A 144,179-nucleotide genomic window follows, 5' to 3' on the forward strand; every position below is an offset into this window, starting at 1 on the left:
GGCAAGGGACAAGGGAATTCACATCGGGAATTGAAGGATGTTGGGCGTACAGAATCAGTATGAGGTGAGTCACAGAGAACATCATGGACAAAGGGAACCTATGTTCGAGAATCTCAGCAGATCCATGGGCAAGGCCTCTGCTTTAATGCAGTGGACGAAGGGAGGTCCAAAAGGATGCACAACTTCACTGGGAGCAGCGCGCCAAAGAGACTGAAGTCTAGCGATAGCCGAGCTCCTCGTAGGACGAAGGAGGATTTAAGGGACTACTTATAGAGGAAGAGACTCAACGCGGAGATCACATCCCCAGTCAAGCCAAGGACACCATTCTCGGTGGAGTTAGATACGTTTTGTCAGGACCCAAACCTACCCCTATAGGTTCAGCGTCATGACCGGCCAGTAATCATAGATTACCTACGGCCTCGGTACAAATCATCTTTTTAATATAAGTACGGGCCTTAGCAGAAGTCTAAAATGACATAAAAATTATCCATTGAGTCGTGCGTATATGAATAGAACTAGTATAATAAACAAAATTTGTTCCAAAAGTACATTTAACACAATTATACAAATTCTCGTCTTGCAAATATACAAACCCCAACTATACACAAACACAAAACCAATGAACCAACAAAAAGGGGTTCAACTATTACAGCTCCACCTGAGCCTGATGACTTCACTTGGAAGCTCCTCAAAAGGCTGACCTGGGTAGACTCGAGGCTTTCCTAACTTTGATGTTCAACGTGCCCACCTACATATATATAAATAAATAGTGAGCTAGGGCCCAGTGAGTAATAACAAAATAAAGAGATTATATGAATGAAGTTTGATATCATGTTAATCAAATTCTCATTTCAGTTCTCAGTATTCAACAAGTTTCATGGTCGATGTCATTCAATATCAAATTAAATGGCACATCCATGAACAATAATATTCCAATCACGGTGAAATGTAAACCAATGGACCACGAAGGGTCAAACCAATAGACCACGGAGGGTCAAGCCAATGGACCATGGAGGGTCAAGCCAATGGCCATGGTATTGTTACCCCCATGAAAGGGCTTATAATCAATGGATGTCACACTACAGTTTTATAAGTGAACTTCATTCATCGAAGGGAAGTAACATTTAATCAACCAATCAATCAACATGTTACAAATTCGGAAACAGTAATTAATTCGAAAATAAATATACATATCTTTATAAGGTTACTACTCACAATGGTTGGAGTTGTCACTAAGCCTCAGGCGTCCACCTAAATAAAACACATAACAGAAGCACAATTGAAGCACCAATTCATTTTAATTCAATTCTTCTCATGTGTTTCTAACTCATTCTATGATTATATGAGTCCATTTGATGCTTAAAGATGCTAGAAATGACATAAGAATACAGCTACGCACTTAAAAGAGTTAGTAAAATTTTGCTGAAAATAGGGTCTCCGTTCGAGCCCAGTTTCCTTCACTCGAGCAGAGGTCCAAAAATAAGAGTAGTCGCTCGAGCGCAGCTTCTGTCGCTCGAGCGCAGCTTCTGTCACTCGAGCAGTCTATAAACTTGGCAAAAGTACTGGTTGCATGACATTTTCGCTCGACGGTCGCTCGAGCGGAAGGCCGAGTAAAAGTGGTCCTTGCTCGAGCGCCACTTTGGTCGCTCGAGCGGCCTGTAAAATTTTGTAAAACTTCTGGGAGCTCGATTTTTACGCTCGAGCAACACTTTCTTTGCTTGAGCGAACATGTCGAATTTTGGAATTTCCATAACTATGTTTGAAGTTCAAACTTGACATTCACAGGTCCAAAACTTGTGTTTTTGGTACAAAAACTTGGAAAAACATTGTATAACTTGAAAACACTTCCAATTTGAAACCATTTATTCAAAATCATACTCCAATTGTCCAAATTCAAGCTTAGACTATCAAGTTAAAACCATGCATGTTATGGATTGAGTCCTCTTCATGTTAAAACACCACAAAGTGATATAAAATGCATGAATCCATGGATGATCTTCACATTCATGCCTCACAAGCTTCATGCATGTATGAATTTCAAGAAATCTTAACTCAAAAATGAAAGATCAAGCATGTATGTGCAGAATTCAACTCAAATTCATCATATTCATGGTAATGCATGCTCAACCTACTCAAATAATGGCGGCACAGTCTGACATCGAAGCAAACTCATATACGCTGAGGTCATGTGTGGAGATCGTGACTGCGGTCTTCAACTTGTCCCGTCGACTACAGAATAGGATGTTTGATGTACATCAGTTAACTGCACAACTCTCCCTGCTCCAACGTATATACAAGGACTCTCGAGTAGAAATTAGTGCATTGAAAAAGCAGAACAAATAACTGAAACGACAGGCCACCTCCGCGGCCCGATTCGAAATTCCTTCGTACAACCAATTTGATGGCTGGTAAGGAATAATCTCCTTCGAAAGCTCTGCCAAGGCCGAGGCAGAGTCTTCAAGAGTTTCAAAGGAGTAAAGATGAAGCGAGGCAGCTGATGGTAAAGTCAGGCAACAAAGTTGTGGGAAAATGAAGCCGGTTGTAATCTTCACCGTCGGACTGCTGCCAGAAAATTGAGAAAATGCTACTCTCTCTTTTTTTTTTCTTTTTTTCTTTTTGGAGTGTGCACCTATAGCTTCAACTTTTTTTTCGGGGGGGGTTTTGTTTTGTTTTTTCTTTGTAATCGGGGATTTCATCCCCAAACTTCAATAAAATAAGTTTTGTTTTTACACATCAATAGGATAACTGACATATCACTTTGAGCTTGAAACATAATTTGTTTGATTGAATTTGAGAATGATTGAATTTTGAACTCTGAATTGGACACTGATTCCATACTGACCAGAATCAAAGAATGACTTCACGAAAGAAAAACGAAGCAAAACGATCTGAACACACTTATATACACTGACTGGTATGAAAGGAACTTAAAAATGAGACTCTGAAACACAACCATTGAGCCTAAGCAATTCTGCAATTTGTCATGATAGGTTAAAATTGAAACTGGCGGGCCGACCAAAAAGTTGGCTGACGAACTGATGAACTGGCCAAAGAGTTGCCGTGTCGGTCAAAAAGTTGGTCGACAAACTAATGAACTAGCTAAAGAGTTGTCGTGCCAGCTGAAAGATGAAGCAACACGCCTAGAATCGAACCCCGCTGGATGAATAGTAACTTTCGGCGGTGAATAGTTAACTCAAGGAAGAAGAAGACAGAATTTCTGACTCAACTATGGCCCTAGTTCATTGCCTTGACTTTTCTCTTGATTTTTTGTAAAAATCTTTTGATCAAGATGAGAGTTAGATTAGCATACTTATTCCATTTTCTGTTTTGAAATCATGTAAGTCAAGCTGTGAGCACTGAAAATTTTTCTCTTTTTTTTTAAGTCCAAAGAATGGTTTGGTTTTGCAAAAATGGAATAATTTTTGAGAAAAATTAGTCAGCTTCATTCAAAATAATCAAAACCTATTTTTAAAAATAGCCACTACCCGACCAACATGGAATCAACCAGATAATCCCGAATTAGTTCTGTTGTAGCAATGGTGATAACTGAATCGACCTGATCCGAACCGAACAAAGTCGAGAAGAACTAGACCGAACCAAACTGTACCAAACCAAACCAAATGGAGCTAAGTTGAATTGAACCAAACTAAACCGAGCGGAACGGAGACAAGCCAAGCAAACGCGGATAGGACAGCCAAGTCGACTAAAAATACATCAGACAATATGGACGGGATGAGTGAGTTGAAAATGGCTATAGCCGAACTTCAGGATGAAGCAGCCTACGTATGCCAAATATAATAATCAGGCCTTACGTAGTTCCAGCTAAGGTTCACTCGGGTATTGACACTCTCCTTTTGTGCTCTAACTTTTGCTAAAGTCGCCCTTTCGAGTTTTCAACCTTGCGAGATTTTTCATTTTCATTTTTTTTTAATTTTATTTTCTTGTTTTTTTCCATTTTTTTATTTTTATTTTTTTTTTTGTTTTTTGCTCTAACTTTTGCCTGGGTCACCCTTCCGGGTTTTCAGCCCAGTGAGCCTCTCAAGGGTGGTACTTTCGTTTTAGCTTGTCCATGTTGATTGGTTGTGAGATCTCTAGGCCATCTAAATCTATATGAATGACCGCTACACTTGACCAAATAGACACGATGATGTAAGGACTAGGCTAATTGGGTCTGAATTTGCCCCTAGTGTAGTGGATAGGAACTTGATTGTCCTTCAGTAATAAAACTCATTCTCTCATATTCCAGGATTGGACTTCTTTTTCGGTCTTCATGAGCTTGAGAAATGATTCAATTTGAATCTTTGTCACATTCAACCTTATTGCTCCTAATTCAAGAGTTGTTTCCAATCTGAATTACGTCCGACCTTATTGCCCCCAGTTCAAGGGCTGCTTCCATTCTGGCTATGTAAGCCTTATACTTTGGTTGACTACTGAACATTATGAATCAAGGTTTGAAAGCTAAGGAGGTCGGACCTCAAGTCGAGAGGGATTCTATGCTGTACGATCTCAAGATCAATTCCAGGCATGTCTTCATAGCACCACGCAAAAACATTTTTTGAAATATTTTCACAAAGTGACTAATCGCTCGTGCTCTTACGAAGACAATATAGAACCAATCTGGACCAAGCTAGGATCCTTCTCAATACCCACATTAACATAAATGATTTTATTCATCAAGGGCTTAGCACACCTCTCTTCTTCTCAATCGATCAAAATTTGCAAATCCCAAAAAATTTCTTCCTCTTCATTTTTATCAAAGTTTTGGAAAAAAAGGTTTTGTAATTTTTGGTTAATGCAATGAATTAAAGACACAGAGAAGTAGGCAGAATCTATGGCACTTTTATTGAAAAGAAACTACGACTCAGCGATGACAACCAACTCAAAAGAAAATGACAAAGAAGACCTAGACAGGACAGAGATGTCTAGGTTAGCATTCCTGAAATCAACAGATTTAGACTTGCTAGAATGACTCAAAATCCCAAATCTACAGACTAGGTGGAATCAAACTCAGACTTAACACTCAATTCAGAAAGTCAAATGAAATCATTCTCAAATTGCTAAAACAGTGCGTGTCATCCACCACGCCTGGAAAGAAATGTGTGTAATTAGCAGGTGGTTCATCCCCCCGATCACGAAGCTAGTTACATTATCCCCCAAGTGTATTAACCCATCATCAGTAGATTTTGTGGGTTCTTTAGGTGGGGTGATGACCTTGGGTCTTTGGGCTTGAGGCGGAGCTATGGCTTTGCTGTTGATGAGATCTTGAATCTCATGGCGTAAGCAAAAACAACGATCAGTCTCATGACCATGTTGTTGGTGAAAGGCACAGTATTTATTGGGGTTATGTCTGGCTGGTAGAATATCAGGGAGAGGTCAGGGATCAAGGAGCTTGAGGTGCCCCTTTTCTACGAGGATTCCCATGGTGCGAGTTGAGGACATGTGGAGTGGATAAAAGGGTTTATTTGGGGGTCCGGTTGACTCAACTGTTTGTGGGCCAGTATTGCCAAAGGGATTGGCAATGGTGGTAGTGGTGGCAACGACTGTGTTGATTTTTGAGGAGTTGGCATTAACAGGTGGAGGTGGATCGTGATGAGTCACCAGAGGTGGTTGGACAATGGACATCCTAGATTGGTGTTGCAATTTAGCAAGAGCGTCACTGTGAGTGGCAACCGTATTGGCAATGGCATCTATGCTTCTTTAGAGGCATAAAAACAAGTTTACTATATTCTCTAGAATTTGAGCCATCACTGATTCTAGGGAGGTGATTGGGGATGATGTGGTTGGCAAAGGAAGGGTAATTTGAATAATCTACCGGTGTAAGTCTTACAGAACTTGGGGGATAATAGACTACTTTGAAGCTATAGTGCTACAACCACCTTGCAAAAAAAAAAAAAAAAAAAATAGGACCTCCAATCAGAATTCTGGCAGCATTTTGGTTCAATTCACACAACTGACCACTGTATACATCACCGAAAAACTAAACTCAACCTCACAAACTGAAATGCTTGAACTACTCATTCAAATTTGAGAACCCCTGTATAGATCCAATACATTGCACATAACACATAGCAGGAAAGAGAACAAACACCCCTATGGGGGGTAGGGGTACCCTGTCCTAGCTTTTGAAATGATCTAGGGTTCACTATTCAAACAAGCGGCATCATACATCCTAGAAATGGGAGAGCATCCTGTCCTAGATCATAACCAATAAAGATCCTAAGAAATCAAAAGAGTCAAATAGCCTCTCTTCAGAGTCTGAGAACCTTAGATTGCAAAGCTAGATAGCGAAAATACATAGCAGAGCTACCTTTCTGACAGATCTCAAAAGGTCACAACACAAGGCCTCTAAAGTATCGTAAAGATAGGTCTAGTGTCACAAAAAGCTTGCTTGTGCTCCTACCAGTATCTGGGCAACACAGGGACTTGGAGTGCACCAATGCATGCAATGTAATGAACATATAATTGAAAATAAAAGTCATATCATGGAGTTCGAGTCAATGTTTCATAAAATCCCCAACAGAGTCGCCAGAAACTGTAACATGCCTGGGAGGTACCTACGCGCGTTAAATAGTTAAGACTCTCGATTTCTTTAATCTAGTCTCACGAGTGCAATGTGAAACATAGATGGGAGTCCAGATTTGGCAACTTTTAGAAAATCTATTTTATTGCAAAACCTTTTGCCATAAATGGACTGCGTCATCAGATCTCAGAGTCACCACCTAATATTTTTGGGGAATTAGGAAACCCATGACTCGTGCGAAGGCCACTATTCGTCATAACCAAAGTTGTCTCAGTTCGGAATCTCAGGTATGAGAGGGGAAGGTCATTAATTGAGCACCTCCACTCACCCGATCAAAAGATCTGCCTTTACTAAATCATGATATGACTTTTATTTACTTTATATGTTCATATTTCGATTATTTAATATATCCTGAAAAAAATTACTATGTGAAGCATACAAGTATAGATTATATCACATAAGCAAATAGCCTCATGGTAGAATGCTAAACATAGTAAGAAAAACACACACAAACGGGATGCTAAAGCATAAAAACTTACATGTTTGACGTCTCGCGAACAAACTACAAAACAAAGTTAGTAAAATATGCATGATCTTATATACAAAATCCTAATGCAATTCACTCATGAGATGCAACTAAAGATTCAGCTTCTAAGATATGACATGTGAATCATCTCAAGAATATAAGGTAACGCACATAATCACATACGAATTAATTAAATCCACAAATGCAAAATTAGCTGAATCAAGATGCATGAAACATGGGTGCAAAGCATGGATATAATGAAAGACAAAATATGATGCATATTCACAGATGAAGAAAGCAAGTAAAAGAACGGGATAGAAATAAGCGGGGCGAGGAATTATTACAACACTTTGAATAAATTATTACAAACCAAATAAGAGAGAGAGAAGGGAATATTACAACAAAATAAAAACCTCACAACTCTCTCTCTCTCTCTCAAACTAAAAAAGAAAACAAAAGCTTCATGTGCCTCGGAGACCACCAGAAACTATTTTGCTCGACGCAGGGAGATTGCTCTATTTTACTAAAAAAAACTCAATTTTGCAGACTATTCATCCCAAGGGCACTATTCATTGCCAAAAGCACTATTCACCGTGGCAGTTACTATTCACCCTCTTTGGTCATTATTCATCTTATTGGGCATTTTTCGTCCATGATTACTATTCATCGCCGAAGGTACTGTTCATCGTTGAAGGTACTATTCATCGTCGAGGTTACTATTCACCTTTGAAAGTTACTATTCACTACCAGAGGTTACTATTCCATGCTAATCACTATTTATCCGGTGGGGTCATATCTTTACCAAATTAGGTGGTTCGACCGACCATTTAAAATGGTAAAATTACAACAATTTATATAAGTAGTAAATTACAACATTTTATTTAAAGTAATAGATTATAATAGTTTATATACAACAGTAAATTACAACAAATATGTGGGTGGTACATCCTTCCCGTTTAAGCAATAAAATAATTATATAAACAAAATAGTAAATTACAACAGATATGTAGGTGATGCAGCATTCCCGTTAAAGCAATAAAATAATTATAAAAAGATATAAAGGAAGTATTCAAACAAGTTATATCATATTTTAAATAAAATGAAAAGTTTACGAAAATTCACATTTAGGGGAAATGATGAATTTTCTAATTCACAAACTTTCTTTTGATTGCCCTCAAGGTTGTGAAATGTGTTCTCAATTCTCAGTCCAAAATTTGGAATTATAGCTTTAGTGGTTGGTTTTTGAATGGTGTATGGAAATAAAAGTTTGGTTCAGAAAAACAAAATATCTAAGAAAATATTTTATTTTCTCTCTCTCTCAAAAACTAATTTTCCTTCTTTTCTTTTCTTTTCTTTCTGATTCTTTTTTCTCTCAATTCTCTGATCTTTTTTCCTTTCAATTCTCTGATCTCTTTTCCTCTTAATTCTCTGATCTCTCTTTTTTCTCTCAATCTTCTGATCTCTCTTTTCAATTCTCTTATCTCTCCCTCTCAATTCTCTAATCTCTCCTTTTATAAAAAATAAAATTAAGAAAATGATAAAAGAACAAATGATTGAAGGAGCTAATTTCAAAAGGTGCATAGTGATTTTACTGTGCACTGTAAAATTACTATGCACTAAAAGGTATTATTAGCATAAATATATGTACAAATACCCACCAAAAAAAAAAACAAACACACAAATATATAAAATTATAAAATAACAAAATACATGGACTAATAAAATATATTTTAGCAGGCCAAATATGTAATATAATTTGACCAAAGCGGGTCTAAAGCAAAAGAAGATAAAAAAGCAAACAGTGGGAGTGTGGCGAATTTTTCAAAAGGGAAATAGTACCCTTATATAATATAATAATATATAAAATATTTAATATATATATATACACACACAAAAGTATGGTGCGTGGGTGAAACCACGACACTGAATAAATTTAATAAAATATTTTATAATAATATAACATAATATATATATATATATATAATACATAATAAAGGGAAAAAAAATGGAGAATGGATCTAAAATAATTTGGCAAAAACAGGTGTAAGGCTGGGATTAAAGTTTGCATTTCATCTTTTCACTGAAAATTTTGTGAGATAGCATATTCTTATTTTCATCATTGAGTAATCAAAAGAAAGCGCCCAAGTCTTAGGGTCGGTCAAAATGGGGTGTCTGCATTCATGCTCAGTCTAGCTGGGGCGTAGATGCTCAGTCTGGCTGAGGCTTCAAAAACTCGTTTGGGCGAAGCTCTTCATGCTCTGTTTATAAGGCTTTCTAAACTTGGTCTGGCTGAGGTCTTCATGCTCAGTCTGGCTGAGGCTTAGATGCTCAGTCTGGCTGAGGCTTTACAAACTCAGTCTAGCCGAGGTCTTCATGGTCAGGTCTTCATGAAGTCCTGCCAAGGTTAGATTATACATTGACTTGTAAGGATAAAATATAACGAGTGATTGGAATTAAATGAGAGATCAAGGTGACTGATCATCAAGGTGGTCAACCATAGAGGTAGCCCACTGTTGAGGTAACTGACCGTCAAGGTCTGGCCAAGGTCAGCTTATACATTGCATTGTAAGGATAAACTATAACGAGTGATTAGAATTAAACAAGTGATTAAGGTGATTGACCGTCAAGGTGGTTGCCCGTGAAGGTAGCCGACCGTTGAGGCGACTGACCATCATGGTCTTGCCAAGGTCAACGCTTCAAATGCTCAATATTCCATGAATGAGAGAGATCTTTGTCGTTCATATCTAGTAGAAGATAAGTGCCTATACATGGTCTAGACCTGACAATATGGCCATTTCCATTTCGCTTCTAACTTGCCCTCAGCTGGGTCTTTGGTTGAGTTGCGAACATTTGAGGAAAGATATGTTGGCCATTCAGATTTGGAGGAGGTGCTCACAGGGCGAGTGGTGGAAGAAGTGGTCCTTATTGTTGTTAAAGATGATTGTCTTGGACTTGATGCTAATTTTGATGGATGTTTTCTTGAGGCGAAGGGGTAGAAACTGGTAGTTCTCGTTATAATAGGGCTTGGTTTTGCTCAATCAAGCGGTTAATGTTGTTGGGGTTCTCTACTAAGTATGGAGATGGATTATTTAGGTTGGAGGGCTCGACTAATGCCCTCATTCTAGCACCTTGGAGGGATCGGCTTAGGGTTTTTCGTGAAGTATAGAGGAGGCTTATTTGGGTTGGAGGGCTCGGCTAAGGCCTTTCTTCTTGCACCTTGGAAGGGTCAGCTTGGTGTTCTCTGCGAAGTATGAAGATGGATTATTCGAGTTAGAGGGGCTTTCTTCTAGCGCCTTGGAGGGCTCAACTTGGTGTATTCCGTGAAGTATGAAGGTTGATTGTTTGGGTTAGAGGGCTCGGCTGAGGCCCTTCTTCTTGCGCCTTGGAGGGCTCGACTTGGTGTTCTCCGCGAAGTATGGAGATGGATTATTTGGGTTGGAGGGCCTTTCTTCTAGCGCCTTGGAGTGCTTGGCTTAGCGCCTTGGAGGGCTCGACTTGGTGTTCTCCATTGAGGCGGTTGATTGTCAAGAAGTTGAATATCTTACTCTTGAAGTCCTGCCAAGGTCAACTTATACATTGCATTGTAAAGATAAAATACGAGGGGGCCAGTGCGCTTACAAGATTTGACTTAGTCTGGCTGCAACCTTGGACAGTCAGCCAGTGTTTGACTCTTACCACAAGGTTTGACTCAGTCTGGCTGAGGCTTCATAAACTCTGTCTGGCCGAGGTCTTCATGCCGGATGTGACGGATGTGGAAACTATTGAAGAAGCGAGGTAGGGGCAGGCGTGGCTGACCGTGAAGGGAGCTGAGATAAGTGGCCAACCAAGCAGGATGACTAAGCGAGGTGGCCGTTCGCGAAGGTAGCCGAGTGAGGTGACTGACCGTTGAGGTGGACCGTTGAGGTCATGCAAATAGCGGTCTTCCACATGGTAGTCTGTCGTATGGAGTGTGTATCTATTGGTTTTGAGTCTTGAAGACCGCTAAGTTATATACCGGATGGATGCTTTGGACGGTTGGCTAAGATCGTCATGCTCAGTGTATGAAGCTATTTAAACTCGGTCTAGCCGAGCACTTCAAGACCTCGACGGTCCACCTCGACGGTCGGTCACCTCGATCAGTCGATGTAGCTTGACCTTTCTTGCCCCCTTTCGGCAGACGAATAAGCCCTATATTATCGGACTCCCAAAGTTCTGAATCTGATCTCACAAGTGCAGTGTAAAATAGATAAACACCAAAGAGTCCAAAAATCAAAATGCCAAAATGCCAAAAATCAAGTGCAGGTGGAAAATCAATTTTGAATCAAAATGCCAAAAATGGACTGCTTTGCCAGATACAGATTTGCCACCTTAATATTTTTGGGAAATTTAGGAAACCTGAGACTCGTGCCAAAGGCCACATGTCCATCATCACCAAAGTTGTCTCGGCTCGGAAACTTAGGTACGAGATGAGAATGTCATGAATTGAGCACCCCCACTCGCCCGATCAAAGATCGACCTCTACTAATCATGATGTGAATCTTATTTACATTATATACTCTTGTTCCAATTATTAGCTATATTATTATGTGACGCACACACAAGTATAGACTAATTTGCAAAAATTGGAATATTTTGATTTCATGTTTGTTTTGAAAATTGTTTCGAATATGTACCACTTGAAAAAGTGATCGCATATGTACATTACTCAAATTATTCCAATTCAATCAATTAGCCTTCATCCACGGCAATCAAGCAATTTATCAATTAAGCAATTAGTCTCATGGCAAGCATACTAGACATGGCAACCATACTAGACATGGCAACACTCACACTCATGCAATATGCTAAAGCAAATAAAAGCTCACCTAGTACTCCAAGGTGGCAAGCCCAAAGGAAACAAAAGAGTTAGAAAAAATGCATGTTCCTAACTATGTGATATGACTAATGCAACACATGCGATATGCAATTACTAGGCTCGGCTACTAATTATGTCATATGAATCAATTTGATAGCATACGATCTAAGCACGTATTCAACGAAGTATTAAACTAACAATGCAAGTTAGAATGATGCGTCGAGCCTCAATGCATGCAATACAAATGGATGCAAACATGGAGTATGCTAAATGGAACATAATGCTTCTAAACTAACCATCATAAGCAGGTAAATAAAAGGGAGAAAGACGTGGCATTGGAAGACATACACATTATTACAACATTTGCGCCCTCACGCAGGAGGGTCCGAATAAACTAACTAGCTAAGCTAATTACTACAAATTAACTATTACAAAACGAAATAAATAAATTAGCTAAGCTACTTAACTAATTATTACAATAACAAATTAATAAACTATTCTAGCTTATTAATTAATTATTACAAGACAAAATTAAACAACTAGTCTAGCTAACTAATTATTTACAACACTTTACAAAATTAACTAGCTACAACTAATTAATTACAATAAATATCTAAGCTAAGTAATTAGATAAAACAGCCTTGGGAAGCGAGGAGTGCTCATGCATGCGTGCGGATTTCCACCGAAAAAAGCCACGTCCTGCTACCAGGAAGCCTCTGTTGCATAGTAGAACAGTTGCACTGTTTTTCATCTCAAAACCTACTCTGTTCCATTTCAAAAAGCCACTGCTGGATTTTGCAAAAGTGGCCGGCAGGCTAGGAGTGATGGCCTGCCGGCCATTGATGGCTGGTTCTTCCTACTGCAACAGAGAACAAACAAAGCAAACATAGGGTATTCTCAAGGGTTGTTTGCACGACTTACCCCTCCTTATCATCAAACAGCTCAAAAGAGTGACAAAATTTGATTCACAAACCATCAACCGATGCAATTTCATTGCCTGATGGCTTATGAACCAAAAGGTGCAAGTTCAATAAATGCAACAAATAAGACTCTCAAAACCACCTCCGCATCATGACTTGATCAAGGGAAGCGGTTGACGATGAATCTTAAATCGTTTACATCACTAACAATTATGAAATGACTCAAGACTCAAGGGTTCAATTAACGTCCGATTGAACCCAAATCAAGTTATTATCTTGTTCCATTTTAGACCCAATTTTAGTTACTTCATTTTAATTGCCAACCATTCTTTAATTCATTGAGTCCAAAAGTGAGCTTTAAGTCCTTTAAAGGAAGGAAGTGTCAAACCAAGAGTTAGTTTAAGGCATAAGAGAGATGTCATGCCATTGATAATGAACCCCTAAAAGGGATTAAACCATTAAGCACGACAACCTTTATCTCAAGCTTAAAAGAACAATCGGTTTGAAACAACTCTCAAAACAAAGAAAAAGCCAAGAAATGAGGGAGGTTGCAGAGATGATTAAAGGTGATCACAAGTATGAAAAACCATAAATAAACACTATCAACTCAAATACAATGGTGTCTAATGCCTAAAACACCAAGCTTATGAGGACAACTACACCACAAGCATACTATACAATGCTCAAATAAAACTAACACATAAAAAAAGTTCTAAAACAGTCAAAAATAGCACTGAAATTCACATGGAAAAGCTTGAAAAAGTTAGCTAAAATTGTGGGAAAATAGAGCTAGTAAACAAGCACAAGGAGGGGTGGCTAACCCCTCTATTTTTGGGACCTCAAAACAAAATTTTTAACCTCTAAAAACTCTGAAAAACATTGGTAAAAATCTTTAAAAAGTAGATGAAAAGATGGAAAACACAAGGGTAAAAGCCTAGAAGACAAGATTCAAAGAAGGGCAGTCAACCCCTCTACCTTTAATGGCTTTAAACCACAAGCTTTAGCCCATAAAAACAGTTGAAAAACAGTTCCAAAACAGCAAGAAAAGATAGGGAAGAAGTAGTGTAAGGATGCTCAAAATTATACCTTTTGAAGCAAGGTTACTCTTTGTTTCACAAACCCATAAGTTCTCACTCTCAAGGGCCGAAATTTGGACACAATAATCTCAGCAAAGAGAGCTGCAATATTGGTTTAGGAAGTGTAGAGAGTGGGTGTGTAGGTTACAAGATAGTGATAGAGAGAGAATTTCAAGTTTTGGTCCTTAAGCAATTTTTTCTAACCTAAAAACATGAGGAGATGTCGAGTATATATAGAAAAAACAGCCTCTCAGTCGAAAATATCTATATACAATCAGCTGGAGCTTTTGGGAGATAGCTGGCACAAAATATCTGGGCTTTTCACAAGTGGCCGGCAGGCCAGAAGTGGTGGCCTGCCATCCACAAGTAATGGTCTGCCGGCCACAAAAATCTGCTTCTAAGCTGACTTCAAACGGCCAGATCTCCTTCATCCGGACTTGGTTTTAGGTAATTCTTGAGTCTAAATTGAAGTCCCGGAAGTCTACTTTCCAATGGTGGAAGCCTAACATCTAAATTCTAAGTGTCCAAATAGATATTCCTATTTTAGTAAAGATTGCTCATTTCTATCTTAATTGGATGGATGCCTAACTTCAAACGACCATATCTCCATCATCTGGACTTGGCTTTAGGAGATTCTTGAGTCTAAATTGAAGCCCCGGAAGTCCAATTTTCATTGGTGGTGGCCTTACAACTAAAGTCTAAGTATGCAAAGAGATATGCCTAATTTAGTGAAGGCTGCCCAGTTCTCTCTTCATGGTTTCATGCTCAACCATTTCCCCTTCTAGTTTTCGTCCCCCCCCTCCTATTTTCTTCAACTTCAAACCTATCAATAAGAAATTTTTAAAGATTTTTCAAAGAGTTCACCCTTCTTTCATTTATTTCCACTTTGTCCTTACTCAGTTTACCGAAAAGTATAATTTTTAACGAAATGCAAGCCTCAGAATATTGTAGAAACATTTTTACAAATATTTTGAAAGAGAGGGTTTTAAGGTTTAAAATAGTTTTGGTCCAAAAATGGGGTGTAAGGTTGGGATTTAGAAACTCTTTTGCTAAAGAAATTGCTGAAGAAATCGAACATTTGCACAGCGTATCTTTCATTATCAAGTGATCAACCTGAGGCGCCTAAGTCTTAATGACGGTCAAAAATGGGGTGTCTACAATCGGCCACCTCACTCAATCAACCATCACGGTCGGCTACCTCGCTCGGTCGACCACCTCACTTGGTTACCTCGATCGGTCGGCCACATCGCTCGGTCGGCCAGCTTTGCGATCGGCCACCTCGCTCAGCCATCCGCTTGATCGGCCGCCATGACAGTCAGCCACCCTGGCCCTGCCTCCCTCTATGTCCTGGGGGACTACTTCACTCTTTCTTATTTTCTTCGTTGGACTAAAGTTGCACTCGAGAATGGGGAACTACTTATGGGTATAGCCCAAATAGGTGGCCCACTAGGCCGTCCAAATGATTTCTTACCAAACTTAGGCCCATTGACCAAACAAAAAGAAGAGAAGAGCCACATCCTTTCCTCGTGATTTCTGCGACATGACAACACGGCCATAGCTAGTTGCAGATAAGCCATAGACTTACGGCTGATAGGACAGGTTGGTTAACAAGGCACGATAAGGGAAGAGGCCAAAAAGGTATGAAAGAAATCAATATATACAAGTAACTCTCTCTCTCTCTCTCTCTACTTTCACTCTAAGCTTGGATTCCAGCTATTCTCCAATCTAACTTAATCATTGGAGGGTCCTCAAGAAGGAACCCCACCCCCCGGGGCCTTCTTGGTAGACTGGTTGCTGGAATCATTGGGAAGACCAAGTCAGTCGACTCGAAGAGCCACCGGATCTCGTCCGACCCATCTCCAACCGACACAACTGCATCATCAAAAATTGTTAATTGAAATATATATGTCATCACTAAAATTATAATTAACTGAATGATTTATTTATAAAATGAGTCATTTATTTTTATTGAAAATTTAAATAAGCGATATCTAATTTTTAAAATCACAATAAATAAATTATATTTCAAACAAATTTTAATGGTGCATTTGTAATTTAGCCAACGTCATCAAATAACTGTATTTGTTCCAATAGTTCTCATAGAAAAGTCACTACCACTAGCGAACGTGTAAAACTTTAGCTGAACCAGTTAGCGACTCGAAAAAATTCTAGCGTAATGAATTAATTAAATTTCTCAAATATTAGTTTTGAAGTAAATCTTTCTCCATTTGAGCTTATTGACGGCATTTCCTCCGCCAATTTCTTTTAATTATCGCTAATTCACAATTTAACCCCGCCTTCTCTCTCACTAATTATAATCAAATGCATGTAGTGTTAAATTTAAAAAATTATTTTATAATTTTGATTTAAAAAATACAGCATATTGTTTTGTTCAAGTAATAATCCGTTTCTAAATTGGAAGACTTGAGTTCATGTCTCAACATTATTTCAAATAGGTTAGAAAAATATTTTTGAGTATTAAGGCCACGTTCATTTGATAGATTAGATTGGATGGGATTGTTAGTGAGAGAATGGATAGTGAAGAGATTGTTAATGTGGGGATTGTTAGTGAGGAGATTAAGTACAAGTGTGTTTGTTTTAATGATAGTATGGGAGATAGTTAGTGATGGGATTGTTAAATTATTTTTATATAAAATAAATAAATAAATAACATGCACCAAATATTAAAACATGCACCTAGGTTAAAAAAAAAAGCCAAATATTAAAACATGCACTTGGGTAAAAAAAAAAAAAAAAAAACAAACAAAACAAAAAATTAGCTGGCAAACTATTTTGTTGGCCGGCCAACTATGTTTGAGAAGGGAAAAAAAAAAAAACACTATGTTGGTTAACCGGGCAGATGATCAGGTAGACCCAACCTGCTTACTCTTTCCCTAATCCCATGCTTTTCTCAGTTGAGCTAATCCCCTTACTGAGGGGGATTAGTAAGCCGTTTAGAGTCTGAAGCAGCCTCTCATTTTACCACCAAACACACTGTAAGTGAGACCTAAGCGTTGTTAGTCCAATCCGGCCTCCCAAACTACGTATCAAACATGGCCTAAAATGTCACGTTGGCCCAACACCCTATGCAGCCTTTTGATTTAAAAACTCCCATAAAACGACTTTGTTTCAGTATTTAACCTAGGCCAAAAAAACAAACGAGCGCAAAGCAGTTAAAATATTGCGAAGTTGTTTATCATCTCTTCCTCACGAAAACGCCCTTTAACCACCTTTTTCTTTGAGCAGAATCGGTAATCTCTCTCTCTCTCTATCTCTCTCTCTCGGCAATGCCTTAGTTGCTTTTCAACTCGAAACTTTGAATGAACTTGAATCATTTTCTTATTTTTAAATTTTTTTATCGGTTTTACAAAATTGGTTAATAATTCTAAGCTTCATTTTTTTTGGAATTGATTTGCCAACTAATGTTTGAGTCAAATTCTTATGGAAAAAGGAAATTGTAAAAATACAGTTTTGTTATTACCTTTAAGGTTGCGTAAAAAGTACACAATTTCTTTGATTTTCTTAATTCGGATCAAATGGAGGCATGTTTGGATGATTTGGTTGAATATGGAACCTTGAATGGTGGACAGGATTTATTGAGGTAAAATTGTTTTCTTGCCTTTGAACACTTTTTATCTCTATCATCTGTTTGTGGCTTGCTTGTATATGTTAATTTATCATTGTATTTGTAATGTAAAAAATCATATAAACACTCTTAGTTCTTCTTTTTGTGAACCCTTTTGTTGTTGTTCCTTTTATGAGATTTCAATTCATGAATTGTTTCGAAACTTAAATAGAAGAACACAAATTGGTTGTTTGAGCCAAGTCTTTTACAAACTCTTACTCTAACCCATTCTTTCCCTCTTCTTATTTTCAATTTTCTTTCTGGATTAAATAAACCTTGGGTTTATTGTTTGCATTTAATAGTGACAGTGGTGGGGGTGATAGCAATGCAATCATCTTGCCAAAAAAGAAAAGAAATAAAAAAGAAAGACAAGAGTCAGGTATATGCCAGCACCTTTGCAGTGCTTTTTCTCAACCTTCAATTCTAGTATATCATGTATGAGTTAGTTTGTTTGAATATCTTTGTACAGGTGCATGAACAACTTAAGACAAAGAATATTCCAAAGTTGACCAAATCCTAAAAAAGAAAGCTGAAGAAGATAGAGGTCTATGTGCTTGTAGAAATTCAATCTGTTCTTGTTTAAATTTTGTATTTATCAAACTTACAAAGACATTGTTTTTGTACGTGCAGGAGGAGAATGAGAAAGCAATTCTCTTATCGAAGAGCATTGAGACCATGAAGTATGCTCTACCAATTTAGACCTGGGGTATTTGAATTGTTTGTTTCGTTTAGAGTTCATTTAATCCCATGAGTGGCACGGTATTTGATGGATATATTGGTTGGATTATATTTTCAGGAAATACAAAATTTCAGAGGATGCATACTCAGTGACGTGGTCTTCACAAAATATTGGTTAGGTTTGTATAGTTATTATGCTACTCGTTATTATTTAAGACAAAATACCCATCGTTGTTTTTATGAATGGGCCTAACTAACTATTTGTAGGTTGAAACTGTGCATGAAAAACGTAAAAGAGCGTTGCAGTTTTCTAAGTTGGGTTTAGTAGTGCCTCCTAGTGATCAACCTTTCAAGTCTGGTGTTAGTTCTTTGTGTGAAATTGAGCCCAATTTTGGCCTAATCCAGCCCAGGCAAGGCCTTGATAAGAATTACTTTTTGCAACCTGTTATGGAAGAGAGAGAAGTCATAACTGACATTCCTGCTTCATTTGGGATATTCCAAAGATTCAGTTTGGAGTAGTAGATTTAGTGCAATTGGTGAATTTGGCGCAATCTTGGCAGTTATGGAAGTTGCCAAAGAGAATAGTCATGCAAACATGCAAGAAGATGCCCAAGATTCTTTGCCCACATCATCCAACTGTGATAGAAGAAAACTTATGAGGTCAATGGTACGCTTCATACGCAGATAGTAGAAAGAAATATATTTATTGTTTATAGTCAAACTCTGGTTATTGTTATTTGTAACTAATATTTATGTTCTTGTTGCCTAATGGGGACTAATGGACAGGATTGGGCGGATGGTAACCCAGAAATGCATAGTAGCAATATGAGCAACCTAGCAGATTGTCCTCTGCAGAGAGTTCCAACTGCTCCAGTTGTGGTTCATGTATCAAGACCAAAAGAGATTGAGAACAAAAGGAAGGATCTTCCAATAGTCATGATGGAACAGGAGATAATAGAAGCTATAAATGAAAACATTATTGTTATTATTTGTGGGGAGACTGGTTGTGGTAAGACCACTCAAGTTCTACAGGTAACCTAGTTGTGTGCTTTCTGTAAACTGCGCTCTAGATTTCAAGATTATTGTTTTCACTACGGCGATGGTCTCAATTTGGGTTTCCTTGTCAGCATATTTCAGTTTCTTTATGAAGCAGGCTTTGGTTCAAACCAATCTAGTATTTCAAGTGGCATTATTGGTGCTACCCAACCACGCTGTGTTGTTGTCCCTGCAATTGCCAAACGAGTGGCCTTTGGGATTGGTTTTCGGCTAGGCAAAGAGGTTGGCTTTCAAGATAGGCATAACTGGAGGATTAGAGATAGTTGCTCCATCAAGTTTATGACTAATGGAATTTTGTTACGAGAAGTGCAGGTTAGCAATATACTGACTAACAACTTATCTCAATAGGACAATGATTCTACCAAAGACTAGACCTAGTCAAGGCGCTTAATGCTAATGTTTTTCCATATGTTTTTCTTTTTAACCATACTTTGTTGTTATTTAATATTGTTGTAAGCTTTCCACCAAATTAAATAAATAAATAAGAAATAGATAAAGTGTTCTCTTAGACAAATTTGAAGCTAGGACATTGTTCTTTCATTTTCGTTTCTTGTTTTGACTGGTTTGGCTGCACCACCTTTTCTTAAAGTAATGGTTATATTAGTAAATTATTTCTTTTCTTTCTTTGAAATATACTTCTGTAAACATTTGTCTTTGTAATGCAGAGTGATTTCTTATTGAAGAAGTACTCGATCATAATTTTGGATAAGGCTCATGAGAGTAGCTTGAACACTGACATACTTATTGGAATGCTTTCTCGCATTATACAACAGTGCCAGGTGAGAGCTACGAAGTAATTTTATTGGTTTAAGATTTTGTAGGTCATAGTTTTGTGGCTTCTTACAATCTAAAGTTACTTTTGAAGAAAAGTTCCTTATATTTTTTTTTCTTTGTATGGTTTATGATCTTGTGAGTGAGGTGACCGACCGACCGAGCGAGGTGTCCCACCGTGGGGTAGCCAACCGAGGTGGCTGACCGTGTGAGGTGGCCAACCAAGTGAGGTGATTGACTGAAGTGGTCGACCGAGCTAGCTGACAAACCGAGGTGGCCGACCGAGCGATGTGACCGACTGTGGGGTAACCAAGCGAGTTGACCGACCATCAAGGTAGACCGTTGAGGTCTTGCAAATGGTGGCCTTCCATGTGGTGGTCTGTCTTATGAAGTGTGTATTTGTTGGTTTTGAGTCTTTAAGACCACTATGTTGTATACTGCGGATGGATGCTTTGGATGGTCGGCTGAGGTCGTCATGCTCAGTGTATGAGGCTGTTTAAACTCAGTCTGGCCGAGATCTCCATGCTCAGTTTATGAGGCTTTTTAAACTCAGTCTGGTTGAGTTCTTCATGCTCAATTTATTAGAATTAGATGCTCAGTCTAGCTGAGGCTTCATAAACTCGGTCCGGCCGAGCTCTTCATGCTTAGTTTATGAGGCTTTTTAAACTTAGTCTGGCGAACGTCTTCATGCTCAATTTATGCGGCTTAGATGCTCAGTCTGGCTGAGGCTTCATAAACCCAGTTGGGCCAAGCTCTTTATGCTCAATTTATGCAGCTTTTTGAACTCAGTCTGGCTGAGGCTTTATAAACTCAGTCGGGCCGAGCTCTTCATGCTCAGTTTATGAGGCTTTTTAAACTTAGTTAGGCTGAGGGCTTCATGCTCAGTTTATGAGGCTTTCTAAACTCAGTGTGGTTGAGGTCTTCATGCTCAGTTCAGTTGAGGCTTAGATGCTCAGTTTGGCTGAGGCTTCATAAACTCGGTCTGGCCGAGGTCTTCATGGTCTAGTCTTCATGAACTCCTGCCAAGGTTAGCTTATACATTGCCTTGTAAGGATAAAATATAATGAGTGATCGGAATTAAACGAGTGATGAAGATGACTGATCGAAAAGGTGGTCGATCGTCGAGGTAACCGACTGTTAAGGCGACTGATCATCAAGGTCTTGCCAAGGTTAGCTTATGCATTGCATTGTAAGGGTAAAATATAACGAGTGAACGGAATTAAATGAGTGATCAAGGTGACTGACCGTCAAGGTGGTTGACCGTAGAGGTAGCTGACCGTTGAGGCGACCCACCGTCAAGGTCTCGCCAAGGTCAGTGCTTCAAATGCTCAGTATTCCATGAATAAGGGAGATCTCTGCTCTTCATATCTTGTAGACGATAAGTGCCTGGACGTGGTCTGGACGTGACAATATGGCCTTTCCCATTTAGCTGCTAACTTGCCTTTAGCTAGGTCTTTGGTTGAGTTGCGAACCTTAAGGAGGGATAAGTAAGCAATTCGGGTTTGGTGGAGGTGCTCGCGAGGTGAGTGGTGGAAGAAGTGATCCTTATTGTTGCTGAGGACGATTGTCCTGGACTTGATCTTGATTTTGATGGATGTTTTGTAGAGGCGGAGGGGTAGAAACTGGTAGTTCTCGTTGGAATAGGGCTTGGTTTTGCTCAATCAAGTGGTTAGTGTTGTTGGTGTTCTCCATGAAGTATGGAGATGTTGGAGGGCTCGACTGAGGCCCTCCTTCTAGCACCTTGGAGGGCTTGGCTTGGAGGTTTTCGTGAAGTATGGAGGTGGATTATTTGGGTTGGAGGGCTAGGCTGAGGCCCTTCTTCTTGCACCTTCGAGGGCTCAGCAAGGAGTTCTCCACGAAGTATGGAGATAGATTATTCGGGTTGGAGGGCCTTTCTTCTAGCACCTTGGAGGGCTCAGCTTGGTGTTTTCCGTGAAGTATGGAAGTAGATTATTTGGGTTGTAGGGCTCGGTTGAAGCACTTCCTCTTGTGCCTTGGAGGGCTTGGCTTGGTGTTCTCCACAAAGTGTGGAGATGCATTATTCGAGTTGGAGGGCCTTTCTTCTAGCTCCTTAGAGCGCTCGGCTTAGCACCTTAGAGGGCTCGGCTAGGTGTTTTCTGTGAAGTATGGTGGTGGATTATTTGGGTTGGAGGGCTCGACTGAGGCCGTTCTTGTTGTGGCTTAGAAAACTCGGCTTGGTGTTCTTTGCAAAGTATGGAGATGGATTATTCGGGTTGGAGGGCCTTTCTTCTAGTGCCTTGGAGGGCTCGGCTTGGTGTTCTTCGCCGCGGCGATTGACCGTCGAGATGTTAAATATGTTACTCTTGAAATCCTGCCAAGGTCATTGTAGACACCCCATTTTTGACCGACCTTAAGACTCAGACGTCACCGATTGAGCGCTTGGTGATGTTGCATAATGTGCTTGTTCAGAAGTTTCAGAGTCACGGCCGTGAGCCCTGCCTCCGGACTTCCGAACCCTCTTTTGTACTTTGCCTCGGTTTGCGAACCAGGCTCGGTTTTCTTTGTTTCTTTTCCTGAGGGAAGGGAGAGGTCCCGTAGACCATCTCTCAATGTCCGTAGGCTACATTTGGTGGCCGTAGGCCATTTTTCCCATTTCGGAGTCCGGTTTCCGGTTTTCGGAGCCGTCAGGCCGTGTGCCTCGGTTCGGGACCGCTTAACCATCTCCTATTGCTCCGGTTTTTGGCATACTTCTTATTCGCTCCCTTTTGAGGGACACTGGGGGCTGAGAAACCCACTTCGTGGCCGAATGCCACTTTCGGTGCTTAACAGCCCATTTTCGGGACCTCGAACTGCGCGTTTTGGTCCCCGAGCATTCGTTTTGCATCGGTTTTCGTTCATTTTTGGCAGGTACCTCTGTTTTATCACCGGAGAGGTCACTAAAGGGTGAGAGGCCAGTAATTGTTGCAGCAACCAGTTATACATCCTCCGACGCCCTCCGGCGCCCGTTTTTCACACTTCCGGGCTAATGTTGAACACCTTGGGCCCATTTTCTCGAACTTTGAACCACATATTTGTGATGTACACACATGGGAGGACCCTAAAAAGTGGTGGCCGGCCATTAATGTTACTTGACCCTTTTGACCCCCTCCTTACGAGCTAATGTTGAACACCTTGGGCCCATTTTCTCGAACTTTGAACCACATATTTGTGATGTACACACATGAGAGGACCCTAAAAGTTGGTGGCCGGCCAGTAATTCCACCTGACCCTTTTGAACCCCTCTTTCCGAGCTAATGTTGAACCCCTTGGACCCACTTTCTTGGACTTTTAACCACAGGGTTGTGTTGTACACAGATAGGAGGACACCATCAGTTGGTGGCCGGCCATTAAATCAGATTGACCCTTTTGACCCCTAGCCGGCCGGCTAGGGGGTGTGGCCGGCCGGCCACCTGCAGCAAAAGTAACTGGCCGGCCGAGTTCCTTGCACTGTGCACTTTACAGCTGTGGAGCTTTATCCCCCAGAAAATATCTTTATCCGGGGGATATTTTGTGGGGGAAAGTTGCTCTCCTTTTCCCCCACCTTTACACCCCCTTTTTGGCCCTTATAACCAGCTGATGGCTTCACTTGTAGGGGTTAGAAAAATTGTTCTTCAAGCTTCCATACACAAATCCATCTTTATCCCTCTCATTTCCTTGAAAATTTCCAAGTCCCTAATCACCATTTCTTCTACACCATCAAGCTTTACCATCACCATTTCATTTCCAGCAACAAGGAAGGCTTCTCAAAGGCTAAAGGAGCTGCAAATTGATCCAAGAAGCAACAAAAGCTTTAGTCTTCAAGGGTGAGTAACATTTCTCCTCTTTGACCCTTTTTCTTGATCTATTTGTAAGCCCCATATGCTTTTTTTTTCAAGCTCCGGCCCTAACTGAAAAGGGCCCTCTTTTGAGCTCATTTTCACTTTTCATTAAGGGCTCAACCCTGTTTGAGCCCTCCATGATACACTTGCTTCATTGATCCTCTTATATGTCATAATCTTGCATGCTATTTTTGGCCCATGAGTGATCTGTTTTTGAGCATGTTGTAAACTGATATTAGGCTTATTTTGAGCCCCTATTCAACATTGAAGAAGGGCTCAACACCATTTGGGACTTCCATGTTGTACTTACCTTTATACTCCTCTTTTATTCCCCATTCTTGCATGCAATGGCAGCCTACCATGCTTTTGTTTTTGGCCATTTTACAGTTCTAAAAAAGTGCTTATTTTGGTCCATTATTCATATTTCATTTAGGTCCTTTCATGGTTTGGGACCTCCATATGCCACTTCATGTTATATCTCTCTTTTATTCCCCATTCTTGCATGTTTAGTTAGCCTATCATGCTTTTGTTTTGGGCCATTTTACAGTTCTGGAAATAGTCCTATTTTGGCCCATTCTACATGTTTTATTAAGGGTCTTTGGCTGTTTGGTGAATATTTTGCATACCTCATGTTATAGCCACTTTTGAGCCTCATTTTGCATTGCATTTCTAGCCTGTTTTTATACTGATTTTGAGGCTTCCATAAACTGTAAATGTGCATATTTTTGGTCCCTCTTAAATGTTGTAGAAGGAAATTTTTCAGTTTGGATTTTGCTTATATCACTTGCTTCATTACCCCTCTCTTGGCCCCTATTCTTGCATGCCATTTTTGCCTCGGTTTGCGTGCCCGCGTGCACGCATTTCGAGGCACTTCATTTTCATCCATCGGCCTCTTATGTGAGTGTAGCTGAGGCTCTCTCATGTTAGTATAAGTCCATGTTGCATTCTATATGTCATTTCCATGCCATTGCATTGCGTATGCCATTGCCTCGGTTTGCATGCCCGTGTGCACGCATTTCGAGGCACTTCATTTTCATCTATCGGCCTCTCATGTGAGTGTGGCTGAGGCTCTCTCATGTTAGTGTAAGCCCATATCACATTTCCATGTCATTTACATTGCGTATACCATCGCATCGGTTTGCGTGCCAGTGTGCACGCACTTCGAGGCATCTCATTTTCATAGCATAGTGCATACTAGGTCGTATCTTAGATTGCATTCTGTCATTTTCTCAGTTTGCGTGCCAGTGTGCACGCACTTCGAGACATCTCATTTTCATAGCATAGTGCATACTAGGTCGTATCTTAGATTGCATTCTGTCATTTTCTCGATTTGCGTGCCAGTGTGCACGCACTTCGAGGCATCTCATTTTCATAGCATAGTGCATACTAGGTTGTATCTTAGATCACATTCTGCCATTTTCTCAGTTTGCGTGCCCATGTGCACGCATTTCGAGGCATCTCGCTTTCATAGCATGGTGTATGTTAGGATTGCATCTTAGTTGCATGTCATGCATATTGCATCGTGTTTGGGATAGGAGTTAGCCTGGGCACGGGAAACGAGTTGCGTTTCGTACTCCGAGTGACGGAACGCGTCTCAATTCCCCAGTCACCGACACTCCGGATTATCCATGATGGAGTTAGGTTTTAGCTGTGTTTTTTTGTGCATTCATCCTATATTGAATTGTGCATTTCGACTCCTCGGCCATCATGCCTCGGTATGCGTGATTGGTGGCACGAGGATCGAGGCATGCATATATTTGTGAAAATACATTGCTATGTCCCTTTCCTGCTCTCTGTTGCAGCAAATGAAGAATCAGCAACTTTTCGGAGCTCAGCACGCTTTCCAAGGTTAACTGCTAAACAGAGGCTAATTGGGACATCCCGGTGGATTTCCGCGCAAGGCAACCCGGACATGCATCATCCATCAGAAGCAAGGCAGTCCCTGGCTTGCACGCCAGTTTTACTTGCTTTCTTAGTTAATTCATTAATTAATTAGGAATTTGTATATTATTCGGACTGTAATATTTTAGACTGTAATATTCTTTTATTCGGGACTGTAATATTTGGACTGTATTATTTATTCGGACCCTCTGCGCGAGGGCACAACTGTAATAAGTGTGCGTGAGTGTGTTGTATGTCTTCCAACCCCACGTCTTTCTCCCTTTTATTTATCCGCTTATGATGGTTAGATTAGGGCATATTTCAATTAGCATACAGTATGACAGCATGTTTGCATTCATTCATCAGTTTTGCATGCACCGGGCTCGGCGCATCATACTAACTGCATTGTATTTTTTAATTTCAAAGTTGAATACATGATAATTGTAACATTTCATACGCCATCTTAGGATAGCCGAGCCTGCTATAGTTGCATCTTTGCATGTGTTGCATTAGACATTTCTGTATAATTAGGATCATGCATGATTTCTAATGAAGTTTCTATTTTGGCTTGGAGTACCCGGTAAGTTTTATGCTTTAGCATCCTTGCATGCGTGTGAGTGACTGCCATGAATAGCATGCTTACCATGAGGCTATATGTTTATGTGATATAACTGCCTGAATGCCTGTGGGTGAAGGCTGGGTTATCTGAATTGGAGTAAATCATCAAATGTTTCAAGCCTACCTGCGGGTAGCAAAACCTTTTTCAAAAAACGAACATGAAATGTTTTGTTCCAATTTAGGCGATCCAGTCTATACTTGTATGATGTGCGCATCACATAGTAACCTAGGCTAATAACCGGAATAAGAACTCACAATGTTTTCAAAAATAGATATCATGGTTAGTAGAGGCCGATCTTTGATCGGGCGAGCGGGGGTGCTCACGAAGTGACCTTCCCCAATCGTACCCAAGTTCCCGAGCCGAGGCAACTTTGGTGATGACAGACACGTGGCCTTTGGCACCGAGTCAGGGTTTCCTAAATTTCCCATTAAAAAAACATTTAGGTGGCGACTTTGTATCTGGCAAAGCAGTCCATGTTTGGCACTTCTTTCAAAAATCTGTTTTCTCAAAACGATTTGCCGGATTTGGACTCTTTGGTTCAGACTTAGAACCGTGACTACGAAAGTCGAGTCCGAGCTGTGGCGAGGTCCCCCGCGGGCTTGCTACAGTCATCTTATACATTGCATTGTAAAGATAAAATACGAGGGGGCCAGTGCGCTTATAAGGTTTGACTCAGTCTAGCTGAAGCCTTGGATGGTCGGCCGGTGTTCGGCTCTTACAGCAAGGTTTGACTCAATCTAGCTGAGGCCTTGAACAGTTGGCAGAGGCTTTTAAAATTCAGTCTGGCTGAGGCTTGATAAACTCGGTCTAGCCGAGCTCTTCATACCAGATACAGATGTGGAAACTATTAAAGATGCAAGTTAGAGGCAGAGGTGGCTGACCACGAAGGGAGCCGAGATAGGTGGCTGCCCGAGCAGGGTAACTGAGCGAGGTAGCCGACCGCAAAGGTAGCTGAGCGAGGTGACCGACCGTCAAAGTAGACCGTCGAGGTCTTGCAAATGGTGGTCTTCCATATAGAGTGTGTATCTATTGGTTTTGAGTATTCAAGACCACTAAGTTGTATAACGCATATGGATGCTTTGGACGGTCAGCTGAGGTGCTTAGTGTATGAGGCTATTTAAACTCGGTCTGGCCGAGCTCTTCAAGACCTTGACGGGCCACCTCGACAGTCGGTCACCTCGTTAGGTCGGCGACCTCGCTCGGTCGACCATCACGGCCGGCCATCTCGGTTACCTCGATCAGTTGGCTACATCGTTCAATCGGCCTCGATGGTCAGCCATCCTCGCCCTGCCTCCCTCCGCTACTTGGGGGACTACTTCACTCTTTCTTATTCCCTTTGTTGAACTAAAGCTGAACTCAAAAATGGGAGACTACTGATAGGCATAGCCCAAATAGGTGGCCCAGTAGGCCGTGCAAATGATTCCTAACCTAACTTAGGCCTAGTGGCCAAACAAAAAGAAGAAAAGAGCCACATCCTTCCCTTCCATGATTTCTACAACATGATAACATTGCCATAGCTAGTTGCAGATAAGCCATAGACTTACGGCTAGTAGGACAGGTCAGCTGACAAGGCATGGTAAGCAAAGAGGCCAGAAAGGTATGGAAGAAATCAATATATACAAGTAACTCTCTCTCTCTCTCTCTCTCTCTACTTTTGCTCTAAGCTTGGATTCCAACTATTCTCCAATCTTACTTAATCATCAGAGGGTCCTCAAGAAGGAACCCCACTCCCGGGGACCTTCTTGACGGACTTGTTGCAGGTATCACTGGAAAAACCAAGCCAGTAGACCCGAAGAGCCACCAGATCCTGTCCGACCCATCTCCGACCGACACAACTGTATCATCAAAAATTGTTAATTGAAATATATATGACATCATTAAAATTATAATTAACTTAATGATTTTTTAATAAAACGAGTCATTTATTTTTATTGAAAATTTAAATAAGCGATATATAATTTCTAAAATCACATAAAACAAATTATATTTTAAACAAATTTTAATGGTGTATTTGTAATTTAGCCAATGTCATCAAATAATCGTATTTGTTCGAACAGTTCTCATAGAAAAGTCACCACCACTAGCGAAGGCGTAAAACTTTAGCTGAAACAGTTAGCGACTCGAAAAAATTCCAACGTAACGAATTAATTAAATTTCCCAAATATTTGTTTTGAAGTAAATCTCTCTTCGTTCGAGCTTATTGACGGCATTTCCTCCACCAATTTCTTTTAATTATCGCTAAATTCACAATTTAACCACTCCTTCTCTCTCACTAACTATAATCAAATGCGTGTAGTGTTAAATTTCAAAAATTATTTTATAATTTTGATTTAAAAACTAAAGCATATTGTTTTGTCCAAGTAATAATTGTTTTCTAAATTGGAAGACTTGAGTTCATGTCTCAACATTATTTGAGATAGGTTAAAAAAAATATTTTTGACTATTGAGGCCACGTTTGTTTGACGGATCAGATTAGATGGAATTGTTAGTGAGAGGATGGATAGTGAAGAGATTGTTAATGTGGCGATTGTTAGTGAGGAGAATAAGTAAAAGTGTGTTTGTTTTGATGATAGTGTGGGAGATGGTTAGTGATGGGATTGTTAAAATATTTATATATAAAATAAATAAATAAAAACATGCACCAAATATTAGAAGATGCACTTGGGTAAAAAAAAAAAAACACAAAATATTAAAACATGCACTTGCCAATGTCATAAAACATACATAAAGCAATCTAAGTGAACTGTTTCTTTTATCAATTTATGATTGATTCAACCTCCGTGCTCAAATGCTCCTTATATATACACATACACTATATTAGAAGCCCTAAATCAATTTGCGAAGCAATCTAACTTCTTGTGTTGTATGTAAGGCTAGAAAGTGTAGAGTAACTAACACTTTCTAAGACACACATAAACATAGACATACAAGCCCTAAATCAATTTGTACGTTATATACCTCTAGGCCTCGTTTGTTTGGAGAGTTAGAGGGGGGATTGGGATTGATAGTGAGATGAGACCCACTAACATTGTATTTGTTTTGAGAGATGGGTAGGGGATTAATAGTGAGCTCCGGATTATGAATCCCCTTGGGGAGGGGATTTGGATGAGCCTCTAAGACTTGGTATTAGAAAAATAGTCTGCCGAACTAAAGATTTTTTACTTTTTTATTTTTTTTACTTTATTTTTTACACGATGGGCATTTTTTTTTTGAACATTAATGTTTAATTTTTTGTATTTTTTGTTAAGTAAAATTCATTATTTTATTTGTTTTATTTTTTTCTGGAATTTTTTATTTATTTTATTTTTTAAATTTTTTTTACGTATTGGGAATTTTTTTAAGACATTAATGTTTAATGTTTTTGTATTTTTGTATTTTTTTTATTATTTTATATTTGTTTTATATAAAAATAATTTAGCAAGCCTTACATTAACAACTATCATCAAAACAAACACAATTTTACTTAATCCCCTCACTAACAATCCCCTCACTATTAATCCCTCACTATGAATCCATTCCATTCTACCTCTGAAAACAAACGGGGCCCTAAGTTGGAGTCGTTGCTTCGGGTCGCTCGTCGAACAGAGACTCGGTCAGCCACTGAAAATAAAGAGTCAATCGGATCGGATCGGATCGGCTCGTCTCGGTAATAGAAAGAGTCGAGAGAAGATAGATTGGAAGGAAATAGAGAGGCTCGGTCGGACTGAGGAGAAGCGAGAAGAGAGAGAGTCGATCAGAGAGAGAGACTAGAAAGGGAGACAGAGAGGCTTGGTAAAAGAGAGAGAGTCTCGGTCGGACTGAGGAGAAGTGAGAAAAGAGGCAGACAGAGAGGCTCGGTCGGAGAGAGAGAGTCGATTGTCGGGCCGGTGGGTTGGAGAACAGTTGAGATCGTCTGGGAGTGAGAGGTCAAAGAGAGAGAGAGAGAGAGAAGGAAACAGTAACAAGAACAGCTCTAAAAAATTTCAATTCAAATAGAATTAGAAAAAGAGAGAGAAGGGCGAGTAGAAGAAAGTGGGACCCATGTCGTTGCCGTGTTGGCCCAATACATTTATGTTATTTTAAATAGGTTAAAAATGTCATGTTAGCCAAATACCCTGTGCAGCCTTTTGATTTAAAAACTCCCATAAAACGACTTTGTTTCAGTATTCAACCTAGGCCAAAAAAACAAACGAACGAAAAGTGGTTAAACTGTTGTGAAGGGGTTTATCATCTCTTTCTCACCAAAACCCTAGCCCCTCTAACCACCTTTTTCTTCCAGCAAAATTGGTAATCTCTCTCTCTCTCTCTCGATAATGTCTTGGTTGATTTTCAACTTGAAACTTTGAATGAACTCGAATCATTTTCTTATTTAAATTTTTTTTTTTTTTTGGTTTTACAAAATTGGTTAATAATTCTAAGCTTCATTTTTTTGGAATTGATTTGCCAACTGATGTTTGAGTCAAATTCTTATGGAACACGGAAATTGTAAAAATACAGTTTTGTTATTAATTTTCAGGTTGCATAAAAAGTTCACTATTTCTTTGATTTTCTTAATTCGAATCAAATGGAGGCATGTTTGGATGATTTGGTTGAATCTGGAACCTTGTATGGTGGACAGGATTTATTGAGGTAAAATTGTTTTCTTGCCTTTGAACACTTTTTATCTCTATCATATGTTTGTTGCTTGCTTGTATATGTTAATGTATCATTGTAATTGTAATGTAAACAAACATATAAACACTCTTAGTTCTTCTTGTTGTGAACCCTTTTGTTGTTGTTCCTTTTATGAGATTTCGATTCATGAATTGTTTTGAAACTTAAATAAAAAAACACAAATTGGTTGTTTAAGCCAAGTCTTTTACAAACTCTTACTCCAACCCATTCCTCCCCTTTTCTTATTTTCAATTTTTTTTTCTAGGTTAAATAAACCTTGGGTTTATTGTTTGCATGTAATAGTGACAGAAGTGGGGGTGATAGCAATGCAATCATCTTGCCAGAAAAGAAAAGAAATAAAAAGAAAGACAAGAGTCAGCACCTTTGTAGTGCTTTTTCTCGACCTCCAATTCTAGTATATCATGTATGAGTCAGTTTGTTTGAATATCTTTGTACAGGTGTGTAGACGTCCCCGAACGCCCCGGGAGGGTGAGTCCTGTTCTGTTCATATTGGGCTCACTACAGTTCGGACTCTCGAATTGTCACGGTTCTTAATCTGAACCGAAGAGTCCAAATCCGGCAAATCGTTTTGAGAAAAACAAATTTTTAGAAAAGAAGCGCCAAACATGGACTACTTTGCCAGATACAGAGTCGCCACCTAAATGTTTTTATGGGAGAATTTAGGAAATCCTGACTCGTTTGCCTAAGGCCACGTGTCCGTCATCACCAAAGTTGCCTCGGCTCGGGAACTTGGGTACGATTGGGGAAGGTCAGCTATGAGCACCCCCGCTCGCCCGATCAAAGATCGGCCTCTACTAACCGTGATATCTTGTTTTGAAAGCATTATGTGTTCCTATTCTGGTTATTAGCCTAGAATTACTGTGTTATGCACACAGCAAACAAGTATAGACCAAATCGCCTAAATTGGAACAAAACATTTCATGTTTGTTTTGAAAATGGTTTGCTACTCGCAAGTAGGCTAAAATGCAGATTTTGCCACCCTCAAGTGGGCTTTAGAAAAGATGGTTTTGCCACTATCTAGTGGGCTTAAAACTCACAGTTTTAGTGCATTATTCCAATTTAGATAATTCAACCTCCATCCACAGGCACTCAAGCAGTTATATCATATAAGCAAATAGTCTCATGGTAAGCATGATGTCATGTTAACATTCACACTCATGCGAGATGCTAAAGCATAAATGCTCGCCTAGTACTCCGTGCCAAAGCAATAAACTAGTTAGTAATCATATGCATGATCCTAGTTCATGTTAAGTGCCTAATGCGACGCATACAGAATGCAATTAGGATAGGCTCGGCTAATCCTAGGATGGCATGTGAAATGCAACCATTTGATGCACGTATTCAAGTTAGATTTGAAATATTTATGCAGTTAGCATGATGCGCCGAGCCCAGTGCATGCAATACTGATGAATGATGCACGCATACATAGCATAAGGTATGTTAAATCAAATATGTCCTAATACTAACCATCAAAGCAGGTAAGTAAAATGGAGAAAGAAGTGGGGATTGGAAAACATGCACACACGCACCCACACTTATTACAAGTTCGCCCTCGCTCAGAGGGACCAAAAAAATAATACAATTAATTAACCTACAAGCTAATTGATTATTACAGACAGATTAAACTAGTTAAGCAGATTAACTAATCTAATAACACAGTAAAAGCAGCCTCGGGAAGAGGGCCCAATGCATGCGCGCTTGGTTCCGCTCGGAAACCCACCACCATGCACAAGTTGCCTCTATTTCCACTGTTTTTCTTCTCTGAAAATGGCACAATTCTCAAGGAACACTCTCTGGACATTGTGGATCACCACCGGCTAAGATAAATCATCACCGGCCATAGAAGGATGGTCATCGACCATTTGTTGGGCTCTCTGCCATCCATATTTGGTCGGTCGGCAGTACAGATGGTCGGCCGGCCAAAGCTTCCTGCAGAATCCTATTTCGACAGTAGCAGAGGGCAAAACAGGGCATGGCAATGCATTTCAAGCAAATGTGTGCACCAACACATCCCCTATCATGTTCATGACTCAAAGGGACATGGTTCTCGATTTTTGGACCACCAATCGCGCATTTCAATGCGTGATGGCCCAAGAAACCAAGTATGCACTTTGACATCAAATGAAATGCAATGACATAAACAAACAAAGAGGCCCAACCTCTATCACTTGATCAAGAGGCAAGGCATGCATGCCAATGCAATGCAACCTAGATATGTGGACTAAGTATGCAACATGAGCATAGGCACTAGCAATGCACAATGCATATTAGGCATGCAAGGTATGAGGCATCAATGCTAATCAACAAGCATACAAGATATAATGTGGATGTTCAAGCATGCAAGTAAGCATGTGACTTCATTCAATCATGCAACCTCACACAAGTATGCAACAACACACAAGGTGAGCATGCATCAACATGCAAGGGGTGGTCTTAAACTGATTTGGACAGCCTTATACTAGGCCCAAAACAGTGGCCAAATGTTAAGAGAATGATGACCAAATAACATGCCAGCATGCATGCACACAAAGACCAACACTTAGGCATTGAAGAGCAACTCTCAAGCACACTTAAGAGGATGCAAACATGGACATATAGCATGCACATTAAGCTTTGAAAATCATGTTAAGAATGGTGCCAAACCAAGTAAACAAGATAGACATGGCATGCAAATAAAACCCAAAATCCAAGACAAGCCAAAGGGCTTAAATCATGATCATGTGACACATGAAGCAAATGATCAAAATGAATCAAATCAGTCCCAAATCATGTTAAGGCAAGCCCCAAAAACCACTTAGATGGCATCTAAATGATCTGTACATGGAGTCATGCACAAGTGCTTAAACATGGAGTGTACAACACAACCTCTTAAAGCATCAAAGGGGCCTTAAATGCAAGCATGCGAGCATGTTAAGTGGACTGAAATGACATGATAAGTGGTGCTAAACCACTAAAAATGATGCAAGTAACGCATGCTCATGGTTCATACACTTAAAGCCAACAAGCTAAAACGCAAAGGGGCTATACGAAGCATGGAAAGCATGGCTAAGACAACCTACATCAGACCTTAAGCATGGCAAAACAAGCCTAAAAGCTTCACAAAGCTTGGCCAAAACAAGCAAGCATGGTAATCTACATGCTAAGTACATGTTAAGGCAAAATGATGGCATTACAAGACATGTATGCAAGGCATGCAAGGTGTGTCTAAACCAACATGAAACAGAGGTAATATATGGCAAAATATTACCAAATAACAATTAAGACATGGCCAACATGGACCTAAACTAGGTGTTCCCACATGAGGCAAACATGGCCCTTTCTAGGACAACAAGGAGAGGGGGTGACCCTCTCCTTATTAGGACCCTAAACCACCATCCTCACCACTAAAATCCCTCAAGATTTCAGTGGTGAGAAGGGCCAAACAAGGTGGTCTCGGAGCTCACCAAAATGGCACAAAAATAGAGCCTAACAAGGCTTAAGAGGGGTCAAACAACCCCAAAGATTAAAACACCCTTAAACAACTATTTAGAGCAGGCAAAAACAAGGCTTTTATATGTTATACATAAAGTCTAAAAACAGTCGCAAGATAGGCAAAAGGACTATGCAAATATGGGGTAAAAAGGGATAAGTTCTTACCCTTGTTGACCTTCTTCAAGAATGATGCTCCAGCTGGTCCTCAAAGCTCAAATCCAGTCAAGAACACCAAGAACAACCCTCTGGGCCCTCAGCAACCAAGAGAAGGTGTAGAACTAGGTGTTTGTGCACAAAAGTAAGACAAAACACACACAAGGCAAAAGAGAGAGAGAAATATAGAGATAGGATAGAGACACTATGACCTAACCCTAATATCAGAACTCCTCTGGCTTTTTTTTTGTAACCCTAATGGAGGGAGAAGAGGCCTCCTCTTATAGAGCTTCCCTCTTGCAAAGCTTCTCAAGTAAGCTAGTCAAGAGGGATATCCCTTCATACACGTGCATGGAGGGGAACAAAGTGTATGCCAGCTAGCACAGCTGGCATAAAAATATCTACAAAAGCAGATGAACAGTGGTCGGCCGGTCAAAAATGCAATTTGACCAAAATAGATGGCCGGTCAACCATCTATAGTGCCGGTCGGCCAAACATTTGGCCGATGGCAACAAAACACTGCCGGTGGCCTCAAGCCATGGCCGGTGGAGTGTGGGGATGGCCAACAAGCCATTCCCTGCCCTCCAAAGCAAAAACACAAGTGTTTGGTGCAAAACCAAACACAAAACAGTCGAGTTGAGAGATCCTGAGGCAAGGCGCGTAGCCGAGACCTCCGGGAACTCAAGACAAACACAAACAAGGATGATCACCGAGTGTTCAAACGGTGATGTCCAAGTCTTGAGGACGGTCAAAAATGGGGTGTCTATAAGGTGCATGAACAGCTTAAGACAAAGAATATTCCAAAGTTGACCAAATCCCAAAAAAAAAAGCTGAAGAAAAGAGAGGTCTGTATGTCACACCCCAAATCCAGGCATAACCGGCCGTGGCCCACAGGGACTTAGCCTAAGGCACACGTATGCCTAAACATGAACCCAAAATCACAAAGAATAAATGTGACGATAGGCCAAAAATAAATAAATCAAAACCCAATCCAGTGACATGCATAAGTATATATGGTAAAACCAGCCATAACCAACTTTCAAAAATATATATTAAATGGAACTCAAACAGCTCACAAAATAAAATAATTCTAAATAAAACCTAACCACAATGTATGCACAGAACCGACATAACAAGCTAAAACAAATAATGAATGTCCTAGAGGTCCATACAATTGAGTCCCTGCTACACCATGAGTCCACTCTAAGTCCTTCTAACACCTGTAAGTGATAAACAACTAAGTCAACTGACAGCTCAGTGAGTAGCAACATGGATAACAAATACAGTTTTGAAAACATGGTTCAATTCTAAAATAAGATATATATCACAGAAACTAGATTGGCATATAGTTTTGATCAAGGTTGTTTCAAAAAGAAGGTTCCACAGTTTAACAGTTAAAATACTCATGTCTCTCAAGAACATGATAAATGATATTTTTCACTTAAAACAGATTACAACATGAACACCAATAATTTTCTGGGTATCAAGAATAACAAGTAACATGTCACAAAGTTATCAAGGCAATAAGCCCATTGGATCCAATATCGAATCAAGAGTCATCCTTTGAGTGGCAACACGGGCCTTTTCTCGAAAACGATCCAATTGAAGATCACCTAGACTAGCCTAGGTCTTTCCCTTACAATCGTTGAGCACTAGAGTCATCACAGCCTAACCCGACTCTGTTCCCTAGTGGTCAGAGTCACACAGTGGAATAATTTCCCTAGACTAAAATATACAGATGGTCTCGATAATCAATATAATTCAGTTTCGCAAATCATGGTAGTTCACCATTATAAACATGAGACCATAACAAATAGTTTACAGTATGTCAAGTTTACACATATTTCAAAAATAATTTGATTCCATTGATAATATAATAATTTATCAAAACAGTTTAGTCCTGAAACAACAATTTAATTTTCAACAGTTCAGGGTAAGGGAACATTTATAAAAAAAATGTAGCATGCAACTATTCACCTAAAAACGGAATAATGTAATCCTCAAATAGAGTATAAAAGTCCAACTAGTGCCATAAACCAAGTATGGAAACTACACGTCACTACTAATTCAAAAACACTAAAAAGAATAATAAACAAAGTATACCCCACACTAGAGCACGCTAACATAACTCAACCCCACTCACCGTTACTCTTAAATAATACCTAAGTTTATGCTCTTCAAGGTCTAAAATTACCCAGACATGGGTTCATAGCAAAACTTAATTACAAGTAACTTTAAGCTAAAATAGAATCTGAAACAAGTTTTCCCTATCTATTCGCTAACTTTGAAAATTAAAAACCCAGTCCACGTTTTTTGAAAAATTCCAAAACCCTCCAAATATCAACTAATATATCCTAAGTTTCAAACCCAATTGGGTTTACTTGATTTGCTTATCAAAATAATTATTTACAATTAATTATATCCAAACAGGTTGTTTTCTGCAGCACTTTAAAGAAATTAATGGTTCTCTTAGTATACACGAGCAATCAACACAAGGCTAAAAGTGTAAGAAACTAAACTCGTAACTAGTTCTAATGAGGCTAATTTGATAATTTTCAGATTTATATCCAAAGAGAACGACACTTCCAAAGTTACTGTTTTACACTAGTTTTCTGGACAAGCACCAGTTAATATAGCTTTTGAATCCAAAAAATTATGAGAAATTCTGATATGGGGTTCAGTATGTAATTAATCTACTGTAAAAATTTCAATTCAAAATTCATTCATTTGATATGATTCCTCGATTTTTAAAGTTTGTGGTTCTGTATAGAATTTTTAAACTAAGAATTTTTCTCATTCTTTACGCACAATTTTTCTCCTCAGATTTCTTAACAATATATATATATACACAAATTACATACACCTACAACCTCTCCATCAATGAAATAAATAATAATAGAGTAAGGATAAAGAACCAAAGCAAAAAGAAGAAGAAAGAAAGAAATCTAGCACACACCTAAAAATCTTCCTTGTTTGCAACCCTTTTTTTTTCTTTCTTTCTCTCTCTCTCTCTCTCTCTCTCTCTCTCTCTCTCTCTCTCCCGTGGCTGCTGCTACTACCATATATTGTATTAGGCAACCTAGGGTTCCAATATAGATATCTAAACAAAAAGCTTTAAATTATTATCTTTTGTTTTATTTTATTTTCTCTCTTCATTAATTTAAATAAAATTATTTAAAACATCATCACTAAATTAATGATTTAAAGCTAATAATGTAATTTAAATGATTTAAATTATTTTCTCTCTTCACGACAGGGTTTAGAATTTAAATTTAAAGCTTTTTTTATTTAAATGATTTAAAGCTTTAAATTAGTTTCTCTCTTCATGAGCACACATCCTAAACCTTGTCGTGAAGCATCACTATAAATCACAAAATCACCCCCATCTATAGGTAAGGTAAGGATTGGAGCTGATGTCAACCTCTGTTTAAACTCTTGGAAGCTACGCTCACAATCGTCATTCCACTCAAACTTTACCCCTCTCTTGGTGAGATTGGTAAGTGGCAAAGCAATACGGGAGAATCCTTCCACAAACTGTCAAGCCCTAGAAAGCTGCATATCTCTGTCACAACAGTCGGTCGTGGCCAATCAACAATTGCCACCACCTTCATGCTATCCACAGATACCCCATCTTTACTCACCACATGACCCAAAAATGATACACTGCTGAACCAGAATTCACACTTCTTAAATTTTGCATACAGTCTATTCTCCCTAACGATCAGAAGTACTACACTCAAATGCTGCTCATGCTCCTTCTTACTCCTCAAATAAATTAGGATGTCATCAATAAACACCACTACAAATTTATCCATCTAGGGTTTGTAGGACAATCTTCACTGTATTTAAAAAGATTTAATTCTGTTGTGTACAAAACAACAACAAGAATAAAAGAAATAGAGAAAAGGAGAGAATATGTTTGATTACAAAAATCAAACTCGAAATAAAAAATAAATAAATAAAAAACCAAAACAGATTTTATTTTGTTACAAAAACAAAATTAAAATCTGAATAAATAAACAAATAAAAACAACACTGAAAGTAATTAAATAACTTACTTGATTTAATTTCTTCGAATTATTTTTCTGATCAAGTCCAGTGTTTAACACTGTGTCCTTAAGACAGATTCGTCCTCTCCACGGTGCTTTCAAAATTCGGACGTCTATCTCCCAGGATGAAATGATCTTCCACAAACAATAGCAGCACTACTAACTGTTTGCCTTACGAACACACTAAGTGTTTACACTCTTTCTTTCGGAAATAAAATGCAGCAAGATGAAGAATAGAAAACAGAAGTGAAATACGAAATTTCTGAATGCAAAATATCAAATGAGGGTGGTCCTATTTATAGATGTGAAGGTGGCTCTAGGATTTGAAATAAACAGGTATGTAGCTCTTGGTTTTGAATTGAACAGGTACCATACCTGTTGGGTTTTGAATTCAAACAGATTTGAATTAATTCAAACAGATAGTAAACGGGAAGGGCCCTGTTTGGGTGTGCATTAATTCCAAAACAATTTATTTCTGTTTGAAACCGGGAAGGGCCCTGTTTGGATGAATAAAAAAGCCAAACTAATTTAATTTGAATTCTGGCCCAGCCCAGCCCGCCCGACCGGACGGACGGCGGCGCGCGCGCGCGTGTGGTGATTTTTGGGTCCAATGGGTCTAGCCCATTTTGCCCATAACCTCTCCCTCTAAAACACTTGGGTACCCCTTGGGGCACACCCCAAGTATCTCACCCTAAGCCTTATAAACCCTTTCAAAACCTCCCACCAAATCAATGTGGGACAAGCCAATTTATAACCTTAAGGAATTTCCACCAAAACTCCATTTCCATGGAGCACACTTTGGCTTCAATTTCCCATTCACTCGGTAATGGTTTTGAGCAACCAAATATACCACGTGAATCACAACGCGGCATAGAACGCGTTACCACTTTGACCCGAGTAAATCGACACTCGGGGCCCACCTAAAAAATAGACCGAACTTAGGAAAAAATTCTGGTTTTATCCAGAATTTTATAACCATTCCAACAGGGTTTAAATATTCTGTTTATCAAATCCATGAACGTAGCTGGTGCATTTGTGATACCAAAAGCATCACCAAGAACTCATAATGCCCATAGTGGGTTCTAAAAGCTGTCTTAGGGACATCCTCATTCCTTACCTTCAACTAGTGACAGCCTAACCTCAAGTCAATCTTAGAGAATACCAGAGCTCCATGCAATTGGTCAAATAGGTCATCAATACGTGGCAAAAGATATCTATTCTTCACTGTGACTTCGTTCAGTTCCCTATAGTCAATACACAACCTCATAGACCCATCATTCTTCTTCACAAACAACACAGGTGCTCCCCAAGGTGAAACACTAGGCCTTATTAAACCTTTTGTCTAGCAACTTCTGTAACTGAGTTTGTAATTCCCTCAACTCTAACGGTGCCATTCTATAGAGCGCTTTAGAGATAGGTGCTGTATTGGAGACCAAGTCAATGGAAAATTCTACCTCATGATCTGGAGGAAGTCCAAGTAGATCCTTCGGAAAAAACATCAACACATTCACTCACTACAGGTAACTTCTCTAACTTCTGTCCTAGCTGTTCGACACTCACACAAGCTAAGTAACCATGACACCCTTTTCTCAACATTTGGTTAGCCTAAAGCGAAGAGATAAAACAAATAGAAGACCCTTTCCTATCTCCTCAAAATATTGTCTTGGCATAGTAAAAACTACCATTTTTCTAAAACAATCAACAAAGGCATGATACTACATCAACAAATCTATTCCCAAAATCACGTCAAACTCCTTCATCTCTACGGAAATCAAAACCACTTGAAAAATCCTACCATCCGAGTTTACCTCACAAGATCAATAAACATCTCCCAATACTAGTCTTTCTCCTAATGGAGTAGACACGGTAATACAACTATCAAAAGGCTCACAAGGAATAGACAATCCATGTGGATATCTGCGTGCTAACTCTTAACTTTCAAACTGAAGTAAAAAACTATTCAACACAAGTTTAAGCAAAACTAACTCAACCACACACTACTAAGGACTATAAGGACTCAGACCTCGTCTAAATGATGAAATGCAAGATATGTGAATCGATAAACTACAGCTCTGATACCACAATTGTCACACCCCAAATCCAGGCATGACCAGCCGTGGCCCACAAGGACTTAGCCCAAGGCACACGTAAGCCTAAACATGAACCCAAAATCATAAAGAATAAATGTGACGATAGCCCAGAAATAAATAAATCAAAACCCAATCCAGTGACATGTCATAAGTATATATGGAAAAACCAGCCATAACCAACTTCCAAAAATTTATACTAAATGGAACTCAAACCACCCAAAAAATAAAATAATTCTAAATAAAACACAACCACAATGTATGCATAAAACTGACATAACAAGCTTAAACAAAATAATGAATATCCTAGAGGTCCATGCAATTGAGTCCCCGCTACGCCATGAGTCCACTCTAAGTCCTTTTAACACCTGTAAGTGATAAACAACTAAGTCAGCTGACAGCTCAATGAGTAGCAACATGGATAATAAATACAGTTTTGAAAACATGGTTCAATTCCAAAATAAGATATATGTGAGAACCCGAATATACATATCAAATAAATAATTAAGTAATAATAATTTTACAAACCTCAAATATTTTATTGTGAATCTTTTAAGTGCAAATTAAATATTTGGAGGGTCTTTTAATTAATTTTAAACCTAAAATAAATTTGTTATGGATGTCCACAATTTTAAAAGAAGATAATAATAATAATAATAATAATAATAATAATAATAATAATAATAATAATAATAATAATAATAATAAATAAAAGGAGCTGTTAATTATATATATATAACAAAACAAAACCCTACCTTTTTATTTGAGTTAGCAGCAGCCGTGAGGAAGAATTAACTCAGCAGCCATGAGGAAGCAAGAGAGAGAGAGATAGAAAAGAGAGAGGGAGAGAAAGCACCTTTGTGGCTCAACAACTCTAAGGTAACAATAAATTTATTCTTGTTCTATTATAGTATATGGTATACATAGTGATGGTGCATGTGGGTGTTATGAGTTGTTGGAAGAAAAAGGAATGGATTGGCTGATTGGGATAGTAATCTAGAAATTTTAATTGAATTCATAATGTTGCTCCTAAGAATATTCATCTGCCAGCAAACTTTAGAAATCAAGAAATCATATCAAATGAATGAATTTTGAACTGAAGTTTTTACAGTAGATTAATTACATATTGAATTTCAAATCTGAATTTTCTAATAATTTTTTAGAGTCAAAATGCATATAAACTGATGCGTTCAAATCTGTCCAAAAAACTAATTTAAAACCGTAAGTTCGGGAGTATCGTTCTCTTTGGGTATAGATTCGAAAATTATCAAATTAGTGTCATTAGAATCGGTTACGAGTCTAGTTTTGTACATTTTTGGTCTTGCATTGATTGCTCATGTATACTAAGAGAACCATTATTTTCTTTTATGTGCTGCAGAAAACAATCTGGTTGGATATAATTAATTGTAAATAATTATTTTGACAAGCAAGTCAAGTAAAACCAATTGGGTTTGAAACTTAGGATATATTAGTTGATATCTGGAGGGTTTTGGAATTTTTCTAACAGGGTGGAGTGGGTTTTGTAATTTTCAAAGTTAGCGAATAGATTGGGAAAACTTGTTTAAAACTCTGTTTTAACTTAAGGTTACTTTTAATTAAGTTTCGATCTGAACCCATGTCTTGGGTAATTTTAGACCTTGAAGAACATGAACTTAGGTATTATTTAAGAGTAACAGTGAGTTGGGTTGAGCCATGTTAGTGCGCTTTAGTTTGGGGTTACTTAGTTTATTATTCCTTTTAGTATGTTTGAATTAGTAGTGACGTATAGTTTTAATACTTTGTTCAGGGCACTAGTTGGACTTTCATACTTTATTCAAGGATTATATTATATCGTATTCAAGTAAGTAGTTGTGTACTACATATTTTTATAAATGTTCCCCTACCCTGAACTGTTGGAAAATTAAATTGTTATTTCAAAACTAAACTGTTTTGATAATCTATTATATTATCAATGAAATTAAATTATTTATGAAACATGTGTAAACTTGGCATACCGTAAACTATTTGTTTTTGGTCTCATATTTATAATGGTGAACTACCATGTTTTGCGAAACTGATGTGTATTGATTATCGGGACCATTTGTGTATTTTAGTCTTGGGAAATTATTCCACTGTGTGTGGTGACTCTGGCCACTAGGGAACAGATCCGGGTTGGGCCGTGATGACTCTAGTGCTCAACGATTGTAAGGAAAAGACCTATGTTAAGTTAGGTGACCTTCAATTGGATCGTCTTAGAGAAAAGGCTCGGGTTGCCACCCTGAGGATGACTTTTAGTTCGATATTGGATCCAACGGGCTTATTGCCTTGAGAATTGTGTGGCATGTTACTTGTTATTTCTTGGTACCTAAAAAATTATTGGTGTTCATGTTGTAATCTGTTTTAAGTGAAAAATGTCATTTATCATGTTCTTGAAAGACATGAGTATTTTAACTGTTGAACTGTGGAACCTTCTTTTTGAAACAAATTATCCTTATCAAACTGTATGCTAATCTAGTTTCTGTGATATATATCTTATTTTGGAATCGAACCCTGTTTTCAAAACTGTATTTACTATCCATGTTGTTACTCACTGAGCTATCAGCTGATTTAGTTGTTTATCATTTCCAGGTGTTAGAAGGACTTAGAGTGGACTCATGGCGTAGCGGGGACTCAATTGTATGAACCTCTAAGACATTCATTTATTTTGTTTTAGCTTGTTATGTCGGGTTTTGTGCATACATTGTGATTGGATTTTTTTTTATTTAGAATTATTTTATTTTGTGGGCGGTTTGTGTTCCATTTAGTATATATTTTTGGAAGTTGGTTATGGTTGGTTTTACCATTTACACTTTTGACTTGTCACTGGATTGGGTTTTGATTTATTTATTTATGGGCTATCATCACATTTATTCTTCGAGATTTTGGGTTCATGTTTAGGCTTACGTGTGTGCCTTGGGCTGAGTCCCTGTGGGCCACGGCCGATCATGCCCGAATTTGGGGTGTGAAAATATATATCACAAAAACTAAATTGGCATACAGTTTTGATAAAGGTAATCTGTTTCAAAAAGAAGATTCCACAGTTTAACAGTTAAAATACTCATGTCTCTCAAGAATATGATAAATGACATTTTCCACTTAAAAACAGATTGCAACATGAACACCAATAATTTTCTGAGTACCAAGAGTAACAAGTAACACGCCACAAAATTCTCAAGGCAATAAGCCCGTTGGATCCAATATCGAACCAAGAGTCATCCTCGAGGTGGTAACCCAGGCCTTTTCTCTAAGACGATCTGATTGAGGTCACCTATCCTAGCCTAGGTCTTTCCCTTACAATCGTTGAGCACTAGAGTCATCACGGCCCAACCTGGATCTATTCCCTAATGGCCAGAGTCATCACACACAGTGGAATAATTTCCCTAGACTAAAATATACAGATGGTCCCAATAATCAATATAATTCAATTTCACAAAACACGGTGGTTCACCATTATAAACAAGAGACCATAACAAATAGTTTACAGTATAACAAGTTTATACATGCTTTAGAAATAATTTAATTCCATTGATAATGTAATAATTTATCAAAACAGGTTAGTCCTGAAACAACAATTTAATTTTTAACAGTTCAAGGTAGGGGAACATTTATTAAAATATGTAGCATGCAACTATTCACCTAAAAATGGAATAATGTAATTCTCGAATAGAGTATAAAAGTCCAACTAGTGCCCTAAACCAAGTATGGAAACTACACGTCACTACTAATTCAAAAATACTAAAAAAAATAATAAACTACGTATACCCCACACTAAAGCACGCTAACACAACTCAACCCCACTCACCGTTACTCTTAAATAATACCTAAGTTCATGTTCTTCAATGTCTAAAATTACCCAGACATGGGTTCATAGCGAAACTTAATTAAAAGTAACTTTAAGCTAAAACAGAATCTTAAACAAGTTTTTCCAATCTATTCGCTAACTTTGAAAATTAAAAACCCACTCCACACTATTCGAAAAATTCCAAAACCCTCCAAATATCAACTAATAATATATCCTAAGTTTCAAACCCAATTGGTTTTACTTAATTTGCTTATCAAAATAATTATTTACAATTAATTATATCTAAACAGGTTGTTTTCTGTAGCACTTTAAAGAAATTAATGGTTCTGTTAGTATACATGAGAAATCAATGCAAGGCAAAAAATGTAAGAAACTAGACTTGTAATCGGTTCTAATGACGCTAATTTGATAATTTTCAGATTTATATCCAAAGAGAACGACACTTCCGAAGTTACTGTTTTATATTAGTTTTCTGGACAGATTTGAACGCACCAATTAATATAGATTTTGGCTGCCAAAAATTTTGAGAAAATTCTGATATGGGGTTAAATATGTTATTAATCTACTGTAAAAATTTCAATTCAAAATTCATCCACTTGATATGATTCCTCAATTTTTAAAGTTTGTGGTTCTGTACAGAATTTTTAAACTAAGAATTTCTCCCATTCTTTATGCACAATTTTTCTCCTCAAATTTCTTAACAGTATATATATATATATATATATACAAAATACATACACCTACAACCTCTCCATCAATGAATTAAATAATAATAAAGTAAGGATAAAGAACCAAAACAAAAAGAAGAAGAAAGAAAGAGACCTAGCACACACTCAAAAATCTTCCTTGTTTGCAACTATTTTTTTTTTTTTTTCCTTCTTTTCTTTCAAACTCTCTCTCTCTCGTGGCTGCTGACACCATATATTGTATTAGGCAACCTAGTTCCTATATATATATCTAAACAAAAAGCTTTAAATTATTATCTTTTGTTTTATTTTATTTCCTCTCTTCATTAATTTAAATAAAATACAACTATTACTAGATCAAAATATACTAACTAATTTGCCCCCTATTTTTTTTTTAATAATAAATCTTATCTCTAAATTAAATACTTTCACCATAAATTTATTTTAGGTTTAAACTTAATTAAAAGATCGTTCTGTAATATCGAATTTGCACCTTAAGATTCACAAGTAAAATATTTAAAATTTGTAAAATAATTATTATTTAATTATTTATTTTATTTGTATATTCAAGTTCTCACACTGTGTGCTTGTATAACTTCAGTCTGTTCTTGTTTAAATTTTGTGTTTATCAAATTTAGAAAGAGTTTGTTTTCGTATGTGCAGGAGGAAAAGGAGAAAGCAATTCTCTTATCCAAGAGCATTGAGACCTTGGAGTATGCTCTACCAATTTAGTCTTGGTGTATTTGAATAGTTTGTTTCTATTAGAGTTCATTTAATCCCATGAGTGACACAGTATTTGATGGATATATTGGTTGGATTATATTTTCAGGAAATACAAAATTCCGAAGGATGCATACTGAGTGACGTGGTCTTCACGAAATATTGGTCAAGTTTGTATAGTTATTGTGTGAGTGATTTGCTGACCACACTGCCATCTCAGTATTCAACTGGAGAGCACTGGCGGAATAGATGACACCTGAATAACCTGCAATAGAAAGAAAAGATTTTGGCGGTGGTTCGTCCACCTAGGGACACTACGACGATCAAGTCAGTTATCTCATAGATAATTAATAGTACTTAACTCACTGTTCAGAATATAAATCGTGTACCTTAGACCCACGGGGGTGCCTCTCTTTTATAGTTTACACAATCCTAGCCCCAATAGAAGCCTAGCTTCAAAGGACTTTAGCTCAATGCTCATCTTCGACTCTCCAATGGATAAAGATAAACTCCCTAAGAGTTTTATCCTTATCTAGGTTGAGTTCCTTCTTCATTCTAGGACTCTTGTCCCTTATCCGCTTATCCCGGATCCCGATATCTTCGGAGATAACCTCGGCCTAGCCGAGATCACCTCGGTGTCATGACCAGGACACGTGGCACCTCGGTTGACACATCGGCATCACCTTGGCCACGTGTTGGTACTTAGAAAATATATCCCCACAACTGCCCCCTAGGTTCTATTACCTCGACATCCTGAGGTGATGGAACCTATATCGTTCATGTCAGCTATCTTGCCGAGGTCACAATACACTGGCTTCTCACAACCAGGTCCTGTAGTCTGTCTTATCAAGGTTTCAGAATTTTTAACCAAGATTGTCCAAGTTTCTCAGCCGAGATCATCCTCCAGGCCGAGGTTCTGTTCCAAAAAATCAAGAATTCCAAGAGCTCCCTTACGCGTATGAGCTGTCACGCAAAATAAACCAACCGTTTCTGCCACGCGTTCGTCCCTCACTGGACCGTGTTTGAGACACGCGTGTAAGCCATCTTGTTTCTGGGTGCGCCGTCTGACCAATGCGTTGTTCTAGGCTCATCAATTTTCTTTCACCGCCTTTTCGCATTTTTGACAAAACTTTCCTCTTCTTCGCGTCTTTTCACTCTTCACCATCGTTTCTGAGGCTTTCTCTCTCTCTAGTTTTTTCTTCCAAACCCTCTATTGTTCAAACTTTCCTAACTCTGCAACTTGCTGTATTCGTCTTCTCCGCATCACTTTACCACTTTTGCAGCCGTTATCTGACTTCGGCCATCCTCATACCGACTTCACTTTTTCTGGTAAGCCACTGTTCCTCCTGGTTTTAGTTCTTGTTATTCTTCAAGAAGTTTCGCTTCATTAATTGTTACCATTGCTGTCTTGCTCAAGTATTTGATTTATGAATCGTGTATCTGAATGTGTCTATTTCATGATTTTGCTTTCGCCCATGTCCTAAATACACACACTACTCACAATTTTCTTGCACGTTTGCCACTATTCTTGGCCTTATACTCTTGCACTCACTTTGGCACAGTGTTCTTGATAGTTCATCACTGTTCTTGATTCTGAAACACATTCTTGCTTTTCTGTTTTCTGTGACTTTTCCAGATTCGTGCCTACAATCTTCGTTTCCATAGATCTAGGTTTGGGATTTGTTTGTAGAACCCACGAAATTTAGGAAAAACTAAAACGATTCCCCGTAGATTCTGTGTATTTTCAGGCTTTAGCCGAGGTCCCTAAAACCCTCTAAAACACTCCCATCTGAAATCCAACTCCTCCAGTTGAGCCGATATCATGGGTATGTAGAAGCATAGGGTAGACACCCCGACCAAGTTAGAGCACTCTAGGCGAGAATTTGACATCCCTGCCAACGTTCATCTGAGGTTGGCTGGGGAGGATGACTCTATCATGCCCACAACTGATTCTATGCCCTTCCCTGTTGTAACCTTTATCGAGTGCGGACTTCGGCTCCCACTCAATATCCTTTTCCGCGAGATAATCCATTACTATAAGTTGAACCCAATGCAGCTTGCCATCAATTCCTACCAAGTGATAAATGGTATAATAGCCTTAGCCAAACAAGATAATGCTAGGATTACCTTAGCCGACATCTAATACTGCTACACCATGTGTGGCCTTAAAAGGGGCACAGGCTATGTTTACTACCTTAAACCGAGGTCCACAGAGTACAAAATCGTTGCCGACCTCCCAGATTCCAACAAGGGAGCTGGGGATGATTACTTCATTACCTCGAGGAACTGGGAGTTCGCTCCAGATGAGGACCTCCACCTCTACCCTCTTCCTCGTACAGTCTTTGTAGAGGGTAATGGTAAGAGCCCAGTGTTTGTACTTGCTTGTTTTTAAAGTCTTCAATACTTTGTTTGTTTCTAATGTCTGTTTGTCTTTGCAGCTCTTCCTCAGCCACCAAAGGGCTTCCGCTAGTCTTTATTTCCCAGCAAAGGCTTGAGGAGACTATTGGATCTGCTAGTCCACAAGCGGAGAGCCCCTTTGGTACTCAATTTCATTCCCACCTATAAGTCGATTCTTCCCGACGTTCCAAAGAAGAAGAAAAAGAGTCAGTCTCCTCCTTCTGCCACAACTCCACCAATAGCTTCTTCATCTCGGCCGGATCAGGGTTCAACCTTAGATCCAGTAGAATAGCCATCTACCTCTGCTCCATAGCTGATACCGCCTTCTCAACGCCGTCGACGACGCCGAACAGTTTTTGCTGCTGAGATGGGTCGCTAGAAAGCAATCGCTAAGGATCTTTTGGCTAATATCCCTGACTCAGTCGATGCCCAACCAGCACCAACCTAGCCCAAGCCGAAAAAAAGGATAAAGAAGGCTCAGCCAAAGGCAACGGTGACTCAGATTGATACTGAGGACACCTTGCCAATTTCAAAATTAGCTTCGAGCGAGAAGATTACCTCCGCCCCCGAGAAGAGACCCGTCGAGGTCTATCCCTCCCAATCAACTCGGTCAAAGAGGTCGAGGTCAGAGTCTGCCACAGCGTCGGGCTCCATGAAGGCTGGTGTCCCGTGGGCTCCACCTATTACTTTGGAGGACAGGCCAGTTTTTGTTGAGGATAGTGCCGACGACATCAACGTCGGTGTTACCCTTAGTACAGCCTTGCTCCTCCGTGGGGATCTTGACTACAACGCCGAGATAACTGAGCATGAGAACTTCGCCTTGATGCTCCAGCGTTCTGTTCAAGTATGTCTTCACACTTGGTATCTTTCTTTCTTTTTTGTACTTAGAAAATTTTCCAATAACTTCTGCTCTGTTTACTTTCAGGCCATCCAGCATGCTCATTCCTTCTCAATGCAAGCCTTTGAGAACCGGAAGGAGCTGGCCGACAAGAGGAGGGAGGTCTCCAGTCTGCAGAAGACCAACAAAAGCCTGCAATCGAAAATGAAGACTTTGGCAGATCAAGCCGAGGTTGCTATCAAAGCCAAAGACGTGGCCGAGGAAAAGACAGAGGCTGCTAATGCCATAAAGAAGGTTCTCGAGGCCCAGAGAAAATAGACCGAGGAAAAGATGGCTGAGGCCCAGAAAGAGCTGCAGGATGCCTTGACCACAAAGGACGCTGAGCTCAAGGCTGCCGATCAGAAGGGATACAATAAGAAGGCAGCCGACGTCACGATGGATTATGAGAAACAAGTAAAGCAAGCATGCAACAAGGGTTTCACCCTTAGTTGGATGACTTTGCTGAAAAAGCTCGAAGTCCCCGAGGACTCCCCCCTCAGGAACGCCGACGTCCTTCCTCTTCCATTTCCCCCAACTCCAAGCCAATCCGACGACAATTCTGAGTTTGAGGAGGAGATTTTGGTGAGGAAGTCCAAGGAGACTGCTAGGGCCAAGTCCCCTACTCAAAATGAGCAAGTCCTGGACTTGACTCAAGATGAGGAGGGTGAGGAGGTTCCCAAGGATGCTATCCCTGAGAAGGCATCATCGGACGTGTCTCTCGCTGACAAGAGCCTTGATCAAACCCTTCAAAAGATAGATGCCGAGCTCGTGGCTGAGAAGGCTGCCGAGATGTCCTCCCAGCAGTCTTCTGAACTTCAAACCCAACCATCTGGTGTTGCCGAAGAATCTTAATTTGATGTTCTTTTTTCTTCCTTTTGAAACAATGCAAGATCTTTACATGGCCGATGTGCCTTCTTATAAATACAACTTCTTTGTTTTGAATGCTTGCATGTTGGTCTTTCCTTAATTGTTCTTGTATGGCCCTCATACTTAGAATATATCTGCATATCTTCAATGTACACCTTAGCTGTGTAGTTTTTTCGGCTATACCCGCCAACGGTTTACATCGGCAAGTACATGCGTACGTAGTTTAATAAAATCTTGGCTTTAACTTGTAAATTTTTCACAATTTTCAACAAGTGTCAAACATTATCTCGGCTAACTTCAACTTGTAAATTTTTCACAAATTTCAACAAGTCTTAGACATAACCATAGTTTAACTTCAACTTGTAAATTTTTCACAAATTTCAACAAGTGTTAAACATTATCTCGGCTAACTTCAACTTGTAAATTTTTCACAAATTTCAACAAGTGTTAGACATAACCATAGTTTAACTTCAACTTGTAAATTTTTTACAAATTTCAACAAGTGTTAAACATAATTTTTGCTTGTATATCCTATCTTTCCAGGAACCATTACACTTTGCCCCTTAATGTGAACTTAAGTTGCACTTGGGTTCTCATTATGCGTGTATTCCAGAAGCCTTGTCAAGTATCTTTATCAATCATAAGTATAGAAAAATCAAGTTAAAACTTTATTTATTACTTCGGCAAATAACAAAAAGAACAATGAAACTCTAATGATAAAAAAATTTCAGATTACAAGTATTCCAGGGCCTTGGCAACTCTTTGCCCTCATTATCTTCAAGCCGATATGCCCCATTTCCTAGTACCGAGATGATTTTGTAGGGTCCTTTCCAATTTGGGCCAAGCTTGCTCTCTCTGGGATCCTTCTTGTTGCCGACGACTTTTCTCAAGACGAGGTCACTGACTTGAAACTCCCTTGGTTGACCTTTTTATTATAAGCTCTGGCAAGCTGCTGCTAGTATGCTGCGAGCTGAATTGCAGCTTTCTCCCTCCTTTCTTCTAGAAGATCCAAATCTCGGGCTAAGAGTACATCATTAGTCCCGTTTTCTACTCCCTGGGTTCTAATCCCTAGGATGTCGATCTCCAGCGGAATGACAGCTTCTATGCCATAGGCTATGGCAAAGGGGGATTCCCCTATTGATCTTCTCGGCGTAGTCCGATATGCCCAGAGTACACTGGGCAACTCATCCACCCACTTTCCTTTTGCTGCCTGCAGCCTCTTCTTTATCCCATCCAAGATAACTTTTTTGGATGCTTCTGCTTGTCCATTGCTTTGGGGAAAGCTTGGGGTTGAAAAGTAATTCTTGATTTTGAACTTTGCACAGAAACTCTTGATTAGCTTACTGTCAAACTGTGTTCTATTGTCGGCAACTATTGCTCTTGGAATCCCAAATCTGGTGATAATGTTTTCCCATATGAAGTTCTTCACATCCACGTCTCAGATCTTGGCAAGGGGTTCAGCTTTTATCCAGTTGGTGAAGTAATCTGTTGCTACCAACAGGTACTTCCTTTGCCCAGTTGCTTAGGGCAGTTTTCCAACAAGATCCATGCCTCATTGGGCAAACGACCAAGGACTGGATACTGGGTTTAGGTCTGCTGTTGGTTGGTGTATCAGAGGTGCAAACCTTTGGCACTTTTCACACTTCTTAACATAGGCTTTTGCATCTTTCTGCATGTAGGGCCACTAATATCCTTTGGTAATGGCCCTATGAGCAAGTGATCTGCCCCCAGCATGGCTTCCACATGTTCTTTCATGTATTTCATATAGAAAATCTTCAATTTGTGAGGGATGTACACACCTTAAAAGGGGTCCAGTGAAGGATCTTCTGTAGAGATGTCCCTCTATTGTCAGACTGAATCTTACCGACTTCAATCTGATCTTGTGTGCCTCTTTGTGATCATCTGGCAGTCTTCCTTCTTTCAGGAATGTTACTATCGCATCCACCCAGCTTGGTCTCATGTCCACACACATTGCTTCATGTTCTGTGGTCAGTGGTTCGATGCTCGGGCCCGACAAGTAGTCAACCATTATTGTCCTTGCTTTTCCAGGTTGTACTGCACTAGCCAGGTTGGCCAGTGCATCAGCATGACTGTTATCATCTCCGCTAACCTGATGTAGTCGGCAGTTCTGAAACAAGGCCACCAACCTGTTGACCTCTTTTGCGTAGGCCGACATCCTTTCATCTCTGGCTGCAAACTCGCCCGTTGTTTGGTTGACTATAAGCTGGGAGTCACAAAAAACTATTACCTCATCTGCTTCTACTGCGATTGCCAGTTTTAGTCCTGCAGTGAGTGCTTCATACTCTACTTCATTGTTTGAGGCCTTGAACCCCAAACGAATCGATTATTCTAGTATTTGCCCATCTGGAGATACCAGTACTACTCCTGCCTCCGCTCTTTGTCTGTTTGAACTCCCATCAACAAACAGTCGAAAGGAGTCGCCGATGTAAATGCTGCAGGGTCTGAGTTTTTCTTCATTCCTTTGTTTCGTTGCCCTCGGCTGGGCTTCTCCTTGCTTGCTTGGACATCATTCATCTCGGCTCAACGGAGCCTGATGTGCGATGGCTCCTGGAGTGAACTCGGCCACGAAGTCAGCCAAGACTTGGCCTTTGATCGCTATTCTTGGTATGTATTCTAGGTCATACTGCCCCAAGGCCACTGCCCATCTGGCTATTCTGCCTGTCAGATCTCCTTGCTGCAACAGGGACTTCAAAGGGTGTTCTGTTAGCACCACTATTTTGTGGGCTTGAAAGTAATGGTTCAGCTTTTTTGAAGCCATTACTAATGCCAGTGCCAACTTCTCTAGGGGTAAATACCTGGTTTATGCATCGGCCAGGGTTTTGCTTACATAGTAAACAGCCCTTTGCTCTCCTTTTTCTTCTCGGATTACCACTACGCTCACCGCGTGCTCTGAAACTGCTAAGTATAGGAACAGCTCCTCTCTAGGTTTTGGATTTGAGAGAACTGGAGCCGTGGTCAAATACTTCTTTAAGTCGGCCAGGGCGGCTTCGCACTCATCTGTCCATAAGAAGTCCGTGGCTTTCTTCACTAAGTTGAAGAAAGGTTTGCACTTGTCTGAGCTTCTGCTTATGAACCTATTCAGAGCTACAGCCCTTCCAGTCAACATCTGCACCTGTTTTGCTGACGTCGGGCTCTTCAACTTGAGGATGGCCTTAAACTGATCTGGGCTAGCCTCAATTCCCCTTCTGGTCACCAGGTACCCCCAAAAACTTACCAGATCTAACTCCAAATGCACTTCGATGCATTGAGTCAGAGCCGATATGTTTTAAGGATGTCAAAGACTGCTTTCAGGTCGTCCAAATGACCTTCAGGTTCCTTGGTCTTCACGACCATGTCATTGATGTAAACTTCCACCGTTCCGCCAATCAAGTGTTTGAACATCTTGGTTACCAATCTTTGGTAAGTTGCTCCTGCATTTTTTAACCCAAATGGCATCACTATGTAGCAATACCGACCTTTTGGAGTGACAAACGCAGTCTTCTCTTCGTCTGGGGGGTACATGGCTATCTGATGGTACCCCTTGTAGGCATCCAAGAAACTCATCCTTCCATGCCCTGAAATGGCGTCTACCAGTTGGTCGATCTTGGGTAGAGGAAAACTGTCTTTGGGACAGGCCTTGTTCAGGCTGGTAAAGTCCACGCAGACCCTCCATTTACCATTCTTTTTCTTCACCACCACTGTATTTGATAGCCATGTCGGGTAGTTTACCTCTCGAATGGCCCTGGCCTCCAGAAGTCTGTCTACTTCCTTTTTCATTGCTTCGACGTGCATCAACGTCGGTCTTCTTGCTCTTGGATTACAGGTTTGGCCGACCTGTCAACGTTCAGTTTATGGCAAGTGACCTCGAGGTCAATGCTAGGCATTTCGTAAGGCGTCCAGGCAAACACCTCAATATTTGCTCTCAAGAAAGCTTCCAACTCTTTTTCCTCTTCTTCGGCTAGGCCCGAGCCGAGAAGAAAGAAGCGTTCTTCGTCCCCCTCCTGGACAAGGATTTTCTTCAGTGCTTCTTCACTCTTCTCGGCTGGCTCCTTGCCTACATCCTCTAGGACCTCCACGTCCTCGTCTTCGATCTCTGTCTTCTCTGGTTCTCGTATGCTGCAGGTGGATTTCATTGCTGCCATGGAGCAATTCTTTGCCTGCAGTTGATCTCTTCTGACCTCCTCTATCCCATGCTCTATTGGGAACTGCAATAGTTGATGCAATGTTAAAGGAACAACCCCCATTGCATGCAACCATGGCCTTCCCAAGATAATATTGTAAGGGGAGGGTGTGTCGATTACGGTGAACTTCGTCTTTATCCTCTTCGTGCTAGCCTGCACATCTAAGCTTACTGCTCCCAGTGGCCATGTCGGCGTTCCATTAAACCCGACCATTGGGCCATTAGATTGTTCCATATCGTCTGGGTGAAAACCAAGCTCCTTGTAGCATCTGACATACATGATGTCACAAGAGCTGCCTTGGTCAATGAGGATGCGCTTCACTTGGCACTCCCCAACCTGGAGGGATACTACCAAGGCATCGTTGTGCGGATGTTGGACCATCTCTAGGTCGGCTTCAGTAAAGGATACTACTGGTCCCTAGTACTCCTCGGCCCGAGGTCTTTTCTCCCTTACTTGGTACACATGCTGCAAGTGCCTCACCTTCTAGGTTTCCTCTCGTATTTCGTTTTCATTGACCTTCGAGTGAATTACATTAATTACCCGAGGTCCGGCTGCCTGCGGCTGTTGTGTTGGGGAAGGTGGAGCTACCCGTGCCTGAGGCAGTCTTGCCTACTCTTCCCTTGTCCTGGCCTCATCTACAAGGTCTCTCAAATGGCCTTGCCTTACCAGGTCTTCCAAATGCGCCTTCAGGGCTCTACAACCCTGGGTCATATGCCCATCTTCGTTATGGTAAGCACAACGCTTACCAAGGCTTCGTCCCATAAACTCTCATGGTACCCTTGCTGGTGCTCTGAAATAGGGTTGGGTTTGGATTTTATCCAGGACTTTGTGAATGGGAATTCGGAACACAGTTGTGACTGCCTGTGCAACCCTTAGTCCTACCTCCTGCTTATTGGATCCGTTGTTACCTCGGCCTCGCTTCGGCGAGCCGTTTCCTTTTTCTTGCTTTATCGCTGTGGTTCCTGGCGTGTCCTCCTCGGCTCTGGCATATTTCTCGATTCTGGCCATGAATTTCTCCATGCTTTTTGGCAATGTTTTTGCCAGTGATTTTCGGAGTAGGCAGTTATCTTTCAGGCCATTTTTAAATGACACGACGGCCACCTCTTGGTTGCATTCTGGTATTCTGTTGAACACTTCGTAATACCTCTTGGCGTAGGCCCTCAGGCTTTCGTCCTCGCCAATCTTCAGAGCCATTAGGGCGTCTACCCTCAAGGGCTGTAGTTTGTTTGTCACGAACCTGGCCACAAACATCTCAGCCAGGCCTTCCCAAGTTTTCACACTTCCTTTCGGCAATTTGTGAAACTAATCCGATGCAATCTCCCCGAATGATGAGGGGAACACTTTGCAGAGCAACGACTCATTTCCAGTGTACAATGCCATTGTGTTCAGGTATAATCCGACGTGAAAGTTGGGGTCCGACTTCCCATCGTATATCTGGAACCTTGGCATACTGAATCTCTTCGGGGCCTCAACTTTGTCTAACTCTACTGAGAATGGTGTTCTCGGTTTAATAGGGGAAGTTACCTCGGCATGCTCTTGCTTCCTCTTGAGGTAATCTCTCAAGTCCTCTTTGGTCCGGCCAGGAGCTCGGCTATCTCCTGACTTCAGTCTTTTCGGCGCACTGCTCTCAGCTTCGTTGTGAGCCCTTTTCGTCCTTTCTCCATGAGTTGTGTCGAAGCACAGCTCCTGCCATTGAACATGTCGATGTTCTCTAGGGTCTACTTCCTTGGTGCGATGTGTCCTTCGTGATTCCTCCCTTATCGACTCTCCTCACCCGACCTCCCTTGAAGGCCGATGAGAGTGTTTTTCGCTCCTGGTGTGCTGGGGGGCTACAGGGATTGTTTTCTGCCCTGCCTTCTAGGCATTGGCCGCTGGAATCGACGTGTCCGGCAGCGGGAATGGTGGCTGCATGACGTTATTCTACATTATGAAATTGACGACCGATTGCAGGTCGGCCAATTTGTTCGCCATCTCTTTCACCTCTTCATCCCTCCGCAAGCATCTATCCTTCCATACCTGGAGGTTGTCCTCGTTGTAATACCCGCTTCGGTCCGATTACTTTGGTACGTCGCCCTCCTGGCCGACGTCTTTCTCGCCATGATTCTGACCCTGAGTCTCCTCGTTGCAACCATCTTCCTCCATGTTAAGGTCAACGTGTTTACCGTTCCCAGCAGGGATTTCGTCCCCAACCTTTTCTTTCTGTCCGTCACTGGCCATCTATCCTCCTTTCTTTCCCACAGACGGCGCCAAATTGTGTGAGTGATTTTCTAACCACATTGCCAACTCAGTATTCAACTGGAGAGCACTGGCAGAATAGATGACACCTGAATAACCTGCAACAGAAAGAAGAGATTCCGGCGGTGGTTCGTCCACCCGGGGGCACTCCGACGATCAAGTCAGTTATCTCATAGATAATTAATAGTGCTTAACTCACTGTTCAGAATATAAATCGCGTACCTTAGACCCACGGGGGTGCCTCTCTTTTAGAGTTTACACAATCCTAGCCCCAATAGAAGCCTAGCTTCAATGGACTTTAACTCAATGCTCATCTTGGACTCTCCAATGGATAAAGATAAACTCTCTAAGAGTTTTATCCTTATCTAGGTTGAGTTCCTTCTTCATTCTAGGACTCTTGTCCCTTATCCGCTTATCCCGAATCCCGATATCTTTGGAGATAACCTCGGCCTAGCCGAGATCACCTCGGTGTCATGACCAGGATACGTGGCACCTCAGCTAACACGTCGGCGTCACCTTGACCACGCGTTGGTACTTAGAAAATATATCCCCACAGTTATTATGCTACTCGTTATTATTTAAGAAAAAATACCCTTGGTTGTTTTTATGAATGGGCCTAACTAACTATTTGTAGGTTGAAACTGTGCATGAAAAACGTAGAAGAGCGTTGCAGTTTTCTAAGTTAAGTTTCGTAGTGCCTCCGGGTGATCAGCCTCTCAAGGCTGGTGTCAGTCCTTTGTGTGAAATTGAGCCCGATTCTGGCCTAATCCAGCCCAGGCAAGGCCTTGATGAGAATTACTTTCTGCAACCAGTTATGGCAGAGAGAGAAGTCATAACTGACATTCCTACTTCTTTGGGATCTTCCAAAGATTCAGTTTGTAGCAGTAGATTTAGTGCAATTGGTGAATTTGGTGCAATCTTGGCAGTTACGGAAGTTGCCAAAGAGAATAGTGATTCAAACATGCAAGAAGATGCCCATGATTCTTTGCCCACATCATCTAACTGTGATAGAAGAAAAATTAGCAGGTCAATGGTACGCTTCATACGTAGATAGTAGAAAGAAATATATTTATTGTTTATAATGAGACTCCGGTTATTGTTATTTGTAACTAATATTTATGTTCTTGTTGCCTAATGGGGACTGATGGACAGAATTGGGCGAATGGTAACCCAGAAATGCATATCAGCAATACAAGCAACCTGGCAGATTGTCCTCTGCAGAGAGTTCCAACTGCTCCAGTTGTGGTTCATGTATCAAGACCAAAAGAGATTGAGAACAAAAGGAAGGATCTTCCAATAGTCATGATGGAGCAGGAGATAATTGAAGCTATAAATGAAAACATTACTGTTATTACTTGTGGGGAGACTGGTTGTGGTAAGACCACTCATGTTCTACAGGTAACCTAGTTGTGTGCTTTCTGTAAACTGCGTTCTGGATTTCAAGATTATTTTGTCACTATGGTGACGGTCTCAATTTGTGCTTCCTTGTCGGCATATTTCAGTTTCTTTATGAAGCAAGCTTTGGTTCAGACCAATCTACTGTTTCGAGTGGCATTACTGGTGTTACGCAACCACGCCGTGTTGCTATCCTTGCAACTGCCAAGCGGGTGGCATTTGAGCTTGGTTTTTGTCTAGGCAAGGAGATTGGCTTTCAAGTTAGGCGTGATCAGAGGATTGGAGACAGTTGCTCCATCAAGTTTATGACTGATCACATTTTGTTACGAGGAGTGCAGGTTAGCAATATACTTACTAACAACTTATCTCAATGGGACAATGATTCTAGCAAAGACTAGACCTAGTCAAGGCGCTTAATGCTAATGTTTTTCCATATATTTTTCTTTTTAACCATACTTCGTTGTTATTTAATATTGTTGTAAGCTTTCCACCAAATTAAATAAATAAATAAAAAATAAAAAAAGTGTTCTCTTAGACAAATTTGAAGTTAGGACATTGTTCTTTCATTTTCCTTTCTTGTTTTGACTGGTTTGGCTGCACCATCTTTTCTTAAAGTAATGGTTACATTAGTAAATTATTTCTTTTCTTTCATTGAAATATACTTCTATAAACATTTGTCTTTGTAATGCAGAGTGATTTCTTATTGAAGAAGTACTCGATCATAATTTTGGATGAGGCTCATGAGAGGAGCTTGAACACTGACATACTTATTGGAATGCTTTCTCGCATTATACAACAGCGCCAGGTGAGAGCTACAGAATAATTTTATTGGTTTAAGATTTTGTAGATCACAGTTTTGAGGCTTCTACAATCTACAGTTACTTTTAAAGAAAAATTCCCTGTATTTTTTTTTCTTTTTTCTTTTTATGGTTTATGAACTTGTGCTTTGTGGCAGATAATCTATGAGGAGCAGCAGTGTAAGGTCCTTTCAGGAGAAAGAATAAGCCCTGAAAGGAAGATCTCTCTATTAAAACTGGTGCTTATGAGTGCCACCTTACGAGTTGAAGACTTCATTTCCAGAAGGGGGATATTTTGTGATCCCCCACTTGTGATAGAAACTCCAACTCGACAGTATACTGTAACTATACACTTCTCAAAGTGAACAGAGATTATGGACTACATTGGCCAAGCCTATAAGAAGGTCTTGTCAATTCACAAGAGATTGCCACCTTGTGGCATACTTACATTTGTCACCAGTCAGAGAGAAGAAGAGTACTTGTGCCAGAAGCTGCGTCAAGCTTCAAAGGAAATAGTTGAGAATAGTTTTAAAAGAAATATGGGAAACGAGGTTTCTACATACTCTGTAGGGAATGCTGCTGAGGAATATGATATGAAGGAGATCAATGAAGCATTTGAAATGCATGGAAACTCACGCCATGATAAAACTGACAGGTTTAGTTCTTATGATGAAGACCATGGTGATTCAGATGATAATGAATCAGATTTTTCTGATGATTTGGGGTCAGATAGTGATCTGGAAAGTGTTGATGACGATAGAGGTTTATTGAACCAGAAAACCAAGGTTGATGATAATATTGCAGAAATATTTAGAGAGGACCGGGACCTTGATTCATTGAAGGCTGCTTTTGAAGTTTTGGCTGGAAAAACTACCTTGAATTCTGATTTTCATGAGAAACAGGTTGTTCCTTCTTTGGAAGGAAGCTCAAACCAATCCATTCCTGGTCTGGAGGAGAAAAGGCATGTAGTAAATGGTCTTTGTGCTGGTGCAATGTGTGTTCTGCCCCTTTATGCCATGCTTCCTGCATCAGCACAGCTTCGTGTGTTTGAAGAGATTAAGGAAGGAGATCGCCTAGTTGTTGTTGCCACTAATGTGGCTGAAACCTCGTTAACCATCCCAGGTATAAAGTATGTAGTTGACACTGGAAGAGAACAGGTTAAGAACTATAACTCATCCAATGGCATGGAAACATTTGAAGTCCAGTGGATAAGCAAAGCATCTGCTGCTCAACGTGCAGGAAGAGCTGGAAGAACAGGGCCTGGCCACTGTTATCGCCTCTACTCTTCTGCAGTGTTTAATAACATTTTTCCTGACTTCTCAAGTGCTGAGATATCAAAAATACCTGTTGATGGCGTCGTCCTCCTCATGAAATCTATGGGCATTCATAAGGCAATTTATGTATGTAATTACAAGCTCCTGTTAAGGTAATAAATCATTTTGGTTCACTAGAAAAACAATGTTTTGAAGGTTACATCTCCACTTTTATCATTTGCTTTCTTTTATGGGTTTAATTAATGATCATATCAACGAACACTACAAACCCAGACTTATGAACCCAAAATTTATCCAGAAAAATAAATCAATGGTTCAAATTCATTTTACTCATAGACACCACACTTCATCAATTTAATCTCCACCACACAAACACATTCGGGGTAAAGGGTGACTTCATAGCATTTTTGTTGTATCAATGGCATAGATTAAGTAGTCCAATTGGGGTTTGCTTTGCATTACATTTGGATCATTTTTAATCTTGCTTTTGCCTCTTCCTGTTTTGGACTAGAGATTATTTGAGCTGCTAATGTCAACTAAAAACTTCTTACTTGATGGAGTTTGTAGAAATTTCTCTGGCTGGGCTCTGATTATATGTTTCTATTTTTCATTTTTTATCTCTTAAAAAACAACCCTGATAATTTTTTAGATAAATATCTTTAATGTTTTGTATATTGCAGGTTTCAAATTTCCCATTTCCTACTCCTCGCGAGGTTTTGAAGCGGAGTGTTGCTTAAAGGCTCTTGAAGCACTTGATAGCAAAGGGAGATTGACATCCCTGGGGAAGGCCATGGCACAGTATCCCATGAGCCCTCGCCACTCTCGGATGTTGCTTACAGTAATACAAATAATGGGAAAGGTGAAAATTTATGGGCGGGCAAATCTTGTTTTAGGATACACATTGGCAGCAGCTGCAGCCTTGAGCTTGTCAAATCCTTTTGTAATGCAGTTTGAGGGAAGCCACACAGATACAGATGGCTTGAAGAAGGATGAGTCTGACTCCATAGATAGCAAGAAAAGAACTGACAAGGAAGCAAAGTTGAGGAAGAAAAAGCTTAAAGAATCTGCTAAAGTGTCTTGTGCAAAATTTTATAATCTCAGCAGTGATGCTTTGACTGTAGCTTATGCCTTGCAGTGCTTTGAACTTTCTGGAAACTCAGTTGAATTCTGCGATGACAAGGCACTACATCTGAAAACCATGGAGGAAATGTCCAAGCTGAGAAAGAAGCTACTTCAACTAGTGTTTAACCAAAGTTTTTGTGGTCTTCAACAGGAATTTTCATGGACTCATGGTACTGCAGAGGATGTAGAACGTGCTTGGAGGGTTTCGTCCAATAAGTATCCTCTGCTATTGAATGAGGAGGCGCTCTTGGGCCAAGTTATATGTGCCAGTTGGGCTGATAGGGTTGCGAAACATGTCAGACGAGTGTTGGCATCAGAGGGAGACATAAAAGTTAATGCAAGTCGCTATCAGGCTTGGATGGTTAAAGAACCTGTTTTCCTGCATCGGCGGTCCTCTGTTGCCAAGTCTGCCCCTGAATTTTTGGTGTACAGTGAACTGCTATACACAAAACGACCATATATACATGGTGCAACAAGTGTAAAATCTGATTGGCTTGTTAAATATGCCGGGTCTCTCTGCACTTTCTCTGCCCCCCTCACAGATCCCAAGCCTTATTATGATCCTCTGACAGACCAAGTTTTCTGTTGGGTCATTCCAACTTTTGGCCCTCATCTATGGCAGTTCCCATTGCATGGTATTCCAATTAAAGATGATGTGCATAGAGTGGCTGTGTTTGCCTTTTCTTTGCTTGAAGGTCATGTTTTACCATGCTTAAGATCTGTCAGGAAGTTCATGGCAGCCTCACTGGGTAGCATTTTGAGGCTAGAGGCATCAGGTCATAGAAGGGTTGGGAATCTTCTAACAAGTTAAAGACCAGGTTGAGAATTATTGACAGCTGCACCACTTTAAGAGAGGCCTGGAATGAGAACCCCAGAGAATTGCATGCAGAAATTCTGGACTGGTTTCAGGAGGGTTTTAGTGGTCAATCTGAAGAGCTTTGGTTGGAAATGCACCGTGAGGTTCTTTTAGATCCCAAAGAATGTTTTCCCAAAAGGGTCAAGAGAGATAAAAAGGAGAAATACAGGATTTGAACTTACAGTTGTTGACTTTTATCTTGGCATGTATCATCTCAATGGCTCTCAACAAACTCTGGAAAAGAAACATGCTCCAGAATTTTATGGAGCCATCGACTAGATTTTTTATTCCATTGTAGAACGCTGTATGCTAATATTTCAATCCAATTTGTCTTATTTCATTTGAATAGTCTTGTTTGTTTTGATAGTAATTATTGTTTATAAATGCAGAATTACGTAAATTGTAACATCTGGTCAGCTTACAATTGTTGAGTTATCAAATACATTGCATGGCCAACCTTTTCAGCATAAGAATGGATAGAACTGTAGGACCTTTGGTGAGAATTTTGGGAACCAAGATTGGGTTTTCTCAAGCATTATCATTTTATGTTGAAATCTTCCTTATCTGCTTCTAGTTCTCCCTCCCCCTCCTTTCCCCTGGTTGCAGATAGTTTGAAATCAATAAACAAGTTAAATTTGAACACTTTTTAAAATTCATTAAGGTTTAAAATTGTGCTTTCATTGTTCTTTGTGGAGCAACCCACTTCATAAGTTTGTGGACATTCTCTATGCACTCTAAAACTGTTGCTATCGTGATGACTGTAGTGAAAATTGCTACTGCTGTTGTGTCATGTGCAACGGCTTTGATGCTTGTGCATATTATTCCTGATCTGCTAAGTGTCAAAACACGAGAAGTATTTTTGAAGAGTAAGGCTGAAGAGCTTGACAGGGAGATGGGTCTTATTATGTCTCAAGAAGAAACAGGAAGGCATGTTAGGATGCTTACTCATGAAATTAGAAGCACACTTGACAGACACACAATTCTAAAACTACTATTGTTGAGTTGGGTAGGACTTTAAACCTGAAGGAATGTGCACTGTGGATGCCATCACAAAGAGGTTTGAATCTCCAACTTTCTCACACTCTAAACAATCTAATACCTGCTGGATCTTCTGTGCCAATCAATCTTCGCATAGTCAATGAAGTCTTTAATAGTGCTGAAGCAATCCATATTCCACATACATGCCTATTGGCAAGGATCAGACCTCCTGTGGAAAGATATGTGCCACCTGAAGTTGTTGCCGTACAGGTTCCTCTTTTATATCTTTCAAATTTCCAAATTAATGATTGGCCTAACCTCTCTTCAAAAAGCTATGCTGTGATGGTTTTGATTCTCCCTATGGATGGTATAAGAAAATGGCACGACCATGAGTTGGAACTTATGGACGTTGTTGCTGACCAGGTTTTTTTTTTTACCCACTCATCCTTTCCCTTTGCAGCCTTTTGATTGCCTTCTGATTTTCGGAAATGTTGTGTTATCTAATACTTTCAAAGTGGCTATTATTCAACCTGCTATAGAAGTTATAATCATCTGTTTTGCTTGAAATTTTTGAACATAAATCATGCATTCTCTTGTTGTTTATGGTTCACTTTTCATTGCCTGGGAAATTGAGTAAAAAATTTAATCAACTTCTGTTCACCATTGTTATTAGTTTTAGTTCAATTCCCTGGGACACAGACAAAAGCATGGTTTGGTCCTCTATTAAAATTGTGTAAATGATAGATAAATTGTTTGTTTTATATGACCCTGTTTTGCATTTTCTCTGTTTTCCACCTACTGTCATTGAAATTTCAGTTTTGTACCCCATAAATCTCAACCCAAGTATGACTATCTATTACTGATTAACCCCAAAGTTCTTGTATTTTTGTAACTGACTTTAGAAATTAGTACTTGGAAACTTGATTTGACCTTGGGAAACAATTAGTAACTGATAAAAGAAAGTGCTGCAAGTGCAAAGTCATAGCTTGTCAAGTGCAATCTGAGACTTGTTCAATGCAATCCATTAATTTGTGCTTATTAGTGGTAGGTTTCTCCATTAGACTATGTTTAGTACACCTTATGGAACCATTTTATATGATGGAGCAATAAATGAATTACTAAAAATAGTATGGTTGTTATGTACAAGTAGCAAGATACATCAGTGTTCTTAAATATCAAGCAGTGCATCCATTGATTATCCACTATCAATAATTATTTCGATGCATTCAATAGGGTATAGAATCACCCTTATATATGCAGCGGTGTTCACAGGTGTATTCAACAAAATGAATTCTCTTCCTTTCTGTAGCGACCCCATCTCGGACAATGATTAGTACTTGATTAATTACGAGGATTTGAAATTAATTGCCGAGTATTAAGATTTAACTTTGGATTTATGAGAATTGTGGAATTTGACTCGTATATGATTCTATTGAAGACTAATTTTGGAATTAGAAATTAAGGGTCCAAATGGCTTAAGGAAGTGAAGTTAAGAAGTTGAATCGATCTAATTTTAATTACGGGTCCATTTGGGAGTTTAATTAAATATTCAATTTAGTTTAGTGAAATTGAGATTTGATTAATTGGATCCTAATTGGAGTTAATTAAGCTAATTAAATTATGAAGATTGAGAATTGTGATTATTGTGAATTAAATTCATTTATGTAGAGCCTTTTGGGAGTTGATTAAAAAATCTGATTCAGAATGATAAATGTAAATATAATTAATTGGGCCTTATGGAAGTCAAATTGGACTAATTAAATCATGTAGGAAATTGTAATTAGTTATGATTAATTAACTTATGTGCTAATTAGGATTAATCAAGATTAAGTGATGTTTAATTAAACTAAAGTGTGATTAGTGTGCTAAACCAATGAAACATGGGTTCATATTACATGGACAAGTGTCCCACTAATGAGAAAAATAAAATAAAATAATAAGAGATGGCAATTGAAATCAATATGGTGCCTTACACTCTGCTGGAAGCAGAGTTAGAAAAGAGAAAGGAAGAGAGAGCTCGGCTGAGAGGGAGAAACCGGGAGGAAGGAGAAAAAAAAAAAAGGGAAAAGAAGGAAGGCTTGTGGAATACCAAGATTCAAGCTTAAAATTATGGAAAATTCATCTTCAAGTAAGAAATTTCATCCTCTTCTTAGTATTGTTTAAATAATCTAGACATAAATTGATTTAAGATGAATTTTGAGAGGATTAAAAATGAAAATTTGAGGATCAATTATATAAATTGATGGAAATTAGGTTTTGCATGTAAAAATAGTTAGCTTAAAGATTATGAGTTATGATTCTTTAAATTTGTTAAGTTTGAGTTTAATTTTGAGAATCATTCTTGAATTGGGTTATAAAAATTACATGCAACAATGATGTATTGAAGATTTAATCCATACAATGTAATTAGGTTCAAATTTATGGAAATCAACTTAGAAATTAATTATTTTGGGTTTGATCTTGCATATTTTATATGAATTTGAGTCTTATTTTTACATGCATGTGATTTGGTGAAATTAAAGAATTAATTCATGAACATGGTTAAGGTTAATCAATATGGAAATAATTATAATTCTTCAATTGAGCTTGGGTTTGGAAACCTTGGTATATATGAGAAGTAAATTTACATACATCATGAATTGAGAAAGTTATGAAATTAGTCTCATGGATTTTGAAGAAATTGAATCATTTAAGTTCACATTTTGAAGAGAAAAATGAAATGTTTTATGAACATCAAGTTTATGGAAATTTAGAATTAATTCTAACGTTAGATAAAGTTTTTGATTTTATAATTAGATTTGTTTAATCCATGCAAGTAATGTAATTTAAGATTTTATTATTTAAATTAATCATATTTTGGAACACCTATGATTATGAATTAAATTGAGGTTATAAATTAAGTTAAGTTTAAGATTATGGAAATTAGTTGGAAAATTTATAAGAATATAAAATTAGTAGTTTTGATGTCAATTTCATACATGTGAATAATTTTCTAAGGAATTTATGACTTTAATTTCATGCTTTGAAGGAAAATAGAAAGAGCTTGAAGTCAATTTTATGTAACTAAAAAGAAAATGAGAGATAGGAGCCATGTTCAAATTATGGAGATTAATTTAGAGGTTAATCACTTTGGGTTTGGAATTTGGCTTGATATGGAGAAAATGAATTAAAACTAAATTTGGGCAATTGGAACATGATTTTGAATGAATGTTTTCTAATTTGAAGTGTTTACTAAATCATACAGTGGTTCTCCATTTTTGTGTATAAAAAATACATGTTTTGAGGTTTTGAATATCAAATATGAATTTCAATTACAATTTTGGAAATTTCAGAATTTGTGTTGTCCGCTCGAGCGAGGAAAATCTCGCTCGAGCGTCAAAATCGAGCTCCCAGTAGTTTTTCAAATTTTACAGTCCGCTCGAGCGACCAAAGTGGCGCTCAAGCGGAGACCTATTTTCAGTATATTTTGGAAATTTCATTTAGTTCACATTTTTATTCTCATCTCTTCCCAAGGCATTCTAGACATGATTTATGACTCAATAAAGATTAATAAGCTACCAATCAACATAAATTAGTTAGTTGAAGAATGAATCATTGATCTAGTGGTAATTGTTTAAGAAGCCAAGTAAAATATCAATCTATTTGGAAAAGAAGGGCTTAGTAATGAAAGAATATGTGAAATAAGAAACCGGTCTATTTGAATGAGAAAGAATAAGTGTAGTAGAACTTCGGACTATTTAGACAGAAAAAGACTAGAAAAGTCAAGTTTGACCAAGGGAGTAATATTGTATTTCAATGTGTATATGTTATGTGCTTGTGTAGGTCACGCGCCATTGTCTGCCTAATTTATCTGATATGTCCAATCTGTCTGATTTGCTTCTGCAACCATCTGTGAGTAATAACTCAGTAAAGTTATGTTTAACTTTAATTATTTTCCAGTGACATGAGATGATAAGTTCTGAAATGCTATGTTTGAATGAATGAATGATAGTCCAATTTTCCTTGGAATGTAAACGCGGTATCCCTAGCCGAGGCCCTCGCCCAGGGGACACAATACTGAGGCACATGGTCAGGAGGCCCTCGCCTGGGGGAAAGAATACCGTGGCACAAGCCCTTGCTCGGGGGAAAGAATACCGTGGCACAGGCCCTCGCCCGGGGGGAAACAATACTGTGGCATAGATATGTTACTCGGTACCGGAGGTTCCATTATGAGACTTACTATGCTTGACCAATATGATATGTTATGCTAAGGGAAGTGTACCACACATGAATTGAATATGGACATGGCTGTAGTTCTTTTCTGATACGAATATGAATATGAATATGCCTACGTTTCCGATTTGATAAGAGATTGATTTTCTGATTTCTGCATTCAATATGGTCATCATTCATTAAACCCCTTTACGTTGTTATTATTCACTGGGCTTTAGCTCACAGTATTATTTATGTATGTAGGTGATCAAGTGCGTGACCAGGCTTAGAGGCTTCTGCCTAGAATCTGTTTTTGTCAGCTAACCTATGTGCCTCCCGTGGAGGTTCCGGACATGTCAAGTGATTATGGCTATGCGATTTAAAGTTTAAGTTTTGCTTTCTTGTGGGTTAAACAAGTCTTGTGTATTTTGTAAATAGGGTTAGGTCCCTTTTTGTCTAATCTGTTTATATATGATGACTTAAAGATAATATGTATTTATGTATATGAAAAGTTTAAAATTTTTCTGTCTCATGTAAGTCTGCACAGCTCAATGGACGTTGTATATTTGTTATTTGTGGGCCATTTCCCTAAATAAGCCAAAATAATAAAGGAATTCCCAAACTAAGCCTAGTTTTGAAAGATTTCCCAAACTAAGCTAACTCGCGGTTCACAATCGCGAGTTCAAGACTTTTCCACCCCCGTCGCCTGAAACCTGTAAAGGTTGAAACTCGCTGTTAGGAAAAGCGAGTTTGATTAAGAACTCACTGTTAGAAAACGCGAGTTTGATTAAACTTCTTTTGAAATCGCTCTTTAGAAGCACGATTTCATGCTGAAATCGCCTTTTCAAAACACGAGTTCATCAAAAAATAAAATTCTTCTGAACTCGCTGTTCATAACCATGAGTTTAGAGCAAAAATTTTTTCTTTAAGTGAAATCGTGGTTCACAACCACGATTTTAGAACTTCTATTTAAACCCCCCCAGCCCCGTGTTTTCCATTCACGATTTCATTTCTCCTCTCCGCTGCTGTCTCTCTCTCGCTCTGTACTCTCTTTTCTCTCTCGCTCTTCACTCTCTGTTCTCTCTCTCTCTAGAGCTCCATCTGATTGATTCAGTACTGTCTCTCTCTCGTTGGTATGGCTTCTATCATCTACTTTACTGTGAATAAATTAGGATTAGAGTTTAAATTTGTGAATATATTTATGTTTGTGAAAATGTGAATAAATTAGGGTTAGGGTTCATGAATGTGGGGTTAGGGTTAGGGTTTATATTTGTGAATAAATTAGGGTTATGGTTCATGAATGTGGGGTTAGGGTTAGGGTTTATATTCGTGAATAAAATGTTGTGAAATCAGAAATAATAAATTAGGGTTACGGTTTATATTTGTGAAATTTTTGTTCAATATGTGAAATAATAAATTTGTTGAATTTGTTTACGGTTTATAATAAATTAGGGTTACGGTTTATAATAAATCAGAAATAATTAAATTATTACGGTTTATAATAAATTAGGGTTACGGTTTATATTTGTGAAATAATAAATTGGGGTTAGGGTTAGATAATTTGTTGAATGTGTTGAATTTTAATTTTAGATAATTTGTTGAATTTGTTTAATTATAGATAATTTGTTGAAAGGTTTGTGGAGAGGAATAAGGCTAGAATTAGAATTCATTTGTGGTGGGTTTTGGCTATGAAAGGTTTGTTAGGTTTAGGGTTCTAAGATGAAGAAAGAATCCAATTTTTGGAGAGGAATAAGGCTAGAATTAGAATTCATTTCTAGAAGGCAGGTTGCTGGATCCTCTGGACAGCTGCTGTTTTGGGATGTTTTATGTGTTAGTAATTAAAAGGGCCAAAAGTATGGGAATAGATTAAGGTTGATTGTTAATCAAGACATAATGTTTTGGAGTCTGAAAAATGGGACTTTTTACGGCTCTGACAGTACCCCAGCAACAGTAATTTTAACTAAGAGAAGACAAAAATTTACAAATTCTACCTAAACTTCCATAAGAATTACCCCTAAGGTAGGTCTTTTTTTTATAAAAGATTTGACCCCTAAGGTAAGTCTAAACAAAGCATTACATAAAGTTTCAAAAGCTTCACACAAATTCTCAAACTCTCAATTCTAATGAATAACAAGATTATACAAGTATATATAGGTTGGTGGACTCTCCTAACTCTATTAGTACTTTTTTTATAGTAAAATTTTTCCAGTAAGTGACCTAACCGATTTTCATTTGATTCGGCCCTTATACCCAGGCGTGAGCCATGATTTGAACCAACCTGTTTAGCCCGAAACCCAAATCATGTTTTAATCCTACCCATGACTGTTAAGATAACTAAAGTGGCTGACCCATTTTCCCAGATTGATATACCTCATAATTCTACAAGAACTATGACTAAAATTAATAAACTAAAAACTTTGACTAACTAAAAATATTCTACACCTAATAAAGACATCATATATAAGACCCAATAACAACATTCACCAATAATACAACCCATGGACTCATTCTAAAACCCACATCCAGCAAAACTAATTATTAACCAAACTCTCTTTTTTTGTAAGTAATATTACCAAACTATCCTGGACTCTTAAAACATAATAAAACACAAATCAATCCAACAACATTCAAACTCAAAAAAGTCCATACAAATAAGACTCAAGCTAGTAAGCATGGACACTCCAAAATAGGTACCGTGTCCAACACATGTTAGACACCGACAAGAAACAAGCATGCCACCTAGCGTATCAGTTTTTCTCATTGCTTTTTTTTTGGTAAGTAAAAAGAAAAAGAGGGGAAATAAAAATACATCCAAATACATCAATGCCTTTCATATCTCGGTACCCTAAAATTATCTTCATATGCATAGCAAATAAAAATACTTGAATCTGTTGAATGTGAAATCTTTTGCTATAGATAATTTATTGTTGAATTTGTTGAATGTGTTTAATTATAGATAATTTGTTGAATTTTAATTATAGATAATCTGTTCAATGTGAAATCTTAAATTTTAAATTAGGGTTAGGGTTAGGGTTAGGGTTTATATTTGTGAAATCTGTTTAGAAATCTGTTGAATGCGAATGTTGATTGGTTTATATTTATCTTAAATTTGTTTATAATTGTGAAATCTGTTGAATGTGAAATCAGATTTGTATTGAATGTGAAATCAGATTTCTGTTCAATGTGAAATCTGTTGAAGGTTGCATCTGTTTACCAAAATTTAAATATTATGTTTGAAATAAGAAAATGAGGGTTATGGTTTTCTATTGAATGTGAAATCAGAAATGAGGGTTTTGGTTTTCAATTAGGGTTTTGAATTGATGAATGTGAAATCATTTTTCAATTAACGGTTTTAAATTGTGAAATCAGAAATGAGGGTTATGTCAGAAATTAGGGGTTAAGAAATTTATGATAAGTTAAAATTTTTAAATAATGTTATATAATTTTTTTTAGGAACAAATAATATTTACGTAATGAATAGATAATTATCTATAATAATAATAATTACATAAGAAAGAGAAACGTTAATTTGGCTGTAAAAATTATTATTAATTAGGTGATGTGGAGTAGTAATAACTTAAAATTAATAAAGTAACAAAAATAATTTTGTTCTAACTTTCAATTTTTTAAGTAAGAATAAGAAATTGAAAAGTAAGGAACAAAATTTGTGATAAGAAATTGCTATGGAAGTTTTCTCATCATTTTGGCCAGGAAAGATAGGGATATGGCAAAATAGAAAAGTCAGATAATTGAAGTGTAGGCCTGCTTAATATTTTCTATGGGTGACCCTTTAAGTAGTACACTAAAATTTTATTAACAAATTAAAAATCTAACTACTTAGAATGTTGACCCAAAAATAAAAAATAAAAGAAAACCTTAAAATATGTCATTGATGCCACATGCCCCTACGATAAGAAAAATTGGTTTGACTAAATTTATGCACTAAATTCAAATGTAATCGTGGTTAAATATAAAAAGTATAGTTTACTTGAATTTCTTGCCCCATTTACGGTTGAATTTCATTTTCGAGTTTTTCCTCCTTAAAATTCATGACATTCCCTTTTATAAATTTGATATAAATAAATGACTTTTTAGAAGTGATCTACAAAAAATTGATATAAACATTAGAGGTTGAATAATTTGATCCACAAAAAATTAGAAGTCAAAACATTACTTTTTACCTCTTTGCGAAAAGAGGCCTTCCAAGTCGTCATGGAAAATGCTATTATGAAAACATTTGATATAAAAAAAAAAAACAAAACAAAACAAATTTGTTTAGGAATTATGTTTGAAAAAATTAAAATATTTGATTTATAAAATGAGTCATTCTCGATAATTTTGACCCACTTGAATTATCCAATTGACTTATTCTCTATGCGCCTGCATTATGTTTATTCAATTAAGTTATAACTTTTTATGATAGTCGGATGTCTGAATCAGTTTACGTATTTATCATCTAATCTTACAATCCACACCAAACGTCCATTCCACGTAGATCCGACAAATCTCAATTAATGAAACATATTGAGATTTCAACTTGAGACCTGAAAGGAGCATACCTAATTTCTAACAGATAATAAGAGCTCTTTAATATTAATGAAACTCAAGTTTGACTCGCTTCAGGTCGATAATTTTTTTATTATGTTATTTCCCTAAGTTATTTCGTACGTTATTTCGGATGAGGTTATTTCCCTAAGTTAGGGAATAATGTCATAGGAAATAACCTATCAAATAACTTTGTCATTAAAGTCCCTATTGGCAGAGGGAATAATGTCAATAAAAGTAAATTCTCTTTAATTGTCCACAAATCTCACTAATTTGACCAGTTATAAAAAATGACGTGAACAATGTTTGAAATTAAAATTACGTGCAAGTCATACAAAATCAGTCGAGTTATTTGAATTCAATGAAAAAAATAATAATTTCATAGAAAAAGTTACACTATGATTTAAGATTTTTGTATGACTTGTCCAGTTTTGTCCAATCGCACTGAATAAATACAATACTTCATACAAATTATAGTATAAAATTATATGAACAGAAAAATAAAAGAAGAATCTTCGTAATGTCTTCATATTCAAAATTATTGATATATCTGTCTAGGTTACAAATCACGCTTTTAAGGAAATTTTATTTATACAAAAATTTTGGAGTAATTACTTTTTTTAAGTAAATCTGATTAAGAAAATTTGATTTATACATAACCATGCTGTGGTTAAGTAATTCTTTCTATCTTCAGAAAACGTGGTTGCAAACCACGGTTTTATTGTTGACCCGTGGATAATAATCACTTCTGAGCAAAATGTAAAAATTCAACAAAGAATTCAAAATCAGCACTCATTCTTGTTTGTCACAGACACTCACAAACACTCTCTCTATCCCTCTCTCTGACACACACACCCACAACACTCACACTTACATCAAACATATAGGCTTTTTAATATATATAAATTTTATTTTGTAAAATTCATACCAATATTTTATTATTATTATATATATAATAATAATTGATAATAGCAAATAATAATCAACTATATAAAATGATTATTTTTTTACTTTAATTCTTAAAATGTAAATTTTTTTTTAGGTAAATTACACTGACACCCCTGAGGTTTATTTGAAAAAAAAAATTCATTGGAACAAAAAAAAATAATTTGAAAAATAAATTATTTAAAAAGATAAATTAAATTAAAAAAAAATAATTGTTCTGAATTGTATAAAATAAAATTTATATATATTAAAAATTATATATGTTTCATGTGAGTGGAAGTGTTGTTGGTATCTGTGTCAGACAGAGAGATAGAGAGAGTGAGTGTCAGTGTCTGTAACAAATAAGAGGGAGTACTGGTTTTGAATTTTTGTTCAAAATGTGTTTTGAAAACACGTTTTTACATATTTTACTTACAAGCGTGGTCACGAATATGTATAAATCAAATTTCTTTATGTATAAATGAAGTTTACCAACACTTTATAATTTATATAAGGTCACAACCTAGGGCCATTTCCCAAAATAAGTCAAAATACTAATTCAATTCCCAAACTAAGCCTAGTTTTGAAAGAATTCCCGAAATAAGCTAAGTCACGGTTCACAACCACGATTTCAACATTCCTGCGCCTGTCCCGCGTGGAATTTGGAAAATCTTAAAATCGTGGTTAGAAAACACGATTTTGATTAAGAAATCGCGGTTACAAAACGCGGTTTTAATTAAAAAAAATATATTATGAACTCGCTGTTCTGAACCACGATTTTAGCCCAAAAAAATTTTCTTCTGAACTCGCTGTTATAAACCACGATTTTAGTCCAAAAAAATTTTGTTCTGAACTTGCTGTTATAAACCACGATTTTAGCCAATTTGTTTTTCTGCTGAACTCGCTGTTATAAACCATGACTTTATCCAAAAAAAAAAAAAAAAGACTTGTGTACTGAAAACATATATATTAAAATGTGAACAAAGCATCACTTATGTTGTTGGTAGCTGAAGTGGTAGTGCAATGGTGATGCGGAGGTAGTTGTTTGAAAATTGAGTTTTTTGAAAATTGAGAAGGAGTTGGCGTGGTTTGAACCCACGCCTCTACCTGGCCATTACCATTGCACTACCACTTGAGCTACCAACAACATAAGTGATGTTCTGATCACATTTTAATATATATGTTTTGAGTACACAAGTCCTTTTTTTTTTTTTTTGGATAAAATCGTGGTTTATAACTGCGAGTTCAGAAGAAATTTTTTTTTTGCTTAAATCGTGGTTTATAACAGCGAGTTCAGAACAAAAATTTTTTTGGCTAAAATCGTGGATATGTGCATACCTGATGAGAAGTATCGACCATACATATGATACACTTATCTAGGTGTCAAGTGTCTGATATGGTTACTTGATTTGTTTTCAAGAATCCATGTAACACAGACATTTTTGATACATTTTAAATTACAACTTCAGAAGTAAAATAACAAGTCCTTATAAAATTAAGATGTTCATCACACTAATAAAATTATATTTATTTAATGATTACAAATGTTGTTGCTTTCTAATTTATACAAAATTAATCCAAAATTAATAAAGCTGTTAGTTGAATTACATTTAATGTGCACAAGACCATGGTCTTACTCATAATAAGTAATGTAAAAAGCATAGCATAAGAGGATGATGTTAATTTTTTCATAAGTTGTAAGATGTATTTCTTAAAAAGCTAAAAATTCTAAACCATTATCATTATTTTAACTCATATGTTAATTAAAAAATCAATAATGAATGTTGGATTATAATTGATGATTACTTAAATACAGTTTTTGCGTCACAAGTAATTGTAATTTAATGAGTATAATTTCATATAATTCTTTTACAAGTACAAGGAGATATAAGTATATTGTTGCTATTTTAATGTTTTTTGTCTTAATTGAAGCAAGTATATGGAGACTGTTCCAATTATTTTCTACTGGGAGGGAAACATAATTCGGGATCCTGATGAAGGCGTAGCATATGATGCTGAGCCGAAAGGGATATATGCGGTGCAAATTGGCACCACGCTTACCAATTTGGAAGAGATGTTTACGTCAAAGGTGGCAAGTTACGGGGAAAGTGTCCGATTGACCTTCAAATGTAGATATCCTTATCGCCAGTGGCAAGCACACAGCAAATACAAGATATTACCGATCAATGACGATGAGGCGTTGAACACCGTATTAAGTATCGGTGCAAGTTTTCAAGCACCAAATTGTTTGGAAGTCTACATTGATAAAGAGATTGTACACAATATCCCGAACATGACACATATGGATTCTCGTCCGTTCACTACATTGCTGACGCATGGGATTGACACAACAGCGTTTCAGTCTCCTATGTATGAATCAGATCAATGTTATCCATTGGGCTACACACAACAGTCATTTCAGGGCCATGGTGTAGAATCAAGTTCACGTGGTGGATATGGTTATGAATTTGACAGTAACACACAAGATGTGCCGACATGCAGCCATCATACCACTCCGGTTGAAGTTACTGGTAATATGGCTGAAACAGTGAACGAGGTGCAGTTTGCTGACAGTGACATGTACGGTCCTGATGTCGCCCTAAACGATGATGACAATGAAATGTGTGAGGAAGAAAATGTATTAGGCGGATCAGATGATGATGATGATGAAGAATATGATGCCCAGGCTCCCGTTCAACCTGAAAATGCCCCCATTCCACCTAGAGTTGAAATCCCTTTCTATGACAACATTCACATGGGTGGTGATTTTGACATTAGTACCCGTGATGTCGTTCCCCGTAACCGGATCTGGAGTGCTGAAAATCCAGAGTTGGACAGAGGAATGGTTTTTGTTGATAAGAAGCAACTTCTATATGCTGTGAAATTGTACCATGCAACAAATAATCGAGAGTATAAGGTCATAACCTCCAAGCGAGACCTTTGGGTGTCTGCTTGCAAGCACGACTGCAGTTGGTGGTTGCGTGCATCTCTTAGTAGGAAACATGGTCTGTTTGAAATAAAGCAGTACAGGGGTCCTCACCATTGTTTATACCCACGAATGAACAGGGACCACACTAATATTAGCTCCAGTTACATTGCTTCTCATATTTTGGGACAAGTTGCGGTTAGTATAAAAAATAAATGTTTACATATATATACATATTTGTTTGTTTATAGTGTTCACATCTAGATAATCCAACTCATATTTGATTGTCGTATGCAGAATGAACCTGATATGCCAATTAAGAATGTCATCGAAGATATAAAAAAGACCATGAACTATAGTATATCATACAAGAAGGCGTGGCATGCAAGGGCAAAGGCAATTAAAATGGTATTCGGTGATTGGGATGAATCATACAGGCAATTGCCTAAATTCATGCATGCATTACAGACATCTAATCCTGGCACCATCGTGACATGGAAGCATAGATATACCGGGCATGCAACCATTATACCCGTCTTCCACTTTGTTTTCTGGTCTTTCAAACCCGTCATCGATGGCTTTAGATATTGTAGGCCTGTTATAACTATAGATGGTACATTCTTATACGGTAAATACACTGGTGTTACTTGTAGCAACGATTGTCACTGCCAATGGCAAAATATTACCGCTTGCATTCGCTGTTGTCGACAGGGAGAGTTTGGAGTCTTGGTCGTTCTTCATTCAAAATATCAAGGAACATATTGTCATGGACCGACAGGGAGTGACTTTGATATCTGATCGAGCTGAGAGTATTTTAGCTGCTGTGAGGCGGCATTGGCTGAATCCCTCGCTCCAATTTGTTGGATATCATCGGCACTGCCTTCGACTTGTTTGCAGTAACTTTAACACACATTTCAGAAATAAGGAGCTCAAACAACTTCTGTGGAAAGCAGGGAGTGCTGATCAACGATGAAAGTGTAATGGTTACTTAGACCAGATACAGGCTATTAACCAAGAAGCCATCGATTGGGTCCACAAGATGAATCCTGAGGACTGGGCCCTTGCATATGACAGTGGATATTGCTGGGGGGTATTGACCAGTAATGATGCAGAGTGTTTCAACAGCGTCTTGAAAGGTGCAAGGAACTTACCTATTTCAGCTATGGTTGAATTCACATTTCGACGACTCGTCAAATATTTTGACGAGATGGGAGCCCAAGCTGAAACAGATGTACGCAATGACTTCCAATACCCTAGAGAGATGCAAAGAACTATGGAGGAGGGTATCGCAAGGGGAAATACTTTCAAGTTGATATCGTATGACAGGTTAGTTTGTAATGTGAAAAAGTTGTTATTATTATGTTGTTAAGTTAATTACATCTAAAAACATGAACTTTATTAGTTTGTTTCAATATTATCTTATAGGCCCCGCCGTGTATTTGAGGTGCAAACATCTTTTCGCCGTGGACGAGGTTGCAATAAACAGATTGTGCGGATGAATCAACCCACGTGCAGTTGTGGGAAATATGAGATAAGACACTATCCATGTTCTCATATGCTCGCTGTAATGTCTGAATGCGGTGACCATCCATTCCAGTACGTTGATCCAGTATACAGGCTTCCTGTATACATGAGGGTTTGGGAAACTAAATTCAACCCAATACCGCATGAAGATTATTGGGATGATCCGCAGTGGACCTTAATGCCTAATGACCTTCGTCTGCGACAAGTAAAACGGGGTCGTACATCTATGGCTTGTATTCCGAATGAGATGGATATATCAGACAGGCGTTTGACAGCTCATTGCAATGAGTGCCACCAGACAGGTCATGACAGGCGAACATGTCCGGCGTGACTTGGTCGATGAAGACTATGTAATACTTACATGTTGTAATATATCATTTTAAAAGTCTTCATTTGTAATAGATCATTTAATTATGTAATTTTAAATTCTTTATTTGTAAACGGGGTTGTACATTTGAAGTGTGTATTACAAAATGTGTACTTGAGTAAAAAATGTGTAATGCAAAATTGAAAATGTGTACAATTTATTCAAACTTTTATAATTTATTGAAAATGTGTACTAGTTTTTCACGGAGTACTTGATTCGAAATGTGTATTACAATATTCTATACTTAATCACGTAGTTCTTCTACCATTTCAAAGTTTCATATTTTTGAATAAATTAAATATCGAATGCTGCAATCATTGTTCACATTTTATAATTTAAAAAAGTTACAAATTTTAAAAAAATTAACCTATTATAAATTAAAATTTTAAAAATTGGAATGCTGCGGTCTTTGTTCACAATTACAAAATTTTATATGTATTTTGCAAAATTTATAATTTATTCAAACTTTTAGCATTACAAAATAAATATTTCAGTTTTGTCAAATATGCCATAAATGTAATCATTAATTTCGAATTGCTTCCGTGTAAGTGGCACATAAATTTGTCTTTTTCTCGAACCCATAACATTTACTTCATTGTATTTTACATCGTTCAGTACAAAATCAATAATTACAGTTTTCTCTGTTATTATGTTATGATTAAATGAGCTTTTGATATGGATCAATAATTTCAGTTGTACAGGCTTCATGGCACATGTACCTGAGGAGGTTCCACTGTTCAGACAGGCACATCGGGCTGACAGTATGTGGGACCGTCCGGTATGCAATAACGTTTGTTGCACTTTACGGCTACAATTAAAATACATTGCATTTTGTTGTATATTTCGGGATAATGTTATTATTTGAACTGGTAATTCTGTTGTGCAGGATGAGGCACACACCGTGTTGACATGTCGTCGGGCAGATTCTGGATTGTGGGAGCATCCGTTGGACCATAGAGTCTTGCAGTATCTATTACGCGCGGGATTCTATGGTGTGTATCGTATCGGGCACATTCGACTGGACCACGCACTCATCACTGCTCTCATTGAGAGGTGGCACACAGAGACTCATACATTCCATTTCCCGATCGGAGAGGCCACCGTCACGTTGCAGGACGTATCCGTCCTATATGGTCTTCGGATTGATGGCCGAGCAGTTACTGGAGTTGACTCTTCTCGCGCGACGGAGCAGTGGATAGCCCTATGTGCTGAGCTATTGGGAGTAGCACCTACACCAGCAGATTTACAGGCAGGTAGAGTGAGGGTGAGGTGGCTGGCCGAGCACTTTGCTCATCTTCCAGATCATGCTCCAGATGAGTTGGTACAGCAGCATACCCGAGCATATATTCTGTGGCTTATTGGGGGGTTACTTCTCCCTGATAAGTCACAGAACCTGGTCAAGTTGATGTACTTGCCATTGCTGAGAGACATTGAGGAGATTGGGCAGTACAGCTGGGGTAGCGCGGCTCTGGCATGGTTGTATAGGATGCTATGTCGAGCAGCTCAGGTGGGTACGAGGGAGATTGGAGGACCACTTGTGTTGCTATAGGTTAGTAACAATTTTATTACATGTCAATTCATATTTATAGCCATATATCAGTATTGTAATTGTATTCAAACTATTGCAGATTTGGGCATGGGAGAGATTGATTCGCATTGCCCCGTCTAGGCGGCAACCGGTTGGTCCTGGTGAGCTTCCTATGGGTGAGGGGGACATGCAGTTGCCCACCGGACCGCGAGCTAGCCGGTGGAGGGTTGACATGGGCCATGAGGTCGTCTCGACCCACGTAGTGGTAGTTTATAGAGACCAACTGGACCGCATGATCGAGGACGAGGTATGAACTTTTTTGATTACGTTTTAGTTGTCTTCTTCATTGTATATGTTTTGAGTTTACGAGCAAAATTTAAATTATTTGTCGTCATTGTAGTTTATCTGGCAGCCTTACGCTGGGGTCCTCGATACGCTCCCCGACTACTGCCGACTGGGTCAGGAGATATGGATGGCGAGAGTGCCACTTATTTGTTTTGACGTGGTTGAGTGGCATCTCCCCCATCGTGTCCTCCGACAGTTTGGTCGGGTGCAGTCCGTGCCGGATCGGTTCGACACTGAGTGGCAGTTGCACGTCACTAATAGGCGTGGCCGAGCTGGCACTGACTAGCGTCTGTTTTTTATGCGATATATACAGTTGTGGGATGCCCGCCGGGACAGTATTGTACAGGCTGACTACAGCAATGACGTGATCCCCTCTTCCGACCCTTACATGTTGTGGTATCGGCGACATACACACCTACTAGTCGGGAATCCGAGCCACGTGTCTGAGTCTGGATATCAGGGAGTTGGCCCTTATCTTGAGGCATTGGTGAGTATCATATTATGTGTCAGATAATTATTAAAATCATACTTGATTTACATTCAGTGAACTTTAGCCTAATAATACGTCTGAATGTTTGTTCAGGTGGCTGGAGCTGGGAGGTCGTTTCACTTGGCTGAGGACGCCCATTTGAGACGTGATGCACAGCATGCCTTGGAGGCCGTTGCAGAGATCCGGGAGTTATTGTACCAGGCATTCCAGGTTGCCCATCGGGGAGATCATTTGCATTTCGGCCACTACGGTGTACAAACTTTAGCAGGTGCTCCAGACACATCAGCGCCGTCCACGTCAGCGCCGTCCACTTCAGCGCCTGCCACATCAGCTCCTTCCACACTGCCTTCGACCCCACCACATACTACCCCATACATATCTACAGATTCCCTCGACGTACTTCTTACGCAGCATACTGGCATACCTTATGTGCCTGACCCTGATTGGACACCGCCCCGATACATGCATGACGTTGTTACCCCACCCACCCAGTTACCACCACCAGACAGTTCGACCGCGACCATGAGTACACATGATGCAGGTTTCACTGACATCTCCCACGTTGACGCTGAGGGCCACATTGAGCCCCCCCCAGAGCGCGCGGGAAAGGCCGAGGTTTTGGGCGTGGCGGACGTCGCGGCAGAGGTCGGGGTGCGGGCAGAGGCAGAGGTCGAGCTCCAGCTGCAGATCCTGATACAGTTGCACCAGATGATGGAGTTTCACAGCTCACAACAGTATCCGATCTTCCGCCACAGCCAGGATCAGGGGCAGCACATGCAGTACAGGGGGAGTCACAGTCACAGGCTCCACAGCAGCCAGATATTCAAAGAGTCTACTGCAGGAGACCGAGGAGAGAGGTCCACGGTCGGGGTTGTGGGACTGGGGGCAGGTTAGGGCATTAGCGGGTGTGCTGTGGAGTGTATAGTTTATTTTATTTATAGTTTTTGTTATAGTTTTTGTATATCAAACTTGTACAGATGATGTAAATGTGTCATACTTATTTCTTCGAAAAATATAATTTCACAATTTTTTATTCTTACTTGTTTTGATGATTTCCATACAAATGAAAACGAAAACAGGAAAAAAATGATAAGAATTGATTGGATTTTATGATTAAATGAGATTGGAGGACCACTTGTGTTGCTACAGGTTTGTAAAAATTTTATACAACAAAAATCTGAGAAAAAAATGTGAACATTGCATAATGGATAGTTGTGGGGAGCAATATGAACAAAAAGGAAACAAAATAAATATCTAAACAAACACAAGTATTTCAACTATCAATCGATATGAACTCATACCTTGTTCATTAAGTATCATTATTATATTCCACATCAATAATGCATGAAATCATGAAAGTCTAGTTCAAGTAGCATTCTTCAAAATAACAATAACGGAGAGAAAGTAAAGGTAGAATTACAATAAATATTCGAAAACAATTGAAATATCTCCCTTCATTGATAAGATAAGTCGTGGATAAGCATTAAAAATTGCATGCATTACAGAAATGGTTTGGGCGTTCATCCAAACAATTTCATTCATTATCATCATCATCTGACATCTCAATATCAGATTCATACATAACATCCATGCTCCAGGCGTAGTACTGGTGTGCATCATCCATTAACCCATCTTCGGCACGCTCATTTGCGGTCTTCATTAGTTCGGACCTTTGCAAGTGTTGGGTCATGCGATTAACCTCGTCGCGGATACGATGCAATGCCGTTTGCAACAACTGTGGAGTGTCAGTTGGCATACGCATGGCTAACCGGCGAGAAAATTTAAGATTAACTTCACGACATAGCTCAACGAGAACGTTTGCTCGAGTTTTGCGAAATTCCCACTCAGCTCTCATGGTATTCACGGTGGCACGTGAGTAACGCAGATTTGGATTCATTGGGTATTCAAATTCATCTCCATCTGCAACCCAATAGCGACCCATTGCTGAATATAGATCAACCACTGTATATCTCATGATGATATCGCTCGAAATAGCTGTAAAACTTTTGTTATGGTATGATGCGATATTTATACCATACATACACATGGTAGCTGTATGTATGAAATTATTGTAATCAACTATGCATCAGAGTTGTCACGTCAACTTTTATGACCTGAACAACTATGCATCAACTTGATAGGAGTTGTCACTTCGACTTTTATGAATTACACAATTGATTGTTATTCCAAAACAAAAAGTAAAAACATAAAAAAAAAATAATAAAATAAAAACCAAGCTGATCAACCGACTAAACGTCTTAAGTAGTCAAATTTCTCTGCCTGAATTTTTTTTTTAAAAATAAATGTGAAATTACAATTTCAAAATCTTGATGCTCGGCGCGGTGATACGTCCAACATTTGTCAGTGATGCTCACCAATTACTTGAACCGGTGTAATAATTTGGATGCTTTGTTTTTCAAGTTCAGATGGTATGTGCCTTTGTGTAGCAATGCAGTGATGCATCTGACTTTGTGCAGTGATGCAGTGATGCATGTCGCTTTATGCAGTGATGCAGTAATGCATGTGACTTTCTGACTTTGCCATGCTTATATAGTTTGTCACTTTTTTCCTCAAATTACGTGATGCATGTGACTTTTTGCAGCGCAAGTAAATGTGTTATTTTTTTTTTATCACATTGCAGAATATACAAAAAGAAACAATAAATGCAAACAGGAGAAAATAGGATGACTGGGAAGTTCAATAAGTGAAAATAAAATAAAATATAGGTTGTTTATGAAGAATATTAGTTTAAAACAAAGAAAATTTAAGGATTTAATTTCATTTATAATTTTTTGAAAATACCAATTTGTACTGAAATTGTCAATTCCAAGTCACTACTTACTGTATTAAAAAAGTAAGCATGAAAAAATAGTTTCATGAGGCGATGTGACAACTCACTGCATATTGTTTTATTTGACAACTCACTGCTCCAATATGAAGGGATTGCAGTGTCATCCTCTGTCCTACAATGATGACTTTATCTGACAACCACGTCCGTGACTACATCACAGGTACACAAAGTCACGGGTACTCAGGATTGTATGAAATAAAAAGCTAAAAAATAATATCACGGGTATCACTTCTTCCATAGTGCCCCAGCATGCATTATCGTCACTAGATCATCTCTAGTTAACCCTCAGTATGATGTCTATAAATAGCGACAACCCCAGTATGATGTTTGTTCAAGTCATAACAATAGTAATATATCTACAATTACTATTATTATTTGTTTGTTTATTTTAGGAACAATGTCTTCAAGAGGTGCAGGAAGTTCACGCCAACAAAGAAATTCGAAAGTCTGGCTACTACCTCCATTTAGTTATGACTACAAGAGCGAAAAGTACTCGAGTCCGAAGGATTATTATGCTGGTATCCGAGCAGAATGGGCGTTCAGGGTAACGGAGCAAGAAGGATTGTTTAATGATCTACGTAACTTTGGGGCACCGGTACCTCATCGTCATTCATTAACCATGGCTAGACGAAATGCTAGTGACTATGAAAAAGCAGTTAGTAGAATTAAGAAGGAGAACAACAGAGTGTTGATGCGAAGATGTCGACATTTCATGCTTCAGCTAGCCACCGAAATGGCAGAAGCAAGCAACAGAGATTTGGAAGTGATTGAGCGAAATAATGTCTTAAACAATGAAAAATATCTCTCTGACTACTACATGTCAGATGAGGAATGAGAAATCAAACACCTTTATCTTTCATATATATTTGTTTGTTGTCTGGAGTGTAAGACAATGTTGTTGTTCATCTAACGTACGGATGTATTTGAAGTATTTGTTTAATGAACCTGAAGTTTATGAAATAACTACATTTATAACAGCACATTTATTAGTTCATGACTTTCTTTATTGAATTGCAATGAGTTAATGAATGTTCTGGATTAACAAATGGATTAATGTATGTTGAATTATGTGAATACTTAAAACACATAAAACAGAACAGGTAGCTCGGTGAAAAGCTTCCCTTAACTGGGCTCGTGAAATAGAGATCATGTACGTAAAAAACTTCAATCTCCATGGGGAAAGAAGAAAGAGTCGCCTTCCAATTCCTGGAAGTCCAGTCAAAATGATGACTCTAGTAAGCAATTTAAAACGCAATTGGTTTACCTGAACACCAATTTGATATATGTGTGATTCTCAATTCAGAAAGTCACATGGCAACAGTGAATTCACTGATTTACCCTACAGTGAGCATACCCTTATTTTGTGGGTATATGCAGATGGACTGTCAGGTCATATAACTTGGTGCACACACTTTGGTTTTCTCAATTTTTTGCTCAACTTTTTTTACACTGACAACTCATTTCTTATTAATATATGTGCGATTCTCAATTCTGGATTAATGAATGGATTAATGTATGTTGAATTATGTGAATACTTAAAACACCTAAAACAGAATAGGTAACTCGGTGAAAAGCTTCCCTTAACTGGGGCTGCTGAAATAGGGATCAATTTACAAAGAATTTCAATCTCCATCAGGAAAGAAGAAAGAGTCACCTTCCAATTCCTGAAAGTCCAGTAAAAATGATGACTCTGGTAATGAATGAGGGGTTGACAGAAAACTAAACTCGGTGAAACGAACTACCGCCTTCAATAACACATAAAATAGAATAGGTAGGTCGGTGAAAAGCTTCCCGTAACTGGGCCTCGTCAAATAGGAATCCTTTACGTAAAGAATTTCAATCTCCATCAGGAAAGAAGAAAGAGTCGCCTTCCAATTCTTGTAAGTCCAGTACAAATGATGACTCTGGTAAGGAATGGGGGGTTGACAGAAAACTAAACTTCGGGTCCTGGACAAACAAGCTCAAACCCAAGTGGTTGGTCCAGTTGGCGGACTAAGTTTAAAACCCAATTGGAATTGTGTAGACACTAGAAATTGACGATTCTCTTAGTATAGAAACTAGAATTGGAACCTGTTCTAATGACGCTGATAGAAATAGTAGGTCATAACAACGAATGATGCATAGCTAACTGAAACACAACATTGCCTACATAAGCTTCATTTTTTCAAACATTGAGTAGTCAAATCGTGGAGAGAGTTGTCAGTATATGCAGATGGATTATGAAGTCATGTGACCTGGTGCACAGGCTTTGGTTTTCTCGATATTTTGCTCGATTATTTGATACACAATGACAACTCATATCTTATAGATATATGTGGGATTCTCAATTCAGAAAGTCACATGGCAACAGTGAATTCACTGCTTTACCTTACAGTGAGCATGCCCTTATTTTGTGGGTATATGCAGATGGATTGTGAAGTCATGTGACTTGGTGCACAGACTTTGGTTTTCTCAATTTTTTGCTCGACTTTTTTATTACAATGACAACTCATTTCTTATTAATTTATGTGCGATTCTCAATTCAGAAAGTCACATGGCAACAGTGAATTCACTGATTTACCTTACAGTCAGCATGCCCTTATTTTTTGGGTATATGCAGATGGATTGTCAAGTCATGTGACTTGGTGCACAGACTTTGGTTTTCTCAATTTTTTGCTCGACTTTTTTTATTACAATGACAACTCATTTCTTATTAATTTATGTGCGATTCTCAATTCAGAAAGTCACATGGCAACAGTGAATTCACTGATTTACCTTACAGTCAGCATGCCCTTATTTTTTGGGTATATGCAGATGGATTGTCAAGTCATGTGACTTGGTGCACAGACTTTGGTTTTCTCAATTTTTTGCTCGACTTTTTTATTACAATGACAACTCATTTCTTATTAATATATGTGCGATTCTCAATTCATAAAGTCACATGGCAACAGTGAATTCACTGATTTACCTTACAGTGAGCATGCCCTTATTTTGTGGGTATATGCAGATGGATTGTCAAGTCATGTGACTTGGTGCACAGACTTTGGTTTTCTCAATTTTTTGCTCGACTTTTTTATTACAATGACAACTCATTTCTTATTAATATATGTGCGATTCTCAATTCAAAAAGTCACATGGTAACAGTGAATTCACTGATTTACCTTACAGTGAGCATGCCTTTATTTTGTGGGTATATGCAGATGGATTGTCAAGTCATGTGACTTGGTGCACAATATTTCCTTTTTTCTGGTTTTTCATTCTACTGACAACTCATACCTTGTTTGTTTATGTGGGATTGTCATGCAGGGCCATATTTCTAAAGCTGTTCATAACCAACTATATAAATGACTAAAGGTGAAGACACAACCTTACAACTCATTTCGCCCTACGAAATTATCATTCATTTGTTTAAAAAAATTAGCATGGCTACATGGTTCATGAGAGGGAGTGGGAATCGCAGAGGTGGTAGGAACTTGCAAAGGGGTGACAGTTCACGACGAGGAGGGGGAAGGGGAAGTGGCGATGCTGAAGATGAAACACCATTTGCTTCGTTAGATGCCTCTTGTGCTTATCATGATAGGTTTGGGAAGCGACATTTTGTTATGCCCAAGTACTATCGAGATCCATGTGGTTTGGTGGAGGATCCATCAGATAATCAAACAGGATATGGTTTAGCAAACGCTAGACTTCTGAAGTGGCCCGCACTATTTATAGAGCGAGTCCAAATGGAAAGATTATGTCGGGAAAATCGATTGAAGGTGCCAAAAGCACGTTCTGTTGAGATCCAAAAGGAAGATCCTGATAATGTTGATCGACTATGTGAAAGACTACAACGTGAGATTTCTCAAATGAACCGTAGGTTAGCCCGCGATATGCAGCTATACATAGTTAAGAAGGATGCCCAGAAGAACAAAACAGAACCAAATGATGCAGCTATCAAGGGTATCATGGAGGATCCTCAGCTTGTCTCTGATGCTGAGCTTTCGGATTGTTCAGACTCTGAGCCACCTACCGATTTAAGCGCGAATTAGGTGTTAATGTCTACACTTCGGCAATATTTGGTCATGCATTAATATGTAATGTCTGTGTTAGAGTAAGTGTTTCCGTAATGAGTTGGTCAGATTGTCTGGCTAATATTTGTCTGTCTAACTGTTATGTTTATCTATGTATTGTGTGTTCAGTTCATGGTGTCCACAATGTATTTGTAACGCCCTAAAAAAAAATAACATTAAACCCATCAAATAAAACATTCATTGACATATGAAATAACCACATTCTTCTATTCATCAGAGTGTCATTACAAAAAGTATTACATGTTAACAACAAAAGCAAATGCCCTAAAGGCTTACAGCTTTCCAAGTTAACACTTGGTTACAACAAGAGAGTACTAACTCGCTTACACATTAAGCCCTTGGCTTGAATTTACATGTAATACATCAAAAGTAAAACGACAAAAGTATGTCCGCCTCTAGCCTCCCAAGCTATGTCCTTGGAGGTGGCATGCTACCTGTACCTGAAAATGATATTCCCATATAGGGTGAGCCACAGCCCAGTAGAAATACACTAAACCAACCATGAACAATGACTAAAAGATTAGCAATTGATAGATGGCCAACACTGATACATTCACATAAATCACATATTTATGTCATACGACTTATGAGTCCAAGTTACTTTTCATTTTCCCTCTTTCAACAGATAAGCAAGTTAGCTCTATCATCATTTCAACAGATATGTATAAGAACTATATCCCACATTCACAGATAAGAATATAAGCTATATCCACATTCCTAACAGATATGTATAACAACAATATCCCACATTACACTTCACAAAGATAAGCATATGAGCTCTATCTTCACTTCTCTAGACAAGCATATGAGCTGTATCTACGAAGTTCATCCCCTATCTTCTCCCAATACTATCCGGTTTAGAGGTACATCCCTCATCTTCCCCTAAACCGCGGAGTACATCCCCCATCTCCTCCTCTACACATTACGTATACAAACACATTGGTTCTATATACAATCACTCAATACATACAATTAATGTATTCTATCAACCGTCAAATTCCATGACACATTCCATTGATTAGTTTTCGTTTGCCTAATCATCATGCATTGTCTACAACAATCACGACTATCCTCCACCGATAGCCCAAAGCAATTATTTCTAAACAGAAAATAAATGCACAAATGGATATTCAATCAACATTTCATTTCGGTGAGTGATAAATAATTCAACTACACCCTTCAACCCCATGCATTCCCAATCTCAACAATTCCATTTCATTTCCTCATTTCTCATAATTAATTACCCCAATTAATCAATCAATGTAATTAGGTCATTTTCCCTAATTAACATTACAACCCTTGGGTCCCATTTTCATCAATGATTCAACATTTATTCCATTCCTCTATACCAAACATGCATCTAGGTTTATTATAAATAAAACCCCAACTTTTGTAAAATAACACAAAAGCCCCAAACTTTCACAAAATTACCAAACCAACCCCAACATCTCAAAATACCAAAATTTAAAGACAAAATCCATAGAGAGGAGTAGGATATCCCTACCTCAAATTCGGAGCCCCAAGGAAGAAGACGACAAAACCCAACGTGCTCCAAATCCCAAAATTTTCAGATTAAAATGTAGCCCTCGGCGATCAACAACTTTTTTGTAAAGGCCAAAGGTGAGCAAATCACTCCTATTAGATCAAAACCTAGAGAGAAGGTAGAGTTCTAGAGTGAGAGGCTCAACAATGGTGTTTTTGGAAAAGTATGAGAGAGAAGAGAAAGTGAAAAAGTGATTTGAAAAGTCAAAACACGGAACTTAACCCAGTCGACCCGCTCGAGCGTCCAACTCCCCGCTCGAGCGTCACTCACAGACTCCCGCTCGAGCGTCAACAATCCCGCTCGAGCGGCGGATACACACTCCCAGAACTTTTACAGAACCAGGTCTTCGCTCGAGCTTCCAACTCCTCGCTCGAGCGGAACTCACACAACCACGCTCGAGCGGCCAACTCCACGCTCGAGCGCCAAAACCCCCGCTCGAGCGGACAGGTCAAAATCTGGGCAACTAGTTTTGGTTTCTAAGCTCAACCAACCTGTAACAAACCTGCCCAACACATCCTATAACTCAAATACGAAGTAAAAAGGATGTAAACAAGATAATAATCAACTACCAACATCTACGGACACATGTCCGGATCATTGTACAACAAGGGTAAATCCGGGATCGCTATAGTATTGTTGTTCAAGACTTATGTTTGTGCTACTTATGTATTTTTGTGGGAGACTTATGTGTTTTTTCCTCAAGGTTTTATGAATTACATTATCAGCTTCTAACCCAAAACAAAGACAACAGAAAAAAAAAATATTATTTACATGAAAACGACTTTAGTAAAGCCAAAACAAAATTTTGAATAACACATTCTAACCCAAAACAAAGAGAAGAGAAAAAAATAAAAAATAAAAAAATTTACATGAAAATTGCTTTAGTAAAGTGAAAAAAAAAAATTGAATTACATTATCACCTTCTAACCCAAAATAAAGACAAAAGAAAAAATATATATATTTAAATGAAAACAGATTTATTAAAGCCCAAACAAATTACTGAATAACACCTTCTAACGCAAAACAAAGAAATAATAATTAAAAAAAAATTGACATCAAAACGGCTTTACTAAAGCTCAAAAAATTTATCAATTACATTATTACCTTTTAACCCAAAACAAACACAAGGAAAAACAAAAGAAATTTACTTTAGTGAAACAAAATAAAAAAAATGCTGAATTACACATTCTAACCCAAAATAAAGACAAAAGGAAAGAAAAAAAAAATTAATACGAGAACGGTTTTAGTAAAAGAATTTTAACCAAAAAAATTATTCTGAAATATATTATCACCAAAACAATGACAACATAAACAAAAGAACGAAAATTTTTTCTTTAAAGTTCAGTAAAATTGAAATTAAAAAAAAATTACGCTAAAAGCACGGTTCATAAAAAAATTTGGCAAAAAACCGTGGTTCTAAAGAGTGAGACGAAATTTTTTTTTCATAAAACGTGGGTTTTGATGAACTCGTGGTTAAAGACAAAAGGAAAGAAAAAAAAATTAATATGAGAACGGTTTTAGTAAAAGAATTTTAACCAAAAAAATTATTCTGAAATATATTATTACCAAAACAATGACAACATAAACAAAAGAACGAAAAAATTTTCTTTAAAGTTCAGTAAAATTGAAATTAAAAAAAAAATTACGCTAAAAGCACGGTTCATAAAAAAATTTGGCAAAAAACCGTGGTTCTAAAGACTGAGATGAAATTTTTTTTTCATAAAACGTGCGTTTTGATGAACTCGTGGTTACAAAAAGCGAGTTCATTAGAAATTTGTTTTTTGCTAAACTCGTGCTTACAAACAGCGAGTTGTGATAAAATCGTGTTTCCAAAGAGCGATTTCAGCAGAAATTTTTTTTGCTAAACTCGTGCTTACGAACACCGATTTCAGATAAACTCGTGCTTGTAAATAGCGAGTTCAAAGGAAAGAAATTTGATCAAACTCGCGTCTTCTAACAGCGAGTTCTTAATTAAACTCGCTTTTCCTAACAGCGAGTTTAAACTTTTACTGATTTCAGGCGACGGGGGTGGAAAATTCTTGAACTCGCGATTGTGAACCGCGAGTTAGCTCATTTTGGGAATTCTTTCAAAACTAGGCTTAGTTTGGGAATTCCCTTCTTATTTTGGCTTATTTAGGGAAATGCCCCGTTATTTGTTTCCGTTAGCCCCTAATATTATGTTAATCTGTCTCAGAGGCCTTCGGTAATCCCGGGATTATTGGCCGGTTACGATGCTAAACCTATAGAGACGGGTTTGGGTCGTGACACTTACTATCTTTTCTAGATTTTTATATTTGTTTAGATTCCTGGTTACAGAAAAAGGAAAGTTTGGGGATTTCCTGGGAAAAAAAGAAAAAGTACTGTGTTACTAGATCAGTTCGACTCCTATTGGATGTGAAATGCACCCTAATATGATTAATATAGCTAAAAAATGATGCTGGAGCTATTTGCATTTGCAGTTGTTGTTGAGTGATGCTGCAGAGCCTTCTAGTATGAGCAATTCTTAATAATGTTTCCCCAACTCAATGTAATACTGTGAAAAACTGCCATATGCATCAAGTACTTGATACAAGTTATGGTTGGTTGGATAGTTCATTCTTTTTGGGACTTCTGTCCTCTTTTGCCTCACTGTAACTACTGCCTCTAAAATAGAAAGATGATGGACACACTGAGGTGTGGGTGTGAGCATTCATTTTTTTTTAAAAAAAAAAAAAATTAGAAATTGTAGGCCATCGATTTGATAAAGCCTATCGCATCTGTAAAGAAGCTATCCTTGACACTTATTTTGGCCCCGGATTTACCTGTCTATGCTGTTGGTAATGAGAAACGGCTAATACAAACAATCTTAAATATTGCTGGCAATGCTGTGAAGTTCACAAAAAAGGGTTATATCTCAGTTGTGGTTTCTATTGCAAAACCAGAATCTTTGAGAGACTGCCGACCTCCGAGTTTTATCCTGTGTCAAGTGAGGGCTACTTCTTTTTAAGAGTGCAGGTTGAGTACTCCATTTCTTTTCATTCGAATAAATTTAAGAGCCTTTTTAAATCCATACTGTGTCTGTAAATGAACATTTGTAAGGTGCATCATCCATTGGACTTCTTTTTATTTGATCTTACACAAATAAAATAAAAATAAAAACCAAATAAAATTATTAAAAAAATTCTATAATTCATGCAATGGCTTTTTTACACATAATAACATAAATCTTCCAACATGATGAATCAATTTTTATTTATTTATTTTTTTTTACCTATATTCTAGTTGTTTACGGGCATGAAATTGGAACTTTTGAAAACACACTTGCCTTCCATTTGCAGGTTAAAGATACTTTCTGCGGAATTAACCCCCACGACATCCCACTCATTTTTACCAAATTTGCTCAGCCTCGAAGAGGTTCAAACTGAAATAATGGTGGTGCTGGTCTGGGACTCGCCATTTGCAAACGGTAATAGTTGTGATTATTGATTCTTCTCTGTTAGCCATTTAACAATAGAGTATTCTTTTGCTTGCTTTGGATGTTTTTACATCGTTTGTAAGTTACTTTGAAATGATTGAATCAGGTTTATAAATCTAATGGGAGGGTCACATTTGGATTGAGAGTGAGGGCTTTGGACAAGGGTACCACAGTAACAATCATAGTGAAACTTGGAATCTGCAATAGCCCAAATGAACCAACAATGCAGCAGTTTGTACTTGCAGGTAGAGCAAATCAAGGGAGTGAAGATCTCATTGGACATAAACCATGGGCAGAGCTATGCATAAAGTAGTGGGTTCAATTGAACTGACTGAACTTCGATTTTTTTTTTTTTTAGAATTATGTGGTAGTATATAAAATTTGAGAGATTTTCATAAATTGACACCATTAAAATTGTTCAAAAAATAGATTTATTAATACAAAAAATAATAATAATTGCTTAAAAGAATAAGGCTATTTCAGTAACTTTTTTATTTTTTAGGAAAAAATGTGCAGAAAAGTAGAGAGAGTGGCTAAAATGTATAGTTGACAAACAAGGCCTTAATTCCATACTTACAATATTTGTATATTATTTTTTATTTAGCATGCATAACAATAACTATTAATAAATAGTTAAATATGAATATTAATGGAACTTTTATGGATACTATTACAACAATCATCGTGAACGTCAAACATTAGATGGTGGATTTTTTTTGGTGAAATCAAAATAACATTTAGGTTTCACCAAAAAAACAGGGTTCGGCTACACTCACTATAATGCCTTTATTTTAAAATAACATTTCATGGATTTTTTTTTCTTTAATATTAAATTCCCTCTATTTTCAATCATAAAGAATGATAAAGGCATTTCACTCTTTATAAAAGGTTATTACTTTGGTCTTTAGTCCGACAACGGTAGAACTGGTAATCTTGCTGTTACTCTTTATAAAATTGAATGCCTTGGGTAAAATGTTATTTTAAGCAATAGTATATTTTATTATAAAACATGAATAGTTATGTAATTTAATGAAAAAACACCCAAAAGACAGAACCATTAAAAAGAAAGCAAGGTTAAAGACATGGGGAGGGGGGCCAAAAGGAAACAAGGCCTGATATTTTACAGTATAGCACTGCACATAAAAGGGGGGGTTTTCCAGAGGCAAGGGGGCCATGCCCCCCCCCCCCATAGTCTTCACAAAGTTCCATCACTGTGCCATCTAGCCGGAACAATATTGATATATCACGCCTATTGTTTAGCCACATTAATTGGCATAGTTGCCTATATTGTCAAATTTGGAGGATTAATCGCTTTTGATAATTAAAACAGCCTGTTATTCTCTGCTCTTGTCAGCACACTTGATCATATAAACCTAACTTGTTTACTAGTTTTCCTATCAAGGGGTGTGTGTGTGTGTGTGTGAGAGAGAGAGAGAGAGAGAGAGAAAGAGAGAGATGCATGTGGTGCTCTATAGGGATTGACATGTAAATGATCTGAGGTCTCAAATATGATACACTCCCATCTGGTTCTGTGATGTTAGCTGCATTATTGTTGTAGAATACCCCTAACAAATTCTCGATGTTGGTTTGACTGTACACTGTAAGCCACTATAGATGTGTCTTGGTCAAAGTTAATAGTTCTCTAGGCACTATTGTCATCACCATCATTATCATCGTCATTAGAGCCACAGGCCCCGCTGCATTGGACTTACAGTTTCTCGTGTTGTGGTGGGTTCTGCAGAACATTTTGGGGCAAGTCCTTTCGGAGTGTGGAGTTCTCATAAAGATCTTGAATTTTGCTCATCCAAGGAAGCATGGAGGTATTTGGCAAATCTATGGTAGCCGTGCCTTCAAATGTTATTTATTTGTCATGTATCCTAGGCCAAGATGGCCCAAACCCTGTTCACAAGTGCAAATGGAAATGTGAAAATGAAAATGTATGTGGAAACATATACCGGTGCAGACTAACTGGACTTACACACATCTGTGACAAAAGCTGTAACCAGAGAATTGTCTATGATAACCATAGCTCCCTTTGCAGAGTGAGCAGGCACGTTTTTCCTCTAACACCGGCTGAGGAACAGGCAGTGAGAGGTGTCCGGAGGAAGCTTGATGCAGAGAGTTCCCCCTCTGATAGCTGCGCTTTTAAGCGCATACGGGATGCACAGCTTCATCCCTCTGCTTTTGAGAGATCCTTTCTTGCTGTTGGTCCAATCTGCAGTCAATTTGGAGATGGCATGGACATGTGCTAGGCATAATAATTAATAAACTCTCTTTTGTTTCCTATTTTCCTATTTTCCTTTTTTACCTTCTTATCTTTTTTTCCTTTATTTTTATTTTTATTTTTATTTTATTTTTTATTTTTTTTTAAATGCGGCAAGTATGAATAATAGAACTTGATGCGGGGTTCTTTAATAGAGGACCTTATATGTCACTTTAATGGAGGACCTTATATGTCATGTCTCTGTAGGAACAAGTTATATTTCTAAACTTGTTTAATGGATTGCAGCGCTTCCTCTAGCTTGACTTTTTATAGAAGATTTGTCAATGCTATATCTCTACTAACTTTTGCACAGGGTTCCTGGTGAAGCTTGAGTTTTATTTTTTTACTGCACCAAAGTTTGGAACAAGTACAGGGTTCTTTTGCAAGCCCTGTGACAGTAGCTTCATTTGATATTTTTTTAATTTTTTATTTGGGCTTGGTACGATCTGTTTCTAAGTGGTGCATTTTTCATAATGTGTTAAGAGATATGTTGCTTATATTATTGTGAAACATGTTGAGTTTATTTCATGTTTATATTTATTGTGATTCACACCGGAAGCAATTTCCTCCTTGACTTTGGGTACTATGTGGTTGGTTCATGTTGTACGGGTTTTCCGGGTACAACGGAAGACATTTTTGGTTTGTGATCTTGTAGAATTTTATCATAACTTTTCATTGATTTACTTTTCCAACTGTGTTTCAGGTTGAAGAGGAACAACGCGTTTTCTTTCATATTTTATGCCTTATCTTCTTTTGTTTGTTTTTATTTTTTCATGCTAGTTTTAATTGATGGTTTGCTGAAGCTAATGTTATTTTTGCAGGTTGAAGCGTGTGCCATTCAGGAGAGTTGAAAATATATTATTGCATGTGATTGAACAATTGTGATTTGGAAGTTTATTGGACTGAAAGTTAGGCATTGCTGATGCATTTTGTTTATTGTTCTTGCAGGGAGGGAAGAACTTTGATTGCAGTGGGGAACAGTGTACGCTAATTGACTGTAGAAGTGCAATTGCTGCAGGTTGATTTGGCCAGTTTTATGTGTTTCATTTGTAACAGACATATGAAGTTGGGCCAGCATTCTTGACTTAAGGTTAACTTCACATGGTTTATGCTGGATGGCAACAAGGAAGAACCTAAACTGTGAAACAATTGCCCAATCGTTGCATATGCTGTGAGAAAATTCGTGGAGCATCTTCTGCTTTACCATTAATGGATTTTTGTGTTCCAAAGGCTCCTAGTTGGTCCACTGGATATTGAAACAATAGCTTGGATGGCTTTGTGAAGGCAGCAATGGCACTTGTTACCCCTTTTCAATAAATAACCTTGAAGGGTTATTTCTTGTTATTGATTTCTATTTTCAACACATTTTTTGGCTTCTGGCCTAGCTTTATTGGTTGAGAGTGTACTTGAGAAGATTGTCTAATTTGTATGTATTGCTACCAAACTGATTTGAACTATCTTCCCTGTTATCCACATGGTGGCTGCATCTTATGGTGTTGTTCCAAGACATTCCTGTTTGAAGTTTCCCCTGCTGTGTGTCATGCTTTGATACAATTTGCAGGACAATCTGTACGCGACTTTTTGACCAAATGGGCAAGTTCCTCAATAGATGTCTTTTCTAGATGTAGGCTTAAGAAGTTATAATTTGAATGTTATTCTAGATTGTAAGGATGTGGTTGCTTGAAGAGATTGGCTCTATCATTTCGGTATTGTCATAAATTTTCAGTAAATGGTTTTAATGTTATTTTGTATAAAATGTGATTTACTATTATTTTGTGCCTGAATGATTATGTTCCATGCTGGCTGCTTCCTTCCATTGTGATTTGTTGACATGTCTGTTCAGGTAAGTTGTATTCACTCTGCAAATGCTGCGTATTGCCTTATGTTTCAAGTACTCACACACACTAGTTGATGAGTAAATTGTTGTTTGTTGTTGGGTGGATAACAACAATTTATAATGAGAGCAGACCCCCCTTTTATTAGATAGTAAACGTCATCATAGTATCCATGTTAGCATAATGTTTTGCATTGTTAGCCATATCTACATCTAATTGTCAAACCATGTCCTCTGGAAATCCCGGAATTGAGTTGTTTTTTCTTTTGATCAAGTTACTCCTCTACAGTCTCTCTTCTTAGCAAAAGATCTTGCCTCTTATATTTTTGGGTCAACAGCTGGACTAGTTCCTCTTCTTGTAAAATGCCATCTTCATATTGGCTCTAACTCTAGGGTTGGTAATTCTGCTTCTTCCTGTCCCTTTTTTAACACACCCCCTCTTCCTGATTGCTCTAATGAACACTTGCTGGCAGCGTGCTCCCCTTGCACCATTGTTGTGTGCTCTAAAGTGGGCTGAAAAGTATTATTATACTCATATTAGTGTCCTTGCTAACTCCAAATCTTTGTTTGGATAGCTGAAGGGATGTAGAGAGATTGTGGCCAGCTTAGCTCCATGAATCTTTGACGAGTGCTTTACATTCACTCTTGTTGTGTTTCATTTTGTTGTAGAAACCAGCTTCTCCATGCTTTTGCTTCGAGTAATGTTATACATAATCTTATTTCTTATCTCATTTTCTCACTCCTAAACACAAGGCAATGAGACCCACATTCATAAATGCATATAGGACGCACTTGTTAGCATATTATATTAGCCGAAAGGTACACTAGGGTCTGTCTGTAATCATTTTATGCACTCAGGGATAGCACTCAGGGATCATCTTGTAAATTGCCTTTCTTGTAAACCCTAATCTTCATCTATAAATAGGGGGTGATATTCTATCATTCCCCAAGCTGGTTACCCAAGCTTCATGGTATCAGAGCTACACCTCTAGGGTTAGGGTTCAAAACGTACCTAGTTGGATCATCTGCTAGGTCGATCTCCTCCAGCCATCCTCTGTCGTCTTCGTCTTCATCTGGATCGTCTTCGTCTACTTCGTCTTCGTCCCTCAGCTCGTCTGCTTCGTCTTCGTCTGGTCGTCTGCTTCGTCTGCTTCGTCTTCCTGCCTCAGCCCGTCGATCTCCTCCAGCCGTCATCGCCCTCGTCGTCATCGCCTCTCTCTGTCGTCATCGCCCTGCTTCGCCTCAGCCCGTCACTCTGGTATCTCACACACTTAATATATAAATATATATATATATATGCTGATATATATATAAATATAACCTGATATATATATTTATATATATATAAATATATGTATATATAAATAACTCAATATATATATATATATAAAACAAAAAAAAAAAAAAAAAAAATGGTTTCTTAAGTTTTTGTTATGTCTTTATAGTAGTCATTGTGCCTGTTATCTCACTACCACCTTTCGGGTTTGTGATTGTCACTAGTTTTGTTGCGGGTTCGGTAGTATTGTATCCATGACAGATTCCACTAGTGTGTCCCCTTCTTCTCAAACACCAAAGAGTGAGAGTCCCATTCTACCTACTACCATGACTGAGAACCCCAACCCTAGTCTGAAAATCACCACCTCTCTATTTAATGGTCAAAACTACCTAGCATGGTCTCAAAGTTTGACTTTGTTTTTGAAAAGCAGAGGAAAGATGGGGTATGTTGATGGCAGGATACAGGCACCTAGTACCACTGACTCAGGTTATGACCAATGGGAGATTACCAACTCTTTGATTATGAGTTGGCTTATCCATTCAATGGTTCCAGAACTTGGTGAGGGCTACTTGTCTATGGAGACTGCCTAGGACGTTTGGGAGGCTGTGGCTGTTACCTATTCCCGCAAAGGAAATTTTTCACAGGCATTTGAGTTGCGCCGCTCTATTGAGAGCTCACTTCAGGGGGAGCAAACTGTTCTTCAGTACTTCACTTTCCTCACCAACGGCTGGAAACGCCTTGACCATCTGGAAGACTATAAGCCCGTTTGCCCTACTGATTCTATCGGGTACAAAAAGTTCATCGCACGGGAACGGGTCTTTAAATTTTTGGCCGGCCTAAATGTGGAGTATGATCCAGTTAGGGGTCGAGTTCTGAGTATGGATACTCTTCCTTCACTTCAGGAGGCATTTGCCTATGTACAAAATGAGGAGAGTCGCCGGTCTGCCATGATGTCCCCTGTCTCTACTGACCGTTCCGCATTACTGTCTACTCCTCGAGATGGCCTCAGCCTGCCTCCTCCGTCTGCTAATAAGGAGTCTGTATTCTGTGATTATTGCAAAAAGCCACGGCATACTCGTGAGACGTGTTGGAAGCTTCATGGGACTCCATCCGGGGGTCGAGGTGATCGGTCTGGTTCTCGAGGAGGTCGGTCAGGCCAATCTAGAGGACGTGGTTCCTATTCCCGGGCTCATCAGTCTAGTGCCGTCGATACCCTTGATTCTAATTCTACTTCTGATACTGAGCTGGAGGATGCTTTGCGCCAATTGTTGGAACGCCGATCTTCTACTGCTCTCAGTACCGCTTCCTCGTTCTTTGCCCGCTCAGGTAACTTAGCATCTTCTCCTTGTGCTTTCCTGTGTCATACATCCTTACCTTGGATTATTGATTCTGGTGCCTCAGATCATATGTCTGGCTCCTCTGATCTTTTCTCTGTCTATAAGCCCTCTTCAGGTCAGGACAAAGTTAGGATTGCCGATGGTACTGTTTCTTCCATTTCTGGAAAAGGTTTAGTCCAAGTCACTCCTACCATACATCTATCTTCTGTTCTCCATGTTCCCAAGTTTTCTGTTAATCTGTTATCCTTAAGTCGTCTTACCCAAGATTTGAATTGTAGTGTGACGTTTTTTCCTGATCATTGTCTTTTTCAGGACCTTGTCACGGGGAGGACGATTGGCAGTGGTAGTGCAGAAAATGGTCTCTACTTCCTAGATCAACCGGACAAACTTGCTTATTCTTCCACCACATCTTCTACTACCCCCGCTGATTTATGGCTGTGGCATCGGCGTCTTGGGCACCCCTCATTTCATTTACTTAAGCATTTATTTCCTTCTAGTTTCGCAAATCATCATGTGTCTGACTTTCTTTGTGAGTCTTGTCAACTTAGAAAACAACATAGAGCTTCTTTTGCTCCCAGTTTGAATAAAAGCTCCGTTCCTTTTTCATTAATACATTCTGATGTTTGGGGTCCCTCTCGTGTTCTGTCTGTGAAAGGTCATCGCTGGTTTTTTACATTTATTGATGATTTTTCTCGTGCTACTTGGGTGTATCTCATGAAAGATAAGAGTGAGGTTTTCTCTGTGTTTCGCACTTTTCATAAGATGATTTGTACTCAGTTTGGGGCCACTATCAAAATATTTCGTTCTGATAATGGCGGGGAATACATCGATTCTGGGTTAGGACAATATTTCTCTACTCATGGCATTATCCATCAGACCTCTTGCACCAATACCCCTCAACAAAATGAGGTGGCCGAACGCAAGAATCGACACCTTCTTGACATGGCTCGGTGCATGTGTTTTTTTATGAATGTGCCTCGGCCCTATTGGGGCGACGCTGTTCTCACCGCTGCCCATCTTATTAATCGTCTCCCTACCCAGGTCTTGGACAAACAGGCTCCGCTTCATGTCCTCCTCGGTTCTCCGTCCTTGTTTTCTATTCCTCCCAAAATATTTGGTTGTGTCTGTTTTGTCCATAATCACTCCCCCTCTCGTGGTAAGTTGGACCCTCGCTCCCTCAAGTGTGTTTTCCTTGGTTACTCTCCTACTCAAAAGGGGTATAAATGTTACCACCCTTCTTCTCGTAAGTGGTTTGTGTCCATGGATGTAACTTTCTTTGAATCCCAGTCCTTTTTCTTGTCCTCTCCGGTGTCACCGTCCTCATTTCCGGGGGAGCCTTGGTGTGAAGTGAGTCCTGTGCCTCCTATGGTGGAACCAGTTATTCTTGCACCACCCTCTACTACTGTGCTTCCTATGGTGGAACCAGTTGTTCTTGAACCCCCCTCTTCTACTGGGACTATAGAACCCACTGTCACCAAGAATACGGACGGGCATGTTTATGTCCGGGACATAGACAGAAAACAAGTTAACTGGATACACGGGACCGTTTCTGCTACCCCACTGCCATCTCCTGCTTCTGATGAGAGTCGAGGTAACTTTGAATCTCTCGAGTCCATTGATCTTGATGTTCCTATTGCCAAGAGGAAGGGTGTGAGATCTTGTACTCAACATCCTATCTCACAGTTTGTATCATACTCTCATTTGTCATCCTCATATAGAGCGTTTGTGTCCAATATTTCCTCTGTTAGCATTCCTAACCATTTTCAGGATGCCCTTGCTACCTCTGAATGGAAATTAGCCATGATTGAGGAAATGAAAGCACTTAGGAAGAATGGCACTTGGGAATTGACTGAATTACCTCCGGGCAAACGACCTGTGGGATGTAAATGGGTATATACTGTGAAACACAAAGCAGATGGGTCTATTGAGCGTTACAAGGCAAGACTTGTGGCAAAAGGGTTTACTCAGACATATGGCATTGATTATCAGGAGACCTTCGCACCCGTGGCTAAAATGAATTCAGTCAGAGTACTTCTCTCTCTAGCAGCTAATCTAGATTGGCCGCTTTATCAGTTTGATGTCAAGAATGCTTTTCTCCATGGTGACCTCGAAGAAGAAGTATATATGGACATTCCTCCGGGTTTTGAGGATCATCAAACAGAAGGCAAAGTATGCAAATTTCGGAAGTCATTATATGGTCTCAAACAGTCTCCAAGGGCTTGGTTTGAGAGATTCACTCAGGCTATGTTTAAATATGGCTTCAAACAAAGTCAGGCAGATCACACATTGTTTGTGAAACATTCCTCACATGGTAAGACTACAGCACTTATTGTTTATGTAGATGACATAGTTCTTACAGGCAATGATAGTGGGGAAATACCTCTGTTGAAGAAATATTTAGCTAAAGAGTTTGAAATCAAAGACTTGGGCAGCTTGAAGTATTTTCTGGGAATTGAAGTTGCTCGCTCTAAGGATGGGATATTTATCTCACAGAGAAAATATGTGCTTGACCTGTTGAAGGAAACTGGGATGCTTGGCTGCAAGGCATGTGCCACCCCCCTGGAACCCAATCAGAAATTAGGAGATGATGAAGGAGGAGAAGTTGTGGATAGGGGGAGCTATCAACGATTAGTGGGTAAGCTCATTTACCTATCTCACTCCCGTCCTGATATTGCTGTTGCTGTCAGTATAGTTAGTCAGTTTATGCATGCTCCTCATCAGATTCACCTTGAGGCTGTCATGAGAATCTTGAGGTATTTGAAGTCTGCTCCTGGTAAGGGTCTGTATTTTTCAAAGTATGATCATCTTCGTGTAGAAGCCTATACAGATGCTGACTGGGCTGGGTCAGTAACTGATAGGAGATCAACTTCAGGGTATTGCACATTTGTTGGCGGCAACCTAGTTACTTGGAGGAGTAAGAAACAGAATGTGGCGCAGAAGCTGAGTTTAGAGCTATGGCACAAGGTGTGTGTGAACTTTTATGGATCAAATTATTGTTGCATGATCTAGGTATTGCTCAGACGGACTCCATGCGGTTATACTGTGATAATAAGGCCGCCATCAACATCGCTCACAATCCAGTTCAACATGACAGGACAAAACATGTTGAGATTGATCGCCACTTCATTAAGGAGAAACTCACTAGTGGTATCATTTGTACTCCCTTTGTCCAGTCTGGTGAACAACTTGCTGACATTCTCACCAAGGGGATTGGGAATAAACCATTTCATGACATATTAGGCAAGCTGGGCATGAGAGATATCTTCGCACCAGCTTGAGGGGGAGTGTTAGCATATTATATTAGCCGAAAGGTACACTAGGGTCTGTCTGTAATCATTTTATGCACTCAGGGATAGCACTCAGGGATCATCTTGTAAATTGCCTTTCTTGTAAACCCTAATCTTCATCTATAAATAGGGGGTGATATTCTATCATTACCCAAGCTGGTTACCCAAGCTTCAGCACTCACTTGCGTCTAGCATTATATGTAACATTTTTCATTTAGCTCACTTTGCTGCTGTCTCCAGAACCCCCTTCGATGGCTAGTAGTATTGTTAGTACAAGGTCTGTTAGGATGATGCCATTAGTAGTATTTTGATTTACTTGGCCCTTGATCTGTGGGAAGCTTGATTTGTGTATTAGAAATTACTTCTGACTTTATCTATATATGAAGTTCTCCATTTTTTTTTTCAAAAAAAAAATTAATTTTAAAAAATAAAATAAATTCAAGTCTTATATGAGCACAGCAATCAGCACCATCTCTAATGGGATCCTTGCAAACCAAGTCTCTAATCTTCATAAAGATCAGCCATTTGCCGTGCTCCTATTGAAATTATTATTATTATTATTATTATTATTATTATTATTATTATTATTATTATTTGAGAAAGAAATTAAAATCTTTGATACAAAAACTTTTGAGATTGTAATCCTAGATAGTAGATGGTAAAACAAGCCCTGCTTGAGGTCTGCCAAAGTACTCAAAGGCCTCACCATTGACGGTTCTTCAAATACATGAAGGTAATTGTGGGTGTTGATTTTTAACCACACAACCAAACAGGGAACTCAGCTGGAGAGTACTGACAAAATACATTAAACCCAACAACCTACACAAGAAAATGAGAATCCGATGGTGGTTTTTTCACCCAGGGACACTTCGACGATCTAGTCAGTAATCAATATCTCTCAAAGATAGCAAATTGGGCTTATACTCACAAGAAAGAACTTATCTCAAACCCACGAGGGTACCCTGCTTTTATAACTAGCAATGACTTGATCCCTTTAGAAGCCTCACTTTAACGGATTTAGGCTCAATGCTCATCCTGGACTCTCAACAAAATAGGGATAAACTCTTCTTGAGTCTTATCTTTATCCAGATTGAGGCCCTCTCCCATTCTAAGAGTCTTGTGATTTATCTGCTTATCTCGGATTTTGATTTCTCTACAAATAACCTCGGCCTAGCCGAGATCATCTCGGCAGTTCGACTAAGTCACGTGGCACCTCGGCTGACACTTCAGCGTCACCTTAGCCACATGTTGTCATTCACAAAATACATCCCCACAGTAATGTCTTATATTATTCGCAGACATGATTTAGTTCCAAGCTATCAGATTGATATGGTGGTGGGGGCCTTCTGATAAATTTTTTTCACTGTTTTTACATCAATTTTGTCCCCTTCATCAACAATGGTCCTTGCAATAGGTAAAGAAAGGAATTGCTTGAAAGTGAGGCCATCTAAGTTGAAAAAAGAAATAGTAAACCCAAAAAGATCTTTCGGCGGATTGATTTAACAAAGCAATGTTAACCCTTTTTGTTTTCTATAGTATCCTTATGTCCCAAACAACAACAATATTCAAATTCTTCTTCACATGTACAATATGTAGCAGTGGCCACCCCTTTGACAACCACCCAGAAAGAACAGAGTCACCGTAATGAGAACACAATGAATGTTCTTTGTTTCCATTTGCTTCACTTTTTTTTTCATTTGCTTATACATTCACTGTTACTAACAATTGTCCATTTACAATCTAGCCCGGGACACTTGCTAGTTCAGGGACTCCACAACTTTCGACAACAGGATTTGAGTTGGGCTCGAGCCAAAGTGTCAGCATTTCGACAATTCCAGGGTGGTCAGGTCAGATATGGCACGGACAGGCTGCAATTTTAATGAGCTAGGCGTGGGTACGTGTCAAACAGGGGACTGTGATGAGAGGCTTGAATGTGATGGCATGGGAGCTATACCGCCTATATCTCTGTTCCAAATAACCCTCGGCACCAGCATTGAGAAAGATTACTATGATGTTAGCTTTGTCGATGGTTACAATCTTCCTGTGGTTGCAGCCCCACAAGGGGTATATGGTGAATGCAATGCCACGGGCTATGTTATAGACATCAACATGGGTATGTATGTATATGTTCTTTTAAACCAATATCGAATGAGGTTTAATCAAGCTTATCACAATTCTAATTCAAAAAGTTTGATTATCAAGCTTTGGTTAAAATCTTAACGAGTTTTAAAATATGTTCAAATTTAACTTGTTTATATAACGAGTCAAGTTTGAATAATTAGGTTTGTTTTACAGCCTTGAGCTTAAATTGATGAAAGTAAAAAAACTTCAGGTTGTCCAAAAGAACTTCAGGTGGTGGGCGAGGATGGTGGAGGAGAGGAAGGCAGCGGTGGCGGTGGCAGTGGCAGTGGCAGTTGTAGTGGCAGAGTAGTAGCATGCAAGAGTGCATGCAATGCATTTGGGCTAGACCAATATTGCTGCAGTGGGGAGTTTGCAAACCCTAGTACATGCAGGCCATCTTTTTATTCAACCATTTTCAAGAGAGCATGTCCTAGAGCTTATAGTTATGCCTTTGACGATGGCACCTGTGACGACCCGAAAATATGTATCTGGCTTACGGGAATTAAATTATACATTCGTGATGATTATGTGGCTTAATTAACGAATATTTCTCCAACTTGGAAAAATATCTGTTGAGGTAACGACTTTGGAACTAAAATTGACGACCTCAATGGGTTCAGAAACTAGAATTGGGTACATGAATATGTTAATGGAAATTTTTAGAACCATTTGAGAAGTTTAATTGAAAATTGATTTCGTTTTATTCGTAAGGGTGTGTTTGGCTCTTCCTAATTGTGATAACCTTATATATAGATATATATGATATATAAGTTGAACTCATCACTTTTGAGCCCAAAAATATCTGAGGGGGAGGAAAAGACACGAGAGAGAGAGAGAGAGAGAGAGAGAGAGAGAACTCAAAGAGAATAAGGGAGAAAGTGTAGGAATGAAAGAGGAAATCCATGACTATGCAAGAACAAGTGGTGTTAAAGGCTTAAGGTAAGATTTCCCCTCTCAATACTTGAAGATCATAAGTTAAAGGGTGAGTTTCATGGGTATGTGTTTTGTTTCATCAAGCAAGAAGATGTTGAATCTTTGTACATAGCATGAATTTATGTTCACAAATTGATTTCTTGTAAGAGTTTTATGGTTCTTACAGAGGCTAAAGAGGATTTCACCATGTAAGTGAGCTTAGAACTCCCAACCATGTATACTTTATGATTTTGTGTTTTGATTCTCAACCTTGTTCTTGTAAATGGGAAATTGAGTATTGTTTTGGAGTTATGATTTTTTATGGAAGCTAAGGATGTGAAATTTAACGTGTTAAAGAGTTTTGGGCTTTAATTTACATAAAATTGAAGTTTAATTTTGAAAATGAGGGGTTCCAAGTCAAGAAGCCATTTTCGGACTGATTTTACCCAGTCTCGCACGTGTCCTAGGATTTCCCGCGCGTGCGGCTAATTGTGTCCCCCACAAAGTTACATTCTGAAATAAAAGCACTTGCCTTGGATTTCCCGCACGTGCGGATTTGGTCCCGTACGTGCGGCACTTCCCTATTTCAGTCCAACTTCGGATAGGCGTATCTCTCTCATCCGGACTCCATTTTAAGTGATTCTTGAGCCTGAATTCAAGCCCTGGAAATCTAGTTTTCAATGGTGATAATCTCACATCCAAATTCTGAATACACAAATAGATATGCCTAAATTAGTGACGGTTGTTCACTTTCTGTCTACCGATTTCATGCTATTTCTTCTTCTAACCCAGTTTCCTTTCATTTCCTCATATTTTCCTAGACGTGGATTATGACCTATTGAGGACTAATGAGTTTAGAACTAACATAACTAATTGATTAAAGAGCAAAGAAAGGGATCGGTTACATTTATATGTTGTGTTATGTAATTGTGGTTGTAGGTCAAGACGATGACATCATCCAACTGTTATCAAGATCCCATCACTGTGAGTAATAATATTGTAAAGATATGTTTATTTATATTTATTTCGATACATAAATGTTGTGATGTTTGGCGTTATGTTTTATGCGAATGAATAAGGTACAAGAACTGTGATATGGAATATGGATATAAAATGTGAATTGTTGGTAATATGATATGGTGGGCCCAAGGCCGTTCTGTTTATGCTATGACATGATATGAATTGTTCGGTTTTTAAGACCTATTGATTTACGGTATGGAACAAAGTGCTGTACGGAACTAAATGCTGTACGGAACTAAGTGCTATTATGGGAGTCACCTCTAGAGCCCGTACGAGTCACCTCTTGGGTCCATACATACATGAATTGGGCCCGAAGTTGTTTTAATATATGATTGGACCCGAGGCCATTCTGTTATTATTAGGCTCGAGGCCGTTCCGTTATTATTGGGCCTGAGGCCGTTCTATGGACACGAGGTCGTTCTGTAAATGTGATTTAAGAAAAGTACGAATTTATATTATTATGCTTACTATGATGTTGGGCTCATTCATTTAAATATCTTTATTGTATTACTACTCATTGAGTTTCATTCACTCCGTGTTTTACATGTATATAGGTGATCAATCTGAAGACCAACCTTAGGTCAGCCTCAGGAGTTCTTTTGTGGATCTGTTATGTCAAGCCACCCAAGATACGCCTCTATGTCGAGGCTCTAATTTTGTATTGTTAGAGTTTTGTATTTTTATTGAGTCTTATGTATATTTGTGTGAGATACATAAGATCTGTATATGCATATAAATTCTAGTGTGTCTGCATGTTTTTAATTATTCCAATTATCATATATGCACAAGCTCAATGGGCATTATCATTATTTTAGTATTTGCTTCCGCTTAAAGCCTTATATGTTAATAAATATTTGTGAAATTTTGTTTTGACACCTCAGAGTACAGGCCGGTCATGAACCAAACTTTTAGGATAGGCTTGAGTCGTGACAGTACCAGCCCTTTCACTTGCAAGGCTTATGATTGTTCCATCATCTTCTGCCCCTTGATCTCAACAACCACCAATGGCTACTTGTTTTTTGCCCGCTACAATTATTTTCATCTTTATCTCCTAAGCCAATTGTACAATCAATAACTATCGAAGCTTAATTTGATAGGCAAAAATGTCTTTTCAAAATTTAAACTTAAACCATACAACCAAACATCTATGAACTTGGCTGTGGGATTTAATTTATTCAAAATAGCAAGGAAAACAAGAAATTTAGTTGTGGGGAGTAGTTGATTCAAAGAAAAAGAAAAATTAAAGCTTGCTTGTATGGCTACATTGTTTAAATTTTAAAATGACATTTTTTTACCATCAAATTAGGTTTCAACCATTACTAATTTGTACAATCATCAAAATAAAATTTTAAGGACTAAATAGATAAAATTAATAATTAAGGGAAGCAATAGAAAAAATGGTAATAGTTTAAGAAATAGAAGTGAATTACCTATTTTTCTTAATACATAAAAATTTAACTTTCTTGTTCATGCAGGACGAATAGACCAAATATACAATACCAGCTCCACCAATATACCCAGAACAACAGAGTCCACCAATATACCAAGAACAACAACAGGGTCATGGAGAGATTGCAGACATGGTTTCTTCCTCAAAAGTTCTTTTACCCATTTCATCAATATCAATAATCCTTATAGTCCTTTTCTTGAATTTGTTCTTCTAAAATACTATTCTCTGAGAAATGCGAGGAGAAAAGAGAAGTTCAGATTTTCACCATTATTCACTTTCATTGTAATTTACATAGTTAGCCACCACACCATTCAATTTAACAGTGTAATTTGTTTCTCAAGTCCAGCCTTTAACCTGATTTGCAATTCATGTATAATTTCACAACCCTCCAGAAAAAAGGGCATGCTGACCAAGTTCTTGTTGCTCTTTTTCAAATTCGACAAATGTCAATTAAAAATTAAAAAAATACAAATTATGGAATATAAATTGTTGTTACCATACTTCTTCCTTCACCAATGAGAATTGATGTCGGCCCACACACCATAATTCATCACATTCAGTAGCATCTCTCATTTCTTAGTCTTGCTTTTCTTTGGAGCTTGGGTTTTCTTTCTTACTTTCTTGGGTGGCTTTCCTCCTGCAGCTTTACCACCCCTTTTTCGCAAGACCCCCTGCATCCATGATCTCATAAATTAGCATTTCTTTATTACGACATGTTGCACAATCAATATATGATCTTGTCATTCAATGAGATACATAATGAACTGAGAAAGGTTAAGAAGCATACTGATGTCTTTTCAGCTTTTGTTTTAGTTTTTGTGTTGGATTGCTCTCCATCGCCCTCATTTTGATCAGTCTGATTAGTGACGGTTTTAGGCATCTTGTCAGCGTCGTCATCAGAATCAAATGAGAATCCATCCAGTGTTCCTGACATATGATTTAATACAAGGAAGCACAAAAATTACGTAGTAAACAACATCAGATCCTGAGCCATATATAATATCCTGAAAGAAAACCTCAAATAGAACTTCTAACCTTCAACCATGGTTTCAGCCTCGTAAACATTAGATTGAGGTTTCAGCTGGATAAAGTCATTCATGATAGCCTCTATCTAATCAGGAAAATTATAATTTCAAATCTAAGGGGATTGGCAGCAAACCAGAGCAAAAGAGTTGAAAGAAAAAGATCTAAAAAGGGAAAATATTGGTAAAAGGAAAAAAAACATTTTTGGTTGAAAGGAAAAAATTATCAAAAGGTGAAAAATGAAGAGGAAACAAACAATTGATGAACAAACCTTTGCTTCCGACTGACCAAAGCTAACCTGAGCGAGAAGAAATATGTGTTACATCACAGCAATCAAAACATTAAAGACCATAAATTCGATTGAGTAGAGAATGATTACATACAACACAGAAAGACCTGGAAGGAACTATGGCTGTTTTGTATATAGTTCCTGAAACAGAAACCAAATTTAAATTTAGGAGGACCCACTTTCTATAGAAGCATGGATAAATTTAAATTTAGAACCCACTTTCTATAGAAGCATGCATAACAAGTGATCCATCAAAACTTAATGTAAAAGGAATTAAACATGCCTTTCAAATCTAAGAACATTTCTTGATTTCCGGATGGGTTATCTGATATAACTACTCGACCAACAGCACCCACATCACCACTCAAATCTATTGATTCACCTTCACACTCAACAAGTGCCTGCACAAAATACAATACTTAATAACAGGCATATCCCAAACAGGTCCCAGTCAGACTTCATTGTACAAGGATAAGCACATTAAATATGACACAGGCGCCTTAGAGGACCCAATCATAATATTACACAACTACTTCGGCATACACGGAAGTTCTAATAAACGTATTATGAATTTATGATCATGGACTAACTAAATTGTGAAAATTAATAAAGGGAAACACGGGTCGCTAAATCACTTCTTCCCAGAAGATACTTCTTGTCTCTCACCTTGAGACCCATGTTGGTGAGTTCTATTTGCAACAATCAACAACTAGAGCACCAGCAACAAAGGATAAGATGTAGCAGAGAATATTGGTAGATTTGAATAGGGTTATTACACATTCTAAGACAGCAACTCAGATTCTTGAATGAAATTTTAAAGAGAGGCAAAAACAAAGAAACCATTATGAAAAAATCAAAAAAAAGGTGAGCATACCTTTGAACGGCTAGCTTTCTCCGAGAGCACCAAAGGCAACCTTGAGGAGGAGAACTGTAATTTATATAACTCCAAGGTGATTTGGTGAATAAAAGATATAAACAATCTTTTGAATGGCTAATAAAACTTCTTACATGAGGTTCAGTATGTTTCTCAGCAACCTCTTCTTCTGCAACCTCCACATCACCGTTATTTTCTATATCATCAGAAATACTAAAAACTCAGTACCAAATGTAGACCAATAAAAGACTCGAAGTAATAGGTAATACATTTAGAGAGTCATTGAAATTCACAGGTAAATTACCTTATTATAATCTGTCAGAATTCATGAATTCATGAAAGAGGTTACAACTCATTTATTTGAAACCTTTACACTATCAGTTCAGAATCCTAAGAGATGTCATTTCAACCTCCAGTGTCATACCTTTTTTGTTAATGTCAGTATTTACTTTTTTCTTCTTTGCTGATACTGGATCTTTGTTTTTCAGCCCTCTTTTTGGAGATTTCTCTTTAGAACCTTCCCTAATCGGGCTACTATGAGGAGACTCTGAATCTGATGACAAGGTCAAAACTGAATTATTTGGCACCTGTTCAAAAAACCACATTTTCAAGATTAGCATCTGGACAGAAAAAGTGAGAAATCTGCAAATTTAAGATTCTCTAGAGTATATTAGCAATACTATATTCACACACACAGTCATCTTGAATGTCAAGTTCAAGATATTTTAAAACATTTCAGGAAGCCAAAATCCAGTAAACTCTGAAAATTTATCTCAAAAGAAAACTAGAACAATTATATGGTAGATCATAAATGTTACACAAGGGTGGCCAAATAGAAACACAACCAAAAAGAAACACACGTGAAGAACCACAAATTGATGCAACTGATTGTGCTTTGTTCAGAAGAAGTTGCCTGAATCAAATAACAATACAAATCCAGTTTGTCTTAATGGTTTGCCAAAGATGATTACACAATTCATAAGATTAGGAGAAGAACTATAAAGATTGGTTGAGGGAAGAAAATCAATAACATAAATTCCCAGTGATTTTGGCCTAGAAATTCTGCATGACACTGCAAAGAATTGGATTGTTTCACCACAAGCATGTGCTTTTTAGACTAGCTGAAGAACCCTCAAAATCTTATTAAACAATACTACATACCTACCCATGAAAATTACCCAAAACAGTACAACTATGGAATATAAGCATTTTGGGTGCGCTCAATTCTACACCATACACATCACGTCTGGGTAATGTTTGGGCAAAAAATCATGGTAAATAGTATTTTCCAATCTAATTGCCCGTCTCTTTAAAGTTAATGATTACCTTCGTCAGAAAACAAATGACCGCATCGCAGTACCCAATATCATGACTAAAATTGACCTATATGGGCTTATTTCAAACCTCTACCAGAATTCATTTTAAATCACTTCGCCTTCATCTCAAAAAGAAAAAATGAAAACTTTAGAGCAGTCCCTATATTAAACCCAAAATATTTCTTGCCTCTGAGAACCAATAACTTTCTTTTACAATCTCCAACCAGATTTTCTCTAGCTGTTTATTATATTCAGAGGCTTGCCTTTACATCACCTTCATATTAAATTTTGAAAGCTTACTTGCTTACTAAGTAGAACCAATCACTTTTGCATAAGCTCTTAGCAACACTACTTCCTGTTCCCCAAACTTCTACACGGGATATTAAAGAACAATTTGGATGCATTTGACCAATTTCTGAAGCTCCACAAGAGAAAATTAGTATGAAAGTTTTCTTATGTAAATGACCACACATCCCGCTGATGTTCAATTTGTAAATTTCTAGTTTAGACCACCCAAGGATATAGTAAAACGAAATGATAAATCTAATTCGAGCAGGATTTAGGTGTTTTATGCCCACTGCAAGGAACATAAACACAGCTTGTCGAAGCTACCTAGAAAAATAGAAAGCACTTGCAAGAAACATAAATGGGATATTGATCATGTAAGAGGCAAATAAGTAATTTTGGATAATAATAATATGATCATCACCATAAGAAGGTTACTTTTAAATTATGGACTCGTCCCATGTGCCACAAAGAGCAACTGTGAGGAGACTTGAAATTTCTATACGAGTGGTGTTACTCACTGAAACTAAGAATAAGTACGGAATTTTGGTGCAAAGCTACTTACATTGGGTTCAATGTGCTTCTCAGACTTTTCTTGCTTAGTAGCTTTCTCATCACTGCCATTCTCTATATCATTACCTGAAACAAAATATTTTAGAACTTGAAGATAATGCATTTCAAAAACGAGAATGAGATGAAAAATTACAAAGACATATCTTCGTTAAAAGTCTATGCAGGAAAGGCATGCAATCGACATATCCCAATTAGCGGTCTATAACTTGTTAACTTAAAGCAATTTGCAATTTAATGCTAGCAACATCACTAACATAAGAAATGCCCACCTGGTTTGCTACGATTATTTGTCTTCTTCTTTTTCACTGATGTATGCTCTACTTTTGGCCGTTTTTTAGTTGGAGGCTTAGCTTTCAAAGTCTTTGTGGATGCAGACTCATCACCATGACCACAAGGACGTGTATCTTGATCTTCATCTTTCTCCGCAAACTGCGATGTTTCCTTAGAAGATGATGGTTTCTTCTCACTTGTTCCATCCTCCCTCAAAGGACTGTCATTTGGGGAAGACTCAGAACCCGAAGATAGTGTCAGAATTGATTGAGTTGGCGCCTACTCAACAAAGTAAATTTACACAATTAGCATGCCAAGAAAGAGGGAATTTATGTTGTTTAGTATCCAACATGATAATCCTTTTCACTGTAAGTGAATTTGAAGATCAAAATTTCAACACAAGATTGTGCTGAATATCAATCCACGCATAATTACAAGCATGTATATACACGTGTGTCTGTGAGTGTTATTAACATACTGAAAGGCCATGTTTTTTTGGGCGGACTGGATTAAGTTGGATTAGCATTTCCATGACTAATAGTCTTAGGACTACAAATCCCTTTGGATTATGTATCCTATCGTATGTTTGGATTGAGTAAGGATTATAAGAAGAGACTAATAGTTTAGACTTTGGTTTAGCCTTCCAATTTATATCCCACCCCTTCTGTAAGATTGAATAGTCCATCATACGTGGATATCATATCCGAATGGATTATTAATCCGTTCTTCAATTGTTTAACCAAACATCGGATTAATAATTTTAGGCCATGTTTGTTTGGGTGGACATGAGCTTGGGATTGGACTAATAGTCCAATAAAATTATTAATTCGATGTTTGGTTAAACAATTGAAGTACGGACTAATTATTTTAAACTTGACTATTAGTTAAGATAGGATACATAATCCAACGGATTCGTAATCCTAGGACTATTAGTCATGGGAATGCTAATCCAGTCCGCCCAAACAAACATGGCCTTAGTGGACTATTAGTCCAATTCCAAGCTCATGTCTATCCAAACAAACATGGCCAAAGTGTATGCAAAAAAAACATATAGCAGAGGACTATAGCTCAAAGGGTTACATTGCAAAAATTTATAGTGAAATGAGTACGATGAATAGTAAGCAGTAGTATGAACAATGAATCTTCGAGTAGTATATTATTTTTATGTATATCAATAATATAAAATCATAGATGAGAAGTCTCTCTTCAAATATATTACTTGCGTTGCATGAGGTAGGTAGGTATATAATAGGAAAGCTAAAATGAGATGAGATGAGAAGAAAATGGAAAACAACACAGAGAAGAGAAGAAAAAGGGTACCTGGAAGGTACGCAACCAATCAGGAGATTCCTCCCGAGAGCTACTCATTGTTGTGGGTTTTTTTAGTGAGGAAATTAAACCCTCCGAAAGGGTCGGTCTGATAAAACCAACCCTAACACTCACTCTGCGAAAAAACAATTGTATTGTATTGTATTGTAGGTGATGCTAATGGGCAGTAAGGTTAACGGTATAAAACCCTAACACTCACTCACTCTGCGTCACTGCTGCTGGAGGAGAGGGAAGCAAAATGGGAATCGAATTGCAGCACTGAAAAAGTTAAGTTGGCGTTTGTTTAAAGTCTGCGTTTGCCCAATTTGAGTATGCATCGTCGAGGCTTTTTTCATATTAATCCTATTTTGTATGTTAATTTTTAAATTAGGCTTAGTTTAGATAAAATTCTTAAATTAGGTTAAAATATTATTACAAATTGTATTTTTATTGTTTGGAGCCTAAAATGTGATGAATAGTGAAAACGTTATTGCAAATCACACTTTTAATTAAAAAAGCGTGGTTACAAATCACGCTTTTAACATAATTTTTTTTTTTGAAGAAAGCGTGGTTCCAAACCACACTTTCGTTGTGCATCTCGTTCAATTTCATTTTCTAAAGGAAAATCACGCTTTCACTGTGCATATAATTTTTTTTTTCTGAAGAAAACGTGATTGTGAATCACGCTTTCACTGTTCAGCTAAAGAAGCGTGGATTGAAACCACGCTTTCACTGTTCATTTATTTTTTTATTTTTTTAATATTTTATTTTTTTTTCCTGTTCTCATTATTTTGTTGATAATGTAATTCATAAAATTTTTTTGGCTTTACTAAAGTCGTTCTCATGTTAATTTTTTTTTTCTTTTGTCTTTGTTTTGGTTTAGAAGGTGTAATTCAGAAATTTTACATAATATGGGAAAAACCTCTTCTTTTCATATATTAATTTGTGTTACATAATACGAGAAAAGCCACTTCTTTATATATTAGTTTTACATAATATTTTTAACTAATTACCAAGCATTTGGGAATTAAGTCAATTTATATATCATTTAAATTTTTATGGGAAAAGCCTCTTTTCATGTATTAATTTTACATAATATTTTTCATATATATAATTTTAAAATCATGTTCATTTAGATATTATTAAGTCAATCATGTTCATTTACAAAATTTATGCTTTCACTGTTCACTACAGTAAACATGGATTGAAACCACGCTTTCACTGTTCATTTAAATTTTATTTTATTTTTTTAAAATTTTTTTTTTCTGTTGGCAATGTTTTGGTAATAATGTAATTCATAATTTTTTTTTGGCTTTACTAAAGCCGTTCTTACGTTATTTTTTTTTTTTCTGTTGTCTTTGTTTTGGTTTAGAAGGTGTAATTCAGAAATTTTTTTTGTCTTTACTAAAGTCGTTTTCATGTAAATTTTTTTTGTTTATTATTTTGTCTTTGTTTTGGGTTAGAAGGTGATAATGTAATTAATAATTTTTTTTTTTGGCTTTACTAAAGGCGTTTTCATGTAAAAAAAAATTTTCTTTTGTCTTTGTTTTTGGTTAGAAGGTGTTATTTAGAAAATTATTTTGGCTTTACTAAAGCCTTTTTTCATTTAAATATATATATTTATTCTTTTGTCCTTGTTTTGGGTTAGAATGTGAGAATGTAATTCAAAAAACTAGTTTAGTAAAACCGTTTTGTACCCGTTTTCATTAAAAAAAAAAAATCTTTCGTCTTTGTTTTGGGTTAGAAGGTGATATGCATGCTCAACAGTTCGAAGCACACCCACACACTGTGTAGTTCGACGAGCAACGACGAAGGGTGAGACGCGAAGAGCACCGCGAAGTAGGCCAAGAAGACGAAGGCCACCGCGAGAGCTTCTAAAATAAATGTTGTCAACATTTTTGTAATAAAACTTAATACATAATATACGAAGTCACTAATTTACTAAATACTCATACAGGAATGAAAACAACATAACTGAAGTTGCAAATGTAACAGTTTTCAGTTACATAGGTAGTACAGACATAAGTCTCCCACAAAAATATATTCTGGACACCATGAACTGAACACACAATACAAAAACATAACAGTTAGACAGACAAATATTAGGCAGACAATTTGACAAACTCATTACGGAAACACTTAGTCTAACACAGACATTACATATTAATACATGACCTAATATTGCCGAAGTGTAGACATTAACACCTAATTCGCGCTTAAATCGGCAGGTGGCTTAGAGTCTGAATAATCCGAAAGCTCAGCGTCAGAGACAAGTTCAGGATCCTCCATGATACCCTTGATAGCCGCAACATTTGGTTCTGTTTTGTTCTTCTGGGTATCCTTCTTAACTATGTATAGCTGCATATCGCGGGCTAACCTACGACGCATTTGAGAAATCTCATGTTGTAGTCTTTCACATAGTCGATCAACATTATCAGGATCTTCCTTTTGGATCTCAATAAAACGTGCTTTTGGCACCTTAAGTTGATTTTCCGGATTTAAGGTTTTCAGCTATACCCGCTCTATAAATAGTGCGAGCCACTTGAGACGAGCAACGTCAGATAAACCATATCCTGTTTGATTGTCAGATGGCTCCATACATGAACCTCCTTGAACTGGATAATACTTGGGCATAAAAAAATGTCGCTTCCCAAACCTATCACGATAACTACAAGCATAATCTAAAACAAGTATTCCCACTCCCTCCCATGAATCGTCTTCAGCATCGCCACGGCCCCTTTTCCCTCCTCGTCGTGAACTGTCACCCCTTTGTAAGTTCCTACCACCTCTGCGATTCCCACTCCCTCCCATGAATCGTGTAGCCATGCTAATTTTTTGAAACAAATTAATGATAATTTCGTAGGGTGAAATGAGTTGTAAGGTTGTGTCTTCACCTTTAGTCGTTTATATAGTTGGTTATGAACGACTTTAGGAAGATGCCTTTGCATGACAATACCACATATACGAACAAGGTATGAGTTGTCACTAGAATGAAAAAACAGAGAAAAGCAAATACTATGTACCAAGTCACGTGACTTGACAATCCATCTGCATATATCGACAAAATAAGGGCATGCTCAATGTAAGGTAAATCAATGAATTCACTGTTGCTATGTGACTTTCTGAATTGAGAATCCCGCATATATCAATAAGAGATGAGTTGTCACTGTAATAAAAAAATCGAGCAAAAAATTGAGAAAACCAAAACCTGTGCACCAAGTCACATGACTTCACAATCCATCTGCATATACGAACAAAATAAGGGCATGCTAACTGTAAGGTAAATCGGTGAATTCACTGTTGCCATGTGACTTTCTGAATTGAGAATCTCATATATATCAATAAGAGATGAGTTGTCACTGTAATAAAAAAATCGAGCAAAAAATCGAGAAAATCAAAGCCTGTGCACCAAGTCACATGACTTGACAATCCATCTACATATACGGACAAAATAAGGGCATGCTGACTGTAAGGTAAATCAGTGAATTCACTATTGCCATGTGACTTTCTAAATTGAGAATCCCACATATATCAATAAGAGATGAGTTGTCACTGTAATTAAGAAATCGAGCAAAAAATCAAGAAAACCAAAGCCTGTGCACCAAGTCATATGACTTGACAATCCATCTGCATATACGGACAAAATAAGGGCATGCTCACTGTAAGGTAAATTAGTGAATTCACTGTTGCCATGTGACTTTCTAAATTGAGAATCCCATATATATCAATAAGAGATGAATTGTCACTGTAATCAAAAAATTGAGAAAACCAAAGCCTGTGCACCAAGTCACATGACTTGACAATTCATCTGCATATACGGACAAAATAAGGGCATGCTCACTGTAAGGTAAATCAGTGAATTCACTGTTGCCATGTGACTTTCTAAATTGAGAATCCCACATATATCAATAAGAAATGAGTTGTAACTGTAATAAAAAAATTGAGCAAAAAATCGAGAAAACCAAAGCTTGTGCACCAGGTCACATGACTTCACAATCCATCTGTATATACTAACAAGTCTCTCCATGATTTGACTACTCAATGTGTGGAAAAATGAAGCTTATGTAGGCAATGTTATGTTTCACTTAGCTATACATCATTCGTTGTTACGACCTACTATTTGTATTTCATTGAAAAGTATGACTATTTGAATTTTTGTTGTTATTTGGAATTATTTTAAAATCAACTTTTGAATATTCAATTTGTAATATTTTGGGAAACATTTACAATCTCAACTTTTGAAATCAACTTTAAAATAATGGTGGATCTTGTGAGTGAAACGTGGGTTAGGTAGGAGTACTTGGCCACCAATGTTTGTGAATATCATGGTGCATTCAAATCTGTCCAGAAAACTGGTGCATTCAAATCTGTCTAGAAAACTGGTGTTACACAGTAATTTCGGAAGTGTTGTTCTCTTTGGGTACAAATCCGAAAAATAACAAATCAGCGTCATTAGAACTGGTTACAAGTCTAGTTTCTTACATTTTTGGCCTTGCGTTGATTGCTATTCTATACCAAGAGAATCGTCAATTTCTTTAAAAAGGTGTAGAAAACAATCTGTTTGGGTATAATTAATTGTAAATAGTGATTTTCACAAGCAAATCAAGTACAACCAATTGGGTTTTAAACTTAGTCTCCCAACTGGACCAACCACTTGGCTTTCAGCTTGTTTGTCCAGCCTCCGAAATTTAGTTTTCTGTCAACCCCTTATTCCTTACCAGAGTCATCATTTGTACTGGACTTCCAAGAATTGGAAGGTGACTCTTTCTTCTTTCCTGATGGAGATTGAAATTCTTTACGTAGAGGATCCCTATTTGACGAGCCCCCGTTAAGGGAAACTTTTCACCAAGCTACGTGTTCTATTTTATGTGTTATTGAAGGCGGTAGATCATTTGTCTGAACTTTATTAGTCCCCCAACTAGACCAACTACTTGGCTTTGAGCTTGTTTGTGCAGCCCCCGAAGTTTAGTTTTCTGTCAACCCCCCATTCCTTACCAGAGTCATCATTTGTACTGGACTTTCACGAATTGGAAGGTGACTCTTTCTTCTTTCTTGATGGAGATTGAAATTTTTTACATAGAGGATCCCTATTTGACGAGTCCTAGTTAAGGGAAGCTTTTCACCGAGATACGTGTTCTATTTTATGTGTTATTAAAGGCGGTAGTTCGTTTGTCTGAACTTTATTAATCCCCCAACTGGACCAACCACTTGGCTTTGAGCTTGTTTGTGCAGCCCCCGAAGTTTAGTTTTCTGTCAACCCCCAATTCCTTAGCAGAGTCATCATTTGTATTGGACTTCCAGGAATTAGAAGGTGACTCTTTCTTCTTTCTTGATGGAGATTGAAATTCTTTACATAGAGGATCCCTATTTGACGAGCCCCAGTTAAGGGAAGCTTTTCACCAAGCTACCTGTTCTGTTTTATGTGTTATTGAAGGCGGTAGTTCGTTTGTCTGAACTTTATTAATCCCCCAACTGGACCAACCACTTGGCTTTGAGCTTGTTTGTGCAACCCCCAAAGTTTAGTTTTCTGTCAACCCCCCATTCCTTACCAGAGTCATCATTTGTATTGGACTTCCAAGAATTGGAAGGTGACCCTTTCTTCTTTCCTAATGGAGATTGAAATTCTTTACGTAGAGGATCCCTATTTGACGAGCCCCAGTTAAGGGAAGCTTTTCACCGAGCTACCTATTCTGTTTTATGTGTTATTGAAGGCGGTAGTTCGTTTCACTGAGTTTAGTTTTCTGTCAACCCCTCATTCCTTACCAGAGTCATCATTTTTACTGGACTTCCAGGAATTGGAAGGTGACTCTTTCTTCTTTCCTGATGGAGATTGAAATTCTTTACGTAGAGGATCCCTATTTCACAAGCCCCAGTTAAGGGAAGCTTTTCACCGAGCTACCTGTTCTGTTTTATGTGTTTTAAGTATTCACATAATTCAACATACATTAATCCATTCATTAATCCAGAACATTCATTAACTCATTGCAATTCAATAAAGAAAGTCATGAACTAATAAATGTGTAGTTATAAATGTAGTTATTTCATAAACTTCAGGTTCATAAAACAAATACTTGAAATACATCCGTACGTTAGATGAACAACAACATTGTCATACACTCCAGTAACGGAGATACGACATAACTTACAAACATATATGAAAGATAACGGTGTTTGATTTCTCATTCCTTATCTGACATGTAGTAGTCAGAGAGATTTTTTTCATTGTTTAAGACATTATTTTGCTCAATCACTATCAAATCTCTGTTGCTTGCTTCTGCCATTTCGGTGGCTAGCTGAAGCATGAAATGTCGACATCTCCACATCAACATTCTGTTGTTCTCCTTCTTAATTCTGCTAACTGCTTTTTCATAGTCACTCACATTTCGTCTAGCCATGGTCAATGAACGACGATGAGGTACCGGTGCCCCAAAGTTACGTAGATCATTAAATAATCCTTTTTGCTCTGTTACCCTGAACGCCCATTCTGCTCGAATACCAGCATAATAATTCTTCGGACTCGAGTACTTTTCGCTCTTGTAGTCATAGGTAAATGGAGGTAGCAGCCACACTTTTGGATTTCTTTGCCGGCGTGAACTTCCTGCACCTCTTGAAGACATTGTTCATAAAATAAAAAAATTAATAATAATAGTAATTGTAGATATATTACTATTGTTATGACTTCAACAAAGATCATACTGGGGGTATCACTATTTATACACATCATAGTGGGGGTTAACTAGAGATGATCTGGTGACGATAATGCATACTGGGGCACTATGGAAGAAGTGATACCTGTGATATTATTTTATGTTATTCATTTCATGCAATTTTGAGTACCTGTGACTTTGTGTACCTGTGATGTAGTCACGAACGTGGTTGTCAGATAAAATCATAATTGTAGGCCAAAGGATCACAATGCAATCTCTTCATATTCGAGTAGTGAGTTGTCAAATAAAACAAAATGCAGTGAGTTGTCACATCGCCACATGAAACTATTTTTTCATGCTTACTTTTGTAATACAGTAAGTAGTCACTTTCAATTGACGATTTCAGTACAAATATGTGTTTTTAAAAGATTATAAATGAAATCATAAAATGAAACAACGGCTTTAATTTTCTTTGTTTTAAAGTAATATTGTTCATAAACAACTATGAAATAGAGTGCAAGTAAATACACAACCGTCCAACTCACTTCGATCTGCAAAACTATCGTTGTTTTTTTCACCAAAATAATAAAATGGTCACCTGATATGTAAACACGATTGGAACTTTGCAGCCTATATTTTATCTTATTTTTACTTAATGAACTTCACAGTCATCCCATTTTCTCCTCTTTGCATTTTCTGCTTTTTTTTATATTCGGTAAATTACACTTCACTCCTTCAGTCCATCACATAATTGTTTATCAACACTATTGCCATGTGGTCGTATTAAGTTGCGCTGCACAAAGTCACATGCATCACGTAATGTGAGGAAAAAAGTCACAAAGTATACAAGCATGGCAAAGTCAGAAAGTGACATGCTTTATTACATCGCTGCATAAAGTGACATGCATCACTACACAAAGTCACATGCATCACTGTATCACTGCACAAAGTCACATGCATCGCTGCATCGCTGCACAAAGTGACATAGCATCTGAGGAAAAAACAAAGCATACAAATTATTATGTCTGTTCAAGTCACTGGCGAGCATCACTGAGAATCGTTGGACGTATCACTGCGTCGAGCTACAATTTATTATCGTACCATACCTACTGTGCCCATGTGAATTATGCAATTTGGTCAAATTTCTCCAATTAAATTAAATGAAATATGTAAGGTAAAAAATAAAATTAAATATGTTGTCAAGGCAAAATAAATTGAATTATATTTGTAAGCAAAAAAATTAAATTAAATTTCCAAGCGGATTTGAACTTTGCTTAAAACCTTCAGATATGCACTGAGTAGTAAATAAAAGTCGAAGTGACAACTCCTATCAAGTTGATGCATAGTTGTTCAGGTCATAAAAGTTGACGTGACAACTCTGATGCATAGTTGTTTACAATAATTTCATACATACAGCTATCATGTGTATATATGGTATAAATATCGCATCATACCACAACAAAAGTTTCACAGCTATTTCGAGCGATATCATCATGAGATATGCGGTGGTTGATCTATATTCAGCAATGGGTCGCTATTGGGTTGCAGATGGAGATGAATTTCAATACCCATTAAATCCAAATTTGCGTTACTCACGTGCCACCGTCAATACCATGAGAGCTGAGTGGGAATTTCGCATAACTCGAGCAAACGTTTTCGTTGAGTTATGTCGTGAAGTTAATATTAAATTTCCTCACCGGTTAGCCATGCGTATGCCAACTGACACTCCACAGTTGTTGCAAAGGGCATTGCATCGTATCTGCGACGAAGTTAATCGCATGACCCAACGTTTGCAAAGGTCCTCACTAATGAAGACCGCAAATGAGTGTGCCGAAGATGGGTTAATGGATGATGCACACCAATACTTCGCATGGAGCATGGATGTTATGTATGAATCTGATATTGAGATGTCAGATGATGATGATAAAGAATGAAATTGTTTGGATGAATGACCAAACCATTTATGTTGTAATGGATTTGTAATGCTTATCCACGACTTATCAATGAAAGGAGATATTTCAATTGTTTTTGAAGAGTTCTTGTAATTCTACAAATAACAAATACCTTTACTTTCTCTCCGTTATTGTTATTTTGAAGAATTTTTTCAATACCAGCCACTCCATGCATTCACTGTACGCATTTAGTCTTCTCTTTTCTCTCTCTCTGACACACACACACTCATCCCACACACGCACACCAAACCAATATACTTTTTAATATATATAAATTTTGTTTTATAAAATTAAGACCAATATTAAATATATATATATATATAAAATAAATCTTATAGTAGCAAATAATAATCAACTATATGTTTATAAGACCAATATTTTCAAATAATTTGTTTTCAAATAATTTTTTTGAAAATTAAATTTTTTTTTCTATTAATTTTTTTTCAGTTAATCTTTTACATAATTTTTTTTTTTTGTCTCCTTTAAATTTATTTCTATTTTTTTTTTCAATTATAATATGTATGATCCCATTGTTATAAATAATAAAAATAAATATAAATATTTTAGGTCTGAACAAACATATTTTTTATTTTATGTTTTTCAATTTTTTTGTACAAGTTTTTGTTCAAACCAAACGCGTTTGTAATTTATGTTTTTCTAAAAATAAACAAAAGCTAGTTTATAAAATTCTTGTAAACATAAACCAAAAACGTAAACGTTACCAAACGCTACCTTAGTATTTAGGGATAAATTTTTTTTTAATTTTATTTTAGGGTTTAGGGTTTAATTCTTAAAATTTATTTATTTTTATTTTAGGGTTTAGGATTTAGGATTTATTTTTATTTTAGGATTTTTTAGGGTTTAGGATTTATAGTTTAATTCTTCAAATTTATTTTAACTTCAATTTTATAAAAAAATAAATCCTAAACCCTAAAAAATAAATTTTATACATTTTTTCCCCCTACAAAACGTGATTAGGAATCGCGCTTTTAATGAAATCATAAAAACGTCTTTTGAAAACACGTTTTCACTGTTGCACTCACTCTTCATTTTCATTCTCACACTGACACTCACACACACACACACACACACACACTCTCTCTCTCTCTCTCTCTCTCTCTCTCTCTCACACACACACACACACACACACATACACACACCCACCCACCACACTCACATTTTTTTAATATATATAAATTTTATTTTATAAATTTGGGACCAATATTACATATATATAATAATAATTTATAATAACAAATAATAATCAACTATATAATTTTAATAATTTTTGTAAATATAAATCATTTTTATATAATTTTTATTTTTCGAGTGGTTAAAAATAATTTTTTACAAATTAATTTGAAACAACCATACGTATATATATAACTTGGCCAAAAGTTCAAATGATAATTATTTTTTACCCTTAAATTATAATGATTTTTTATTTTTTATTTGTTAACCAAATTAATTTTTAATTTTTTTAAAAAAATTATAAAAATCAAACCATACATAGCCTACAAATCTTTTGATAAGTCATTTGTTACGTTGGTAACTTATTTAATTATTTGTTAATTTGAAGACATTTTTACCAAATTTTAAAAACTATCATGAAAACTTGTTTGCTAATTTTTTTGGTTTATAAATGATTGTCTCAATTTCTAAGTTTGAGGAAAAATGTAAATTACTATAAATAATGCAGAGACTACGGAGAATGAGAGAGAGATAGAGATGTGAAAGAGATTTGTGTGATTCATCAAAATAAGTAAGAATAAAAAATTATGAAATTATATTTTCGAATCAATAAGTATGACACATTTACATCATCTGTACAAGTTTGATTTACAAAAACTATAACAATTGCTACAAATAAAAAAAACTATACACTCCATATCACACACGCTAATGCCCTAACCTGCCCCCAGTCCCACAACCCCGACCGTGGACCTCCCTCCTCGGTCTCCTGCGGTAGACTCTCTAAATATCTGGCACTCCCTCCCCTGCATGTGACCCCCCATCTCCTGCATGTGCTGGCCCTGATCCTGTCTTTGGCTGAAGATCGGATACTGCTGTGAGCTGTGAAACTCACTCATCTGGTGCAACTGTATCACAATCTGCAGCTGGACCTCGACCTCTGCCTCTGCCCGCACCCCGATCTCGGCTGCGACGTCCGCCACGACCATAACCTCGGCCTCTCTCTCATGCTCTGGGGGGGGCTCAATATGGGCCCCATCCTCAACGTGGGAGATGTCAGTGAGAACTGCATCATGTGTACTCATGGTCGCGGTCGAACTAGTCCCCAAAAAAGCAGGTAGTAATTGGGTGAGTGGGGTAACAACGTCATGCATGTATCGAGGCGGTGTCCAATCAGGGTCAGCATGCTGGGTCGCAGTCGAACTAGTCCCCAGAAAAACAGGTGGTAACTGGGCAGGTGGGGTAACAACGTCATATATGTATTGAGGCAGTGTCCAATTAGGGTCAGCATGTTGGGTAGGATGTACGTGTGAGGAATCTGGAGAAATGTATGGGGTAACATGCGGTGGGGTGTGTAGACACCCCATTTTTAACCATCCTCAAGGCTTAGACGTCACCGTTTGAACACTCAGTGAACATCTATGTCCGTGTTCATTTTGAGTTCTCGGAGGTCTCGGCTACGTGCCTTGCCCCAAGATCTCTCAACTTGGCTGTTTTGTGCTTAGTCATGGACCAAACACTTGTGTTTTTGCTTCTGAGGGTAGGGAATGGCTTGTTGGTCATCCCCACACCTCACCGGCCTTGGCTTGAGGCCACCGGCCTAGTTTTCTTGCTACCGGCCAAATATTTTGGTCGGTCGGCATTTCTTTTGGTCGGTCGGCCATTTTTGTTGGTCAATCGGCCATATTTTCCAGCCGACCCCTTTTCATCTGCTTTTGTAAATATTTTTATGCCAGCTCTGACAGCTGGCATCCACTTTACACCCGCTCCATACACATGTATGGAGGGATTGACCTCTTGTTTAGCTTCTCTTGGAAGCCTTAGAAATTGGATTTCTATAAGAGGGGAGGTCCTCCTCCCTTCTCAGAGGTTCTGGAATTTAGGGTTAGAGTTCATATATATCTCTCTCTCTCTATCTATATCTCTTCCTCTATATATTTGTGTGTGTATTTGTGACCAAAAAGGTGTTTTGTTCACATTTTTGCACTAAGACACATAGTATTACACCATACCTTGGTTGTTGAGGTGCCAAAGGATTGTTTTTGAAGTTTTTGAGCTGGTTTTGACCCAAGGAAGGTGCTGGAGTGGTCTTCTTGAAGGAGGTCTACATGGGTAAGAACTATTCCCTTTATTTCCCATTTTTGCATAGGCTTTTAACCTATCTTGCATCCGTTTTTAAGCTTAGCTATAAACTAAGAAAAGTTTTGTTTTTACCTGCTTTTGATCTTTGTTTAAGGCCTCTTTGGGGTTTGGGGTTGTTTCCCCCCTCTAAGGCCTTGTTAGGCCTTGTTTTAGGCCATCTATTTTGGTCCTTGCTTTGGTCTTTGCATGACCTCTCTACCACTGAAATCCAGAGGATTTTCAGTGGTGGAGAGGTGGTTTTGAGGTCCTAAATGGGAGAGGGTTGTCCCCTTTCCTTGTTGTCTTTGATGCTTGCATAAGTGGCTTGTGTTGCAGCATGTGTGCCTAGCTTGCTTTAGCTCCATTTCAATGCATATTAGGCTTTGTTTTGCCATGATATAGCACTGTTTCAAGTTGGTTTAGACACACCATGCATGCATTGCATACTTGTCTTGTAATGCCATGAAATTGCATTAGCATGCATCATGATGTACCATGACTTTTAGGCATGATTTTGGCTTAGCTTTGTGAAGCTTTTATGCATGTTTTGGTATGCTTAAAGTTTGATTTTGGTTGTTTGGGTCATGTATGACTTGCTTTGTATAGCTACCATGCAACCTAGCTTGTAGGCTTTGAGTATTGGAACCTCTAGCATGCTTTACTTGCATTATTTCAGTGACCTGGAGTCACTTACCATGTCATTTCAGTCCATATGGCATGCTAGTTTACTCACAATTGATGCTTCTTTAACGTCTTAAAGAGTTTGTGTTTCATGCTCCATGTTTGTGCCATTGTATATGCCATCATGTGTAGGCATTTGGGATGCCATCTAAGTGTGTCTCTGGCCTTGTTTTGGTGTGCCTTGGGACTGTTTTGAGTCCCTTTGGCCCTTCAAGGCTGGGTTGACATGGTCATGGCTTGAGCCCCTTGGCTAGCCTTGAGCCTTGGACCTTGTTGCATGCTTTGCTTGATTTGTTTAGTTGGTTTGGCACCTTTTCTAACATGATTTCAGAGCTTACAATGTATGCCATTTGTCCATGTTTGTTCCTGTTAAGTGCGCTTAAAAGTTGCCTCTTTATGCTTAAGTATTGGACCATGTATGCATGCATGTTTGTATGTACATTTGCCTCAATTTCCTTGGCATATTGGCCACTGTTTTGGACATATTAGAGAGCTGTCCATCTTGGTGTAAGTCCATCCTTCGCATGTTGTTGCATGCTCGCCTTGCGTGTTGTTTCATACTTGGCCTATTGCATGTTGTCGCATGCTTGAGTCGCATTGCATTTGGCATGCATTTTCTTTGTTAAGTTGCCTTACATGCTTCCATGCTAAGTCCCCTTTACATGTTGTTGCATGTTTGTCATTAGCATGGTTGTTACATGCCTCACATGCTTGTTTGCTTAGGTTGTGTGCTTAGTACACATTGCTTGCTTGCATGTTCATGTTGCATACTTAGCTTGCATGCTTAGGATGCATAACATTGTGCATATCATGCATGCCTTGCCTCTTGATCAAGCATGATAGAGGTTGGGTCCTTTATGTGTTTTGTGTGCATTCCATTTGACATTGAAATTGTACACTTTGGCCTCTTGAACCATCATGCATTGAAATGCGTGGTTGGTGGTCCGAGGGTCGAGGACCAAACTCCCTTGAGTTCATAACATGTTGGGGAGGTTGGTGGTGCAAACATTTGCTTTAAAATGCATTGCCATGCCTTGTCTGTCCTCCGCTGCTATCAAAACAGGGTTCTGCAGGAAGATATGGTTGACCGACCATTTTCAGTGTCGATCGACCAATAATGCGTGGCCGAGAGCCTTACAACTGGTCGATGACCACTTTCCCATGGTCGGTGACCATTCCTCTTGGCCGGTGATATTCCAAAGTGATCAGGGAGTGATGCTGAAGCATCCTTGGGACTTGTGCAATTTTCAGAGGCATAAAGCAGTGAAAACAGAGGCAGCTTGTGCATGGTGATGGATTTCCGAGCGAAGCCGAGCATGCATGCATTGGACCGTCTTCCCGAGGCTGTTTTACCGCTTTATTAGCTTAGTTAATTTGCTTAACTAGTTAAGTGGTCTGTAACTACTTAATTAGCTTGTTAGTTACTTAATTTGTATTATTCTTTCGGTTTCTCCGAGAGAGGGCAAATTGTGTAATAAGCGTGCGTGTGTGTGATGCGTGTCTTCCAACCCCACGTCTTTTCCCCTTTTATTTAACCGCTTACAATAGTTAGTTTTAGGGCACATTTCAATTAGCATACTTATGATAGCATGTTTGCACACATTCATTCGTATTGCATGCACTGGGCTCGGCGCATCATGCTAACTGCATTGTAGTTCAATTCCGAGTTGAATACATGTTAAGTGTTGCATTTCACATGCCATTGTAGAATAGCCGAACCTATTTTAGTTGCATTTTGCATGTGTTGCATTAGCCATCTTAACATGAACTAGGATCATGCATGATTACTAACTAGTTTCTTGTTTTGGCTCAGAGTACACTGTGAGTATTTATGCTTTAGCATCTTGCATGTATGTGAGTTTTGCCATGATAGCATGCTTACCATGAGGCTATGTGCTTATGTGATATAACTGCCTGAATGCCCGTGGGTGAAGGTTGGATTACTTGAATTGGAGTAATTCATTGAAATCCATGTTTTAGCCTACTTGCGAGTAGCAAATTTCAAACCATTTCCAAACAAAACGGATATGCGATGCTTTGTTCTAAATTAGGAGATCTAGTTTATGCTTGTGTGTTGTGCACATCACATAGTAATTCTAGCTAATTAATCGAATAAGAACACATATGTTTTCAAAACAAAATATCATGCTTAGTACAGGCCGATCTTCGGATCGGGCAAGCGGGGGTGCTCATAGCTGACCTTCCCCAATCGTACCCAAGTTCTCGAGCCGAGGCGACTTTGGTGATGACGGGCACGTGGCCTTAGGCAACGAGTCAGGGTTTCCTAAATTCCCCCAAAATAAAACATTTAGGTGGTGACTCTGTATCTAGCAAAGCAGTCCATGTTTGGCACTTCTTTCTAAAAATCTATTTTTCATAACGATTTGCCGGATTTGGACTCTTTGGTGATTTATCAATCTCACATTGCACATTGTGAGATCAGATTAAGAACCGTGACAATTTGGGTCCGAACTGTAGTGAACCCCAAATGAACAAAACGGGATTCCCTCTTGAGACGTTCGGGGACATCTACAGGGTGACTGAAGTCTAACGACCTACTGTGGCTGGCGCTGAAGTGGAAGACGCTGACGTGGACGGGACTGATGTGTCTGGAGCAGCTGCTGCACTGTGTACACCATAGTGGCCAAAATGCAGATGATCTAACTGATGGGCATGCTGGATCCCCTCATACAATAACTCTCGGATCTTTGCAAGGGCCTGCATCGCATGCTGTCCACTACGTCCGAAAAGGGCGTCCTCAGTCAAGTGATATGACCTCCCAGCTCGAGCCACCTGAACAAAAAATCAGACGTATTAGGCTATAGTTGACTGAAAGTAAATCAATTATGATCTTAACAATTATCTGACATATACTATGATACTCACCAATCTCTCGAGAGAAAGCCTAAGTCCCTGATATCCGAACTGAGATAGGTGGCTCGGATTACCGACTAGTAGGTGTGTATGTCGCTGATACCACAACATGTAAGGGTCCGAAGAGGGGAGGACCTCATCGCTCCAGTCAGCCTGTACAATACTGTCACGACGGGCATCCCACAACTGTATATGTCACATATGAAACAGACTCCAGTCAGTGTCGGCTCGGCCACGTCTATCAGTCGCATGCAACCGCCACTCAGTGTGGCACCGATCCGGCACGGACTGGACCCGACCAAGCTGTCGGAGGACACGATCAGGGAGATGCCACTCAACCACGTCAAAACAAATGAGTGGCACTCTCGCCATCCATATCTCCTCACCTAGTCGGCAATAGTCTGGGAGCGTACTGAGGACCCCAGCATAAGGCTGCCAGATAAACTACAATAACGACAAGTCTATTAAAAATTGCTCATGAACATATACACTGCATATGACAATTAAAATTTAGGTATTTCAATTTCATACCTCGCCCTCTATTATCCGGTCAAGCTGGTCTCTATACACGATGACTACGTGGGTCGATACGACCTCGTGGCCCATGTTAACCCTCCACTGGCTACCTCGAGGTCCGGCTGGTAACTACATGTCTCCCTGGCCAATGGGAACCTCACTAGGAGCAACCAGTTGTCGCCTAGATAGGACAATGCGAATCAATCTCTCCCACGCCCAAATCTGTAATAGTTTGAATGCAATTACAATACTGATATATGCCATACAAAATGAATTGACATGTTATAAAATTCTTACTAACCTGTAGCAAGACAAAGGGTCCTCCGATCTCCTTCGCACCCACCTGAGATGCTCGACATGCTATACAAGCATGCCAAAGCCGCGGCGCCCCAACTGTACTGGCCGATCGCGTCAATGTCTCTCAACAGTGGCAAATACATCAGCTTTAGTAGGTTTTGTGACTTATCAGGGAGAAGTACCCCCCTAATAAGTCACAGAATATATGCTCGGGCATGCTGCTGTACTAACTCATCTGGAGCCTGATCTGGAAGATGGCCTTGAAACTGCTTGGACAGCCACCTGACCCTCAGTCTACCTGCTTGTAAGTTTGCAGGTGTAGGTGCTACTCCCAGTAGCTCAGCACATAGGGCTATCCACTGGTCCCTCGTCAATGGTGGGTCAGGTCCAGTAACTGCTCGCCCATCAATCTGTAGACCATATAGGACAGATACGTCCTGCAATGTGACAGTGGCCTTCTCGATCGGAAAATGAAATGTATGAGTCTCTGTGCGCCACCTCTCGATGAGAGCAGTGATGAGTGGGTGGTCCAGTCTAATATGGCCTATACGATAGACACCATAGAAACCCGCGCGTAGTAGACACTGCAAGACTCTATGGTCCAATGGACGCTCCCACAGGCCATAATCTCCCCGCCGGCATGTCACTACGATGCGTGCCTCGTCCTGCATAACAGAAGGAGCAGTTTAAATTATAGCATTACCACGTAATATAAAACAAAATGCAGGGTAGTTTCATTGTAAGCGTAAAGTCCAACAAACGTTATTGCATACCGGATCCTCCCATATACTGTCAACCCGATGTGGATGACTGAAAAGTGGTACCTCATCAGGTAGATGTGCCATGAAGCTTGTACAAGTGAAATACTAGATCATAATAATAAAAGTCTCATTCAATCATAACATGACGACTATAACAAATGTGGACGACTATTTACAAAAACTGTATTGGTGAGCATGTAATTTAACTATAACAATTAAACTCAAATTATTCCATACATAACGACTTGAAAAACAAATGTGGTCGATTCTTTTAAAATTCTCAATTTGTGTGCCATTGAGAAGCAATTCACTAAAATCTAAATTTATCAATTTATGTGCCATTAAATATGATAAGCAATTCAACAGAACCTATCGTTATGTATGCTATAACTAATATAGAAATCTTTTACAAAATCATTTAAGGGTCTCAGTTACATAAGCTTAATAATGACCAGTAACAAGTAGATAGTTTTCGTACGTAAATATTTGCGAAAAAATTGAATGAGAATTTTTTGTTCAATAAGAGGTTGCTAATTACATTCATGGCATATACAAAATCAAAACTTCATTATTGATTTTGTAATGGCAAAAGTTCCAATCAAGTATAAAATTTGTAAATTACGTTGATCTGATTCATAAATTGTAAATGTAAAAAATGCTTGCAGCATTCGAAAATATTAAATTTATTCATAAATAATAAATTTTAAAATGGTAGAAGAACTATGTGATTTTCACTAAAATTTTGTAATAGACATTTTCAATCAAGTAGAGAATAAAAAACATAGGCCTATGTGGTATAGTTAAATATTTTGCATACATATTTAGTTTAATTTATTTGTTTAGTATGTTAGTTGCAAATTTTTTCAAGGAAATCAAACAATTACAATATATAAAGAATAAAAAAATAGAAATGATCTATTACAAATAAAAAATGATCTATTTAAATGTACGACCCTGTTTACAAATAATGAATTACAAAATAAATAATTAAATGATCTATTACAAATAAAGAATTAAAAAATGATCTATTACAATATGTAAGTATTACATAGTCTTCATCGACCAAGTCGCGCTGGACATGTTTGCCTGTCATGACCTGTCTACTGGCACTCATTGCAACGAGCGGTCAAACGCCTATCTGATATATCCATCTCATTTGGAATACGAGACATAGATGTACGACCCTGTTTTACTTCTCGCAGACGAAGTATATTAGGCATTAAGGTCCACTGTGGATCATCCCAATAATCTTGATGCGGTATTGGATTGAATTTTGTTTCCCAAACCCTCATGTATATAGGAAGCCTATATACTGGATCAACGTACTCGAATGGATTGTCACTGTAACAACCCTCACTTTACTTTAGTCATGCTTGCATATATCCCATGATCTTGTCTTGATATGTTGCATTTGCAAAACCTTGATTTGTCTTGCATAAGTATTACTTGCATGCTTTGTTCCTTGTTTGGTGTGTGTGTTTAGCCTAGGTTAATCCAAGCGAGGTCACTTTAAGCTTGGAACCATCTTGGAAACACTTTGGTTGACCTCCACCTTCACCAAGGCATGTTGGCCGAGATGTCATCATCTAGGAGGAGGTGTTCACCAAGGCCGAGATGTGTATTATCTAGGTCGAGATGTTACCTTGCGCCTAAGTCATCTTGTTCCTGGATTGGTGCAACCTAGACTGAGGTGTGGCACATCTAGGCCGAGGTGTGGCACAGCTAGGCCAAGTGTTGTCCTTCCTAGCCGAGATCATTGTTCCTTACTTGCCGATGCCTCGTTTTTAGCCAAGATCATTACCTGCCGGAGTGCCTATGCCATCTTGCTTGTTGAACACACTTTGTCATGGTCTTGTCTTTTCACTCAGTCACCTTTTTTAGTAGAGCCAACCAGCCGTTGCCACATGTTCGAGCTGAGTGTTAAATCAGCCGACAGACAGAGAAATGTATCATTTGTTGTATGTCTTTGTTCTTGAGGAGAGAGAAGCTCTAGAGGAGGGAGAAGGAGTTCTTAGAGAGGAAATAGATTTCCAAGCTTGCTCCTTAGAGTTCAAACCGTTTGATTTGTGTTTCGAGATTAGAATCTTAATCTACTGTTGTTGTTCTTATTGTTCATCTAGCTGCATTGCATGATCGAGCACGATTTGTAAGCCATGCATCGATTTAAAGTTTGGTTTTAGAAAGAGAAAGTGTCATTCATGTGTTATTGAATAAAAGCCTTGTTTGATCCGAAAGCTTGCATCAAGATTCATGTTTTTGTGTTTGTTTTCATAAGATCTTCGAGTATGGGTACCCAGGTCCATGTTTTTGAATTCATAGCATGAAATCTCAGATTTTGTAATGATAAGTTATGATCTTTGCATCCATGTTCTTCATGTTCATGTTCTTCAAGAAAGGGAAACCCAGATTTTCCCGACTTCATTTCCTTGAATGTGGCCATCGGGGGCTACACCTCGACAAGGAGGTGTAGGACCTCAGCCAAGACCTGGTTGGTGCCCAGCAAGTTTTCCCTTGATGAGAAACAGTGTTTTGTTTCGGTTCGACTTAGTTTTGAAGAAATACCGAGATCATTTGCATTCATGTAAAGTTTGTTTGAAAGTGCATTCAATAGACTTTGCCATGTGTTTGTAGGACTTGGACTCTCGCTTGATCCCGACGTTGAAGAACTATGTAAGTGGTATCTTTAATAAAGCTATGTTATAATGTTTTGATAAGCCTTGCTTTGCTTTGTTTTGAAAAGTATTTAATCAAGCATGAATGATTATCCCTGTTTTGTGTGCCAAGTATAAGTTTTGTTTTGGATGACAACTTTGAAAGTCCGTACATGCTAGGGGACTATAAGCATTTGTAGCACAACTTTGAAAGTCCGTACGTGCTAGGGGACTATAAGCATTTGTAGCACAACCTCTGAAAGTCCGTACGTGCTAGGGGACTATAAGCATTTGTAGCACAACCTTTGTTAATGTCATCCCTTGAAACTTGAAAGCCTTGAAAGACTTTGATTGATGAAGCTTGAAAGACTTGTTAGATGAACTTGTTTTTTCTTTGATTTTGTACAAGATATAATGTGTATCGCTTTGATAAAGATCCCGGATATTATTCATGCAAACCCTTTATTACTTGTACCATTCACTGAGTATCCAAGCTCACTCTCTCTATATATATGTAGGTGATGAGCAGGACGGCGGCGACGCCTAGATGTGCTTTGCAACTTGTTTTGGATTCGCATTTTGTAGCATCTTGAAGATCATGCTTCTTAGCTTACATTTCATTGTATTTTGTATATGATGGTTCGAGAAGCCTTTTGGTCAAGATGTATTTTTGTACTTCATTTTATTGTACCCAAGTTGTAAGACCTTGTTAAGATGTATGTCATTCCATTTGACTTATGCACAGCTCTTAGGGACTAATTAGAATTGTATATATATTGCTTCCGCACTTGTGAGCCCCATATATTTATACTCTGATTGTGTGCGAATTTTGGAAGTTGGCCTTTGGTAATCTCGGATTACTGGCCATCATGGCACCGTTCTACTAGGGGCGGAATGGGGTCGTGACAGATTGGTATCAGAGCCCAAGTTTCTTATAGTACGTTACTCACACACTTCGAGTCCTAAAAAGCATAGGATTTCCCTTAGAATTGATGTTAGGATTGCATCATAATGCTTGCTACTTGACAATGTGTGCATCATCTCAGCGTGACTATTTGTTATTTACATGCATATTATTTGATCGTTTTGTTTTAAAGTCACATTTTGCATACTCTTAGCATTATGAGGAGGGGTAGACCACCAGTTGGCTGAGATCATCTCGAAGACAGATTGGACAAATTAGAGAGATTGGTCGAAGGTTTGGTCTGTGAGTTGAGATAACCTAGGCCACAAGACGCTAGTACTACCTCTACTCAGGCCGCGCAGACAAACGGCCGACATGTAGTTTCATCTCCACCTCCTCCAGCGCCGCAAGTGCCTCCATAGCAAGCTTTATATGGGGACGGCACCATAGCCCTGATCAGAGAGTTTAAGAAAATGAAACCGCCGAGATTCTCTGGGGGTATAGAGCCGATGAAAGCCGAGGCATGGGTCTTGGAAATGGAGAAACTGTTTGAGATTTTTCCCAGCACCAATGCCCAGAAGGTGTCATTGGCCGCGTTCACACTAGACGACGATGCACGAAGATGGTGGATGATGACCCGAGAAAGCAACCCAGGTTTGACTTTGGCCAGATTTTTGGAGTTATTTTATAACAAACACTTTCCCCTTAGCGTTCGAGACCGCAAGACGACAGAGTTCCAGACTCTAACACAAGGTAGCAGGACAGTGGCCGAATATGACCATGCTTTTATCGAGTTGGCGAGATATGCGCCTCACATAGTCGATGATGAATATAGAAAAGCCAGGAAGTTTGAAAGTGGGCATCATGGGCCGATACAAGATCGAGTTAACATGCTCAACATGCCGACTTACGCCGGAGTATTGGACAAGGCCATCCTTGCAGAAGCTAACTTGAACCGATATCAGAATTCAGGAGAGAGCCAGAGGAAGAGATAGAACTATGATAGTCGCCGAGTTCCGTTTAACGCCAAGAAGAAAGCGAATGTGGACAGCTTCAACAACTCGAACCAAGAAGGTAATGCTAAGCCGACGTGTGCAAGTTGTGGGAAACCTCATTCCGGAGTTTGCCGTTGGGCATCAGGAGCTTGTTTTGAATGTGGCAAAATGGGTCACCGCGTGAAAGATTGTCCGAAGGCAATGACTGATGATGGTAAGAAGAATGGGAGTACCTCGGGCTTCGCACAGAGAAATAACATCGGATGGGCCCAGACGAGACAGGGCAGAGTTTTTGCATTGGTACCAGGAGACACTTAGAATGCTGAGACAGTCGTGTCAAGTATACTCTCAATCTGCTCTCAAGATGCATACATATTGATTGATTCGGGTTCTACACATTCATTTGTATCTGCTAAGTTTGCCGAGAAATTAAATAGAGAACAAGAACCCCTTGATTATGTGTTATATGTGTCTACTCCATCTGGGAGAACTATGATTGTTGCATCCATTTATAGGGCGTGTGTCGTTGTGATTGAGGGCGTAGAATTATTAGTTGATTTAATGCCGTTAAGCACGACTCACTTTGATGTCATATTGGGAATGGACTGGTTAGTAGCGAATCATGCATCTATTAATTTTGTTTCAAAGAATGTCACACTGAAACCCCCAAATCAAGCCGAGGTTATTTTCCAGGGTAAAGGAGTAGTACCCCCACCTTACTTAATCTCATCCATGAAAGCCTATAAGTTGATCCAAAAGGGGTGTCAAGGTTATTTGTGTAGTATACTAAGTAAATTGAATGGAAATGTTGAGTTAGCCGACATCCCAGTGGTTAGAGAATTCCCCAACGTCTTTCCAAATGAATTGCCTGGCCAGTCAGTGGATAGGGAAATAAAATTTACGATTGATGTTATGTCGGGAACCCAACCTATCTCCAAAACACCCTATAGAATGGCCCCAGCCAAACTCAAGGAACTGAAACTACAATTACAAGAATTGTTGGACAAGGGATTTATTAGGCCGAGCACTTCACCTTGGGGAGCACTAGTTCTATTTGTCAAGAAAAAGGATGGTACACTTCGTCTTTGTATCGATTACCAAGAACTAAATAAGGTGACCATTAAGAATAAATATCCATTGCCGAGGATTGATGATTTACTTGATCAACTACAAGGGGCACGGGTCTTTTCTAAGATTGATCTGAGGTCGGGCTACCATCAGCTGAAGGTTAAGGCCGAGGATGTTGAGAAGACTGCTTTTCGGATAAGGTATGGCCACTACGAATTTTTGGTAATGCCTTTCGGAGTGACCAATGCTCTTGCAGCATTCATGGATTTGATGAACAGAGTTTTTAAGCCGTACCTAGATGAGTTCGTGGTTGTTTTCATCGACGACATACTGATCCATTCCAAGAGTGGTGATGAGCATGAGAAGCATTTGAGGCTAGCCTTACAAATCCTAAGAGACAAGAAATTATATGCCAAGCTTAGCAAGTGTGAATTTTGGCTTTCCAGCATTTCATTTTTGGGCCATGTGATTAATGAAGAAGGAATCTCTGTTGATCCAAGTAAGATTGAAGCTGTCGTGAATTGGCCGACGCCGACTAATGTGTCCGAGATTCGTAGTTTTCTGGGTTTGGCCGGCTATTACAGGAAGTTTGTGAAGGATTTCTCAAGGATTGCAGTACCACTGACACAACTAACTCAGAAAGGAGTGGCGTATGAATGGACCAAGGATAGGGAATCAGCTTTTCGAGAGTTAAAGACGAGGTTGGTTACAGCACCGAAACTTATACTACCGTCAGACAAAGAAGAATTTCAGATTTATAGTGATGCTTCACATAAGGGATTGGGTTGCGTGTTAATGCAAGGAGGTAAGGTTATAGCGTATGCCTCCCGTCAGTTGAAACCTCACGAAAAGAATTACCCTACCCATGATTTAGAGCTAGCAGCCGTGGTGTTTGCTTTGAAGATTTGGCGTCATTACTTGTATAGGGCTTCTTGCCAAGTTTTCACAGATCATCAGAGTTTAAAGTACTTATTCACTCAGAAGGAGCTAAATTTGAGGCAAAGAAGGTGGCTTGAGTTATTGAAAGACTACGACATGCAAATTCAGTATCACCCAGGTAAAGCAAACTCAGTAGCCGACGCATTGAGCAGAAAATCAGTTGGAAGTCTGGCATGCTTAGCCATGATTTTAGTGGAGCCGACCGCTATAGAGGAAGTGAAGGCCAGACAAATAGAAGACGGATTCTTCAAGAAAGTTGCTGATGAGATTCTCACTAAGCCGAGGTCAGGGTACACTATTGAAAATCAGGTACTTAAGTTTGAAGGAAGATTGTGCGTGGCCAACATTCCATAGTTAAAAAGAAAGATTCTGCAGGAATCTCATGGTTCCAGATTTGCTGTTCATCCAGGGAACACTAAGATGTATCAAGATGTGAAACAAACTTTTTGGTGGCCGAATATGAAAAGAGAAATAGCCGAGTTTGTATCCCAGTGTTTGCATTGTCAACAAGTGAAAGTAGAACACCAGAGGCTAGCAGGACTACTTCGACCTTTGCCGATTCCTGAGTGGAAATGGGAACACATCTCCATGGACTTTGTGGTTGGTTTGTCGAGGACACAGAAAGGCGTGGATTCAATTTGGGTTATCATTGACAGATTAACTAAGTCAACACACTTCTTGCCTGTTCAGACTACATTCAATGCTGACCGACTTGCTATACTGTATATGAATGAGATTGTGAGACTTCATGGAGTGGCGATGTCCATTGTGTCAGACTGAGATCCGAAGTTTGTTTCTAGATTTTGGCAGAGTTTACAAAGAGCTTTGGGAACCGAGTTGAAGTTTAGCACAACTTTTCATCCCCAGACCGATGGACAAACAGAAAGAACGATTCAGACACTCAAAGATATGCTCAGAATATGTGTGTTAGATTTCAAGGGAAGTTGGGAAGTACATCTACCGTTTGTAGAATTTGCTTACAACAACAGTTATCAAGCTAGCATTGGCATGGCGCCGTACGAAGCTTTGTATGGAAGGAAGTGTAGATCGCCGATATGTTGGACTGAAGTGGGAGATAAAGCTTTGATTGGCCCCGAGCTAGTTCAAGTTACAACCGAGAAGATTAAGCTCATTCGACAAGGGATCAAAACTGCTCAAAGTCGACAGAAGAGCTATGCCGACCAGAGAAGAAGAGAGTTGGAATTTGAAGTTGGGGATCATGTATTCCTGAAGGTTTCACCAATGAAAGGAACTTCCAGATTTGGGAAGAAAGGTAAGTTAGCACCTCGTTACATCGGGCCGTTTGAAATACTTGAGAAGGTTAACCCAGCTGCCTATAGACTGGCTTTACCACCAGAACTAAGTCAAGTTCACAGTGTGTTCCAAATTTCGATGTTGAGGAAGTATATTCGGGATCCACTGCATGTAATTGATTACTCCGGGATTGTGATTAAGGAAGATTTAGGCTACGAGGAGAAACCGATGAGAATTATTGACAGACAAGTGAGACAGTTGAGAAACAAGTCGATACCGATGGTAAAGGTTGAATGGAAGGAGCATTATGGCAAGGAGGCTACATGGGAAAAGGAAGAAGAAGTGAAAATCCGACATCCGGAGTTATTTATAGAGCAAGGTAACTTAAGTTTGGGGACCAAACTTCTTTAAGGAGGGCAGGATGTAACAACCCTCACTTTACTTTAGTCAGGCTTGCATATATCCCATGATCTTGTCTTGATATGTTGCATTCGCAAAACCTTGATTTGTCTTGCATAAGTATTACTTGCATGCTTTGTTCCTTGTTTGGTGTGTGTGTTTAGCCTAGGTTAATCCAAGCCGAGGTCACCTTAAGCTTAGAACCATCTTGGAACCACTTTGGTTGACCTCCACCTTCACCAAGGCATGTTGGCCGAGATGTCATCATCTAGGAGGAGGTGTTCATCACCAAGGCTGAGATGTGTATTATCTAGGCCGAGATATTACCTTGCGCTTAAGTCATCTTGTTCCTGGATTGGTGCGACCTAGACCGAGGTGTGGCACATCTAGGCCGAGGTGTGGCACAGCTAGGCCAAGTGTTGTCCTTCCTAGCCGAGATCATTGTTCCTTACTTACCGATGCCTTGTTTTTAGCCGAGATCTTTACCTGCCGGAGTGCCTATGCCATCTTGCTTGTCGAACACACTTTGTCATGGTCTTGTCTTTTCACTCAGTCACCTTTTTTAGTAGAGCCAACCAGTCATTGCCACGTGTCCGACTGAGTGTTAAATCAGCCGGCAGAGAGAGAAATGTATCATTTATTGTATGCCTTTGTTCTTGAGGAGAGAGAAGCTCTAGAAGAGGTAGAAGGAGTTCTTAGAGAGGAAATAGATTTCTAAGCTTGCTCTTTAGAGTTCAAACCGTTTGATTCGTGTTTCGAGGTTAGAATCTTAATCTACTCTTGTTGTTCTTATTGTTCATCTAGCTGCATTGCATGATCGAACACGATTTGTAAGCCATGCATCGATTTAAAGTTTGGTTTTAGAAAGAGAAAGTGTCATTCATGTGTTCTTGAATAAAAGCCTTGTTTGATCCGAAAGCTTGCATCAAGATTTATGTTTTTGTGTTTGTTTTCATAAGATCTTCGAGTATGGGTACCCAGGTCCATGTTTTTGAATTCATAGCATGAAATCTCAGATTTTGTAATGATAAGTTATGATCTTTGCATCCATGTTCTTCATGTTCATGTTCTTCAAGAAAGGGAAACCCAGATTTTCCCAACTTCATTTCCTTGAATATGGCCATCGGGGGCCATACCTCGGCAAGGAGGTGTAGGACCTCGGCCAAGACCTAGTTGGTGCCTAGCAAGTTTTCCCGAGATGAGAAACAGTGTTTTGTTTCGGTTTGACTTAGTTTTGAAGGAATATCGAGATCATTTGCATTCATGTAAAGTTTGTTTGAAAGTGCATTCAATAGACTTTGCCATGTGTTTGTAGGACTTGGACTCTCGCTTGACCCCGACGTTGAAGAACTATGTAAGTGGTATCTTTAATAAAGCTATGTTATAATGTTTTGATAAGCCTTGCTTTGCTTTGTTTTGAAAAGTATTTAATCAAGCATGAATGATTATCCCTGTTTTGTGTGCTAAGTATAAGTTTTGTTTTGGATGACAACTTTGAAAGTCCGTACGTGCTAGGGGACTGTCACACCCCGAACCTGCCCCTAAAAGTTCGGGCATGACCACTTCAAAAACGGACACTTAACTCGATGTATATAAGATATGGGGCCTGAACGGAAGCATTTAGTTTTATATAACAACGTACAAAACATCCATTGAGCCATCGCTACTATGCCAGGATCACAAACAGAACATATGGCAAATAGACATATAGAGACATGCCTCGGAGAATTTAGCTATGTACACATACATATACAGACCCAGCCCTCAAGATTGGTGTATAACAGAAACATTAGAGGGTAAAAGAATTATATACACTTTAACCTTAAACAGACCATCAGGGTACAAAACTAAAAGCTTAACAAAACTCTGTAAAATGAGCTGCCTTCATTTTGGTGCCTGGACACTCTGAGGTTGACCAAGGAGGAATGGAAGCCATGGGTTAAGACTGACCTCCAGGTGGAGCACCTACAGAAACAGACATAGCATAAAGTGAGCCAAGCTCAGTGAATAGTAATACATAAACAATTTAACATTTAACGTGAGTGGCAATGGACATGTATAAGTGCAGAGAGCATATAGTTAACTTATCCTGTAATTATTTCCAGTGTGGCCTTAGGCCTAAACTTTAAACAGAATGGTTTCAAGCCCTTGAACAGAGTGGCATAAAGCCCTTATCAGAATGGCATAAAGCCCTTAACAGAATGGCGTAAAGCCTTTAACAGAATGGCGTAAAGCCCTTAACAGAATGGCGTAAAGCCCTTAACAGAATGGCATAAAGCCCTTATCATGTATGTATGAACTCAAGAGGTGGCTTGCACGGATTCTAGAGGTGACTCGCATGGCAGCACTTAGTTCTGTACAGCACTTTGTTTCATACTAACGGATCATACAGAATGGCCATAGGCCCGGATGTCACAAATTGTCCATAGGCCTCACAAATGTTACAGAACAGCTATAAGCTTCACAACTTTCATAGAACGGCCATAGGCCTCATGACTTTCACATCGGCTTTAAGCCTAGTTCACATATATATGATGGACTCAAGAGGTGGCTCGTACGGATTCTAGAGGTGACTCGCATGGCAGCACTTAGTTCCGTACAGCACTTTGTTCCATACTCGATAGGTTCACACATTCACAGAGTGGCCCTTGGCCTGATGGGTTCACACATTCACATAGATTCATAACTTCACAAATTCTTTTGATGTTTCCATAGCTTCACACTGTTTCCCTAAATCACTCATATCATGTCATAACATAGCAGAAACAGAACGGATAAATAGAAACAGGGCATTCTCAGTTCCTAAGATTACCATTATACCATAGTGTACCTACATTCCATTTTCTTGTTATGAACCAATACTACTAACTCGGAGATAACAGAATGTTAACATTAACTATTAACAGTAAACAACGTATGACCTAATGATGCGTTTAGATTTCCTCATGGTTCATTGCAAATCGACATACTTGTCTTGCAATTAGCAGAACGTTCATTCTAACGATGATCCGAAGACAAAGATACCATTACATTAATAGGTCAAAATAACCAACTTCACAGTATTAAGAGTGTGTATGCAATTCTTATACGGAATCATAGGTAACTTACAAGTTGATACATTAACGATGATCATGGACCTTAATCAAAATGCAAGGTAGGTTTAGAGTCGTACCGATGTACGCCAAAATCTTGTAATGTTCACATCGAAATCGTTGTTCGAGAATGATCCTAAGTTCCTTTTTATTCATTAAGCATGACATAGTTCACTTATGGAGGATAGACTATTAATATTAACTATTAATCAGAAGCATACACATTTATTTCATCATAGTTCGTGTGCGTTAACATAGTTAACCTGCAATTAACAGAGTGTTCATGGTGACCATTAGCTGTAAATAAAGCATACTACGACAGTACTACTACTCACAGTGTCGAGATGACGTTTTACTTCCTCCCAGGGTGTGTCCTGCACACGTTCAAAACTTGCTCATTAGTTCATTTTGCTTATCATTTTACTTTCTGTTTCATTTCACTTCGAAGGAATGTATCATTATCAAAAGGCCTCGAATACATATTCTGATAATATTAGAGGATTCTACACGCAAAACGGAGCAAACAATATTTTTCAGCATGAGCCGCACGTGCGGCTGTGAACCCCGCACGTGCGGCAGTTGGCCCCGCACGTGCGGCCTTGAGGTCCCGCATGTGCCTTTTAGGCAGAACCAAACCATAAAATATCAGCATTTGCCACACGTGCGGCAGTGACTCCCGCACGTGCGGCGATTGCCCTGTTTTGGTCCGAAATTTGCAACAAATTCTCATCCTTTGGGGAATGTTCTCAAGGCTCTAAAATGGATCCTTTCATTACTAAATCATGGTTCAAAAACATGTAAATCAAGGTACAACATACCATAATCTAACTTGAATTAAACCCATGAACACAACTCAATTGGTTTGAACAAAAGTTGAAGCTCATCAATATAATTCCATTCTTGAGGCTCTTAACTTTACACACACATAACATAGATATACAAAGGCATGGCATAAACATGAATACCAATTTGAGAAGTAAAGAGAAGAGACAAAATGTATGCTCTCACTAGATAACTTGAATTGGATCCAAAATGCACAAATGAGAGGATTATCATACCAAGTCTTCAACACACACATCTAGGACTTTCATTCCACTCTAGATCATACACATCAAGAGCTTCCTATTTCAAATTGAGGAAGAAGATTGGATTAGGGAAATTAAACTTACCTTAGCTTCAATTTCTCTCAACTCTCCCTTGTTCTTATCCTCTCTTCACTTTTCTCTAGGGAATATGTTATAAGAAAGTTCCTAAGTCTTGAGTTCATAGAGGTTCTTATAGACATACATATATAAAGGGTGAATAAAGACGAAAATCAATCGTTTGAACATCTGAAATTGAAATTCCACAGAAACGCTTAATATTACCTAAAAATTATGTTGATCACATATATAAAATCAATTTCAGATAAGCAGGCCCCCAAGGCTTCCAATTTCTGATTCAAACTTTATAGTTGCAACAGATACATTTCTTATCAAACAGATAGGCATCTTTAAACATGAAGTTCACTCTCTTAACCGTAATTTCTCATAGGATTTCACAATAAGCATTCGAAAGCACAAAACAGGGACTAAAAATATATCAGAAAACATGTACGAGGGTCGGGTTATTACAGGGACTATAAGCATTTGTAGCACAACTTTGAAAGTCCGTACGTGCTAGGGGACTATAAGCATTTGTAGCACAACCTTTGAAAGTCCGTACGTGCTAGGGGACTATAAGCATTTGTATCACAACCTTTGTTAATGTCATCCCTTGAAACTTGAAAGCCTTGAAAGACTTTGATTGATGAAGCTTGAAAGACTTGTTAGATGAACTTGTTTTGTCTTTGATTTTGTACAAGATATAATGTGTATCGCTTTGATAAAGATCTCGGATATTATTCATGCAAACCCTTTATTACTTGTACCATTCACTGAGTATCCAAGCTCACTCTCTCTATATATATGTAGGTGATGAGCAGGACGGCGGTGACACCTAGATGTGCTTTGCAACTTGTTTTGGATTCGCATTTTGTAGCATCTTGAAGATCATGCTTCTTAGCTTACATTTCATTGTATTTTGTATATGATGGTTCGAGAAGCCTTTTGGTCAAGATGTATTTTTGTACTTCATTTTATTGTACCCAAGTTGTAAGACCTTGTTAAGATGTATGTCATTCCATTTGACTTATGCACAGCTCTTAGGGACTAATTAGAATTGTATATATATTGCTTCCGCACTTGTGAGCCCCATATATTTATACTCTGATTGTGTGCGAATTTTGGAAGTTGGCCTTTGGTAATCTCGGATTACTGGCCATCATGGCACCGTTCTACTAGGGGCGGAATGGGGTCGTGACAGATTGGTATCAGAGCCCAAGTTTCTTATAGTACGTTACTCACACACTTCGAGTCCTAAAGAGCATAGGATTTCCCTTAGAATTGATGTTAGGATTGCATCATAATGCTTGCTACTTGACGTGGGTTGATTCATCCGCACAATTTGTGTATTACGACCTCGTCCATGGCGAAAAGATGTTTGCACCTCAAATACGCGGCGTGGCCTATCAGAAAATTGATATATAAACTAATCAAGTTATTGTTTTTTGGTGTACTTAACTTCACAACCTAATAACAACAATTTAGTTTATATTGGAAACTAACCTGTCATACGATATCAACTTGAAAGTATTTGCCCTTGCGATGCCATCCTCAATAGTTTTTTGCATCTCTCTA

The 144,179-nt window shown here is 38.5% G+C and overlaps 4 protein-coding genes, 2 long non-coding RNA genes and 3 pseudogenes across 14 annotated transcripts; 7 read left to right on the plus strand and 2 right to left on the minus strand.

Moving 5' to 3' along the window:
• Positions 1-16,995: 16,995 nt before the first annotated feature.
• Positions 16,996-18,824, plus strand: LOC114305444 (uncharacterized). Its single transcript, XR_003644375.2, has 6 exons — positions 16,996-17,127; positions 17,804-17,880; positions 17,971-18,045; positions 18,132-18,207; positions 18,298-18,358; positions 18,447-18,824. It is a non-coding gene; the product is annotated as an uncharacterized LOC114305444 (long non-coding RNA).
• A 38,853-nt stretch (positions 18,825-57,677) lies between these two features.
• LOC114305436 (ATP-dependent RNA helicase DEAH13-like) lies at positions 57,678-62,270 on the plus strand (annotated as a pseudogene). The gene is made up of 5 exons (XR_014349766.1): positions 57,678-57,918; positions 58,023-58,253; positions 58,607-58,720; positions 58,871-60,103; positions 60,667-62,270. The product of XR_014349766.1 is annotated as an ATP-dependent RNA helicase DEAH13-like (transcript).
• Positions 62,271-62,655: 385 nt separating this feature from the next.
• Positions 62,656-63,410, plus strand: LOC114305554 (ethylene response sensor 1 pseudogene; annotated as a pseudogene).
• A 1,490-nt stretch (positions 63,411-64,900) lies between these two features.
• Positions 64,901-95,716, plus strand: LOC114305476 (uncharacterized). Of its 5 annotated transcripts, none has more exons than XR_014349768.1 (6): positions 64,901-65,070; positions 66,765-66,833; positions 91,546-91,673; positions 91,789-91,994; positions 93,424-93,502; positions 94,894-95,716. It is a non-coding gene; the product is annotated as an uncharacterized LOC114305476 (long non-coding RNA). The 5 variants fall into 5 exon arrangements; XR_014349770.1 differs by having other exon boundaries at positions 91,789-91,927; XR_014349767.1 differs by lacking the exon at positions 93,424-93,502.
• On the plus strand, positions 74,542-79,260 carry LOC145806272 (uncharacterized). Its single transcript, XM_082902728.1, has 10 exons — positions 74,542-75,726; positions 75,826-76,170; positions 76,526-76,854; positions 76,954-77,017; positions 77,126-77,364; positions 78,113-78,197; positions 78,306-78,385; positions 78,473-78,683; positions 78,804-78,926; positions 79,063-79,260. Exons 1-10 carry the CDS (start codon positions 74,542-74,544, stop codon positions 79,258-79,260), a joined length of 2,859 nt encoding a protein of 952 aa, XP_082758854.1.
• Positions 79,348-80,815, plus strand: LOC145806495 (uncharacterized). The gene is made up of 2 exons (XM_082903729.1): positions 79,348-79,779; positions 79,876-80,815. The coding sequence occupies exons 1-2, from the start codon at positions 79,591-79,593 to the stop codon at positions 80,674-80,676; spliced, it is 990 nt and encodes a 329-aa protein (XP_082759855.1). The 5' UTR covers positions 79,348-79,590; the 3' UTR covers positions 80,677-80,815.
• A 7,361-nt stretch (positions 95,717-103,077) lies between the features above and the next one.
• Positions 103,078-104,337, plus strand: LOC114305542 (thaumatin-like protein 1b; annotated as a pseudogene).
• A 3,173-nt stretch (positions 104,338-107,510) lies between these two features.
• Positions 107,511-113,504, minus strand: LOC114305469 (uncharacterized). 4 transcript variants are annotated; one of them, XM_082903731.1, is made up of 12 exons: positions 113,133-113,504; positions 111,812-112,091; positions 111,535-111,608; positions 109,793-109,955; positions 109,503-109,564; positions 109,369-109,422; positions 108,778-108,895; positions 108,589-108,635; positions 108,477-108,498; positions 108,218-108,289; positions 107,970-108,109; positions 107,511-107,853 (listed from the first exon to the last, which is right to left on the minus strand). In XM_082903731.1, exons 1-12 carry the CDS (start codon positions 113,178-113,180, stop codon positions 107,752-107,754), a joined length of 1,182 nt encoding a protein of 393 aa, XP_082759857.1. In that variant the 5' UTR covers positions 113,181-113,504; the 3' UTR covers positions 107,511-107,751. The 4 variants fall into 4 exon arrangements, with proteins under 4 accessions (XP_082759857.1, XP_082759856.1, XP_082759858.1 ...); XM_082903730.1 differs by having other exon boundaries at positions 108,218-108,293; positions 108,477-108,503; XM_082903732.1 differs by lacking the exon at positions 108,218-108,289.
• A 16,089-nt stretch (positions 113,505-129,593) lies between these two features.
• Positions 129,594-130,244, minus strand: LOC145805781 (serine/threonine-protein phosphatase 7 long form homolog). The gene is made up of 2 exons (XM_082900991.1): positions 130,173-130,244; positions 129,594-130,064 (listed from the first exon to the last, which is right to left on the minus strand). Exons 1-2 carry the CDS (start codon positions 130,242-130,244, stop codon positions 129,594-129,596), a joined length of 543 nt encoding a protein of 180 aa, XP_082757117.1.
• Positions 130,245-144,179: the final 13,935 nt, after the last annotated feature.

This window comes from Camellia sinensis, chromosome 13, assembly GCF_055761805.1.
Source record: "Camellia sinensis isolate YWXY chromosome 13, ASM5576180v1, whole genome shotgun sequence".
Lineage (NCBI taxonomy): Eukaryota > Viridiplantae > Streptophyta > Magnoliopsida > Ericales > Theaceae > Camellia > Camellia sinensis.

Excerpts from the sequence above, each read along its gene's own strand:
- LOC145806272 (XM_082902728.1), top strand. The coding sequence starts at position 74,542 with ATGGAGACTGTTCCAATTATTTTCTACTGGGAGGGAAACATAATTCGG. Across the intron at positions 76,171-76,525 it reads TATACGGTAAATACACTGGT|ATACAGGCTATTAACCAAGA; the intron begins GTTACTTGTAGC and ends TACTTAGACCAG. Across the intron at positions 77,365-78,112 it reads CACCAGACAGGTCATGACAG|TTGTACAGGCTTCATGGCAC; the intron begins GCGAACATGTCC and ends CAATAATTTCAG.
- LOC145806495 (XM_082903729.1), top strand. The coding sequence starts at position 79,591 with ATGCGATATATACAGTTGTGGGATGCCCGCCGGGACAGTATTGTACAG. Across the intron at positions 79,780-79,875 it reads GCCCTTATCTTGAGGCATTG|GTGGCTGGAGCTGGGAGGTC; the intron begins GTGAGTATCATA and ends ATGTTTGTTCAG.
- LOC114305469 (XM_082903730.1), bottom strand. The coding sequence starts at position 113,180 with ATGAGTAGCTCTCGGGAGGAATCTCCTGATTGGTTGCGTACCTTCCAG. Across the intron at positions 109,423-109,502 it reads AGAAACATACTGAACCTCAT|TTCTCCTCCTCAAGGTTGCC; the intron begins GTAAGAAGTTTT and ends TATAAATTACAG. Across the intron at positions 108,110-108,217 it reads GGCTGAAACCATGGTTGAAG|GAACACTGGATGGATTCTCA; the intron begins GTTAGAAGTTCT and ends ATCATATGTCAG.
- LOC145805781 (XM_082900991.1), bottom strand. The coding sequence starts at position 130,244 with ATGGCACATCTACCTGATGAGGTACCACTTTTCAGTCATCCACATCGG. Across the intron at positions 130,065-130,172 it reads ACAGTATATGGGAGGATCCG|GACGAGGCACGCATCGTAGT; the intron begins GTATGCAATAAC and ends TCTGTTATGCAG.